The 137995-nt window shown below is 45.0% G+C and overlaps 5 protein-coding genes across 5 annotated transcripts; 4 read left to right on the top strand and 1 right to left on the bottom strand.

The window, feature by feature from the left end:
• The first annotated feature begins 21607 nt into the window (after window positions 1-21607).
• SPTY2D1 (SPT2 chromatin protein domain containing 1) lies at window positions 21608-38941 on the top strand. Its single transcript, XM_075838092.1, has 6 exons — window positions 21608-21807; window positions 29313-29427; window positions 30871-32574; window positions 34463-34619; window positions 34807-34884; window positions 36886-38941. The coding sequence occupies exons 1-6, from the start codon at window positions 21751-21753 to the stop codon at window positions 36992-36994; spliced, it is 2220 nt and encodes a 739-aa protein (XP_075694207.1). The 5' UTR covers window positions 21608-21750; the 3' UTR covers window positions 36995-38941.
• Window positions 38942-41317: 2376 nt separating this feature from the next.
• UEVLD (UEV and lactate/malate dehyrogenase domains) lies at window positions 41318-61219 on the top strand. Its single transcript, XM_075837059.1, has 12 exons — window positions 41318-41451; window positions 46233-46317; window positions 47071-47136; window positions 48456-48619; window positions 50363-50498; window positions 50583-50683; window positions 51269-51377; window positions 56491-56661; window positions 57046-57219; window positions 57929-58019; window positions 58295-58418; window positions 59642-61219. The coding sequence occupies exons 1-12, from the start codon at window positions 41410-41412 to the stop codon at window positions 59807-59809; spliced, it is 1431 nt and encodes a 476-aa protein (XP_075693174.1). The 5' UTR covers window positions 41318-41409; the 3' UTR covers window positions 59810-61219.
• Window positions 61220-62331: 1112 nt separating this feature from the next.
• On the top strand, window positions 62332-81291 carry TSG101 (tumor susceptibility 101). The gene is made up of 10 exons (XM_075838091.1): window positions 62332-62503; window positions 65643-65727; window positions 67893-67958; window positions 68462-68625; window positions 71689-71812; window positions 72904-72964; window positions 73191-73294; window positions 77573-77775; window positions 78864-79103; window positions 80418-81291. The coding sequence occupies exons 1-10, from the start codon at window positions 62462-62464 to the stop codon at window positions 80505-80507; spliced, it is 1179 nt and encodes a 392-aa protein (XP_075694206.1). The 5' UTR covers window positions 62332-62461; the 3' UTR covers window positions 80508-81291.
• Window positions 81292-85014: 3723 nt separating this feature from the next.
• Window positions 85015-94963, bottom strand: LOC142660969 (L-lactate dehydrogenase A chain). Its single transcript, XM_075838090.1, has 8 exons — window positions 94854-94963; window positions 92868-92999; window positions 92667-92784; window positions 90824-90997; window positions 89823-89996; window positions 89052-89169; window positions 87878-88001; window positions 85015-86284 (listed from the first exon to the last, which is right to left on the bottom strand). The coding sequence occupies exons 2-8, from the start codon at window positions 92991-92993 to the stop codon at window positions 86120-86122; spliced, it is 999 nt and encodes a 332-aa protein (XP_075694205.1). The 5' UTR covers window positions 92994-92999; window positions 94854-94963; the 3' UTR covers window positions 85015-86119.
• A 23137-nt stretch (window positions 94964-118100) lies between these two features.
• On the top strand, window positions 118101-133037 carry GTF2H1 (general transcription factor IIH subunit 1). The gene is made up of 15 exons (XM_075838089.1): window positions 118101-118287; window positions 121225-121397; window positions 122899-123091; window positions 123406-123568; window positions 123655-123748; window positions 124176-124325; window positions 125130-125209; window positions 125292-125419; window positions 126220-126307; window positions 126839-126927; window positions 127040-127157; window positions 127581-127671; window positions 128675-128790; window positions 129770-129862; window positions 131696-133037. Exons 2-15 carry the CDS (start codon window positions 121244-121246, stop codon window positions 131780-131782), a joined length of 1644 nt encoding a protein of 547 aa, XP_075694204.1. The 5' UTR covers window positions 118101-118287; window positions 121225-121243; the 3' UTR covers window positions 131783-133037.
• Window positions 133038-137995: the final 4958 nt, after the last annotated feature.

Genomic DNA, 137995 nt, shown 5'->3' with positions numbered 1-137995 from the left:
GTTTATGGCAAAAATCAAGAAAAAGTAACTATACAGAATACTAAAAGACGAAAAACAAACATAAGAACCATGTTCCTGCTGCCCTCAGCACCTGCCTAGCTGATATATACAGTAAATAGCGCCATTTATTGAACTGTACGAAGTGAACTCGATAAGAATTGATAATTAGAAAACCGGGGGATGGTCGGTCCTCGAGTCTAAAAATATCTGTCCTTCATTCTTTATCTGTGTTCTTGAGCAAAAATAGTTATTGCATGTTTGTCCTTGTACAGTGCGATGTGTTGGCTCTGCTGATGGGTCACTAGACTGTCAGTAAAGAAGGAGATAGTGTATAGAGGCTGAGGAACATTAATGAAAAACGACCCCATAGGGAGTCATCAGGATGGGGTGCGATCTATTAATATACACCCTGCCCCTTCCCAGGAGGAGAGCGCCCTGATGTGCCACTTACAAAGTGCTTGTACCCAATCTTATTATTAAAGGAGTTTTCCCATAAACAAATTTATCATCTATTCACAGGATAGGTGATTAATATCTGATCGGTGAGGATCAGACCGCTGAGACTCCCACCAATCACAAGAATGGGCTTACCTTGTCGTTCCTGGGAGTCCCAACCGCCGCTCTATTAATTTCTATGGGGCTGCCGAAGATCGGCAGTCCCAAAGAAATGAATGGACAAGTGGTCGAGCGTGCGCACTACTGTTCTATTCCTATGGGCATCCCAGAAACTGCAAGGTAAGCCTGTTCTCATGATTGGTGGGGGACCCAGAGGTCGGACCCCCAACGATGAAATATTAACCACCTATGTGGATAGGTGATAAATACTGATTATGGGGAAAACCCCTTTGATTGTATGGCACTGTTAGCAAATAAGACATGGGGCTGCTATTTTGTAGCCTATGGTGGTATTATTTGAGCACTGTATGTTTGTATTATGTGAGCACTGTATGATGGCATTATCTGAGCACTGTATGGTGGCATTATCTGAGCTCTGTATGGTGGCATTATCTGAGCTCTGTATGGTGGCATTATCTCAGCACTGTATGGTGGTATTATTTGAGCAGTGTATGGTGGCATTATCTGAGCACTGTATGGTGGCATTATCTGAGCAGTGTATGGTGGTATTATTTGAGCACTGTGTGGTGGTATTATTTGAGCTCTGTATGGTGGTATTATTTGAGCTCTGTATGGTGGTATTATCTGAGCACTGTATGGTGGTATTATCTGAGCACTGTATGTTTGTATTATCTGAGCACTGTATGTTTGTATTATCTGAGCACTGTATGTTTGTATTATCTGAGCAGTGTATGGTGGCATTATCTGAGCACTGTATAGTGGTATTATTTGAGCACTGTATGGTGGTATTATGTGAGCACTGTATGGTGGTATTATTTGAGCACTGTGTGGTGGCATTATCTGAGAACTGCATAGTGGTATTATTTGAGCACTGTATGGTGGTATTATTTGAGCACTGTGTGGTGGCATTATCTGAGAACTGCATAGTGGTATTATGTGAGCACTGTATGGTGGTATTATTTGAGCACTGTATGGCGGTATTATTTGAGCACTGTATGGTGGCATTATCTGAGCACTGTATGGTGGCATTATCTGAGAACTGCATAGTGGTATTATTTGGGCTCTGTGTGGTGGTATTATTTGAGCACTGTATGGCGGTATTATTTGAGCACTGTATGGTGGCATTATCTGAGCACTGTATGGTGGCATTATTTGAGCTCTGTATGGTGTTATTATTTGAGCAGTGTATGGTGGTATTATGTGGGCATTGTATAGTGGTATTATTTGAGCACTGTACGGTGGTATTATGTGAGCTCTGTGTGGTGGTATTATTTGAGCACTGTATGGTGGTATTATGTGAGCACTATGTGGTGGTATTATTTGAGCACTGTGTGGTGGCATTATCTGAGAACTGCATAGTGGTATTATGTGAGCACTGTATGGTGGTATTATTTGAGCACTGTGCGGTGGCATTATCTGAGAACTGCATAGTGGTATTATTTGGGCTCTGTGTGGTGGTATTATTTGAGCACTGTATGGCGGTATTATTTGAGCACTGTATGGTGGCATTATCTGAGCACTGTATGGTGGCATTATTTGAGCTCTGTATGGTGTTATTATTTGAGCAGTGTATGGTGGTATTATGTGGGCATTGTATAGTGGTATTATTTGAGAACTGTACGGTGGTATTATGTGAGCTCTGTGTGGTGGTATTATGTGAGCACTGTATGATGGTATTATATGAGCACTGTACGGTGGTATTATGTGAGCTCTGTGTGGTGGTATTATTTGAGCACTGTATGGTGGTATTATTTGAGCACTGTATGGCGGTATTATTTGAGCACTGTATGGCGGTATTATGTGAGCACTGTGTGGTGGTATTATGTGAGCACTGTGTGGTGGTGTATGTATGCAGCACTGTACAGTATATTATTTTGCAGTGTATACTATTTGGTACCCCTGTTTGTACACTGAATGACAATGCAACACAGGGGAACATCTAACATAAAATGGCCCTGACTGCTGCAAAAACATTTAATGCTCAGAGCAGCAGTTGTCACTTTCCTGCAGATCATGCACTTACAGGACTTGTACCCTTGACATTTCCTTCCACTGCGGAGATGAAGGAGTTTAACCCATTAAGAAAGCAGCCAATTTTAGTCTTTAGCTCGCAAGGAATTTCTCGTTCTGCCTCACTTTACTCTATTTTTCGATTTACATACATATATGACGGTTTGTTTTTTGTGGACAAATTGTATTACATTAGTAGCACCGTTTTGGGGTACATATAAATTGTTATTATTGTTTGTTTTTTTACCGTGGTCTAATGTGCAGTATAAATAATGTGTGAACTTTATTCCGCGGGTCATCACGGTTATGCAGATACCATATATGTCGACTTTTTTTATGTTTGATCACCTTTATTCAATAAATGTTATATTTATGGAAAACTGTGTTTATTGTTTACTTACTTTGTCTTTTTTTTAACAACTTTTTGAACTTTTTTTTGTTCCACTACGAAAATTTTTACTTTTGATTTTGACTTTTAATAAAAAATGCTTTGGAATCCCTTTGTAATCCAATGCATTAGCATCGATCAGTAAAAAGCCAAGTAACCTATTAGGCCGTGACCAAGTCACCTGCATCAGGCATCTTCGTATAGTACCCATGGGGGTGTTTCTTAGGCTTCTGGCTGACATATTTAGCCGTCAGCCACCGCGATCGTGCCACTGGCGTCGGCGAAGGGAAGTCAAAGGGAGACCCTTCCCTTTGTTTTTGTCACTTAGATGCCGCGGTCAGTAGTAACTGCAGCATCTAAGGAGTTAAACGGCCACGATCGTTGCTGCTTGAGGCCAGCTGTCAATCACAGCCGTCCTCCTATGGGTGGTGGCACAACTCCTGTGCCCGCGTCATCACTGTGCCGTACATTTACTGCGCTAATCCTCAACGGCAGGATTCCAGCACCGTAAAACATTCAGCATATGGCGCCAAGGAGTTAAACGTGCACGACTGTAAATGCGGACAAACCTCTTTAACATTGACTATCGCTGCAGTCGCCGCTGCTGCAGATTTTCCCCATTAATAAAGCAGCGACTGTGTGTAATATTCTGCTTACACTGTTATTTCCTTCATTGCTCAGTCAGTGGATGTTCTGCTCATGTTATGTTCTGTACCTATAGTTTGTAAGGTCGTCTTTGGGTATAGCTGCGCCCTGGCGTGAATTCTCGTCAATGTGTGATGACTGCAGAAAAAGAGCCCATTATGTGTGAGCGAGTCGTCCTCACAACATTCAGCTGGAACACAATCCTCCGCTGTCTCCTCCATCCGCTGCTACCTTCACCGTTACGCAGGACGAATAGTCACCGGCACAGCAAAGTCTAATTCTAGACTGCAGAGACTGGCACCATACAAGGACCGTGGCACTGGGAAATTCAACATGCAGGGGCATCGCTAGCGGGGTTGGCAGGGCATGTTCCCCAGGTGCTAGGGGTGCCAAAAAGCCACTCTGTCCTGGCCGGGTATTGAAGGGTATAGGGCAGTGAACTGAATCTTTGCCCTGGATAAATGAAAGTCTACCAACCAATACTGATAAATGACTGGGCACATGCTAAACTCCAGGGACTGAGGATGATGAGGTGCATTGGTCAACCAAAAAGTTTCTCCACTGCTGCCTAAAGTTATATGTTAGGGACCTGCTCAAGGCAATGGCTTCTGAACTAATGTGCTCCCCATCCATTCACTGTTTTAGCTCTCCATGGACCCAAAAATCTGAAATTTCCATAGGAAAAAATAACAATATTCTGTAGAATGCTCATTTCTGCCATCCAGGATTCAGTGATATTTCACAAAGCCGCCGCATCACACGTTGGGACTCATGTACTATAACTGGAAATGTATGAATACATTGACAATTGTGAGTGTGTAGGGATATGCCACATTGAATGGAAACACCCAGTTGTTCATACATTTCCAGGAGGAATAACAGGGGAATGACACAATGTAAAATTGTAAGAATAGATGCCTCTGAATTGTTATTTTATGGGAAATACGAGTATTTACAAAAACAGACATGTCAGGAGAGGTGACCAGTCCTCAATACTACACCACACAGGAGAGCTGACAGATCCTCTATACTACACCCCACAGGAGAGCTGACAGATCCTCTATACTACACCACACAGGAGAGCTGACAGATCCTTTATACTACACCACACAGGAGAGCTGACAGATCCTCTATACTACACCACACAGGAGAGCTGACAGCTCCTCTATACTACACCATACAGGAGAGCTGACAGCTCCTTTATACTACACCACACAGGAGAACTGACAGCTGCTCTATACTATACCACACTGGAGAGCTGACAGCTCCTCTATACTACACCACACAGGAGAGCTGACAGCTCCTCTATACTACACCACACAGGAGAGCTATCAGCTCCTCTATACTACACCACACAGGAGAACTGACAGCTCCTCTATACTACACCACACAGGAGAGCTGACAGCTCCTTTATACTACACCACACAGGAGAACTGACAGCTCCTCTATACTATACCACACTGGAGAGCTGACAGCTCCTCTATACTACACCACACAGGAGAGCTGACAGCTCCTCTATACTACACCACACAGGAGAGCTATCAGCTCCTCTATACTACACCACACAGGAGAACTGACAGATCCTCTATACTACACCACACAGGAGAGCTGACAGATCCTCTATACTACACCAAACAGGAGAGCTGACAGATCCTCTATACTACACCACACAGGAGAGCTGACAGCTCCTCTATACTACACCACACAGGAGAACTGACAGATCCTCTATACTACACCACACAGGAGAGCTGACAGCTCCTCTATACTACACCATACAGGAGAGCTGACAGCTCCTTTATACTACACCACACAGGAGAACTGACAGCTCCTCTATACTACACCACACAGGAGAGCTGACAGCTCCTCTATACTACACCACACAGGAGAGCTGACAGCTCCTCTATACTACACCACACAGGACAGATGACAGATCCCCTATACTACACCACACAGGGGAGCTGACAGATCCTCTATACTACACCACACAGGAGAACTGACAGAGCCTCTATACTACACCACACAGGACAGATGACAGATCCCCTATACTACACCACACAGGAGAACTGACAGATCCTCTATACTACACCACACAGGAGAACTGACAGATCCTCTATACTACACCACACAGGAGAACTGACAGCTCCTCTATACTACACCACACAGGAGAACTGACAGCTCCTCTATACTACACCACACAGGAGAGCTAATAGATCATCTATACTACACCACACAGGAGAGCCGACAGATCCTCCATACCACACCACACAGGAGAGCTGGCAGCTCCTCTATACTACACCACACAGGAGAACTGACAGCTCCTCTATACTACACCACACAGGAGAGCTAATAGATCATCTATACTACACCACACAGGAGAGCCGACAGATCCTCCATACCACACCACACAGGAGAGCGGACAGCTCCTCTATACTACACCACACAGGAGAGCTGAAGGCTCCTCTATACTGCACCACACAGGAGAGCGGACAGCTCTTCTATACTACACCACACAGGAGAGCTGAGCTGACAGCTCCTCTATACTACACCACACAGGAGAGCTGAAAGATCCTCTATACTACACTACACAGGAGAGCTGACAGATCCTTTATACTACACCACACAGGAGAGCTGACAACTCCTCTATACTACACCACACAGGAGAGCTAACAGATCATCTATACTACACCACACAGGAGAGCCGACAGATCCTCTATACTACACCACACAGGAGAGCTGGCAGCTCCTCTATACTGCACCACACAGGAGAGCGGACAGCTCCTCTATACTACACCACACAGGAGAGCTGAAGGCTCCTCTATACTGCACCACACAGGAGAGCGGACAGCTCTTCTATACTACACCACACAGGAGAGCTGAGCTGACAGATCCTCTATACTACACTACACAGGAGAACTGACAGCTCCTCTATACTACACCACACAGGAGAACTGACAGCTCCTCTATACTACACCACACAGGAGAGCTAACAGATCATCTATACTACACCACACAGGAGAGCCGACAGATCCTCTATACTACACCACACAGGAGAGCTGGCAGCTCCTCTATACTGCACCACACAGGAGAGCAGACAGCTCCTCTATACTTAGCCACACAGGAGAGCTGAAGGCTCCTCTATACTGCACCACACAGGAGAGCGGACAGCTCTTCTATACTACACCACACAGGAGAGCTGAGCTGACAGATCCTCTATACTACACTACACTGGAGAGCTGACAGATCCTCTATACTACACCACACAGGAGAGCTGACAACTCCTCTATACTACACCACACAGGAGAACTAACAGATCCTCTATACTACACCACACAGGAGAGCCGACAGATCCTCTATACTACACCACAGGAGAGCCGACAGCTCCTCTATACTGCACCACACAGGAGAGCGGACAGCTCCTCTATACTACACCACACAGGAGAGCTGACAGATCCTCTATACTACACCACACAAGACAGCTGAAGGCTCCTCTATACTGCACCACACAGGAGAGCTGACAGCTTCTCTATACTACACCACACAGGAGAGCTGACAGCTCCTCTATACTACACCACACAGGAGAACTGAGAGCTCCTCTATACTACACCACGCAGGAGAGCTGAGAGCTCCTCTATACTACACCACACAGGAGAGCTGACAGCTCCTCTATACTACACCACACAGGAGAACTGAGAGCTCCTCTATACTACACCACACAGGAGAGCTGAGAGCTCCTCTATACTACACCACACAGGAGAGCTGACAGATCCTCTATACTACACCACACAGGAGAGCTGACAGCTCCTCTATACTATACCACACTGGAGAGCGGACAGCTCCTCTATACTACACCACACAGGAGAACTGACAGATGATCTTTAAGCAATAAGTGATGTTCTCCTTTAAGTCTGTTATCAAGTCTTCTTTAATGGTTTCTACTGTTGATATTTTATTACATAGAGTGTGACAATGCTTTGCATTCCTAGACAAGCTGCAACATAGAGATTACGCAAAATAACACAGAGCTGCTATAAAAGTGTTTGTTATTGTCTACAGCTATTCTCCTCTGTATTTGACGCTCAGGCAGAATGGAATTTTAAGGCCTGAATTTGCATTCTGTTAACAATACGTTGTGAAGTCAATGTGTGTTCAGTTACGTTTATAGAAGCTAAAATTTTGTTTTATTTGAAGTCTCTGTAGCCGGTCTTTTCCAAGCAGTATATCTGGACAAAAAGTTGCCTTTAATGATTTATATGGAACTAGAATGAAATCTACAAATAGTTAAAGGGGTTATCCAGTTTTTGTTGTGGCTCCTCTTTCTGTAATGTAAATGCCCATTTTACGCAGAGCGCCTCTGCAGGGAGAAAGTAGCACTGCAGGGTAACCACTGAAAACACTGGGCATCCCTTGTGGTCCCCCACAGCCAAGAGCCATGCTGGATGTAATAATCAGAACCAGTGGCCACAACCTCGCAGCCCCTGGGGGGACAATTGGACATAGGCCGTCTGACCACTAGGTTCAAGCCATTCCAAATCATTAGGAGGCTACTAAACATCAGTGATAATGGGCATCAGTAGCAGGATACTGGATGAGGGGCAGGTCATTGGGCATTAGAGATGATGCACAGGCCAGGGATTATACGTCCAATAAACAACTGCCCACTATAGACCGGATGCTAAATATTCCTCTGACCACAAGGAACCTCATGATATATATACCCAAATAGATCAGTAAGTACTGTGTAGACTGTTGTAGCAGCAGTTAGGCCTTTATTATAATATTTATAATGAGGACACCCATGTGGCATTACTATATGGACAGTCATGTTTTATATTAATGGGATGGCACTACTATGTGGTGGCATTCAGATATTTTGCACCACTTACTGGGTACCACAAGATCTTTTTGCGGCTTGCTAACTTTCTAATATATGTAATTAAAGGTATGCTGCTGTAATTGGGGACCCCACTCCAAGCATTACTATTGGGCCCTGTAACTTCTAGATACACCCTATATGAAAGCCATTTTGCCATATTTTACACAATAATTTGTTTCTATTTTCTATTAAAAAGCATTGTCACCAAATACAAACGTAGGTGCAAATAAAAAAAATCTCCCTTGAGGGCATTTTTATGGTCCTTAAAACTTGAGTAGACCTGCATTGCAGTTTTGGTTTCTATTCACAATGATTGATGTGATTTTTTTTACTATAAGACCAATGTACTAAAAGTAGGACAGCTAGGTATTTAAAGTAGACATAAAAATATGTATTCTGTGATGGACATTAATAAGTTGACTTTACTGTTTACAGTGCTGAGCAGCTCAGTGTGGGTGGGACTTCAGTGTGATAGGCAGCTCAGCTTTAAAGCAACATGTTCTGTTATGCTATATCCCTGTATTAGGAGATTGCGGCACACAGATATCAGCACCGTATAGCACTTTCACTGACACACACATGTGTACAGCAGGACCGCCATCAGGGAGGTGCGTCTGGTACTTCCGTCAAGACCCAGCTAAAACTTTAAAGAAGAGGGACCCGAGGAAATACTGTAGTAACTGGGGTTTGTGTAGTTTTCATTAGGTGGGACTGTATGGGCGGCAGTTGCTATACTATGTCCTCTACTGTCTAGCCCTCCATTTACTTACCCTCCTGACACTGTATGTGGTGGATCCTAAAGAAAAGGGAGCCCAGGAACAAGGAGCGGTACGTAAATGGAGGTATCTGCTCTGAGGTCTGAATTAATTTTGTAGACTGGGGTGTAAATTAAAGGGGTTGTACTACAAAACACATGTATCCCCTATCCACAGCATAGGGGATACATGTGTGATCGCTGGGGGTCCGACTGCTGGCACCCCCAAGCGATAAGGAGAATGGGAAAGCGAAAGTCCCCCATGAGAAGCTTGGGACTTCCGGGCTCTGTGTCCGGCAGCTCTATAGAAATGAATGGAGCGCCGGTCGGGCTTATGCGCATGCGCAACCGGAGCTCCATCCATTTCTATGGAGCTGCCGGACACAGAGCCCGGAAGTCCCAAGCTTCTCATGGGGGACTTCGGGGGACTTTCGGTCCCCATTCTCCTTATCCCCCAGCGATCACGCATGTATCCCCTAGCCTGTGAATAGAGGATACATGCGTTTGTGGCACAACCCCTTTAATCTAGGGGTCTGGTCTGAGGTCTGAATTTATTTTGAGATCTAGGCTGGGATCTAAATTTAATTAGGGGCCTGTTCCGAGATCTGGATTCATTTTGGGGTCTGGTATGGGGTCTAAATTTATTTAGGGGTCTGAATTCATTTTGGTGTCTGGTGTGCGGTCAATTTATTTTGTGGTCTGAGGTCTGAATTTATTTTGGGGTTTGGATTAATTTTTAGGTCTGGTCTGAGGTTTGGGGGCTGGCTAAATCTTTTTCCGTAAAGGGTCCAGATATTCCTGATGTGTGTATAATGATGTGAAATTTTTCAGCATAGATACACACACGCATCTATTAAAGGGGTTTTCCCACCAGATACATTTATGGCATATTGAAATGTTTGACTGAACTTAACAATATCAAACGGAGGCGTTGGTTGGTATTTGTAGAGTTAACTCCCTTTTGGTGCCCAAAGTGCCATCATCTCTAAATACAGCGCAACTAATCAATACTCTGTCGCCACCGATTGTGTCTGATCTAGATGCTGAGCTGACGGTGAATCCTCTCCGTGGTGTGATAACCTCCAGATTACTAACCCACTAAGGTTGAGTTTAGTGGGTTCAGAGGCTCTAGGACTTATCGGACCATCACCACGTTCCTCCGTCACTGGGACATGGACTCATGGGTTAAATGGATAAAAGTATACATTATTTAGGATGTTCCAGGTCACCAATCTTTCTTAAAAAAAACTAACTTCTGTACTTTGTGGCACAGGAAAGACATCCCTATATATAGAGCTAATGAGGATGAACATATTAAAATCAATAGTGAGATAAAGTGCTGTGGGGCTTAAAAGCTCAGCCGCAGGCCGTCCTGGTTAGGGGTATTGGAAATCAAAATCATTAAAAAGTCTAATGATATTTATTTAGGGGGGGGGGCGTCCACTGGTTCTTGGCACCACTTCTTACCCTGGATTAAAGGGAACCTGTCATCAGTTTCTACCCCTCTAGAATGGTCCCACCACGTTCTAGGTCATGTTTAGACCTTTCTAGATAATTTAATTAAACCTATGGAAAATCTGATGTCCCTCTTGGTATGAAACGTTTTATACGACCTAGGAAGAACACCTATAAATGTATACCACACATCAATTATACAATATATCTTTATTAGTACAAATGATACAAAAACTATAACAAGACGGTCTCATAAAATCACATAAAAAACAAACTAGTCCTTGGGCTTTGGGGGCTTGTTTGATGGGTTAATTTGTTCAATGGTTCTTTGTCGCTTGTATTGAGACTTTATGTAACAATGTATCTATTGAAGACTGCACAATGGGCATCTTGATGTTTGTATACTGTATTTTCTCATGTATCATTCACGCTTTATTACCTCATGTTTAAATATGACGAGTTTTGGAAAAAGCAATAAAAATTTGCTTCAAAAAACACAAACTTTTACCTTAAATACAGTGGGGTTTTCTTCCCCTTATTTCCGTATTTTCTATACCGATTTATACATTCTCTGTTAGTCGCTGGTATGGAATAGCGTTTGTTCCATTTTCTATATATGCCTTAGGGTATGTTCACACGCACTAATTACGGACGTAATTCGAGCGTTTTTGCCCCGAATTACGTCCGAAAAATGTGCCTCGAAAGCAATGGGCTGACGTTTGTCTGTTCACACGAGGCGTCTATTTACGCGCCGCTGTCAAATGACGGCGCGTAAATAGACGCCCGCGTCAAAGAAGTGACCTGTCACTTCTTTGGGCGTAATTGGAGCCGTTATTCATTGACTCCAATGAAAAGCAGCGCCAATTACGTCCGTAATGGCCGCGCCGTTCAAGCGCCTGCACATGCCGTTACGGCTGAAATTACGGGGATGTTTCCTCCTGAAAACATCCCCGTAATTTCAGCCGTTTCGGACACTGTCGTGTGAACATACCCTGACTTGGGTTTGGCGATGTTATAGCCGGTATTATCCATTGCCCTCGTATAATATGGTTCACGCACACATCTATTTTTTACTGGATTGTATAGGCACCTATTCTCTGTCATATTTCTTGCTCTCCCAATTTTTATTGGTGATTTTATGTACTTTTGTAAATTTTTCTATTAAAGTCATATTTGTACTATTACTCAGGCGTGCTATCCTTCTGTTTTTTTGGGATACTATTGTAGGTTTTTATATATGTAGATGAAGGGCCCCTTCGTGTTTTTCTTTGAGGAGCTCGTTTAGGTTGTGAATATATTTTTAAATATAAAATTAGTTTTTCATCTGCGGATGAATTTCGTTTCCAGGTGTAAGTGGTTTGACCTGTCCATGGTGCTGAGACAGGGGATGAGTTTTTTGCTGATCACAACGTTGTAGATGTTCTTATTGGTCTGGTTAATAATAAAAGCCATAAATGACAATAAGGCCCAAAAAATGCATGTCCTCCACTATATTAGGACATCAGGACAATGTCTTATCCAAACATAAGCAGAGGGCTATTTATACCCAGTTTATGCTCCCCCTGGAGTGCCAAAGAGGGGACAAAAAAGTGACCGACCCTAGGCACCGGGTTCTTCCGGTTTCTCAAGTGTCAAAGTCACAAGTTGTCATGTGACCCTTCTCCGCTCTGCTGAATGGCTGAAAATACTTACAGAGGGGAGGGGCTATTTTCCATCCCTCTGATTAGCAGTTTAGTGGGTGAAATAGCGCCACCTAGCTCAGAATTGTTGCACGTTTTCTGTAACAAGTACCGAATAGCAACAACAGCAGGGGCATCCCGTCTGTGGTTCCATGATCGGGAGCTCAGTGCAAAATTTATGGTTATGTTAGGACGTACCTGCGAACTTTCCCAGAATGTCCGCAAACTTCCGTAAAAATGGAAGATCACCCACAAATGCCAGCTAAGCTCCTCGGCGCCGCCGTGCTTTCTACAAATTATACTGAGGGGTTGTCCGATGACAGAAAATTAGGATAAGTCATCAATATCTGATCGGTGGGGGTCTGACTCCTGGCACCCCCCCTAATCAGCTGTTTGAAGGAGCTGCTTCATCGCTTTGCAGTGCAAGAAATGACGGGGAAGCAGCGCTCGCCGGAGCTCCGCAACCCCTTTAAACAGCTGTGGTCTATATTAAGGGGTTCTGGTCTGTATTTCTTTAGGGGTCTGTATTTAATAAGAATATCTGTATTTTTTTTAGGGGTTCTAATCTGGGGTCTGTATTTATTTAGGGGGTCTGTATTCATTTTGGGGATCATATGCACTATTTTTTATTCAAATGCCCTAGCTTGGGGGTATGTTCTATGTAAATGGGCTGGCCATAAGGTCAAATATGTTGCAATAGCGTGCCGCTTTATACAGAGTTTTTTGGAAACTCCCTGATGTCCCTCATAAAAGTTGTCCAGTATGTGTTAGGATATAAGTTGCCATGGAGTCCCCCTCAGAGAAGCAAAGACTTGTGCACCACGTCACCAAAAGAGATTTGCAAAGTAGCCCCACATAGCGGGTGCTCTATAAGGGGATAATAGGAGAACTGCAGTGACCACAATGGGCTGCAAAATAAGGAGCAAGATGGTTTGGAGGAAGAAGGAGCAAGTAAAGGTCAGCAGAAACCTGCAAAGCCCAGCAATTCCCGAGGTGACGGGGTACAAGGCGTCCATATAACGCAGACGTTTACTTTATCAGCATTTTGTGCTTACATTTCCCGTTACTTGTTCAAAGTTTCCCTCGGGGACGTCGGCCTCAGTGGCCGTTATTAAAACACTTTGGGGCAGATTTTAGGTCTTCTATTTAGACAGCGTGAACCTAGACCAGGCAGTCAGACGATGTCCCAAATTTATCGAAGCGGCGCACACTGTGTAATAAATTTGGCGCATCTAGCTAGACATGTTCGTTTTCTTTTCCTTACACCGCCTCTCAGTTTACACCGTTTTTTTTTGCACCATTTCAAGCCACGCCCTCTTTTTGCACAGCCACACCCCCTTTGCTAGACACTTTCTAAAAGAGTCTGGTAAGATGCAAACATCTGTTCTTTTTAGCGTAAACCAATGTCTAAATTGAGTTGCATTAAATAAAAAGGTGCATTTTAGGCCAGAATTGTGTCGGGCGGATGCTGGAACCCCTCATGATCAGCACGCCGATCAGATCTGGGGGCAAATATCCCCCTCTTATGGCTGAGTATATATTTCATTAATTAACAGGCCGAGCGGGCCATCAGCCCACGTGAAATTTTGAGTGTGGAGGGTATTTATGGGTCAGTGACCCAATGTGAACCCCATTGTCTGTGCAGGGGCACGAGGTTTACAGTATTGGGTAATGATCCTGTTGTGGGTTTTCTCGCTCCGAGGATCATGTGCTGCTGAGTTTGATCACTGACTTTGCAACTCGGCATCAGCAGCTGTGTCATTATAAAGGACTCTTTATCTGCGGGTGACGAGCGAAGAAGGGAGCAAGCGAGCGAATATCAGCCCCCCCCCCTCCCTGCTGAATCAGCTCCTATCCTAATAATGCAATGACGTGCTAGGTGGCTACTTCTCCATTACACCCCGGGGGTTACCACATCAGCGGCTTTCTATTCTGTAGTTCTCTAGTTTTTACCATAGTCAGAAAACATGGTGTACTAGAATGTAACACCACCCAACCCACCGAAAGAGAAACATTATCCCTGACTTACTGTGAGATCCATATACTTATATTATTGGAATCGTTCCTTCAAAGGACATTTCGACTTCTGTAACCATTTTTTATTTCTCCAATGTATCTTAAAAAAAAAATGAAGCAACTTTGCAAATAGTCTCAATTAAGAAATTTCCTACCGTTTTGTGTATACAGCTCCTATGCAGACCTATGTGTCTCCATGGTAAGGCCTCATGCACACGACCGTAAAAACGCCCGTAATTACGGGCCCATAGACTTCTATTGGCCACGGGTACCTTCCCGTTTGCTTACGGGAAGGTGCCCGGGCCATAGAAAAATGTAGAACATGTCCTATTCTGGCCGTAATTATGGCACGGAAAGGCCCTTAGAAGTCTATGGGGCTCCCGTAATTACGGGTGGCTACGTGTGTGCACCTCTAATTACGGGAGCGTTGCTAGGCGACGTCTGGGATTTTAATTTTTTAATAAAGAGAAGCAGAGAAAATGGTGTCTGAGCGATCATGTGACCCTTTTAAGGGGTTTGGACATGATTGTGACATTTATGGGTCCGTAAATACGGGTTAAAAACGTGTGACAAAGGACCCGTATTTACGGGAGGGAAAAAATACGGTCAGTGTAGTCTGATCATACAATTATGTGTTACTTCTTCCAATTTCCCCCATTCTTCTATCTGTAGACGGAGTGAGTGAAGTAAAGTGAGTGTTTCAGCAGATAATTATAAGAATATTCAGGGACTGCTACACATGTAAAGAATTAGTGTACAAGTATTAAGATGTAGCAGAGCTGGGGTACGTTTGTCCTCTATCATTTTTCATAGGACTGCAAGTAAACCTACTTTCTGCATCTGTATAAGATCCCTCATTGTTTTCAAGATCTCAATAGCGCTGGAGTAAGAGGCGCCTAATTTGTTGAATAGCGCACAACTCTTATTAAATTAGACTCGTCTCCGGCTGTCCATGCGCCAGAAGGTAAACTCTACACCAGTAGATTTGTGCTATAATTTACGCCAATTTCTGGCGTAAATTATAGTAAATTTGTCGGGCTTTAGTAAACACGCCTCTTTCCTCTAAGCTCTACCCACTTTTTGGCAACTTGCCGTGCTGCGGGTGGAGTAAATGCCAAATTGCCACTTGTGCGTCTTTTCGATGCCAGAAAACTGGCGTAAAACAAATGATATATTTACCCCAATGAGTTCAATACTAGCAGCATAAATCCATATGCAGTGAGCTCCCCCTAGTGGTGACTAGAATTATATAATTTATAAAGTCCGAAAAACATACAAATATATTTTGGACCTAATAATGACATAGTGGTAACTTTAATAGAGGTGTAATACATTCACAGGGCGGGGAGCGAGGCTGATTCTGGGTTCTGCTATTGGGCCCTATGATTTCTTCTGACCCAGAGAGTGCCCTCGTTCAGACAGACCGTCGATTCCAGACAACCCTGGTTTAGCTGACGAACAGACACCTCTAATATTACTTGGAATGAGCAAGAAGAAACCAGAAACCCGGACCGGGTGGAAGTTCAATTCATTTCCTCTTCTGAGAATGTGACATTGTATCATTATTGCTGCAACAAGTGGTTATTATAGTAACAGATTACAAAAGTATCAAATTGTTGGCCACCTGCCAGCGGGGACATCACGGATCCCATATTAAAGGGCAGACATATGTGGCATATCCACAGGAAATTGTCTCACCTGTTGGGAAAACTGGGATCGAGTGGCCTCCGCATGCAATTTCCCAGCTGCCGGACTCTCCATATAATAGGGTGGCGCCTCCGCTCGCTCGCGGTCTTCTCCACTGAAGTCTATGGGAGATACGGAGTGCTGCTTGCTCGGCTCTTTTTGTAACTCCCATAGACTTCCATGGAGGGGGGCCGTACACAAGCATCGCCACCTCTCTATTGATTACAATGGAAAATGTAGCCATTCCACCAGACCCCAGTCCCCCCCCCCCATAGGTGAATACCCCTTTAAAAACTATGGGGTCCAGGTCTCTATTTTAAAGGAACACTCCAGCTGTAACTAATACACTGAGGCAGGTTTAATACTGTTCCTGCGTCTGGAATGTGTCAACATTTTTGACAAATTTGGGCGTATTTCATTTTAGACCAGATGTTCGGGACTCATTAGACACTGTTTAAAATTGTCTTCAAAGGGGGCGTGGCTTAAATGCGCCAAAAATCCACCACAAAATTCTGCCGCAATGTAAGCCAAATCAATGTTGGTGTAAGGAAGAAAAAAGCGTCTATCCGGTCATGCAAGATGCGCCAAATTTATTATACACCATGCACCACTGTGATAAATTTGGCGCATCTTCTGACGGCCTGGTCTAAGTTCACACGGTCTAAATCTTACACAGCATTAATAAATGTGCCCCGCTGTGTTGGGTGGTGCAGGAGACAGAGATACTGGGGCGGAAGACGGCAGTCAGAAGATGCGCCAAATTTATCTAAGCGGCTTATTCTGGATGATAAATTTGGCGCATCTTTAGACCCTTCTGTCTTGGTTGGCTTACTTTGGATTACTTTTTTCTGCTAAAACTTTGGTGCAATTTAGCACATTTTTGGCTCCCTTTCACGCTCAGCAACGCCCCCTTGTCGGATGAGCCACAAAACGTCCCAAAAACACTTTATAAGTTTGGCGCATGGCATGTGTACCTACAATTCTAGTGCATTTTCATTAGTAAATCCACCCCGGCGTATCACCTTTAGGCTACGGCTACACGTGACGCGCAAAATCAAAACGCATGAGCGTCGCACGACAACAAAAGTAAGCATTTTTTATGCGATTTGAAGTCAGACGCGATCTGCATTGCTGTCTAAGGAAAGCATGTCACAGGCAACCTGCGACCCAAAATCCTGCAGGTTCGGGTTTTCTGTGACAGTCACGTCGCAGTGGCGTTAGGTCGCATGTCAGAATGCGACCACATAGACAGTCATTAACTGCGATGTCGCAAGTGACATGGGGATTTTCTTGTGGCACAACACATGTCGCCGTGCAGCCCTAGCCTAAAGCGATGAGGAGAGGAGGCCATGTATATATATATACTGGGTCATTCTCCACTAAACAGAACAGCAGTTACAGAAATCTAGAAGTGCTCTTACCCCTTTGCTGGAAAGAATTAGAGATTATTTTTGCTGCCCGGCACCTATAACTTTATGTCATTAAACGAGTAAACCATCGATATATAACAATTGAGTGACTCAGTATAAGGTTCTGATCGGGGGTCTCCGGTATCTGGCGCCGGTCGCTGACTGCGGAGCATCTCACACTTGCGACCATAACGCTGCCGCCACCGGCTCGTGTTCTTCCAGCAATGGCTGCCGGGTGTTCGTTCTCTGATGTTTCTTGCCTGACGCGCCAATGTCTATGAAGCAGAAAACATGTCTCATCGGAGAAGACAACCCTCTGCCAATCATCGCTGGTCCAATTCCGATCCTGCCGTGCAAATTGAAGCCTTTTTTTCTGATGAACCTTTGTTACATAAGAGCAGTGACCGTCCGTCGGCTTCGGAGCCCCATACACAGTTGGGTTCACTGAACTGTTGTATTAGACACGTCTGGTCGCCCCCTGGTTGATTTTCACGGTGAGCTGCTCCGCTGTAGCGCGTCGTTCGGCCCTCGCGCACCTTCGTAGCTGACGTTTACCTCTGACATCAATGGCACGTGGCGCTCCGCAGTTTACACGTCCGTTATTATTCCTAATGGCGCCATTTGTCCACTCATGATACACTTTCACCACAGCAGCACGCGAACAGTTCACAAACTGCGCTATGTGAGAAATACCGACACCCTGGCCGGGAAAGCCAAATAATATTCCCTTTTTGCAACTCTGACAATTCGCCCCTTTAATCCATCGAAACAACGAGTGATATGTGATCAGACTATCGCCCACCTTACATACCCACTAAGCCCACGACACATCACTTCGGTCATGGCTACGCGCTGCCAACGTTGAAAGTAGGAGGTGGTCATAATAATGGGACTCAACTATGTATATATACTGTATGTATAGCAGTCAGCTGGTCAGGATGAATTGTCTGCTACCTGAGCGCCCTCTGCTGTCAGAATAAGTAATTACACTCCACAGCCACTATACAGGAATTGTAGTGTAATGATGACATTATTATATTGTTTATAATCAAAATGTGATGAGTTCAAAAATTGTATTCCAAAAAAAAATCTTTGTTTTTGTCCCTACTTTCCAGACAAGTCCACTTACTATACTTAATGGATATCATTTCTATATACTGCACTGTATAAAGAAGTTAGTGAGATATAATATTGAAGGGATTATCCCTATAAGAGCATATGGACTGCAGAGAGGGGAGTCCCTTGCTTGGTCCCCTCTCCATAAACCAGAGCAGACAGATGCTAAGAAACGGCGGATCTGACAGACTGATCTACGCGGCCGCCATATTGTATTTCCCCTGCACTGGCTGCCCAAAATGTCTGGTTGTCCATGGCTCCCCCCGGCAAAATCAGGTGTTTGCTAGGAATGTGAGGTGTCACTTAAATGGGGCTGAGTTGTAAAACCAGAAACAACCCATTGTTTCTAGAAGAAAAAAAAAGTAGAGTCTTTTATCTAATTCCGGACAAACCCATTACCATCAATACACGGCGGTAACAATGGATATCGTAGAATAATAATGGACCTCCAGAACGGGGCTGCTCGTTGAAACCACTCTCCTCTCTTGCTAATAAAGCGCTACCCCCGTCTATATGTCTAATAGACTATTTGGACAGGAGTTTAACCCTTTAACGTCCAAATCAAGATGAGCGTATATTAGAAAATGTCAACTTTTTTTCTTTGAAAACTCCTGGGTCAGTGATCTCCAACCTGTGGCTTTCTACCTTTTACGAAACTACAACTCCCAGCATGCCTGGACAGACGCAGACTCTGTGGATGGCCTCTGTGAATGATGAAATGATGGTGGTAGTAGTACTGACACCCCCTGCTGGAGAACACGTTTCTGAACAGTGTTTATTATATAAGATAATGACTATTACATATCTTGTTGGCGCACGTATTTTGTCACTGAAGCGCACGGCAGTCGGACAGGTAGACATAAAGTAACACACATTAAATATATGGGTGTGTGACGCAGGACAGACGCTGGGCTTGTCTCTATTAGTCATAGCTTACAGTCACTTTAATGTTTTGTAGTATGGATTTCGTTCCTTTACTGGAAGGGACCTATCAACAAAGACAAAGCTACCAGTCCATGAGCTACTACGGGGCCTGTGGAGAATGGGGGTGCTCCGTCTGCGGGGGCATGCCTCCTACGTGTCCTAGAATCAGGGGGACAGTCCCAGATCTCAGCCGCTGTCCCAGGTTCCCTCCTTCCCCATCCTGCAGGTCCTAATAGTTGGGAAGATGTTCAGGACTCGAGATCCTTCTGTATAGTAAAACTAGATGAGACATTACTAGTTTTCTTGGATGGGGCCAGCAGACGGCAGTGTCGCTCTCTGTGCACCCTGGAGGGGACGACATCAGTACAGGAGGAAGTTAGTGATGTCTGGCTCTGTGACGGCGGACCACTAGGCCAGTTATGGAGTCACCGGCGACCGTAGGAACTACTGGAAATGTTTGTCACGGTTTCGGTCTATGTGGACACAGTATGGTACTATGTAGGCAATGCATGGCATTCACTGGCCACTGTGGGGCACTCTGGGTGTACGATATGTCATTATGTGGGTCTGTGTGAACAACGTATGGCACTGTTGGACATGGACACAGAGTGGTCCTCACAGAGGATGCAGTGTGATCATCAGTCATATATTGGGGTTTCTTCAGCCGACCAGAGGAAATGATGGCTGCCCACCCTCCGTCTCCACTTTTAATGGGCTAGTCAGCTCCTAGTTTCCCTGTATTACATGATCAGTCATTGACTTCAATGGTCACCGTATAAAACCAAAATTCCCCTGCAAATGGGGAAGCGCCAGCGGAGGGATCTCAGACTATCAGCCCAAGACGTCTCATAAAGACAAATGGAAGCCGGCACGGCGATCAGATGTTATCACAAGGGAAACCGCAGCTCGACAGACATTTCCGCTGCAGGAGAGATGCAGTATTACATGGCAGCCATTCACATGAGCCCGGTCTACTAGGGCGGCCCTATATTCTGGCTCAGAGATGAAGGTCCCAAACGGAGGACACTTCTCTATTATGTTCATATCCCCTATTTATGGATCGGGCCTGAGACATTCATAAGACAAGCCCTTTAAGCATATGGAGTTATCTTTTTGCTGGCAGCTACTCAAACTGATATAACGGGGGTCTCCGGGACTTAAACATTGATGACCTATCTTTGGGATAGTTATCAATATTTGATCAGTGGGGGTCCAACCTCTGCGTTACCCGCTGACCCCTTCATTGTCTACACAGGTACAGGGGCTCGTCTGACCTGCGTTGAGGTTTCCGTTGAAAGTACCGGAAGCGCCGTTTCCGTTATCTGTCGGACACCTTCGGCGCGAGATGGAACCCATTGACTTTAACGGGTAACGTTGGAGTGCCGTGAGGGTGTGATTTTACCGGACACCCAGATATTTCCGGATCTGTGACTGAGGCCCCTAACAGAGCCTCCAATGCAGATATGAACAGGCCCTTAAGTACATATTTGCATTAGGGGCTTCAATTAACGCCTGTGCCGTAAACCCTCCAGGATGCGTGCCAACGGCCCATATGGAAGCTGTTGTGGTGGTCACATCAATTGCCACCCAGCTTTCCCAGAAGCAGATGTAAACAAAATATGATTCAGTAACTAATGCATAAAACATAATGAATACTTATGAAAAAGTAGTGGAGTTGCCCATAGCAACCAATTAGACTAGTAAACGAAAATGAAAGTCCCCCATAGCAACCCATCAGATACCAGCTTTCATTTTTCAAGGCCCTTTGAAAAATAAATGCAGCAATCTGATTGGTTGCTATGGATATTCTCTCCCCCCCCCCCCACCTTTTCATTTGAGCTAGTATTTATAAATCTCCCCAATATCTTTATATATTTTGGTGCGGTATTCACCTGTCCGTGTATCTAACCTGCAGCTACGCCGTCCTCACCTGTCTTTCTTTTTATTATTATTTCCCCTCAGCCTGAGCGAATTCCGCCAGAAAAGATCACGTGACAGAGCTGCTGGCAAGAATGGTGCCGAAAGGCTTCACGTTGGGCGGATGTGACGTGGGCGGCTGCTTATGACGTCACAGAAGGGGCGTGCTATAGTAGTTTCTGGCAGTGTTGTGCGTCACTCCACAGAGCGGAGTCTCGCGTCCCGCCCCGGGCCGCGGCTGCTGGTCACCGGCCGGGATATCCCCGTCTCTGACGGAGTCCGTCTACCCTGAGGGGGCCAATATGGATTTCATTAACGTCCTTAAGGTGGCGGCTTCCAAGCAGAGTGATGGCGTCGAGGTGAGTGGGGGAGGCAGAGGGCGCTGTGTCCATGATGGGGGTTTGCAACAGCTGAGTGTCAGAGTGGGGTGGGGGGGGGGGGAAGGGGGTCAGCTGAAAAAGTGTGGTTGGCAAAGGCTTAAGTCACATGATGCGATTTTTTAGTTGAGATTTTCTTTTTTGTCCATGCCATAGACGTCAATAGGAATGTTGCATAACTATCGCAGATGGCGTCTTCTATAGAGTGTGGCTGTTCGCAACGTTTTCCATTGACTTCTATGGAATGTGACTGTTCGGATTGCAAAAAAAATACATTTGGCGTAACATATGGCGGTGATACTCGTGCATATTTTTTTGGCTATACTGTTATTTTTAAAAACTGAGGCACGCTCCTATACTTGGCGGTATTACTGTCGTACAGATCCGCAATATGGTGCCTATCGGATGGCGGTGCGGTATTGTGGAGCTCCTCCCCCCCCCCTGGCAGACTGGTAACAAATGTTGCTGCTTTACAATATCCGCTGCTACATCTGCTTCCGGCAGCAACAATGTAACATTTTTTATATATTTTCAGCTGTAGTAACAGCAGAGCATGCTGGGAAATAGTAGCACTAGGAGATGGGGGGGGGGGGGCTGTGGTGTAATAACTGATAATGCATGATACGTAGTGACTGCACCGCTCTGTAATGTTTCCTTCATGCTACACAAGGCTTGGTGTACGGAGGGGGAGGGGACGGTGCCTCGTCAGCAGCTGACTCTCCAAATCATCTGTTGGCTGCTCCGTCTCCCTACAACCTGTCGTTGGCAGCCGGCGCGTCCTGAGCTATTTTCAGTTGCGCTAATACACGTGATCGGCTGTGAAGGGTGAGCAATGATCGCCAACCTGTGGATCCGTAATCTGTGGCCCCGCACTGAACCTCCGTGTACCTCAGATCTAATCTTGAGGAATATTGAGGGTGAGAGAGGAGAAATTGGGGCACATTCCACTGGATTCCGCGTTACGGGGATATTCTGCGATAGGAGCGCTGCCTTTTTGAACGTAGACGGAGCCTCAGAGGCAACGCAGAGCGTCCTGTAATATGGAACCAGAGGGACTCCCGTGTGCCACTGCTCAGGGTCCCTGCACTTTACCGTGGCCTTGGGCTAGGTTCACACGTGACAAATTTACTGCAAAGAAATCCGCACCAAATTGTGTGGATTCCTCATTTGCGAATTCTCTTTAAAAAAAAAAAAAGAGAATTCTCACTGTCAATCCCCTGGCGCTCCCGTTGCGACACGTCCGTGGTTCCCTGCAGCCTCGTCACCTGGCTGCAGTAATGACGTGACAACACGCGGCCTGTCGAGACGACGCATCAAAAACCTGTGAACAGAGCGGCGGGTTTCTTCATGACTATAATCGATTATCTGCACCTGCGGACACGCCGCCGCCGCACTAGGATTTGATTGAATTCAATAAGGAAAATGCACAACAAATCCGTGATAATTCCGCGTCAGAAATTAACATGCTGCATCCACGTGGCTGGTACAAAAGCTACGTTCAAATCGACACTGAAATTCTGCAGCATTTCCACTGAATTGACCCTTAGGCTGAGTTCACACAGGGTGGATACACTGCGTAAAAGCAGTATCCACTCTGTGCACAGCAGGGAATTCTGGGTGAAAAACCGCACCAAACTGTGATTCAGTTTTTCACCTGGAATGTCCGCTGTGGAAATTGCAGCAACTGCTAGCAGGCCGGCCTTCTGGGATGACCTTTCAACCCAGGAGACCACTGCAGCGGCAGTCACATGGGATGAAGCTTCATCCCAATAGGCCCTCTGATGTCTTCCATTCCGGCCCCTTGGGATGACGTTTCATCCCATGTGACTGCCTCTACAGTCAGTGATTAGCTGCGGCGGTCACATGGGATGAAACGTCATCCCAGGAGGCCGGCCTGGAGGAAGAAACCGACTCCTGGGTAAGTATAAGATTTTTTTTTTAATCTTTTTTTCAGAGTTACGTTTTTTGCGGCAGAATCGCGGCGAACCCGCTGCACAAAAAATGCAACAATTTCTATTTGTTGCGGGCTTTACCTCCCATTGAATTCAATGGAGAAATCCCGCAACTAATAAGAATCGTTTAAGCAAATCCAATCGCAGGCCAATTTCTGAATGTTTTTTCCGCTCCGTGTTTATGCAGCGTGCCGATGAGATTTGGATTATTTTCAGCCACTTTGCTGCTACTGTATTTGCTGTGGATTTTCCTCAGCGCACTCCGTTGCAGAAAAATCTGCAGTTTTTATGCAATGTGTGAACTGACCCTTAGGAATTCACACACTGCAGATTTGATGCGGATTTTGCATGCGGTTTTTTAAGCCAAAACTAGAATTGGATCCCGGAGAGCCGACCTAGAAGGACTTCCTTTATATATTCTATTTTGGTTCCGTTCCTGGTTTTGGCCTAAAAAAATACTTGCAAAATCTGCACTGTGTAAACAAGGCCTTAGGGTGCCTGTACACACCTTGCTGTTTTACAGGTGGAACACGTACGAAGTCACATGTGTCACCTGTAAATATCCTTGTAGCCAATAAACGGGGTAATTCTCATGCACGGAGCCTGTACAGTTACTAAGCAGCAATATGGCCGCTGTGTACCGCCATGCGTTGCTCTGTCAGGGGCCGTGCATATGAATTAATACAACTCGGAGAGAATAGCGCCATACATACGCCATGTGATGAGCGTGCCACTATTTTTTTCGGAATAGATATCTGAGGAATACAGAGGTACAATAAAGACCCCATGCGCCAAAATCGGAGCCCTATTACATCCGTATGGAACTGATTTTCAGCCGCAGAAATTTCTGCATGAACATCTGCCGTGTGTGACTGAACCCTTAAAGGTTATGTACGCCTTAGAAATCATGGGTTGTTTTTTTGTTCAATAAAAAAAATGTATCGGGTTTTATGCAACTTTCCGAGTACTTTTTATTAAAAATGATTGTAACTTTTTGATATACAGCTGCTTTGTAGCCCGTGTGTAGAGCAGCTGTATCTAGTGCTGAGACCTGAATTTGCGGGACTGACGGGTGCAGTGACAGTGGGTCGGATCCACCTGTAATCTATCACATCTAAGCTGTGAACTCAGATGTTATCGGTAGCAGCCCGATCCTGCATGTCCGACACGCAGGACCCGCTGTCACTGGACCAGTCCCGCTGACCTGACGGGTTCAAGTCTCCGCACTAGATCTGAACAGGAAAATAAAGCCGCTGTATCTCAAAGTAAAAATAATTTTAAATAAAAAGTATTTAGAAAGTTGCACCAAACACAGGTGTACATAGCCTTTAAGGCTCCATGCACACGACCGTATTTTCATCTATCCCATAATACTGTCTGTAAATACGGATCCGTAAACAAAAAAGGGTGGTGTGAATGCGGTTATCAGCATGTTTATAGCAACGGTTCCATAAATACGGACAGTATACGGATGCACATCCATATTTATGGAAGCTCCCATAGGCTTCTATGGGAGTGTCTGTGCCGTAATTACTGACAAGAATAGGACGGGTTCTATAATTTTTTTCAGCACGGACACTCATCTGTAAGGCCTCATGCACACGAACGTATTTTTGTCCTCCCGTGAATACGGGTCCTTGGTCACACGTGTTCCACCCGTATTTATGGACACGTTTTCGTTGCAAAATTGCACTGCACTAATCGGCAGCCCCTTCTCTCTATCAGTGCAGGATAGAGAGAAGGGACAGCCCTTTCCAAGGTAAAAGTAAAAGAATTTCATACTTACCGGCCGTTGTCTTGGTGACGCGTCCCTCTTTCGACATCCAGCCCGACCTCCCTGGATGACGCGGCAGTCCATGTGACCGCTGCAGCCTGTGATTGGCTGCAGCGGTCACATGGGCTGAAACGTCATCTCGGGAGACCGGTCTGGAGGAAGAAGCAGGGAGTTCTGGGTAAGTATGAACTTCTATTTTTTTTTTTTTTTTTTTTTTTTTTTTTTTACACGTTGATGTATATTGTGATCGGAAGTCACTGTCCTGGGTGCTGAAACAGTTACTGCCGATCGCTTAACTCTTTCAGCACCCTAGACAGTGACTATTTACTGACGTCTCCTAGCAACGCTCCCGTAATTACGGGAGCCCCATTGACTTCTATGGGCAGCCCGTGCCGTAATTACAGCCTGAAATAGGACATGTTCTAAATTTTTCAACGGCACGGGCACCTTCCCGTAAGCAAACGGGGAGGTACCCGTGGCCAATAGAAGTCCGTTTTTACGTTCGTGTGCATTGGGCCTTAAAATACCGAAAGGTGTCCGTGGCCAATAGAAATGAATGGGTCCGTAATTACTGATGAAAAATACGGTTGTGTGCATGGGGCCTAAGGCTGGATTCACACGAGCACATTATGTTCGTAATGGACGGAACGTATTTTGACCGCAAGTCCCGGACCGAACTCAGTGCAGGGAGCCGGGCTCCTAGCATCATAGTTATGTACGACGCTAGGAGTCCCTGCCTCGCTGCAGGACAACTGTCCCATACTGTAATCATGTTATCAGTTCGGGACTGTAGTTCCACGGAGAGTCAGGGACTCCTAGCGTCGTACATAACTATGATGCTAGGAGCCCGGCTCCCGGCAGTGTGTTCGGTCCGGGACTTGCGGCCAAAATACGTTCCGTCCTTTACGGACATAACATGGTCGTGTGAACCCAGCCTAAGGCTTCTTGATCATTGCAGCTGCTTAAAGTACGAACCCATGCGTCCCCTTTTAAGTTTTATACTTGAATGAAGTTTATTTCTGTTGTACGGCAGCGCCGAGGAGAGAACGTGCAGTAAACAAGTCATATGTTGTTGTTGTTTTTTTTAAATTACTTTTGGATGGGGGAGGGGGCGTAATGGTTGGAGTTTTCCACTGTTTGGTAAAGTTCAAACGTAGCGGATTTGCCGTCGGTCTTTGGTGCTGATCCGCAGCAAAGTACATGACATGTAGATGGGGGTTTCAAAACCCCATCAACATGTAGCAGATTTAACCCTTTAGTATATTGGGTGAAATGGACTATGTATGGACGCACCCTTATGGAGTGCGGCGGAAGTCCGATCAATGAGGATCCAGCCAGTAAGACCGATCACAATCCTCCTAACGTTGGGGTGCCCATTACGGGAGAGGTGACAATTTTATACCTACATCAGATCTACGCGTGGGTGCTGTTGGCACAGGGGGTGATGCCAGTGGGTGATTTCTTTCCTACATCTTCCTGGTTGGTTCATCGATTCCATCATTATTTTAGGTCTTGGATGTCCTGTTGTGGGGTTTCTGCTCCAGTTCTTGGTATTGGGGGTTTTACCGCCTGATCGATCACATCCCGTGTGGTGGGTCAGGATAACTTCCGAGGAATTTCCTGATCAGTGAACCGTGAATCCTCTACAGACCGGCAGCTCTCGAGGTTCAGCCAAATTCTGTGATTGTTCTCCGCCAGTGGAATATTTGCCGTGGGGATTATTCTGGTCACCTCGGGGGGGGGGGGGGTTCCTGTGGGTCTCTCTGTATAAACTGACCACACATAGACGTCTCATCAGCTGCTGGCACATCCCCGGGCCCCTCTCTTTGGGCCCCTCATTGGTTGTCAGGATGTTGTAATATTGAACATTTCGGATGAGAAGCTCTGGTTGTAGGTCCCTGTGGTCACTGTACGTCTGACCATACACATTAGATAAGCAGACATTCTAATGCGGCGATCTTCAACCTGTGGCTCTCCAGCTACAAAACTACAACTCCCATAATGCCCTCACACCTGCAGGAGAGCCACAGGCTGGGGAACCTTGTTCTAATATATATGGAGGGTCCAATCCTTTGTTCCTGCAGGAGATAAGCAGCTGCCCGAGGAGTCTAGCAGCCGCTTATTCCCCTCATAATTGGAAAAAAAAAAACAACAAACACGTATGCTCGGCCGAGGGTGCATATCTATGGTGGACACAGGAGGAATAAGGCCTAAAACTCTTCAACCCCCCTCCACCTGGAAGCTGTGAACATTACCTAAACCATCACAGTACAGCAGTGGACCCCAATCTTAGGCTCCCCAGCTGCTGCAGAACTGCATTTCCCAGCATGCCCTCACAGCCTGAGGGATTGGGTCCTTTCGTGCTGTGTGTGAATCACTATGGAATTTATCCCGTCACGTCCTGGTTATTGGCACTGAATGTGTTAAGACCTCTGCCCGTCGCTGCCATGATTGCAGTGTGACTGTGTGCGTTGTGCCAGTTTCATCATCACCGCAGCAGCAGATGTGTCCCCCAGTGAGCAGAATCCACCACTGTAGCAACCAAATCCTGGCTCATCCTCCGACTGCTGCCTCCAGGAATATATAAACCCTACCCGTCTGATGCACTATATGGACAAAAGTATTGGGACACATACAGGAGCTTTTAGGACAACCCATTCTACACCCATAGACATTAATATGGAGTTGGTCTCCCCTTTACAGTGAAACCGCTTCCAGTCTTCTGGGGAGGATTTCAACAAGATTTTGTGGGTGTCGGGTGGGAATTTTGGGATATTGATGTACGGAATAATACCAAACCGTTTATGCAAATACTAATAAAGGGCATCAGTGCAAAGCATAAGTAACAATTGGTATGAGTTCATATAACATGACCGAACTGTGGGCGATTATAAAGTGTTAGTGCCAAGCCAATATCCACAACCGTATGTCCTAAATATAATAGAAGTTCTATACCTATATTGTGTGTACACCTGTCGCCATCCTGGGGGTGTACACGGAATATAGATCTAACATCTGAAGGTCTGATATTCATGTTTGTGACATCATTCCCATGTTTGTTTTGGCTGCTCCGGTGATGTCACCTTTTATTCGTATGTTTCTCCTTTTTAATTCTTCTGATTTATTCATTCAATCAAGACTTATATTTTCTTGATATTTGTCTCTTTAGACTCAATTATTTTTATAGGAGATTATTTAACTGCATAACTAGGCGCATTTGCCATTCAGGAATCCGGGAGATCGTGTCAGTTGTGACCCAGCTTTCCCTGAATCCGGCAGAAGCAGCGGCGTGCTACGTAATATAACCCCCAATGTGAGCGTTCGCTTCTGGCTATACATTGACGTATCAAGTTAGAATTTCTCGCTTACCCTCCGGTGCCCTAACGTGCCGCTGCGACCAGCAATGTATAAGGCATGAAAAGACCCCGGCCTTGTATTTCCAGGTCCGCACCATTTTATATAGGCGGTTAGATGGGTTCTCTGGCAGTGGCGGAAACTGCCTGGTTTTTAGGGTTTCATCACTGACTCTGATAAACCGCACCCGTACAGTTCTTCATGGAGAAGGTTCGTTTTCCTAGAACTGCCCCATTGCGTAAAAAATCGCAATATTTAACCACGGCTCCCTGCAGCGTGGGCAAGTAGCCTGAATCATCATGGACTGTGGACTTTGTTGTGGGGGGGCGACTGTCTTTCGTGAGAGAATAAATCCGAGCTGGCTTTGGACTGTTTGGTTTAATATCTTTATTTTCCTCCTTTTACAGAAGAGGTACAGCTTGGCAGTGGGACCCCCCAAGAAAGATCCCAAAATCAAAGGGGTGCAGTCAGCTGCCGTTAGAGCTTTTCTCCGGCGCAAGGAAGAGGAAATCCGTCAGAAAGGTATCGGCTCTATGTAACGTCCATGCAGCTTCATTATTCACTTGGTTACAGTCAAATTGGAGCAAAAACGTCCATCTAAGCCCCGTCCGCCTGATGAAGGCGTCGCAGGATCGCTTTGCATTGGATATTTGTCTCATTGGCTTGAGGGTAACGGTGCCCATACACGTTAGATAAATGGTGGTTTGAACCCTGACTATTTTTTCGGGACTGGCGGACCACCTAATGTGCGTGGGGCTATCCCGAACTTCCCCCTGATGGCTGATGGGGGGAAAAAGAAGGCTCGTGCGTGTTGGATTTTAACATGTCCGATCCTTTTTTCTGCTTTGTATATACTTACATTTTCCTAGTATAGACATTTGTGTTTTTCCATCATGAACGGTGATGGTGGGAGATGTAAGAAAGATCCCTCAAAACCAATGGGGGCAACAGTATGGGACAGGGTTCAAGGGAGATCGCCTTAGAGATTTTATTGTCTAGCTTAAAGGGTAACTAAACTTTCAGAAATTTTCTGACCTGTCCTAGTGACACGTGAGAAGTTTTTGATCGGTGGGGGTCTGAGCACTGCGACCCCCACTGATCGCTAAATCGATGCGTCAGAAGCGCTAGGCTTTTACTGGAAAGACGATGTAATGGTGTACGGACTCGATAGAAAGTCTATGAGACCGCACACCAACTGCTCAGCTTTCCGAAAAATGCCGATCAGTAACGAAGTGGCTCTGCAATCACCCGAGCGCTTCTGCCGCTTCGTAGCAATTGGTGAGGGTCTCAGTGCTCGGACCCCACCAATCAAAACTCCTGATATGTCCCTATGAACGTTTAGTTACCCTTTACGGTGACTGTACATGTTAGGCCGGGTTCACACTGCATTTATAACCTCCATTTGATGTAAATGTTAAACGGAGGCCGTGACAGATGCCGAATAGTGGCACCGTCACCTATAGGCTAGAATAGCATCGGTTTAAAGTGTACGTCGTGAAAAGCTCATAATGTATACATTAAATGGATGCATGTGACGTATTCCATACAGTGCCATCGTTGTACATAGGTTGCCACGTTAAAAAGAAAAGAATAACCCGCCGTATACGTTTTATTCATTTACTTATTTTTGGCTGGATTCCTCTGGATAAGATAGTGTTGTCAAGATGACTTCTATCCATCAAAAAAAAAAAAAAAAAGGTATAGCGGCCTGACGGTGGCCAAAAGTGCACTCTCTTGGCCTCTGTCGGGTGAATGGGGACCTATGAATACGTTTAACGGGTATGTCGGGAGCTTTCCTGGCATTTACGTTAAGTGTACGCTGCAATAAAAGTGTGAACCCAGATATGTGTATGGCAAACCATTAATAATTGCAGCCCGGTAGTAATGTGACCTTTTCTTGCGGTATTTCACCATTATTCAACAAGTGAAAGGGAAGTTTACTAGATTAATTTTTTCGTTCTATAGAAATGAAGGAAAAGCTAAAAAAAGAGGATCTGCTGGCGAAACGCAAGGAACTGAAACATGACAAGAAAGCAAGGGCAATGGCTTCCAGGACAAAGGACAACTTCAGGGGATACAACGGGGTTCCAGTGGAGGATAAACCCAGAAAGCAACGATCAAGCATGGACCAAAACGGCAACAATGAGAACGATGAGTACTTGACAGAAGAAGAAATGATGTACGAATTCTCTCAGGGCGAGTCCGAGCAGTCTGAGGTTGAGGAACCCCCTCCACCGCCACCGGCAAAAAAACAGAAGCTTTCAAATGTGAAGAAGCTGCCGCCACCACCAGCCATGAACTTTGCTGAGCTGTTGCGGCTTGCGGAGAAAAAACAATACGAACCGGTGGAAATTGTAAAACCTGTGAAAAAGAACAACGAACGACCAAGAACCGCCGAAGAACTCAGAGAAATTGAGTTCTTGGAGCGCAAAAACCACAAACCTTCCAAAACCAATGGCCAAATTGTAAAAGTTAGCAAAAGCTCTTCTTCAGATAAACATTCCTCTTCTAAGGGAAGTCATTCCGAAGACAAGAAGCTAAAGAGCAGCAGCATCTCCGCCTCGAAAAGTAGTCATCAAGACAAGGCGCGAAGCGGAGAGAACGAGGCCGTAAAAAAACATTCTGATATGAAGCACAAATCCGAGAAACACGCGTCCGGCTCCCACAGTAAAAGTTCTAAGGTTCCTTCAAATGTTAATTCCAAACCTTCATCCAGCAGAGAACCTGGAGCCAAACAGTCTTCATCCTCCAGACCAGATGTGAATGGAAACGTAAATGGAAAACTTCAAGGAAGTTCCCGGCCCAGCAGCTCAAGTTCTATGAAGTCTTCAGGGACTTCCGGAAAGCCATCAATAAGCACCGGGGCTGGTTCCATGCGGCCGTCTGGTGTATCTAGCTCTTCACGGCCTCCTGGAGCATCCACTTCTAGCTCCGGGCGGCCGTCTGGTGGAGCGGTTACACCTTCTGCCCGACCAACAAGTAGCTCCGGTTCCTCCAAACATTCGAGCAGCTCCGGCCCTGTCCGCCCCTCTGGAAACTCTGCTTCTAGTTCAGCCCGGCCCTCTAGTGGGTCAGTCAAACATCACAGCAGCTCCGGCACGTCTCGTCCAAGCAGCTCTGGACACTCCACTAGCAGCTCTGGTTCTGCACGTCCATCCAGCATATCTGGACCTAGTCGACCAGCCGTTGGCACTCCCTTGTTGGCTAGTAAGTCTAAGAATATCCCATCCGGCAGAGAAGCATCTTCTGTGCGACCAAACGGAGGACCTACTTTGAATTCTTCTAAACCTGCAGCTAGTTCTGGCCCAGGAAGGCCAGGCAGTCAATTGACAATGGGACCTGGGTCAAAACCAAAATGTACTGTAATATCTGAAACTATTTCATCCAAAAACTTTGTTCCTCAATCTGGTAATGGACCAGTAAATGGCATGAGACCGGGACAAGTGAGTGGGGCCAGACCGGGACCAGTAAATAGCATGAGACCGGGACAAGTGAGTGGGGCCAGACCGGGACCAGTAAATGGCATGAGACCGGGACAAGTGAGCGGTCCCAGACCGGGACAAGTAAATGGCATGAGACCGGGACAAGTAAATGGCATGAGACCGGGACAAGTGAATGGAATGAGACCTGGACCTCCACCGGGGCACAGACCAATGGCTCGTCCTCCAGGTATTCATGGTTCATATTAAAGGGTAACTAAACATTCAACAAACTTCTGACATGTCAGACGTTTTGATTGGTGGGGGACTGAGCACTGAGACCCCACCAATCACTAAAACTAAGCGGGAGCGGCACTTGTGTGAATGCTGAGCTGCTTCTTTTCCTTTCGACTTTTTCCGGAAATCAATGTAGCGGAGTACGGGCACATGGACTTACTATTGAGTCCGCACACCGCTACATTGATTTCTGGAAAAAGCCGAACAGAAACGAAGTGGCTCAGCGTGCTCGGACCCCCACCAATCAAAACTTCTGACATGTCAGACGTTTGAACGTTTCGTTACCCTTTTTAAGTGTTTTTTTTTTTGGTTTTATTTTTTGTTTCAAATTTGATGCGCTTGAATTTGATATTCTCCCGTGGTAATTCACAGGATGTAATTGCATTGTGTCCCTTACAGAATGTGTGCTGTTCCTCTTGGTAGCCGGTGAGACATGCACTTCCTGAGCATAAGAATCTAAGACATACGTTGAGTTTAAATTAGACCGCAGAAGGTCTAGACCAGGGGTGTACAATCTTTTTTTGATCCAAGGGCCACATTGTCAGATTGTACTACTCCCAGGTGCCACAATACAACTTAGAGGTGTTCTCATTTGAGACCTAAGCCCCTGTTCACACACACTTTTTTTGCAGGCATAAAAAAATCTGCCTTCATATTCCTTCAGGAATTTTGAGGTAGATTTTGAGCTGCCTGCACGTATCTTTCCGCTGCGTTTTTTGCATGTGGCCGTTGAAGCTAAATCGAAGACCGCTGGTAAAAAATGCTCGCGGCGAGAAAAAACATGCCACTTTATTTTCCGCAAGTGGCCAAAAGCCACCCGGGGAAAAAAAAAATCCTCTGCCTCCCTGTTTAAAAAAATCAATGGGTGGAAAATTCTGAAATTTTTTTGGCACGATTTGGCGATGCCAACGTAGTTTCCGTGTGTAAAATAGCGCCAAAAGACACTGAACTGGCCCTTACAGTATGTGCCATAAAAATCTGATAGGTGGGGGTTCCGCTTCGGTCTTTCACTTAGAAAAAATTGGGGTCCCCTGTTCAGCACCCGAGAGGAACCGTCAAGGTGGTCACACATAAGCGCTTCGATCTCCATTGTAGTTTATGAGAGTTATTCTGATAAACTACAATGGAAAAAGAGTCACATTCATGCACAGCCGCCTCATCTCTTCCTCTATGAAGTGCCGAACAAAGGAGTCCCCAAATATAGGGTTGCCAGAGATGGCCGGGGGGGCTACATAGAACAGTGTTGTGAGCCACAGGTAGTGCACCCCTGGTCTAGACTGTCAAAAATCAGTATCCTGCCTCCTAAATATCTTCTCTAAAAAAAAAAGAGACCTGCTGCTGGAACAACGGAGGAGATTCATCAACGCTGGTGCACGGGAAGTAAGGAGCTGCCGAGCGCAACCAATCACAATCCAAATTGAATTTGTCAAGGCTCTTATAAAAGCAGTGACCTGATTGTTTGCTTTGCACAACTCCTCCACCTTCGCACAAGTTTTGATGAATCTCCCTCATAGTACCCAATGCCAACTTTTAATCCTCAGCGTGAAAGCGCGGTGAGGCCGGGGCTACACTGACAGCCATGCACAGGGGGTATCCACTGCCGGTGTGACTGCGTGACCCCCTCCCCCACAACCTCTAACAGTTCGGCTGCTGGACTATGGGACCTGATATATCATCATAAAGCAAATTAGGGTGTTGCATACAAGTCGGGTGTCCCAGAGGAAGAGTGAGGTCATGTGATCCACCCGAGCGGGGCGGAAAAAGAACTCAACAGTCAGTAAAACCTTGTATCTGTATTATCGAGAGCTGAGTCGTTTTGAGTAACACTCGTCTGTTTGCAGGTCCACCTCTGCCACCCATAACCAGCGCATACAAGCGAAGAATCGATGACGAGGAGGAGTACGATTCAGAAATGGAAGATTTCATTGATGATGGAGGAGAATCTCAAGACGAGATATCAAAGCACATCCGTGAAATATTTGGCTACGACAGGTCGAGGTAAGGGGGGGGCTGCCTGCTTCTGTGTGTACTGCTAGTTCGGAGTCATCATCAGGCCTGGTAACGTGAATAAACGGCGGTGATTATAAAGATGCCCACGTGGTACATGGCCGAGATCTGGAGCCATTGCATTAACTCCGTGTCCATGTGGTGTCCTGATGCTAAAGAATTGTCCTGCTCTTTCCAGGTATAAAGAAGAAAGTGACTTCGCCTTGCGTTACATGGAGAGCAGCTTCAGGGAACAGCAGAAGGAGGAAGCTAGAAGGTATGTCCGCCTGACACCAGAGAGAATAGCCTGGACTGTGGGGAGCAGACTGTTGTAAATAGAAATGATCTCGCTCACGGTGACCATAGACATGACGTTGAATCTGCTGATCCAACATTGAGGGATTATCTTTATGGGAGACGATGCAATTCTATCAGACCAATCAGGAAGTCTGGAAATTTGTTGAAAAATGCAATCGTAACATTTAAAGAGATACTCCACCTAAATTTATTTTAATATTAATATGGTTAATAGGACGGTAAGAAATGGTGTTTCACCCCTTCACGACTACCCTACGGCTATATAAGTTCTAACTGCCGATGCCCCGTACAGTTAGCACGTATATAGACGTTGACAGCCTGCAATGCGGTTTAATGAGTGCAGTGCTGCTTCGATGGGAGCAGCGCTGCACTCATGTATGCAGGGCTTTAAGAGCCCCGGAATACACCCCCCCACTGTAGATAGTGCCCCCCACAAAACCCTCTAGATAACGCCAGCTAAGCTCCCTCCAGCATTCTCCTAGAGGGAGCCACTGACGTCTCTCCATACATGCTTTAAATAGTGCAGCCCCCCCCCCCCACTGTAGATAACATCGAACCCCCCCCTTACCCAGATCGATAGCACCACCTAAACTCTAGGAGCGAATTCCCTGTTGTCAGATCGCTCCGTGCCGGGGGACTCTAGGAGAGGAGTCCCCGGCACAGCGCGATCTGACACAGGATTCAGTTCCTAGAGAGGGCCGCTGACGTCACTGTCCATATACCGAATAGTGACGCCGGGGGCTTCTCCAGCAGCAGAATCTCTGTGTCGGGGAACTGAATCCCCAGCTGACACTCTGACCGGGATTCTGCTACTGGAGAAGCCCCTGGCGTCACTATTCGTATATATGGACCGTGATGTCTGGGGCAACGCCTGGAGCGGAATCCCCGGGCACAGCTCTACCAGTCCGGGGATTCGGCTTTTAGATTTAACCCCTGACGTCCCTGTCCATTTATGGACAGACATCGGGGGCTCCCTCTAGGAGCGGAATCCATCTGGCCAGATGGATTCTGCTCCCACAGGGAGCTACAGTGGCGCTATCTATATGGGCATTGTGGCATTATATGGGCACTGGCATTATATGGACACTAACTACAGCGGACACTGTTGCGTGATCTACATAGGCATTGTGGGCACGATCTACAGTGGTATTGCATCACTATCTACATAGGCACTCTTGTGTGTGTGTATGTGTATGTGTATGTATGTATGTATGTATATATATATATTTTTTCAAAGCGGTTGTGAAGATATTATAGTTTAAAGTGCATATCAAAAATGGAAAATTTGACCTGGACACGGGGGCATCAATGACCCTTGGTCATGAAAGGGTTGAGCTATGACAAGCCTCCTTGCCCCTTCTCTGCCCTCAATTCAGTCTTGAGCTGGTAATCGGAGGCTGGTTGCTATGGATCTGCTATCTACCGGAAAGACTGGTTGTTAGGCAGCGTATACTTTTAGATGTAATACCGTGTGCAGCGGAAAGAAGGGATAAGCCGCTTTGGCAGCGGTCACTCCATGTCTTTTTAATAGGTTAATAAATAAATTGCACTCCGCACAACTCTGAAGCCTCGCCAACTTTTCTGACTTGTCAGAAAGTGGAGCAGGTGCTTTATAAATATGGCGCTAAGCCTGGACACTATTTTTCAATGTGCCTGCAGTCACCACTAGGGGGAGCTCAGTGTATATGAATTTATACAGCTACTATTGAGCGCTATTTAAGCTGTAAATCTCTATGCTCTGTAGGAAAATACTATGGCTCTATGCTGGGAAGCAGTTCACCTTCCCTCCCCCCACCTTGGACCCCAAAGCAGTGGTGTGGTCTGCCCCTATGGCGAGTACGCCACGGTCTTGATGTTCCGTGAAAAGACTGCAGCCCAGCCTGTTGTGCTGTGTGTCCGTGCTGTGCAGAGCTGGTTTCTAATATCTCGTGTTTTTTTGTTTTGTTTTTTTCTCTTTTAGCCTGCGGCTAGGCATACAGGAAGACCTGGAAGAGTTGAAGCGTGAAGAGGAAGAGCTAAAACTAAAAGCAAAGCTAGAAAAAGCCAATAAAAAGTTGAAAAAGCGATAGCACCTGCCTAATCCAACACAAACACGATCAGCCCGCTACAGTGCAGTTCTCTGTACTACCACCAGGTGGAGACTGGAACCTAAACGCAAAGGGAGTCTATCCATTTATTTGCAAAAAAAATATACATATATCTCTATATAATGATTTAAAGATCCGTTTAAAAATCTAGATATGAACTGCTGGAATACTTTATAGAGTTTTTCCAACTTTTTTGCTACAGTATCACAGGTCAAAACAGGATCTACCGAACACCCATGAATCGGTGAAGAGCTTGGTTTCTATTTTCTTTTATAATTATATTAAATATGGATCTTGTTCTGAGAACGGATTATTCAATAAATTATTTGTATCATAAAAGATTTATGAAATTGTACACTTTCCATGTTCTGAATTTTCGGAGTATTTTTTTTTTTTTTTTCTCGTGTTTTTTTTTTTTTTTCCAATGAATATCAGTATAATGTTAGATGTGTGGCTTCTATGTAAGGTTACTTTATAACTGGGGTTGTCTACAATCCTTAAGTGCACTTACCACATGTTACTAGATTGGCTGTGAACCTCGGCTGCTTGAAGGACCACTAAACTGGAAATACAACTTGATGAACTATAAAATGACAATAAAACAATGTGCGGAGATTCCTGTTTAGCAGCATGTCGAGTCACTTTGTTAATGCATTACAATACTTATCTTAGCCTGTATTATATTCCAGAGCTGCATTCACAATTCTGCTGGTTGCTGCTGGAAACAGTCATCAGACTTGTTGTCGGACACACCCCTAACAGCTAAGCCTGGTGTACAAATGTAATAATTGAGACTGAAGGTGGCACAAGTAAAGCCACGTGTTTCTGCCACGGTTCTTGGAGCTCCGAGCAACATCCTGATTGTGCTTAGAGACTTTCCTAATACCTGAGCCATTTTGTACATTGCAATGTAATCTTAAAGGAACATTCCAGAAAAACTGATACAATGTATTATGCCTAGTGTAGGGCCTAATGGGGCGGAGCATGACACAGATTCCGTTTGGTGTTCTATGGATCCCTGTCAAGCAATGTTGCCGCCGACCCTGTACTGGCCATTAAATCGTTTTTTGTTTTTTTTATTGGAATGTTCCTTAAAGAAACTTTGCAATACTTTCATTATATTGGTCTGTTACAGCTCTCATTCCATCCAGAGCTGCATTCAAAATTCATCTGACTCGCTGTTGGGCTGCAAAACGTCCTTTTTCACTGCTGGTTCAGGGTGTGTGCAGAGTATGCACTGCTGCATTGCATTGCTGGAAATGTAGGGTTTATATCAAGGTGAGAAGGCGGAGACATTTCTTAGAAACGGATTGGCCTTATCGTTCGTACATCAATGGCAGCCGCATAACCTACAGGCTAGAAGGTGGTACTGCACTCCATTAGAGTTTATGAAGATTCAAATATGCAGTTTCTAATTGGCAAATGTGTAATATAAAAAAAAAATTGTCTTATCGTTTCTGTGTTGCAGTTTTTTTCTTATGTAAATCAAGTTGGATTTTAGGTTCAGTGGTACACGCGGCAGTCTCTGAATTTTAGATACAGAAGGTCATATGTATTGTGCCCACTATGTGGTTGCCTCCTTGCCAAATCGTCATATACCAATGAGCCAAGCAACGGGACACGAGGGTTTACCTGTCGGACACAATCGCGGTTGTACTCGGGTCTCACTTCTCCTAGCGTTGCCCTCTACGTTGTCTTATGTGATGCAGCAAATGTACTGAAATTCTTACCATGTTGTGCAGTTTAATTATAATTTTATTTAATTTTTGAACCCCCCTCTACCCCACAAGTACATTAAATTTAGGGGAGGGGGCTAGAATAAGTGTTTTTATGTAGCAAAACCCTCCTGTTTACATCGGTGTACGATCTGCAAATTGCACTAACTGTTTCCTTCAATAAACTGACTACGTGTCGTGACTTTCCCAATGACTCCGTGCGAATAATGTGTCGTGTGTAATCGCAGCGTTCAGTCCGAGCGGTGGTGTCTGCGCCTCCGGTGGAAACCGTTAAGATGAGATAAGCAACGGCCCATTATAAAGTGCATCAGTACTTCTCCTTGGCAGCCGTTAAACAATATGGTGGCTGGTGAAGATCGTCCATAAGAAAACCACGTTGTCCACGGTCTCCGGCTCTCGTAGAAATGTGCAGATGCACATACAGAGCTGTAGGCCACGAACAATGCGGTTACGTCGTCTCTAATGGACGACTCCTGCGTCTATTGTTTACATACACGTCCCTTTTTTTTGCTAAGCCTTATTATTGTCTGGGGCTGCAGTCCACAGGTTGTACGGTGTCGCCTTCAATGAAACGAAGGATCAAGCAAAAATTGCAATTTTCGTGCAACTTCCCCCCCCAAATTATTTATGCCGTTGCTCATCAGAAGTCTGTGTAGTCCCCATCTTTAGGCAACATTTATACGAACGTAGCTGAACTTGGACTTGAAAAACTGCAGTTTTTCACATCCGAGGTGCACCTGTATGGGGTGCGTTGTCGCGGATCCCCCTTAGACTAGTGTATGGAAGGATGCGTGACACGCAGTAAAATAGAACGTGGCCGAACGGCCCTATTGAAATACATGAGTCCGTGTGACGGCTGCTGTTTTAATGGCGGTCACACGGACTACAGATATACGTGTCTGAATGAGCCCTGAGGGGAATTTATCACCAGACCCGAGAGACCATCTGAGATACTTCTCCAAACTGCGTCAGTAGGTGCTATAACCCCATGACTGATAGGCGGAGAGACCCCCCCCCCATATGTAAAATGGGGGCACAACCAGTTGGCCCCTTCGTTTGCTTAGTGTGCGCTTTAAAATGGTTCGCTGAGTGTTTATGGGGGGCCAATAGCACCCGCTGATGTGATTTACAAAGTGCAATCGATGCTCTTCATGGCTTTCTTTACAGGGTTTTCTGATTTGATTGATTGTGTATATCTATTTTATACCTTCAGTGAGTGACTGGTGGGGTCCAAACTCTGCAGCCCCTACAGTTCATGAGAATGAGGAGGACACAGCGCGCGTTCCACTCTGCTCAACACAACATCACTGTTTTTAAGTGAATTGTTCTGAGCTGCAGACCGCGCAGTGTGAGGACAGGAGTGGCGCTGCCTCAGGGACAAGCCAAAGGGGACGTGTCTCTTCACCGATCCCTGTGGCCACGTTTTGCTGCTTATTTGGGCGGCGGTGTCGTCTGACCACTGGGACCTTCCTTTACCGCTCACATATCTTCTCAGGCTGTGTTTACACAATGCGTATTTGTTGCGTTTTTTTATTTATTTTGGTTGATGAACTACCATTGATAGACATGGGAGATTGTGCAATGTATTAGTTGTGTGCAGTGTATGAGGTGTCGGTGCAGTGTATAGATGTGTGCCGTTTATGAGGTGTTGGTGCAATGTATTAGTTGTGTGCAGTGTATGAGGTGTCGGTGCAGTGTATAGATGTGTGCAGTGTATGAGGTGTCGGTGCAGTGTATAGATGTGTGCCGTTTATGAGGTGTTGGTGCAATGTATGGTTGTGTGCAGTGTATGAGGTGTAGGTGCAGTGTATAGATGTGTGTAGTGTATGAGGTGTAGGTGCAGTGTATAGATGTGTGCCGTTTATGAGGTGTTGGTGCAATGTATGGTTGTGTGCAGTGTATGAGGTGTCGGTGCAGTGTATAGATGTGTGCAGTGTATGAGGTGTAGGTGCAGTGTATAGATGTGTGCCGTTTATGAGGTGTTGGTGCAATGTATGGTTGTGTGCAGTGTATGAGGTGTCGGTGCAGTGTATAGATGTGTGTAGTGTATGAGGTGTAGGTGCAGTGTATAGATGTGTGCCGTTTATGAGGTGTTGGTGCAATGTATGGTTGTGTGCAGTGTATGAGGTGTCGGTGCAGTGTATAGATGTGTGCAGTGTATGAGGTGTCGGTGCAGTGTATGAGGTGTGTAGTGTATGAGGTGTCGGTGCAGTGTATAGATGTGTGCAGTGTATGAGGTGTAGGTGCAGTGTATATGTGTGCCGTTTATGAGGTGTTGGTGCAATGTATGGTTGTGTGCAGTGTATGAGGTGTCGGTGCAGTGTATAGATGTGTGCAGTGTATGAGGTGTCGGTGCAGTGTATGAGGTGTGTAGTGTATGAGGTACTGGTGCAGTGTATTAGTTGTGGGCAATGTATGAGGTGTTGGTGCAATGTATGGTTGTGTGCAGTGTATGAGGGGTCGGCGCAGTGTATTAGGACGGTTTGTATATAAACATGTGGCGGATAATGTCACACGTTATATTCCCCGCGTCTGGGGATTGGAGGGGGAGGAGAGCAGCGCCCCGGCCGGGCATCCAGTGATGTCGGCGGCTCCGCCCCCCTGGTTGTCCCGGGCTCAGTAGAGGAAGCAGGAAGAGAAGCCCGGAGCTCCCGGGGAGACATGGAGTTCAGCCCGGAGTTTATGAAGCAGCGGCTGGGAAAGGTGAGATATTATATATTATTACACTACAGAGGACGATGACCGATCATCACGTGACTACTACTACTGCATATAACTAACTAGTACTGGACTAATACAGCATCACGTGACTACTACTACTGCATATAACTAACTAGTACTGGACTAATACAGCATCACGTGACTACTACTGCATATAACTAACTAGTACTGGACTAATACAGCATCACGTGACTACTACTACTGCATATAACTAACTAGTACTGGACTAATACAGCATCACGTGACTACTACTACTGCATATAACTAACTAGTACTGGACTGATACACCATCACATGACTACTACTGCATATAACTAACTAGTACTGGACTAATACAGCATCACGTGACTACTACTGCATATAACTAACTAGTACTGGACTAATACAGCATCACGTGACTACTACTGCATATAACTAACTAGTACTGGACTGATCCAGCATCACGTGACTACTACTACTGCATATAACTAACTAGTACTGGACTAATACAGCATCACGTGACTACTACTGCATATAACTAACTAGTACTGGACTGATACACCATCACGTGACTACTACTACTGCATATAACTAACTAGTACTGGACTAATACAGCATCACGTGACTACTACTGCATATAACTAACTAGTACTGGACTGATACACCATCACGTGACTACTACTACTGCATATAACGAACTAGTACTGGACTAATACAGCATCACGTGACTACTACTGCATATAACTAACTAGTACTGGACTGATACACCATCACGTGACTACTACTACTGCATATAACTAACTAGTACTGGACTAATACAGCATCACGTGACTACTACTGCATATAACTAACTAGTACTGGACTGATCCAGCATCACGTGACTACTACTGCATATAACTAACTAGTACTGGACTGATACACCATCACATGACTACTACTACTGCATATAACCAGCTAGTACTGGACTGATACAGCATCACGTGACTACTACTGCATATAACTAACTAGTACTGGACTAATACAGCATCACGTGACTACTACTGCATATAACTAACTAGTACTGGACTGATCCAGCATCACGTGACTACTACTGCATATAACTAACTAGTACTGGACTGATACACCATCACGTGACTACTACTACTGCATATAACTAACTAGTACTGGACTAATACAGCATCACGTGACTACTACTGCATATAACTAACTAGTACTGGACTGATCCAGCATCACGTGACTACTACTGCATATAACTAACTAGTACTGGACTGATACACCATCACATGACTACTACTACTGCATATAACCAGCTAGTACTGGACTGATACAGCATCACGTGACTACTACTGCATATAACTAACTAGTACTGGACTAATACAGCATCACGTGACTACTACTGCATATAACTAACTAGTACTGGACTGATACACCATCACATGACTACTACTGCATATAACTAACTAGTACTGGACTGATACACCATCACGTGACTACTACTGCATATAACTAACTAGTACTGGACTGATACAGCATCACGTGACTACTACTGCATATAACTAACTAGTACTGGACTGATACAGCATCACATGACTACTACTACTGCATATAACTAACTAGTACTGGACTGATACAGCATCACATGACTACTACTGCATATAACTAACTAGTACTGGACTGATACACCATCACGTGACTACTACTGCATATAACTAACTAGTACTGGACTGATACAGCATCACGTGACTACTACTGCATATAACTAACTAGTACTGGACTGATACAGCATCACGTGACTACTACTGCATATAACTAACTAGTACTGGACTAATACAGCATCACGTGACTACTATTGCATATAACTAACTAGTACTGGACTGATACACCATCACGTGACTACTACTGCATATAACTAACTAGTACTGGACTGATACAGCATCACGTGACTACTACTGCATATAACTAACTAGTACTGGACTGATACAGCATCACATGACTACTACTACTGCATATAACTAACTAGTACTGGACTGATACAGCATCACATGACTACTACTGCATATAACTAACTAGTACTGGACTGATACACCATCACGTGACTACTACTGCATATAACTAACTAGTACTGGACTGATACAGCATCACGTGACTACTACTGCATATAACTAACTAGTACTGGACTGATACAGCATCACGTGACTACTACTGCATATAACTAACTAGTACTGGACTAATACAGCATCACGTGACTACTATTGCATATAACTAACTAGTACTGGACTGATACAGCATCACGTGATTACTACTGCATATAACTAACTAGTACTGGACTGATACAGCATCACGTGACTACTACTGCATATAACTAACTAGTACTGGACTGATCCAGCATCACGTGACTACTACTGCATATAACTAACTAGTACTGGACTGATACAGCATCACATGACTACTACTGCATATAACTAACTAGTACTGGACTGATACACCATCACGTGACTACTACTGCATATAACTAACTAGTACTGGACTGATACAGCATCACGTGACTACTACTGCATATAACTAACTAGTACTGGACTAATACGGCATCACGTGACTACTATTGCATATAACTAACTAGTACTGGACTGATACAGCATCACATGATTACTACTGCATATAACTAGTACTGGACTAATACAGCATCACGTGACTACTACTGCATATAACTAACTAGTACTGGACTAATACAGCATCACGTGACTACTACTGCATATAACTAACTAACTAGTACTGGACTGATCCAGCATCACGTGACTACTACTGCATATAACTAACTAGTACTGGACTGATACACCATCACGTGACTACTACTGCATATAACTAACTAGTACTGGACTGATACACCATCACGTGACTACTACTGCATATAACTAACTAGTACTGGACTGATCCAGCATCACGTGACTACTACTGCATATAACTAACTAGTACTGGACTGATACACCATCACGTGACTACTACTGCATATAACTAACTAGTACTGGACTGATCCAGCATCACGTGACTACTACTGCATATAACTAACTAGTACTGGACTGATACACCATCACGTGACTACTACTGCATATAACTAACTAGTACTGGACTGATACAGCATCACGTGACTACTACTGCATATAACCAGCTAGTACTGGACTGATACAGCATCACGTGACTACTACTGCATATAACTAACTAGTACTGGACTAATACAGCATCACGTGACTACTACTGCATATAACTAACTAGTACTGGACTGATCCAGCATCACGTGACTACTACTGCATATAACTAACTAGTACTGGACTGATACAGCATCACGTGACTACTACTGCATATAACTAACTAGTACTGGACTGATACACCATCACGTGACTACTACTGCATATAACTAGCTAGTACTGGACTGATACAGCGTCCCATGACTACTACTACTGCATATAACTAACAAGTACTGGACTGATACACCATCACGTGACTACTACTGCATATAACTAGCTAGTACTGGACTGATACAGTGTCCCATGACTACTACTACTGCATATAACTAACTAGTACTGGACTGATACACCATCACATGACTACTACTGCAAATAACTAACTAGTACTGGACTGATACAGCATCACGTGACTACTACTACTGCATATAACTAACTAGTACTGGACTAATACAGCATCACGTGACTACTACTACTGCATATAACTAACTAGTACTGGACTGATACAGCATCACGTGACGACTACTACTACTGCATATAACTAACTAGTCCTGTACTGATTACAGCATCACATGATTACTACTGCATATAACTAATTAGTACTGGACCGATACAGCATCATGTGACTACTACTGCATATAACCAGCTAGTACTGGTCCGATCCTTCCATGATATAACTAGTACTGGTCCGATCCTTCCATTATATAACTAGTACTGGTCCGATACTTCCATGATATAACTAGTACTGGTCCGATACTTCCGTTATATAACTAGTACTGGTCTGATACTTCCATTATATAACTAGTACTGGTCCGATCCTTCCATTATATAACTAGTACTGGTCCGATCCTTCTATTATATAACTAGTACTGGTCTGATACTTCCGTTATATAACTAGTACTGGTCCGATCCTTCCATTATATAACTAGTACTGGTCCGATCCTTCCATTATATAATTAGTACTGGTCTGATACTTCCATTATATAACTAGTACTGGTCTGATACTTCCATTATATAACTAGTACTGGTCTGATACTTCCATTATATAACTAGTACTGGTCCCATCCTTCCATTATATAACTAGTACTGGTCTGATACTTCCATTATATAACTAGTACTGGTCTGATACTTCCATTATATAACTAGTACTGGTCTGATACTTCCATTATATAACTAGTACTGGTCTGATACTTCCATTATATAACTAGTACTGGTCTGATACTTCCATTATATAACTAGTACTGGTCCGATACTTCCATTATATAACTAGTACTGGTCTGATACTTCCATTATATAACTAGTACTGGTCTGATACTTCCATTATATAACTAGTACTGGTCTGATACTTCCATTATATAACTAGTACTGGTCTGATACTTCCATTATATAACTAGTACTGGTCTGATACTAGTCTCTGTTCGGTTACATAGAAGGAAATAGAACACAAATTGAGAACATGTCAATGTTTGTCCAATGTAAATATTTGCCATCTTTGTAATCTGTGATTGGGGCGTTATCAGGAGATCTCTGCTTTTTTTCTCATAGTATAAATTTCGAGACCTGACTATCGAAGAGTTAAAGGATGTCCACCGAGCCTTCCCCAACTTTCTGTATTCCATGGATACCTACAGTAAGTCACTTCCATAGCATTAGATATATATATATATATATATATATATATATATATCATTACCTGGACTTTTATCATATAGTATAGCTGTCTGTCTATAGGTGTCTCATGTAAACTGCTATATAGCCAGGGCCAATTCAAGGTGGGTGGGGGCCCTGGGCAATCATGTTTGGTGGAGAACTGCCGTAATATGGTCACAATTACAGTGCGATTTAGTGCTATAATCCAGCCATATAGTGCTAAATATCAGTACAAGATAGTGCGCACATAATAGTGGCATACAGTACAATAATAACAGGCGTATCTACTGCCAATTAACTCAGTGTAATATCATGGCCCATCTGGGGGAGGTCCACACGTGGTGCAATAGCCCCCTCTGCCTATGCTGTGATGGGGATCATGTAGCTCTGCCACTGGGGAGCCCCAGGATGGCTCCTGAAGGTAAGTGCAGTCAGATAATGGAGACTAGGGGCGCTATGTATATATGGGTCCCTATATAACATATAAGGTCAGCTATAGGTGGAGTTGCCCTTTAGCACATGAATTGCAGTAAACATTGGACCATGATCTCTTCTCCGGCAGAAGTTCCTCAGTGGTTCAGTCTTCACTACAACCCTCATCTGATAATGACCCCTCCGCTGGATCGGTCATTAATTGACCACTGCTTAAAATTGCTAAATCTTCAGTGTGCGTCTTTGCTAAAATCTGATGGCGTAAAACAAAGATTTTAAAGACTCTGTTTTTTATTTTCAGCATTTAAAGATGGTTCTCAGAAGGATTTGTTGAATCTCTCAGGAACAGTTCCCATGAAGTTTCAGGGTAATATGAACTTTACGTAAAGGACCTGATAATATATAGATGTGTATGGCGGCTAAACATAAACCGAACAATGTCCTATTGACTCTTGATGGACAGGATAATGGCACACTGTCACTTGGGGGACAGGATGATGACACACTGTCACTTGGGGTACAGGATAATGACACACTGACACTTGGGGGACAGGATGATGACACACTGTCACTTGGGGTACAGGATAATGACACACTGACACTTGGGGGACAGGATGATGACACACTGTCACTTGGGGTACAGGATAATGACACACTGTCACTTGGGGTACAGGATAATGACACACTGACACTTGGGGGACAGGATGATGACACACTGACACTTGGGGGACAGGATAATGACACACTGACACTTGGGGGACACGATAATGACACACTGACACTTGGGGTACAGGATAATGACACACTGACACTTGGGGGACAGGATAATGACACACTGACACTTGGGGTACAGGATAATGACACTGACACTTGGGGGACAGGATAATGACACACTGACACTTGGGGGACAGGATAATGACACACTGACACTTGGGGTACAGGATAATGACACACTGACACTTGGGGTACAGGATAATGACACACTGACACTTGGGGTACAGGATAATGACACACTGACACTTGGGGTACAGGATAATGACACACTGACACTTGGGGTACAGGATAATGACACACTGACACTTGGGGTACAGGATAATGACACACTGACACTTGGGGTACAGGATAATGACACACTGACACTTGGGGGACAGGATAATGACACACTGACACTTGGGGGACAGGATAATGACACACTGACACTTTGGGTACAGGATAATGACACACTGACACTTGGTGGACAGGATAATGACGCACTGACACTTAGGGGACAGGATAATGACGCACTGACACTTGGGGGACAGGATAATGACACACTGACACTTGGGGGACAGGATAATGATACACTGACACTTGGGGGACAGGATAATGACACACTGACACTTGGGGGACAGGATAATGACGTGCTGACACTTGGGGGACAGGATAATGACGTGCTGACACTTGGGGGACAGGATAATGATGCACTGACACTTGGGGTGCAGGATAATGACACACTGACACTTGGGGTGCAGGATAATGACGCACTGACACTTGGGGTGCAGGATAATGACACTTGTGAACCCAGTTTCCTAACTACAGAATGAGGAATAGACTTGTATATTAGATGTTTTCAGGGTATATATATATATATATATATATATATAGTACAGTATATACGTGTATACATTATAACATTACGTCTTCCAGGAAACTTCTATAACATCCCCGTCTGCTTGTGGCTCCTGGATTCTCATCCATTTGCTCCACCGCTTTGTTTCCTGAAACCAACACAAAACATGGGGATCCGAGCTGGAAAACACATAGACAGTCATGGAAGGATTTATCTGCCGTTCCTTCAGGACTGGAGCCATGTAAGTACCAGCGCATTAATATATCCCGGACACTTACATGGAGATCTATCGGCATCGCTACGGCAATCGCCTCACGACCAGCAGAACCCTAAACCTGCAGACCTACGTGCCGGAGACCGAATGAACCAGGGAGATTTATCAAAACTGCTGCAAGGGAAAAGTGGAGCAGTTTCCCATAGCAACCAATCAGGTCACTGCTTTCATTTTCCAAAGGACCTCTAATAAACAGAGCTGGATCCTGACTGGTTGCTATGGGCAACTGCTCCACTTTTCTCTGACAGAAGTTTTAATTAATCTCATTGTTATGAGCGCGCCGATCGGAACAACGTCATGTGATCGTCACGTACCTGCTGGCAAGGTCCTGATTTCTCGCCTAGTGCACCGCGCTGAATAATACAGTGTCACATGACGGCTACAAGACGCGTTTCACTCTGTAATTAACTCACCAGACAAGAGTTTCTAGTTGTGACGGGAATAATGTGAACAAATATTGCCAAGAATAGAAGTGGAGGTGATTACCTGCTGCAGCATGGAAAGGCCTTTTATATATTGTGTATTATGTAGTTTTGAGTTCGGGCTCGGACTCCATGGCGCCACGGAGTCATCCACAATTTGCGGTAAAATTGCGGATACACCGCAACTGGGGAAAAAAATTCCCAACATACCTTTCAAGAATATTTACACTTGCTGAAAGCTAATAATTATCTTCTGACGCAGGCTGGGTGACAAACAAAATGGCCGCCATTAGGCTTTCTTCGCGCGCACTTTCTGGCGTTTTTTGTTTTGTGTTTTTGGTGGCGGTTTTTATTCACAAACGTTTTTCCTAGAGTTTTTTAAAGTCCTATAGAGAAAAACGCCAGAAATAATGCCGTACCTAAAGCGTGCTGCGTTTTGATATAAATGGCTCTGTATTTAGGTATTCTCATTATTCACTTAAACTAACACCCGGCCACCTGGTTTTTGGGCAACAAAGTGCAAAATCCGCCACCGAAAACACGTGAAAACGGACTGAATGGCACATCCTTCTTGGTATGCATCAGGACGGAGCAGGATGTATTAAACTGTCTAACTCATCACCAGTTTCAAGATCTCTGCTTGCTGTCAGTGAGGGGGAACATCTTGTTTATAATCACAGCCTGAAAGCCATTTCAGACTGAATTTTTCTCACAGCTGAGGATTTGTTACTATTTTATTTGGTCTAGACAATCCTCTATGAGCTAGGTCCCATTCAGATGGCCATATTGTGGCCACATTTTTAGCATCCGTATTACGGTCGCAAGACTCCCTAGGGATCTAGTGAACCGAACTTAGATCACCATAGGTTTCCATGATGTTTACTTGAACTGCAGTGTGTTCGGGTCTTGACACTAATATAGACGCTAAAATGCAGCCCCATTACGGCCGTCTGAACGGGGCCCTAGGCAGCCTGAACTTCAGGCTGACACATTCATTTCAGATATGAAAAGTATAAGGTCAGTCTCTTTTAAGCCATAAAGTTCCCATTCACTGACAGCAAGCAGAGATTGTGTGATTCAATTTCTCATTATTTTCAAAGTATATTAAAAAGTTTCAGAACCTTTCATTTTACAATGGTTAAAGGGGTAGTCTCATCTGATACACGTATGGTCTATCCCAAGGAGGTAAGCAGCCGTTATTGTAGTCCGCTATATGCTGTTATAGCCATCGCTGCCATCTTGTGAGGAGACTACTTAAGAACAGATCGTAACCTTCAGCTTCTTTCAGCCCAAGTCTACAATCCTCGGCCTGACCAAAGAAATGGCGGCGACATTTGAGTCGGAGCTCCCGCTGTATTCTCTCTCCGCTGCTGAAGCCGCCAAGCAGAAGGAGCTCCTCTCTCTCATCTCTCGGGTCACCGATGGTAAGGATATGTGGAGGAGCCACCAGGCTATAGAGACTGGCAGACTGTGCCCCCTGATATAACACCATTTTATTACATCGCCAGGTGTGTCCAGCGTTGATGTGAGTAATAAAAGTCGCGGTAAAGTCTCGGTGATTGGAGGAGGAGATTTGGCTCTGGCTTGTCTGTTGGCAATATCTGCAAAGGTAAATCATATATACAATAATAAACGCGCCCGGAGGTCCTTGGTAATTGAATAGTTTTCACTGTTGCCCCTGGGCCCGATGCGTCACCCTGAAGAATATCAGGTCTCGAGGGCCACGGGAAGCAGAGAAGAATATTCAGTGTGTCTATGTTCATGCTGGCGACATGGCATCCATATATAATGGACATCGCCGAATAGCGCCCCGATGGAATCCATTGACTTCTAATGAGGTCCATTTGGGTTACGTAGAGGTTAAGAATAGATCTGCATCCTGCTCTATTCCTGACGTCAAAATTACGGAAAGCCCAAACGCAGAACAGAGCCCTACAAAGGACCCACCGCCAAGCATCCCATACGGTGCTGGACTATGAGGTCATTTCATGATGATCGACCATGGGACTATTATTTTCTGCATGCCAGATTATCGGGATGATCATCCAGTGTCAGATTAATGGATTTTTTCCCTCTGGCTTTAATAGCTGTATACCAAAGCACGCTATCGTTCTAATATGAAGCCCATGAGATATAAATTGGGATTAACCCACTGTGAACCAACATTTTCTGACCTGATAAATGTTCTGTCCAGAGGGCTGCGGACAAGCTGGTTCTTCTTGACATCAGTGATGGAGGATCGAAAGGGAGTGGAGCCACCGACCTGGAACTTTTCTCCGTTCCCGATGTGGAAGTCAGTAAAGGTAGGTAAGGAAATTAGAAAGCTATAAATAAATATATATACTCACCAATGTATATATCATAAAAATTTGGGCAAACTTAGAGGGGTATTCTTGTTCCTCTGAGTAGTTTGGGAGAAAACATTGAGTTAACCGGTTAAGGACTAGGCTGTTTTACAGCTAAATGACCAGAGCAAATTTCACAATTTTGCTATGCGCTTCTTTAGATGACTATAACTCAGCAGGTGAATAAAGTTCATCTTTGAATTTTACACTCTTTTTAAAGGACAGATAGGGCTTTGTTTTAGTGGCATTTGTCAGTATATATAATTATTTTTTTTTTCTCTAAAGTGGGCAAAATTGGAAAAAAATGCAAGAATTTAACAATTGCGTCGGTTTATGCTAGCATTTTTCACACACGGTATGGACCACGGACAAAATTAATCTCCTTTCACATTCTTCCACTTCTCCCGTGCATGGGGATACCAAATATGTGAGCCTTATTCACTGTGCGGGCATGTGCCAGGGCTTGGCATAAAAGGAGGCTTTTTGGCCTTTTCGGTCCAGGAATTTTGCATTTGATTTTATAGCCGTATACTGTTTTCTGGGGGGCCTAATGCTGCTGAAACATTAGAAACACCCCATAAATGACTTCATTCACACAAGTAGACCCCACAAGGTTTCCTTCAAGGGGTTTATCATATTTTTAGACAGTCCAGTTTTCTTCTGAAAGTTTCTTGAATAAGATGGAACAAAATAAAATCAGCACTTTTTTAGCAAATGCGTCAGTTTAGGCTAGCATTTTTCACACACGGTATAGACCACGGTCAAAATTCATCTCCTTTCACATTCTTCCACTTCTCCCGTGCATGGGGATACCAAATATGTGAGCCTTATTCACTGTGCGGGCATGTGCCAGGGCTTGGCATAAAAGGAGGCTTTTTGGCCTTTTCGGTCCAGGAATTTTGCATTTGATTTTAGAGCCGTATACTGTTTTCTGGGGGGCCTAATGCTGCTGAAACATTAGAATCACCCCATAAATGACTTCATTCACACAAGTAGACCCCACAAGGTTTCCTTCAAGGGGTTTATCATATTTTTAGCAAGTCCAGTTTTCTTCTGAAAGTTTCTTGAATAAGATGGAACAAAATAAAATCAGCACTTTTTTAGCAAATGCGTCAGTTTAGGCTAGTATTTTTCACACACGGTATAGTCCACGGACAAAATTAATCTCCTTTCACATTCTTCCACTTCTCCCGTGCATGGGGATACCAAATATGTGTGCCTTATTCGCTGTGCGGGCATGTGCCAGGGCTTGGCATAAAAGGAGGCTTTTTGGTCCAGGAATTTTGCATTTGATTTTAGAGCCGCATACTGTTTTCTGGGGGGTGTAATGCTGCTGAAACATTAGAATCACCCCATAAATGACTTCATTCGCACAAGTAGACCCCACAAGGTTTCCTTCAAGGGGTTTATCATATTTTTAGACAGTCCAGTTTTCTTCTGAAAGTTTCTTGAATAAGATGGAACAAAATAAAATTAGCTTTTTTTTTTAACAAATGCGTCAGTTTATGCTAGCTTTTTCACACACAAAATGGACCACGGACAAAATTCATCGCATTTCACATTCTTCCTCTTCTCCCGTGCATGGGGATACCAAATATGTGTGCTTTATTCATGGGCATGTGCCAGGGCTTGGCATAAAAAGAGGCTTTTTGGCCTTTTCGGTCCAGGAATTCTGCACTTGATTTTATAGCCGCATACTGTTTTCTGGGGGGTGTAATGCTGCTGAAACATTGGAAACACCCCATAAATGACTTCGTTCACACAAGTAGACCCCACAAGGTTTCCTTCAAGGGGTTTATCATATTTTTAGCAAGTCCAGTTTTCTTCTGAAAGTTTCTTGAATAAGATGGAACAAAATAAAATCAGCACTTTTTTAGCAAATGCGTCAGTTTATGCCAGTATTTTTCACACACGGTATGGACCACGGCCAAAATTCATCTCCTTTCACGTTCTTCCACTTCTCCCGTGCATGGGATACCAAATATGTGTGCCTTATTCACTGTGCGGGCATGTGCCAGGGCTTGGCATAAAAGGAGGCTTTTTGGCCTTTTCGGTCCAGGAATTCTGCACTTGACTTTATAGCCGCATACTGTTTTCTGGGGGGTGTAATGCTGCTGAAAGATTAGAATCACCCCATAAATGACTTCATTCACGCAAGCAGACCCCACAAGGTTTTCTTCAAGGGGTTTATCATATTTTTAGACAGTCCAGTTTTCTTCTGAAAGTTTCTTGAATAAGATGGAACAAAATAAAATTAGCAATTTTTTAGCAAATGCGTCAGTTTATACCAGCATTTTTCACACACGGTATAGACCACGGTCAAAATTAATCTCCGTTCACATTCTGCCACTTCTCCCGTGCACGGGGATACCAAATATGTGGCCTTATTTATCACATAGAGATGTAGGAGGGCGGACGATAGAAGAAGATTATTTCACATATCGCTTTTTTTCAAAGCTGGTTTTACAAAACTCAACAGAGTTTCTATAACACTTCCAAAATATCTGCTCGTCCACACTTACATTCTGCTCAGGGGTGTAGAGTTGCAGAAATAAATTATTCAGGGAATTTATTAGCGGTCTTATTTTGAACAACCGATCCCGGTTTGCATCGGTACTTGGGGGGGCCTGTGCGTTGTCATTGAAGTGGAGGAACCTCATTATTGTCTCATAACGAGACCTGGGCATTACTGCAGAATATACTGGGGTGGCTTGGGCGGGTCTTGTTGACCAGTAAGACCTAATGGAGGGCTTTTTGACAATACCCATATTTAGGGTGAGCCCCAAATTTTTTTTTAATTCCTGCAAATTGGTGGGCGTCCAATCTCTGGCATGGGTGGATGAAGGTTTCTGCCTTATATATTGCGTGGCATATAAATTTGTTTCGTGGACAATCTGATTTAGGATGTCGTCCGTTATAAATAAATGGAAGTAATCCATTTGGACAAAATTTGTATTGTCCACGGTTATGCCAGGAGTGGCAGTAAATCCGTGGATTCTAGGCCCAAAAGATGGGGCAGGTGCCCATACAAGAGCCTGGACTGGAGGGACCAGGCTGTCCCGTGCTACAGCGCTACTTGGCCCTGCGCTTTCATGTTCTGCAGTTTCGACTGCATCAGGGACAACGTCCCCTGAAGATGAACCTGAAGTGACGCTGTCATCGTCACTACCTAAAACAGGTTCCATCTCGAACGCCATCTCTGATGCGGTCTCCGACTCAGACCACAGCATGGCGTATGCCTCCTCGGCGCTAAACAACTTCCTCGCCATAACGTAACTAACACTAACACTAACTAAACAAATTTTATTTTTTTATTTTGTTTATAAAACACACAAACTAAGGCCCCATGCACACGACCGTGCCCGCAATTGCTGTCCGCGATCGCGGGCACGGCCGGCCGCTGACTGACAGCCGCATTTTCGGGCCGTGCTCCCATACAAAGTATGGGAGCACGGCCCGCAAAATGCGAAAGAACGGACATGTTCCATAATTCCCGGAACATTTCCACGGCACTGACACCCTTCCGTAGTGCTACTGAAAGGTGTCAGCGTTCAATGAAAGTGAATGGCTCAGTTTTTGCGGACCGCAGTTGCGGTCCGCAAAAACGGAGGTTTTTTGCTGTCGTGTGCATGGGGCCTAACTGCTATATATATCTACACTACCGCTAACAAAAAAATAAACCGCTATTGCTATATATATTATATATATGTGGATATATATATAATTATATACTCCCTACCTGCCTATTCTAATAGAATAAAAGAAAGAAAGGTAGATAGATAGAAAAAAAGATAGATGGATAGATAGATTGTATAGATAGATAGAAATCTATCTATACAGAGAATGTTTTATAGTGTAACTGTTTGTTTTTTTTTCACTGTAATCTTCTGGCAGCAATTCTCCCGAGTCTCTTTTTCTCCTCAAACTGAAACAATATTTGAGGAGAAGAAAAGAGGCCGGAGATTTACTGCCAGAAAACTCAAAATAAAACAAATGTGGTCGCTGTGATTTTCACAGCGACCACATGTTCAGGGACCATCAGATTGGTCCCTGATACTCTGCCCAGTGCCCAGAGCTGTTGGTAACAGCGAGGGCACAGGGCTGTGTGCACGCGATCGCGGGCACAGGGCTGTGTGCACGCGATCGCGTGCACACTGTTTTATAAGCAGAAATGCATGTGATCGCTGTGATTGGTTGTCACAGCGACCACATGTTCAGGGACCATCAGATTGGTCCCTGATACTCTGCCCAGTGCCCAGAGCTGTTGGTAACAGCGAGGGCACAGGGCTGTGTGCACGCGATCGCGTGCACACTGTTTTCTAAGCAGAAATGCATGTGATCGCTGTGATTGGTTGTCACAGCGATCACATGTTCAGGGGCCAAAAGATTGACCCCTGACATTCTGCCCAGTGCCCATGGCTGTTAGCAACAGCCAGGGCATAGAGCTGTGTGCACGCGATCGCGCGTGCACAGTCTCTGAAGTGCGGCCGTATATATACTATACGCCGGACTTTAGAGACCCTGACCGCTGGCCGTATATTTACGGCCAGCGGTCGGGAACCTGTTAAAGTATAATAGAAGTGTTAACCACTAAACAACCTTAGATCTCCAGGGATATTCGATATTAACTCAAAACCATCCTAGACCACCATATGAATCCCTTAGGTCACCCTAGACCACCAGGTATACTAGGTATTACCCATTAAGACATTCCAGACCCCCAGGGATAGTATATATACACTATCACTAACCACCCTATGTAAAAATGTGGGATGAAGTACATGTAGAAAGTTGGGACAGTAAGTATAATTGAGGGTGATGAGAAATTTTGGCATCGCTGTCACACACATTTGGAAACCCTCTATTAAAAATTTGAGAATAAACCCCGTTTCCAGAACAGAATTTGACTCGCATGCACAATCACCCTCCATGGTAGTTAGGGAAAAGCCAAGAGTGACTAATTCCACTGCCACTTCGCCCTTGGAACAGGGTTTAGGAAACGTGTCCTTGGAGTTAGTGGGTTTCCAGTGGTTGATGACGCTTTAATGGCACTATTTTTTTTTTCCCCCAGATTTGTCCTCCGTTGCCGGCTCGAAAGTCATAGTCGTTACCGTGAATGCGTGGAGTAACGCTCAGTCATATCTGGAGGTCCTACAAAGCAACGTAGATCTGCTGCGTGGATTTTTACCAGCCATATCCTATCACTGCCCGGAAAGCGTGCTGGTCATTGCCTCCCAGCCTGGTAAGAGCCAAATGAAGGTGCAAGTTAAAATGAACCTGCTGAGGAGCTGACTGTCTGTCTACATTTTCCCTGTTTTATATGGAACTGGACAACACTAAACCATATTAGGAAGTAATTTCATGTCCGCACACAGGCCGATCTCCGTAAATACATCTGTGGAAAATATTGCCATTGTGTGACTTCTCGTGGTCCCTAGTTCTGCTGTGCAAATTGTAGTAGGTTATTTTATTTAGGTTTTTTATTTGGGGTTTCACACATCTTGGCATAAGATCTTCGCGGGATGTGTATCAGTATGATTTCATTGAAGTTGTGGCCACGTCCTTACATTACGCCGATTTTGATCCCTCCATTTGATATCTTGTACCATTTGCCCTTGGCTTGCAGTGGAGATCATGACCTACGTGGCTTGGAAAATGAGTGGACTCCCCTACAGACAAGTCATAGGGATCGGATGTAACCTGGACTCTGCAAGGTTTCAGCACATCGTTCAAACATTGACCAATACTTCTGAGGAGGCACAGACAGCCTGGGTCATTGGAGAGCAAGGGGCAGAGAAGGGTGAGGATAAAAGAATATCATTGTGACAGTGTTAACCTCAGCTTAATTCACAGCCTTGCACTATGAGTTTTTGTAATATATTGTATTTCTGTTTCTGCCTTAGCTCGTGTAGTCAGAACCCCCATTATCTGTGTGCAGTGGCCTGTTCTAAAACACACGGGGCATTTTTCCAACTGTCTTTGTTTGTGGAACAAACCACTGCAGAATGGAGGGGTTCTGACTACACTAAGACTAGACTCCTTTGACATGGAAAAACTGATTTTTTACATATGCGACTGGTTACCTGGACTTAAAAAAAAAAAAAGTTTGACTTTGTTTCAGGCTGCAATCTCCATTCCTTCATTCATTTTCAGAACCCCTGATAATTAGTTTACAACCTGCTCCCAGTTTCAGACTTCTCCCATGTGGATGTGTCCCTTCTAGTAATATATTCTGAGTGTGAGGTCTGTGACTCCAGGATACCACTGCCTTTACTAGCTTTCATGTATCAGCACAGCTTCGTTCCTGTACTGCTTTCCCTTTCTATAGCTCATGTGTGATCATCTCTCCCCTCTACATTGATGCTGCCTGTGTGTGAACTCTCCGCCCCGGAATTTATGTTCTCTTCTATGGACTACATAGCAAGGCAGCACCTAGGTTTGCTGGCAACGAAGCCACCATATAATAATATAGACACATGTACTGAATATTGTGGATTCATTTATTTTAGTGGCGGCCTGGTGTGATCCTGAGTCTGCAAATAATCACAAATCATCTGCAAAGATATATCCCAAGCTCTTCCAGGAACAAGTGACGAACAGGTGAGTCTTAGATAATGTGTCGGGTCTCCTTATTTGAGTCTACAGTATTATCTTGGGGAATTGGCCTCTCACAAGTAACTGCAGGGGACAGTGGCAAGAGAATGGGAAAGAGGCGATATTGGCACCATATATGGGGGCCCTATAGCAGGCACTGTTATGGGGGAGATATTACTTGATGTTGTAATTAAAGTAAACTGAACTTTAGTATTATAGATGCATTTTGATTAATAACCTCGTTGTTGTTGTTGTTGTTTAATATTTTAATAACCTCACAGGGCTTTGGAGGTCATGAAAGGTAAAGGTCAGAGGTCGTGGTCTATCGGTCTGTCTGTGGCTGACCTCACAGACACCATTGTACAAAATAAGAAGAAGATTCACTCCGTTTCTTCACTTGCCCAGGTAATGACAAATCTCAGGTAAAAGGTGAACAGTCAGGAAAAATAGCATGAGTGCAAACTATATAGGGCAGAGTTTAAAGGGCTTGTCCACGCACGAACAACTGATGACCTATCCACAAGATAAGTCATCACTGTATGATCGGTGCGGGTCCGACACCTGGACCCACACCCATCAGCTGCTCCGGATGTTATGAAGGGTATGCAGTAGTTGGAGCCGTAGGCAGATGGCTCTGACTACTGTATAGCGGCCATGCTGGAGCTCTGCGCCTATTCACTTAAACAGTGCCGCAGCTTCCGGCATGGACATCCGGTGGCATCTGATCGGTGTGGGGTCTGGGTGTTAGACCCCCACCGATCATATACTGATTATCTATCCAGTGGATAGGTCACCAGTTGTCCGTGGGTGGACAACCTTTTTAAGCATATTGTTTAAATGCTCTTTTGAAGCTTGGTTAAAATATAGTAGCAGCCTAATAATCCAGGATTTAGCTGCCGGATTATAGAATTTCCAGTTTGAGAATATATTTAGGGTTAAAATGTATGGCCCATACATATTGGATAAATACCAACTGAAAATTAGTCAGACATCCATCAGTTATCTCTGGCAACACCACCCCCTACCCCATCTAAGATCTCTGGCTAATAGAGAGGGGTCCGAGCTGGATATCTCCCCTTTATAACATTCATATGTCCTATAGGTTGTCTAAAATTCCTATTTATTCAACGCATAATAAAAAGTTCTGTAACTTTCTAAAATGCTTAGTCTTTCAGCTTCTCTCCATTCCCATGGTCTCTGCTTGCTGGCAGAGAATGAAACTGAATATCCGTCCTGAGCCAGTTTTACACAGATGCAAGACTCGTTATACTAGAAATCTGATACACTTAGGCCTTGTTCACACAGTGCAGTTATCCTGAAAAAATATTCCATTCCCATTTGTGGCAGATTTCAGTCCTGCAGCTGCGTGAGCAGGACTTGATTTAGGGCAGATTTGTAGCCTCTGGATGTAAACAAGAATGGTCCCATTCACTGACCGCAAGCAGAGTGTATGAAAATGGTGAGGAATTTAGACACAAACTGCATCAGAAAGTTGCAGAACTTCATATTATACAACACCCTCTTTAATACAATAAATCCATATACGTATCTTACTATATAGAGCAGAGTATTTCACAGTTACACCTATCGGACACATCCTCCTTGTATTCTCTGTTTTCCTTCCTCAGGGATTCTTCAACATTCAGAATGATGTGTTTCTGAGCATGCCGTGTGTGCTGGGAGACAGCGGGGTGCTTGGGAACCCCCAGATCCTACAACATGAAGATCATGTATCTGACGCTCTCTATAAAAGTGCTTCTTCTATATATGACCTGCAGCAGCAGCTGTGCCTGTGAGCGTCCTCCGGAGCTGGACTCCATGATGTGTGTAATCTCTGCAGTGCAGACACTTGAACAAGGGACGGGGGTTTATATGTATTGTATTTTCTATTTCCACTATTGTCTACAATCACACCACTGAGTCGTTGGACGCCATTGTATTGGTTGGCTGGCTTCTAGCGACCTCCCACAATGGCTTTTGCGCTGTGGGTGACTGGTGCATTGGGTTGTTTCCTTTACAAATCCACTTATATTATCATTTTTAACAACGAGGGCCTCTTCACTACATCCTAACATTGACTTATAGGGTTTATTCACATAGTGCGGTCAAAGTTCTGTGGTTTCATAAAATTCACTGCAATTTAACCGCGATTTGATTACTCTGCCAATAGACCCATACAATGTGTCCGACTCAATGCGTCTGCAATATGGCATCTGCCAAAAGCTGCACTCAATAGATGTAAATTGTGCTCCACTCAATTATACAGAATTGACCTATTGCGAGGAAAGTTCTTCGACTTTCTTACATACTTTGTGTTTCAATTCATCCTTTTCAAGACCTCTGCTTGCTATCAGTGAATGGGAACATTCTTGATAACATCGAGAGACTTAAAACCCATCCTGATCATGTCCAGTTGACATGGGTGCAGGGCTACAAGGCTGAGTTCACACTCCACAAATTTGCAGTTAAACCTTTGCCACAGGTCTTACTCATTGCGTTGCCGCTAAAATCTGTGAAAATCCGTAACAAAATTGTCATGCTACGGAATTTGAAAGTCAGGCACGCCCTGAATTGCTTGCAATTTCTGCACTTCAGGTGGATGGGATTTAAAAGAAATATATTAAATATTAAAAATCCACATGCATTGTTCTGTAATTGTCGTGGATTTTCATTGCGGAACCCGTACCGAAAATCTGCAACGTGCGAATTGACCCCAAGGGTTGAAAGAGAGGGCTCTGATACACTGTAACGAGCCTTGCTGTGAACTGCAAATAATCAGGACAAGATTTTAAGGTCTAAATGTAATCAAGAATGAATATATAATGTTTGTGTATGGATATATCTGTATATACACACCAAGTACGTTCCTGCAATGATGTTCATTTTTTTTCGGACACGTTTTTACCTCACAAATGTTAAACTATTTTCTCATATCGTATACTGATCACATCGATTTCTAACATTTATTTTTGTTAACTATGGACCTGAGCGGTAAATCACGTACAAGATGTAAAATTATTTCATTCAGTGAATGGAATAATTTGAAAAAAAATTAAAATATCTCTCTGTACAGGTTGTGTGTTGCGTATATGTGTAATCAAGAAATATATGCCCCCTCCAAACTGCTGTGCACTGAAGGTAATGACTGATGTCAAAGGGGTTTTCTACCTTTTATGTAAATAAAACTTTAAGGGAGTCTGTCACAACTTTTGGTCCCTCACATCACTAGAGAGACGTAGAAGAGACAAATACCTCTTAATAAATGTGTCGCGTCTTTTAGCTGGACATGCGCCACAATTGTGCGCCACCGCCCCCCTTCCCAACGGACATAAAATAAGACGTATTCTCATCTTCCCCCCTCCGCGTCCCCTCAGGCGCCATTAGCATGGGGTGGCTAATACGAGGTGCTGATGCCGAGCAGCGTCAGGGCCTTCTAAGCGACGCAGAAGTAAACGTTGCGTCACGTATAACGTCCAGACGCTGCCCGGCGTTATTACGTAGTATGAGCCGCGTCCTACTGAGGGAAGCTTTTGCTCATTGACATAAACTTTGCCTCGGCCGAGCGTGCACGTTAATGTCAATGAGAAGCGAATTATCCGCGCTGACTCGGGCAGCGGCTCAGCTTAGCGGGTAGGGATCGGGCATATTGAAATCCGACATTGCCCAGTCCTTCTTTCCCCTGACATCTGCTATTGGGTGGGGTGTTGTCTGGTCCCCAATAAATCGGCGAGTTTGGCTGAATTTTGTCTAATATAATGGGCACCGTAAATGAATATTGCTCTTCAGGGATTTAGGAAAGCTGGTTGACAACCCCCCCTGGGAGCTGCAATGATGCCATATTGGTCACCCAGCTTTTATAATAATGGATATAACAAAAAAGATAACGACTAAAGTTTTTATCAGCGGATACGTTTCGGTGACGAGGATGTGCGCATTGTAGTCAGCTGATTATTTATGGTTGTATGGTGCCATAGATGATGCGATCTGATATGGTCTCCCCAGATGACTGACCGCTCTACAGAAAATTTGCTGACTTTAGTGCCCAGTTTTTACCTCATCTATAAAAATGAATAAATTTTAAAATGTGGAAATATTATCATGTATTGTATTAAAATGTGGAAAACTAAAATCTGCGCCCTGGAACTAGTCTATAGGGTACAGCATCTTTATACTCTGATCATTTATGGGATAAGAGATAAACATCTCAATATAAAATGTTGGCGTAAGGGAAACTTGCCCTTATTAAAAATGGCGACTGCAGCGTGGACTCTGGTCGCTATGGTAACACATGGCTGTATCCAGGGAAGTGACGTATGTGCCAGGAGCGGAAGTCGCAGTGCGGACAGCTGGATTTCCGGCTTCGCTGGGTTTGGTTCTGAGAGTCTGCGGAGAGGAGACGGAGGGTGTACGGGGACTGTAAGTGAGCGGCCGGCGGGACACTCCTTACCATGGCGGTGTCAGAGGCCCAGCTCAAGAAGATGCTGACGAAGGTAAGAATAGCTCCGCCCACAAACGGGTCACTACGTCTAAACCGCGGGGTGACGAGTCGCTGTCATTCTGATGCCCCTCCCCCAAGCACAGCTTATCACCTCCCAGCCCCCCTTGTCACCCAGTTACCAAAATTGTGCCCCTACACTGTCCCTCTATCTCGGCCTCTGTCCCGTCCTCCCTCTCTCTATCTCGGCCTCTGTCCCGTCCTCCCTCTCTCTATCTCGGCCTCTGTCCCGTCCTCCCCTCTCTCTATCTCGGCCTCCCCTCTCTCTATCTCGGCCTCTGTCCCGTCCTCCCTCTCTCTATCTCGGCCTCCCCTCTCTCTATCTCGGCTTCTGTCCCATCCTCCCGCTCTCTATCTCGGCCTCTGTCCCGTCCTCCCTCTCTCTATCCCGGCCTCCTCTCTCTATCTCGGCCTCTGTCACGTCCTCCCTCTCTCTATCTCGGCCTCTGTCCCGGCCTCCCCTCTCTATCTCGGCCTCTGTCCCGTCCTCCCTCTCTCTATCCCGGCCTCCTCTCTCTATCTCGGCCTCTGTCACGTCCTCCCTCTCTCTATCTCGGCCTCTGTCCCGGCCTCCCCTCTCTATCTCGGCCTCTGTCCCGGCCTCCCCTCTCTCTATCCCGTCCTCCGTCCCGTCCTCCCCTCTCTATCTCGGCCTCTGTCCCGTCCTCCCCTCTCTCTATCTATCTCGGCCTCCCCTCTCTCTATCCCGGCCTCGCCTCTCTCTCTCGGCCTCTGTCCCGTCCTCTCTATCTCGGCCTCGCCTCTCTCTATCTATCTCGGCCTCGCCTCTCTATCTCGGCCTCTGTCCCGTCCTCCCTCTCTCTATCCCGGCCTCCCCTCTCTATCTCGGCCTCTGTCCCGTCCTCCGTCCCGTCCTCCCCTCTCTATCTCGGCCTCCGTCCCGTCCTCCGTCCCGTCCTCCCCTCTCTATCTCGGCCTCTGTCCCGTCCTCCCCTCTATCTATCTCGGCCTCCCCTCTATCTATTTTCCTATTAATTACACTTGTTATCCTGTTGCTTCTCTTTTTTGGAGGACAAATAAGATGTGAATCTCCATATAATGGGTGTTACATTTTCTTATAGCTGTCGGTGTATTTTGCTCTTTATGTTGCTGTCACTTTAAGGCTTGTGTTGTGTCACTTAGTCATGTGCTGTGAGTCATTGTGATGTCATCGGAGAGCAGCATTATCTGCAATCACACATGTGACCAGGTGATCACATCTTCCTTCTCAAGGAAGTCACAAAGGCTCCGAGCCAGGCCAATAAGAGACCAATCATAATATAGGCCCCTTTTACATCTGCATTTGCAGCGAGCGCCGATCGAGACATTGTTGATCGGCGCTCATTTGCTCCTGTCACACGGAGCTATGGATGGGGATGAGCGGTTGTTACTCGGATCGCTCGTCCCCATCCATTATCATCATGTCGGCAGCGCGTCTCCCTGTTTACACACCAACATGCGCTGCCGACAACAATAATCTTTCACTTTTTTAAATCTTTACGACCGGCAGATGATCGAGTACGGGGCAATTATCGGCAACGAGTGTTCTATGAATGCTTCTCTGCCCGATAATCGCCCAGTGTAAAACCCACTTTAGGCCCCATGCACATGACCAGAGATCTCGTCCGTAATTACGGACCTATTCATTTCTATTGGCCACGGACACCTTTCAGTATTGTTACAGATGAGTGTCCGTGCTGAAAAAAATTATAGAACCCGTCCTATTCTTGTCAGTAATTTCGGCAGGGACTCTCCCATAGAAGTCATGGGGAGCTTCCGTAAATACGGACGTTACGGATGTGCATCTGTAAACCGTCCGTATTTATGGAATCGTTGCTATGCAATGTGTCGGTGACCTCATTTATTTTTTTTACGGATCTGTATATGCAGATTCAATACAGACCGGATGTGTGTCCGTAAATACGGTTCGTATTGCATCCGTATTTGATCCGTATATACAGATCCGTAAAAAGAGAGGGAGGCTGCAAATGATGTCACCAACATGTTGCATAGCAACGCTTCTGTACCTACGGAAGGGCCCATAGGCTTCTATGGGAGAGTCCCTGCCGTAATTACGGGCAAGAATAGGACGGGTTCTATCATTTTTTCAGCACGGACACTCATCTGTTAAAATACTGAAAGGTGTCCGTGGCCAATAGAAATGAATGGGTCCATAATTACAGATGACATATACGGTCGTGTGTGTGGGGCCTAAGGCCTCATTCACATCAGTGTGGTTTCCATTAGACCTTTCCGTCGGAGGAACCGATCAACAGAAGAGCAAACTGAACCCATAGCTTTCCGTTTGCAATACCATTGACTTTGATGGTAACGCTTCCGTTTGTCTCCATTCCGTAAATATTTTCAGGATTTTTTTTATCTGGCAGAATCCATAGCGCAGTCAACTACACTATTGATTCAGCTAAAAAAAAAACGGAAACCTTACGGAATGGAGACAAACGGGAACTATTTGCAACGGAAGCGTTACCATCAAAGTCAATGGTATTGCAAACGGAAAGCTATGGGTTCCTCTGATGGAAAGGTCTGACGGAACCCTAAGGCCGGATTCACACGAGCGCGTGCGTTTTGTGCTCTCAAAAAACGCGGCGTTTTGCGTGCGCAAAACGCACTTAACAGCTCCATGTGTCCTGATCATATGATGCGTGGCTGCGTGATTTTCGCGCAGCCGCCATCATTATGACACTCCGTTTGGATGTTTGTAGCACGCGGTGCTTCTCTGTTTACATTCATAGTTTGACAGCTGTTGCGCGAATCACGCGCGTCCCACGGAAGTGCTTCCGTGTGCTGCGTGTGATTTTCACGCACCCATTGACTTCAATGGGTGCGTGATGCGCGAAATACGCACAAAGAACGGACATGTCGTGACTTTTACGCAGCGGACTCACGCTGCGCAAAAATCACGGACTGTCTGCACGGCCCCATAGACGAATATAGGTCCGTGCGAGGCACGTGAAAATCCCGCGCGTTGCACGGACGTATATCATGTTCGTCTGAATAAGCCCTTATGCTGATGTGAATGAGGCCCTAAGTCTCTCTTCACTTTATAGGATGTATCTAATTTCTCATTAATACGTTTGATTGTAATTTATGTGTTTTTTCCTGATTTCTTCCAGTACAAGTACAGAGACCTGTCCGTGCGGGAGATCCTGAATGTCATCGGGCTCTACAGAGACCTCAAACCCTTACCTGACAATTACGGTATGTGAAGGATATGTGGATTTTCTTTTTTTTAGGAGAATTTTTGCAGTGAACTGATAAATACTCAATTAAAGGAACAGTGTCACCAACATTTTTTTTTTTTATATCAGTTTTATGTTAGTGTTTTATTAAAAACGTTTTTATTTATTTGTGTGTTTGTGTGTTACTTTTTTCTATTTTTACACTTTTTCTTCCCTATGGGGGCTGCCATTTTTTTTTCCATTTCTGTATGTGTCGATTAACGACACATACAGACATGGAATACGGCAGCTACAGTCCCATAGGGACTGCGAACGGGCCCGTTCCATCCACTTTGGTGTACGCCGTGTGTGTGGGAACGGCGCATGCGCCGCTCCCACACAGTCCGATTTGAAATGCGCGCCGTCCGGCGCCATTTTCCTGTGGACCGGAAGTCGCGGCCGGGCAGTAAGATTACTACTTCCGGTCGCGGCTTCCGGACTTGTGCACATGGAGCAGCGGCAGCAGACGGAGCGGACGGACCGGAGGGAGCGGCGGCGACTGGAGCAGGTAAGTGATTTCTATGTATGTTCGTGTTTCAGTGTGTTTTACTAGTGTATGTAAACCTTCTACACTGTGTGTTAGCTCAAAAAATGGCGACACACAGTGTAGGAGGTTTGACCGTTCAAAACCCTCGTTTCTCCCGGCACTAGCCAGGATAAAGGAGGGGGGGATTCTGAGAGCTCACTAGAGCGAGGGATTTTTTCCCAATTTTGCAGCATAAAGCAATGTGGTTGCTTTACCACATGCAATGCTGCAATTTTGGGAATTGCTCCATCTAGTGACCAGTGCTGGGAAATATTATAAATTGAATCCAATTTATAATATTTCCTGACTCGTGAAAAAAATAAAAAAAATTAGAACAATGTTTAATCACCTACACACTAATTGTTTAACTAAAAAAAAACAAACATGTTTTGCTGGCAACACATTACCTTTAAGACTGTACGTCAGTATCAGCCATGGGCACCGAAGTGCAGTGATACGTCCCATCCCATGTGCCCCTGCACCAGTAGAAATAGGAGCATATAATGGGGGTCGCATGATTTGCGCATTTTATATGTATTTTTGCAAGGTAACGTCTCACCCTGGCAGTGACCCAGTGCCGCAGGACACCCTGAAGTCACACTTCTGACCCTATGGAGGGGGAGGTGCAAGCACCAGAAACCTGCTCTGTGGTTTCATGTATAGGACAAAGTGGTGTCTGTTCAGAGCAGCTCAGCAGTGACGGACAAATGTCTCCTGCAACAAAGGAACGGAATAAAGAGAGAAAAAGATACACCAGGATATCATCATCGTCGTCATCCTCATCATCTTCCTGTGTCCTGTTCTGTTTCATATAGGAATGCAAATAATAAAAAGCCTGTAGACTCCTTCTGTATTTTGGGACCTTCATTCCGTCTCCCCCCTTCTTCTATGGGAACAATAGGGGAGATTTCTCAAAACTGGTAGAAGGAGAAAATGGAGCTAGTGCCAATAGCAACCAATCAGATGTCACCTTTCATTTTTCAAAGAAACCTGGTGAAACAAAAGATGTGACCTGATTGGTTGTTTAAAGGGGTTGTCTTTATCAGAGACAACCCCTTTCGGAATGCGGTCACTGGGAAAATCAGATTTTTCCGGGGGAATCCACGGCCAGCCAGACGTTGTAGAATTACAGGTCTGAGCAAGCGGCTTCTGTGAGAAGTATTAGGCTAGGATAGGTTTTCTGCTTAGGAATAGTCCCATTCACTGACAGCAAGTAGGGATCTTTGAAATAGTAAGGAATTGAAAGCCTTTTTTTGCTAAACTGGCTGTCGCAACTGAATCGGAGGAAAAAAGCCAATATTTTTGTGATATCCTCTGAGACGGCCCCTTTAAGAAGAATGGGGGATCCCATGACCCCTGTTTTGCATGAGAAGCTGCCCGCCAGCTGCCACAATAAGGAGAGAAAGCGGGGGAAAGCCAACTAAAATGTATGCAGCTCTCTCCATCATAGTCTATGGGAGATCCAGACACGGCAAGATGAGCGGTCCCCGTAACTTCCATAGACTATTATCCAGCGGCTGTAACAGTAGTTATTAGATATTTGTTGATCTACTCGGTCACCGTCTGTGGGTTGTCTTGTTGCATCAGAGACTAATTGACGTTTTATATTTTCCCCCTAGTTTTCAATGATGGCACCTCCAGAGAGCTCCTGAGTCTTGCGGGCACCATTCCTGTACCTTATAAGGGTGAGTTACTCCCTGATATCACTTCTTGCCGGGACCCCACACAACCCAGTCATTTTCAGATGGGAATGGAGGAAGCTTCACCCAACACTTGCACAAAACCAACCCAAACGTGCATGTGGGGCAAATCTATATAGGGGGGGGGGAATCATTCATATCATCGGAAATTTGTGTGTGTTTGAACCAGGGAGAATCTTTTCATCTATGGCAAACTTAAAGGGGGTTTCCTGGATATGACACTGACGGCCCACCTTATAGGCCAGTGGTCTCCAAATTGTGACTCTACAGCTGCTGTGAAACTACAACTCCGGCATGCTGGGAGTTGTAGTTTCACAACAGCTGGAGAGCCACAGGTTGCAGATCACTGCTGTAGGCCATCAGTGTTAAATCCTGGTAAACGTCACTTGATCTTGGGTCCAATCGCGGCACCTCCATGTCTCTGTGGGTGATGATAAACGGATGCTCTTGCACCTTGATAAGCTCTAATTGATTTTTATTTTGTTTAGGTAACACATACAATATTCCCATATGTCTGTGGCTGCTGGACACCTACCCATACAACCCCCCCATCTGCTTCGTTAAACCTACCAATACCATGACCATAAAAACCGGAAAACACGTAGACGCTAACGGCAAAATCTACCTCCCGTATCTGCACGAATGGAAACATGTGAGTACAATAGGCCGGCCGCAGAGATGAGTCGTGGCCAGTCCTAGGTGTCCGTCTATGGCGTCATCTGTGTACGGATATATCCGGGAATGGTAGAGCGATTTATCTAATGTCTTATTATACCCAGACCTGTATCCATGACATGCGGACGACCACCACGTCTTCATGAAAGAAGATTCCTACGTTTTCCTAGATAGGGTTTTATACTGTAAGAGAAGTCACACTATGGAACTGTCATTCTTAGGCGGTTGGGATTAAATGTAAATGGAGTCTGGATGTCTTTCTTGTCTCACATAATATTTCAGGGTATTGGTAGCAGATGCTTTGTATAGATCCAGGGATTTTTTTGAGTCTGCGCTACAGATTAGGCTACCGGCACAAACGCCAAACTTATCCATAGGACCCGTTGCACGCATTGTATGCCAAAATAGCAAAATAGTATTTCTTATCTTTTTTTCTTTGCATAGGAAAGCAAAGTCTCTGCTGCACTTTCCTATACAGAGGCAAAAAAAGCGTTTACCCTGCGGTTGACGTTTTCTTTACAATGGGAACCTATTGGCGACGTTACATCACAGACTTCCATCGGAGGTAGATAGGTCAGGGAATACTTAAAGGGAACCCGTCACCAGCATTTCACCTGTTAAACCAGCAGTACCTGGTGGTAGTGGGTGAAAAATCATTTTTATGTAACCTATAATGTTCTTCTAAGTCGGCTCTGTAACTTTAGTATTTAATTTTTTAGTCTTCCTGCGCCGTATGCTAATGAGCATTAATCTTCATCTTCATTCCTCAATCCTTTCCGAGTTAACCCCGCCTCCTTACTTTTGATTGACAATTCCTCGCCTCCCCCACCCCCCCCCCCCCCCCAGCACACACAAAATCCCACACTTGCGCATTGATGTTCTGGTGCATGCGCACAATAGCGGGACGCCATAGCGGCGCATGCGCACTAACTAGATTTGAGGCCCGGACGAAGCAGAGAAGGGTGTCGCTCCATTCATGACAGACGCATGTGCGCTGCCTCAGACGAGATTTCAGCATTCAGGGAGGACCAGTTTTCGGCGGTGGGCGGGCATAAGAACGACGAATGAGACTGCCGGATTATTACCATAAAAAGGCGAAAATTTTTTGCAGATCGTTATTTACGGTCGGAGGAGGAGTTTAGGAGAGAGGATAACGGCAATGAACTTTTGACCGCAGTGGCCAGCGAGGGGAGAGTAGAGTTCAATAAGTGACATGCTGGTGACCGGTTCCCTTTAATATCCGGAGAGGCAAATCTAGACACCTACTGAAATCAATCAATAAGTCAACCGTCACCGCACGAGGTAGCAGAGCGTTCTAAAGTGTGACCGTGAAGAATGTTCAGTCCTTTTATATAGAAAGTAAAGGCCCGTTTACTTGTAGCAATAATGGCTGGGATTTTTTCATTTTCAAGCGATAATCTAACTGCAGAAAAATATCAACCATTGAGCTATAAACATAAAAATCGTCCAAAAGTTATAATACATGCGACTCTACCATCAAACTTGCGTTTAAAAATGATCTTCATGTGAACAATGACTTGGTACAGATGTGGCCTCGTACCTCAAACCAGTAATGAATTTATAAACCAGTAATTGTTGGTCGATAAACACGAGAGATTGTTGGTCCGTTCACCACCGATGCAAAGTAGAAACACCGCGAATATCGATCGGTGCTCGGATGAGAGATCCACGTCGGAGGCAGGCAAGGATCCGAGGTGCAGAGATGGGTCCGTTCTCCGCCCGGGATTTTATTTATTGGTTTTATCTTCATCATGTGCTGAACCCATCTCTACACCTGTTCGTTGTTAGTCGCCTACGAGTCAACCTGCTCCACCCCTGCAATATATTTCTTATACACAGGCGCCAAAGACTGTCCACAATATACCGTGTGACTATTGATTTCTATAAGAATAAAACTATTCTTGTTATGTGCATCTTGTACCTTTTTGATGCATCCTGATTTATTTGCCTTGGCAGCAGCTACCTGGCATTGGTTGTTCGGGTTATGTTCACACGCACTGTTTTCAGGCGTAATTCAGTACATAACAGCAGTCCCGCGGACAGGCAGGGACTCCCAGCATCATAAAATGTCTATGTTGCCAGTAGTCCCGTTCACCTGCACCGTCGTCGGGCCGGAAAATCCACCCGACACCATTTTTCACGACCCGATCTTGGTCGTGTGCACAAGGACTACTACTGTGAACCACAGCCAAAAGTGTGTCTGAATTTGACGGTATGGAGCTTTGTGAATGATGACCGGGATGCAGCACAAGTGCCACGGCCCCTACAAAACCGCTGCTCAGAGGTGGTGCTGACAGTCGTACCGCCACCGATCAATTTTAAATCTCAGAATAAGCCCTTAAAACTTTGTTCACCGTTTCTCCGTGAAAGCCTCAACGTCCCCAAATCCCTCTGTAATACGTCCCGATATATATGTAATCAGATTTGTAGTCGTGAGACGCCTCAGGCTGACACTAGAGATCTCCGACAGCCACAAAGAACGACTTAGATCATTTTCTGCCGCTGTCTGTGCCTTTTCTTGACATGATCGAGCGTGACAGACGCTGACGGAAGGCAGGTATCGGGAGAAGTTGATCTGCCGTGTTGGATTTTTGTGAGTCGTTGACGGGTGCAGTTCTAGGAAAGTTGTTCTTGCCAAATGTCAGATCTGCGTCCCACAGATCAAAGCAGTGATTCGTTGTAACGATCGGTGTCGTCGTCCAGAAAAAAAAACCTTCACAGACCGACCGTGAATAAATTGTTCAGAAAACGGACCCTGAAATCACTAATGTATGACTTTACTCAACTCGTTTCACGAGTGTTCGCTTTAGTATTGCCTCTTGTTTTACTTATTATTGCTGTATAACTCCCGGCTGACAGTGCAGCTCATCCCAAATGCTGCATCGTGGTGGCTGAAGAGCGTCACACGTGTGACATGAGCCGTCAGCGGCAGAATCTGACTGAATGAGAATGTGCTGGAGGCAGCAGCCGCGTATAGAAGGCAGCACAGCATAGTCACTGATATATTCCCTCTCCACAGCCTCCATCAGACCTGCTGGGGTTAATTCAGATCCTGATTGTCGTATTTGGAGAGGAGCCACCAGTTTTTTCACGTTCTTCTGCACCAGCTCCATACATGTACCCGGCCACCGGACCTCCCAACAGTGAGTTCTATCTATCTATCTATCTATCTATCTATCTATCTATCTATCTATCTATCTATCTATCTATCTATCTATCTATCTATCTATCTCATATCTCTATCTATCTATCTATCTATCTATCTATCTATCTATCTATCTATCTATCTATCTATCTATCTATCTATCTATCTATCTATCTATCTATCTATCTATCTATCTATCTATCTATCTATCTATCTATCTATCTCATATCTATCTATCTCATATCTATCTATCTATCTATCTATCTATCTATCTATCTATCTATCTATCTATCTATCTCATATCTATCTATCTCATATCTATCTATCTCATATCTATCTATCTCATATCTATCTATCTATCTATCTATCTATCTATCTATCTATCTATCTATCTATCTATCTATCTATCTATCTATCTCATATCTATCTATCTATCTCATATCTAAGTCATTATTTATCTATCTCTCTCTCATATCTATATCTATCTCGTATATATCGATCGATCCGTGGTAATAGAACTTCTTAGCGTGATCGGAGACATGTATGCCATATGAATCGGTTTTTGCTTTCTTTTCTGTATACATTTCAATATATATGCATCTATTAAGATAAGAAGCACTTTATGACTAGTGTTACCTTTCTCCATCCAAGAAGTCTTCTACCCTGCAGCACAGAGTATTTCAGGAAAGGATCACACTAATGGGAGGCATTGACCTGTCCATCCCTGTGGTTATATGAGGAGGCTGCATGCGATGGGAGCAGTGTCCTGATGTGAGGAGGGGAATGGAGAGTCGTAGGTTACAGACTGTACGTTACATAGTGGAAGAGGCAGGCTTTTCCTTTAGCACAGAGTATTTCAGGAGAGAGCGTGCTATGAGAGTTACATATTGGAACAAGCCGTTCCTAGCACCACAGAGTATTTCAGGAGAGTGTGCTGATCTTCTGGAAGGTCAGAGACTTCGTTATATATTGGAATGAGCAGTTTCCGGATAGGAGTGTGCTGATCTTATGAGCAACAGTGAAGTGTCCAAGATGTTAGTGAGGACAGGTCTGCATGTGTATAACATATACGTTTTATATATCTTTCAGCCTCCTACATGCCAGGAGCCATCCCCCCTTATCCATCCGCAGGTCACCCATCTAACCCCAGGTACAGTGAATGTCGCGTGGCGATGATTGGTTTGGAGTTTTACCTTTTTGATTTGCAATCCGCCGACCGTTCCCTATTTCCTGAATCCTGTACGACCAACATAATTCCAGACTATTGGTTTTCTTATGAATGAAACAGTTGCCGTTTTGCTTCTCTCGAACGTCTAAGGTAAAATGATCCTATTGCTAGCTGTCTCTAAACCTTGTTTTTTTCCTTCCATTCATAGCGGCTATCCCGGCTACTATCCAGCTGGTGGGCAATATCCCCCGACATCCGGCCCTCAGATGTTTCCTCAGCCCCCTGTACCTCACCCTCAAGTTACCAGCTCTGGTTAGTATTTTAGTCACTGTTCTCTATAATGGACTGAAAATTCTCTTTGCTTGTTCTTCATTAACCCTTTCACTGCCAAGGACGTCAGCGATACGCCGTGACTTTAAACGACTGCAATATTCGGGGTTCAGCACTTGCTTGAGGTTGGTAAAGCAGGATTGACTGTTTTTACTTTCCCAAGGAGGGGGATACGGGACTTTTGTTACCACCCCCTTACACACTGGATCCCCCACCGATCCCGAAAACGGGCTTTTACCCAGCCGTCCCTGTGCGCTGCATATGAAACGAGCTGTACTTCGCATACTCGGCCACTGCCCCATTCATTTTCTATGGGGCTGCTGGAGAGCCAAGTGGCATCCGCATAGAAAGGGAATGCAGAGGTGACCAGGCATGCCAGTACGTCTCCATTCATATGCTCTGCGTGGGTCAGAGTTTTAGCCACAAGCATGTATTTTTTTGCTTTTTTTTTAAAAAAAAAAAAAAACATTCCGCTTTTCATGCAAAATTGCATGAAGGTGCCTCTGAGTATTAAGAGCTGGTTGGATTTTTTTATTTTTATTATTGTGTTATTTAGGTTTTATTTGCGTATGTCAAAAGTAGGAATATTTAATAAAAGGGGATTTGAATTGATAAGGTAATGATTTGTACTGTTTTGGTTGGAAAAATAAAAGTGCCGCTAGATGGCATCGCTCTACTATTTACACCTTTGCCAGAAATTTTTATACTTGATGCCACTAGAGGGCGTCACATTCCTGTGTTTTGTCGTATGATTGTTATTAGACATGTTTTCCGGGTCTTCGTTGCCTCAAGGAGAACTTTAGTCATCAACAACTACGAGAATTTTTGCTGTAGCAGGAAATACGTCAAGGCCCCAGGTCCGCCATATTGGTACTCCTAATAGACCGTTAAAAGCACAATACACGGCGATTCTATAAGTATTGCAGTGTATTGTACAAGCGACCTAATGATTGAATGCGTAACCCGAGCAGGACTAAAAAAATAACACGATATTGAAAGTATAAAAATAAAATGTTTCCGTTTTTTTACAAAAAATAATGTAAGAGTATTACGCCGCAAAATTCCCAACTCCCATTCATTTCAATGGGAGTCGGACACTTCTTTTTTCCGCCAGCTGATTATTTCGGGGGGATCCGCCCGAACCTCCCATTAATTTCATTGGGAGGGAGGGATCTTCCTGCCGTCGGTGGGACCTGCTACGCAAAATCCGCCGTGTAAATAAGCCCTAAACCACGCTGTACAAATGGCACCCCAAAATTTTACCAATGAAAACTACAGCTCACCCCATAAAAAAAACCCTCACACCGCTCCATCGGCGGAAAAATAAAGTTATGGGGCTCAGAATATGACGACGCAAAACCATTTATTTTTTACACAAAGTTGTTTTTTATTTTGTAAAAGTAATATCATATAAAACAATTCTATACATTTGGTATCGCCGTTGTACTGACCTGTAAAATAATGTTTACATGTCATTGTTACCGCACGGTGAACGCCGTAAAATCGAACCCTGAAAAATAATGGAGAAATTGCGGGGGTTTTTTTTTTATTCCACCCTTCAAACTTATTTTGAAGGTTTTCTTTTTTTTTTTTACGTTTTTCAGAACCATATGTGGTACATTAAAGGAAATCATTAGAAGATACAACTCGTTCCGCAAAAACAAGTCTAAGGCCCCATGCATACGAATGTTTTTTGCAGCCGCAATTCACCCGCAAAGCTGCGTGTGAATTGCGGCCCTGTTCATTTCAATGGGGCCATGCACACGGCCGTGGTTTCCATGGTCCGTGCATGGCCCAGGAGCCTGGACCGCTAAAAGAACGGACATGTCTTATTACGGCCGTGTTTTGCGGTCCAGGCTCATAGAAATGAATGCACACGGCCATGTGCACGGCCCGCGATTTGCGGGCGGCCCGCAGGTGACACTCCGCAGGCCGTCCGATCCGAAAATAACAACCATGCACATGGCTACGGTCGTGTGCAGGAGGCCTTAATACTCCTATGTTGACGGACAAATTCAAAATTTATAGCTCAAAAATTTAAAAAAATTAAAACGGCCGGGTTAAATGTTGGTAAATATTTGCAGCGCTCACCTCCTTTTCCTCATTCAGCGACTTCCCTGGTACTGCACTACGGGGCCTGTAACTTGACTCTGTTTGCTATGAAGGTTAAGGCCCAGATGACATAAATCCAGCACAGCCGAGATAGAAATAGAATAGTGAAATGTTATGGGGTCGTGTCCTGGGCGCACTAATGAATTACTGCTTCTATAAAACGATAGGGAGAAAAAAAACGTTCCTGATCTCCTGCTGAAAACATAAATATCTGCGTGTAGCGTAAATTTTGCAAAAACTTATCTTGCACTGATTTTGAGTTGGCGTCTCCTACTCCAGTCACATCCAGAGCTGTATTAAACATTTTTGGCTCTGAGGAATCACTGGTTCAGAACATGCTCTGATGGGCGGCTGAGGAGCGACACCGCATATAAGAAATACATGGAGCTGCGTGTACTGAGGCTGTACGGAGGCATGCGGAGCTACAATAGGGCGATAAAAGTCTTGTATGGAGCTGTAATACACTCGTGTGCATGAGGCCTTAAAGGGGTTGTCTCATCAGACACAATCCGCCACCACAGTGATCAGCTGATCGCCACGGGTCCGGTTGATTTTGTTGGGGGAAGCCGCCTCTGATCAGACGTTTGTAGCTTTACCTAACAGAGCAGCTCCTAGAGAGGGTCCCTAATGAGGCCTGTGGACATGGATCTTCACGAGACAAAACCCCTTTAAGCAGGTTTTGCATTGTCGTAATATGGACGCAACACCCGTACCTCTCGTGATTCTTATTAACCCAGATGGACGCTAAAATGTAGCTGTATTAGGGTCCTGTGAATCTGGCCTAGATGAGCTGAGCTGCCGTGTTTATTAAAATGCACGTTTATAATCTGAATAAAAATGAAGCCAGACCACTGGGACCCCCACACTACCAAAAATGAGGGTGCCCCGACATCACTAATGCTGGGCGCTGAGGCAGAGAAACTCGTTGCGGATCTCCCATTCTCCTTACTATTGGGATCCGTCCCTTTACACTTTGCTGTGAGTGCAGGATGTGAGATCTGCCACGGGCTGAGGGATCTCCTCCTGCCGGGTGTTGCTGGCGCGGACACGCCGTGCGATGCAGTCCTCACAGTGACTGGTTATAGGGAAGGAATTTGTACTCGGCACACCTTGCTTGTGTTACAAAAATATATTTTTATTTTTATTATGGATGCCAGAGGCTGTATGTGCACATACAGCCTCTGGCATCCATAATAAAAATAAAAATATATTTTTGTAACACAAGCAAGGTGTGCCGAGTACAAATTCTTAACCTATACCCGGGTTGGGACCCTACCTCGAGCACCCAAAGAAACCAGTGCCATCTGAACACAACCATATATGGTTATAGGGAAGGTTGGCTCGTGTGTTGTACAGCCGGGTTACTGCTCGTATAAAAATCCAATCACTCGTTGCGTAATAGCCGGCCGCCATGTGAGATTAGATTACAGACCGCGGTGTCCGCTGACTACAGGTACAGACGTGCGGGGACCATGCTATGTCTATGTAGGTCAATGTCTCATGAAGTTTGATTCTTGAAGTCTGTCTTATCTCCAGGTTGTTAATATTCCCTGTTATCAGTCATTGATGGCAGGGGACGAAACCTAAGAACAGTTTTATAAGATTGGAATAACCTTTGAAAGTAATTAACGCATTCAAATACGCAAAACCGACGACAAAAAACATGCATCGTCGTTCAGGAAAGTTTATCCGCGTGCTGAGGTGTAAGCGGAGGTTCAAACTGTTTTCGTGGACGGCAGCAGCCAGGTGTTGAGTTTGAGATTTCCGATAATCCTTTGAAATCTTCCAGCAGCTCCTGCTTGTTCAGTGTCTGCACAGAGCTTGCTCTGGTGATTTGCATTCTGGGAAGTTTCCTCTTTACATCAGGCACTGTAGAGTAATTGGATGTAGGGAAAACGACATTGTAGGAGTTCAGCTAAGCTGTTAGGGGCGTGTCTGACAACAAGCGTGTTGACTGTTTCCTGTGGCAACCGGCAGAAATGTAACTACAGCTCTGAAGGTTTCACCCATTATTAACGCGATCTGTATTGGTGACATTTATTTGCAGCGAGTACTCAAAACCATTATATCTTTATAAATGATTGTTACCCTTTGGCCATGTGTGTGAGAATTATCCAGATGCTACATTTTCTATGATCGGCTCCTCAGGTCCAGCTCGGGACGGCACCATTGGTGAGGACACAATCCGGGCCTCCCTTATTTCAGCTGTAAGCGACAAGTTAAGATGGAGGATGAAGGAAGAAATTGACCGCGCTCAGGCGGAGCTGAATGCTCTGAAGCGCACGGAAGAGGATCTGAAGAAAGGACACCAGAAGCTGGAGGAGATGGTCACCCGGCTGGACCAGGAAGTGGTAATGGAGGATATGCCAGGCTTAGCGGCCTCTTCATGCCCCTCTGACCGGTCTACGTTTGTGGCGCTGCTGTAGCCGTAAAACCGCATATTGCCAACTGTGAATGAGCTGTTCAAATATACAACCCCTCCCCCTCTCTAGACACATCTGCCATTCAGGAGTCTAGGAAAACTGGGTGACGGCTATATTCGTAGACACTCAGCTTTCCCAGAAGCAGAAAGGGACGACTCAAAGACTTTATTTACTGGGCAATTTGGGGGGAAAAATGCACTAAGGCCCCTACACATGGCCGTATCCGTAATCAGTCTGTCACCCGCATTTGCGGGCCGTGCTCCCGTTATAAAGTATAGGAGCGTGTTCTATTTTTTGCGCATTCATTCTATGGCCCGGACACCGTCCCGTAAATATACAGGAAGGTTCCGTGGGTCATAGAAATGAATGGATTCGTATTTTTATCCGCAATCACGGATCAAAATTACGTGGGTGTGCATGGGGCCTAACTGTGAAATAAGGCGGAGATGCCGTTTCCTGTGCGGATCCGCGGCACTTCAAACTGCACTGTGTGAACCTAGCCATACAGTAAAAGTCCTTTTAATCTGTCACTTAATGATCTGGATATCCTGATAACCCAGCATGCAACAGCAGTAGTGACTTGGTGGATCCTCAGTGGTTCCTTAAGATCGTGATAATGTCCATAACATGTTCACCGCACGTGCGTTCTCTTTAGCGCCCTCTTCAGGTGCCGCAGAGGATACGATACATCCATATAATGCGCATGTATAATATGTGTAAGGCTCTGTTCACATTTATGTCCTTTATCACAGGTATTTGTTGGGAGTTTTTGCTGACGTATACTTCTGATTGGACGTTACCCGCAGGACCCTAATATAAAAAAAATATATATATATATTTTTTTTAAATTTACGGTTTCCCTATGTTCTAGAATATGCTATTTTATAGAGCAAAGAAAAAGTATACATTGGTTTAGAAAGTCCAATACTCCGGCAGTCACAAGGATGCCGATAAATAGAATTGTGCTTTGGTTTCTGCCTTCATATCATGACTGTCATTTTCTCTGTTTCCACAAGACGGAAGTGGATAAAAATATTGAAACCCTGAGAAAGAAAGACGAAGAGCTGGGAGCAGTGGTGGAGAAGATGGAGAGCCAATCAGAATACAGAGACATTGATGAGGTGATCGTGCCGACAGCCCCGCTCTATAAGCAGATTCTGAACCTGTACGCCGAGGAGAACGCTATAGAGGACACCATCTTTTATCTGGGAGAAGCACTCCGGCGCGGCGTGATAGACTTGGACGTCTTTCTAAAGGTGTGTCTCTTAATAATGGGCCGCGGCTGGAAGGAGATAACCCCAGGGGAGAGTCTAGTGCTGCTCAGATATCCACTAACAATCATTAATAGAACACTATAGTCTGTCTCCGCTTGTACAATTCAGGCTGAGCTACTGTTCTCTGCTATCAGACATTTCTGTTTGGGGGGAGTCGGACTGTAGAGTTCATTAACAGATGTTCGCTACTGGAATACATGTAAATATGTAAAGTAAACACTTAGGCCGTGTTCACACTGAGTTTTTTGCAGGCGGAATTTCTGTTTTGAGGCAGATTTTCCTCTCCCTGCACGCCAATTTTCGCAGCGTTTTTTGCCCGCGGGCATAAAACGCTGCAAAATATGCTTTCTCTGCCTCCCATTGATGTCAATGGGAGGTCAGAGGCGTAAACGCCCGAAGATAGGGCATGTCCTTTCTTTCTCCTGCGAGCCGGTTTTAGTGCTTGCGGAAGAAAACCGTCCCTGCCTCCCATTGAAATCAATGGGAGGCGTTTTCGGGCCGTTTTTGACAAGTTTTACGGCACGGTTTCCGCGTCAAAAACTTGTAAAAAAAACTCTGTGTGAACATAGCCTAAAATATCCAGAATCCTAATAATCCAGACAATAGGGCAGATCACTCCGCTGACGGCTCGTGATGCTCCCGGATTCCCGTGACGGGGTCCCCCCAATTTTTCGCTCGTCCTCATTAAAAGTGAATATCTTAACATCCCCATCTCTAAAACTACCCACTACTGGTCCGGCTGCTGAAATCCACCTACAATCGGCACGGGACATGTAGTGTTACATGGTGTCCACTCGAAAGAATGAGTGACCAAGTAATATATGGGTTGGTCAGGTCCATCAAAGCAGGAGACACTCTTTGCAGCAGCACTGTACTCCGACTAATCGAGTTGGGGTACCAAGCAGGGGACACTCGTACCCTCTGGCCCGCGCGCTCTCCCTCTGGCCCGCGCGCTCTCCCTCTGGCCCGCGCGCGCGCTCTCTTGCGCACTGACATCCATATTATAAAACACAGCATATGGAAAGGGATTGACATGTGTTTAGTGGTTATCCGGAACCATCTGTCGGCCATCTATAAAGTATAACAATGATTACATATAGTGGAGGCCATTGATCAAATTGGAATAGTGGAGATGACACCAATAACAACCAATAAGATTACAGCTTTTATTTTATATTAAAGCCGCAATGTTATTGGTTGCTCAGGACAAAGCCTCCATTTTTCTTTTATGTTTATGTTTATTGTGACATTCCCTGTATGATCGCACCGTTTACTGAGGTCTGTTCTGTTTTCCAGCATGTCCGTCTCTTGTCGCGCAAGCAGTTCCAGCTCCGGGCGCTGATGCAGACAGCCAGGAAGACGGCGGGACTGAGCGATCTGTATTAACATCCACCCCCCCACCCCCCTATTCTTATTTTCATTTTTTTTCAATTTTTGAGATCATTAGAGATTTGGGTTAAGTTATTGTAAAAATAATGGAGAGAAAAAAAATGGTTTACGTTTCCTGCTGGTGGGGGGAGGGGGAGGCTGTCACAGAGCGATGCACTTTGTCTTTGGTTTAGATTGTACTCACGGAGGGAGGTAACCAGGAGAGCGGTGGGCATTATAGCACCTACTATAGCCAGTGACTGGCGCCGCCCTTCTGGCCGGTACAGATCCTTGAGAAAAAGAGAGGAGGGGCAGCCATGAATCTTGTACAGGTGGGTGCCTCTAGTATAGCTTACTAGATTTTCTGGTTACCCGTTAGATCATTGTGTAGAGGGCCGAGCCTATAGGTCCGACTTGTACAAATATATATTTTCTTTCTTTAACGGGAAAAAATTCTGTTTGCTGAGATTTGCCGCCTTTATTATTGAAATGATGTCAGTAACTCCTTAGCAACAATAAATGACACTATGTAGTGAACTAATGCTGATCGAGACGGCCTGCAATATTGCTAAGGAGCAACTGACGGCAGAGGAATGGCCGTGCTGCAAATCTCCGTGAAGGGAACGTTCTCCATGAAGCGCTGGCTTTGCGTCGGGATTCATTTGCCTGTCATTGGAGCATTTTTGCCATGTCTATATTTGTATGTGACGCACCTGGGACTTCTTGCTGTGCAGATGCAGCATTAAATCCACCTGTATGTGAATAATTTTATTAATATGTATTAAATAAATACTAATTCTTTCTCCTTTGTCGCTTTTGTGAAGAGCGGAGAGAATGAAATGTGTTACCGACGTGATAGAAATGTATGGGGACGAGCGATCAAAGTAACGAGCGCACGTCCCCATACATAGCTCCTTGTGAAAGGATCAAACAAGCGGCGATCAAAGAGGTGTCCGGTTGATCGGCGCTCGTTTACACGGCACACGGCGGGCTGTGTAAGCGTTCTGGAGGGATCGGACATACTGTTGCAGATCTTTGCATTGGAAATTGTAGCAAACTACACTTTCCAATATGGTTAAAGGGGTTTATCAGGGACACATTTTTTTTTAAACTAATATTCTATGTAAATATGTAACAAAGTTCCTAATATACAGTCTGTATTCAATCTTTCCTTCCTATTCTCCCCACCTCTGCCCTTCATATGTATCTTTTTTTTTTTTTCTCGCTCGTGCAGGAGTTAAAATACACACAGCCCTGGGGCGATTCCTCACTGACCTACATAACGACACAGGAATGTTCTTTACTAATTATTCTGCCCCCTCTGTCTATTGGCCCTCCCCACTAGTTCTCCTATCCCCTTTAGTTTGTCCCATCCACCTGCTGTGTCACAGAATCCTGGGACTGCACCTCAGATATCTAATGTCATCCCCGTCATCCCTAAATACATGGACCCCATCGTAACTTTAGATATAAAATGATGCCGCTATTGAAGCACAAAGAATGAATGGCGCAGACATTGAGGAGGCTGTGGACCAATAGGATGCCTCAAACCCAGGACTTGTGCTGTATACCCGGGTTTGAGGCATCATATTGGTCCAGTCTCAATAATAAAACGCCAGGGCTCGTGCGCTGCAGGTCTGGAAGGAGTGTCCCTAGAAAACCCCTTTAACAATTGTCACACGGCATTGCCGGACCATCGTATAACAGATACCAATGGTGTCCAACAAACCTCATTGATTTACAGCAGTTTCCTAAAGGGGGATCCAGAGCTTTATCAGAAACACAACACTGAAAGAACGGAGTGCTGCCGGCCACAGTGCTCCTTTATTACTGTCTCATTTAAAGGGATGGTCCAGGTTAGAAAACCTATTGTCAGGCACCCTATTGGAGAATTCTCAGTTAATAGAGAGGGGTTGTCTGCTCCGGATCCTCATCTCTTGGCCGGAGTGGAGCGCGGTTACATAGAGCGCGTCTCTCTAGGACTGTCCTGCATTAATGCTTAATGTCCCCGGTCACGGCGCTAAAGGGAAATGTAACACCTTCCTGCCAGTTTCAGCTGATCGCTGGGGGTTCCAGCACCGGGACTTTAACAAGTAAAATTTGCCCATACAGAGAACCCCTTTAACTACCATTATTCAGGATGCTGCAGAGCATCATGGGAGTTGTCACAGAAAACCACAGCAATAAATTGGATTGTTACCAAGGGAAAAAAACTCTTGGTGTTTACAGAAGGTACAAAGATTGTGATAAGTCCCAGGACTGTAGAGACTGAACTATTGACCATTTACCTAAGAAAAGGAAATGACCGTGTGCGTGTACCTGTGCGTGTGCGCACGCATATGCCTGCATGTGCGCAACGCCTACAGACCAAACAATCACTGAGCTGGCTGACCGCAATCATTATTAACCCTTATTTCTGCAAGGTTTGTACAATGGAAAGTTTGCATATCCTTCTGTACAGAGCTTGATGTATTTCTGACATACAATGGAGCAGATTTTTCAAAGGGTCTTAGATTCAGGCGGCTTACAGGCAGACGCTGCGCCAAATTTCACATTGGCTTCATGGCCCCTTTAATCTTTGGAAAAGATATGTTGGCAGCAATGGACATTTTCCTATGTGGAACATCATTTCTCCCATTGCAGAGTGATTTTTATGTATAGCCCTTTAACTACCAGCATCCAGATAATTAAAAATATTGGAATCAAAAAACAATATTTGGTACACCAACTGGAGGTGAAATATTCTTTGATTTATCAGCACCAGACAGGAACCACATCAGTCCCCAGGACGGCCCAGTGCCGGATGGTCATCAGACCAAAACTTCAATATTAAAAAAAACCAGAATATTTCACCTCCTATTGACAAATATCTTTTGATTCTGCATTGGTTGGGCCCCTATTACTGCACCCACTTGAGCTGGCGTTATCTGAACCTCCACAGAATAAAAAAAAAATATTGGAGCGGTGGGGAAATTTTTTGCTCATCCGTGGCAGACTTTCTAGCGATCGGTAGTTCCGTTCCCTGGTCTACATCTTGTCCTGGCCCTTTTTATAGGATCTCACCCATACTAATAGTTACATTGTATTTAATGCCTGGGATTTCTCTGCCCAGCACTAAAGTGAGACTGTAAATCAAATCAATATATACTCATTTATCAGACATTTCAGGCTGGGTATAAGGTTAAGCGTTCCGAAAAAAAAATTCCCACAACTACTAGTCACCTAGGGGGTTTTACACTGGGCAATTATCAGGCAGCGATCAGCAAATTAAACAAGCAATCAATCTGCTGGTCGTATAGTTAAAAAAGTAAATATCGTTGTTGGCAGCACACATCAGACAACGTGCAGCCGATATAACATACGGGGACGCGCAATCGGAGTAACGAGCGCTCATCTCCATACATAGCTTCATGTGACAAATGAGCACCAATGTCTCGTTGATCGGCGCTTGCTGCACCGGCCAGGGTAAGGCCACACGGAACGGCCCTGAAACTGTCACAACATGGCCAACAACCACGCCAGCACCATGTTCGGTGCGGCTGTCAAACAGCCTGTTAGCGGCTGCACGTTGGACGGTTCACCTGCATTCTTTTATCTGCAAAATCGTGCGGCCATGAATGAATACACCCTTTATGGCCGCACGATTTTGCAAATTGCAACAACTTACCCCCTATTCATTCTCTATGGCAGCGCCTGAAAAAGCTCAACACTGCGCTATCTCCAGCACTCCCATAGAGAATGAATGGAGCGGCAGTGCACATGTAACTGGAATACTTAAGGTATTTGACAGCCACTCCCACAGTGCCTGTGCAGTTGTTGGCCACATTGTGACGGTCAGGGCCGCTCCGTGTGGCCTTACCCTAAAAAGGCCTTTCGCTTCAGTACCGAGAACCTCCAGACCTTTACATCCATGTCTGACAACAGCCCCTGCTCCTTTTATGTTGGTGGCCCTTTAAAGAAACACTGGCAATTTTCCCCTCTTCACGTAAGTTAGTTTACCAGCAATATTATATATTCTAGCAAGTTGTTTGTTTTTTCATTAATCAAATGGTTAAATAAAAAACTGCTTCAAGAGCGAGGCAGATTTTTTTTTCTGCCTGACAACACTGAACTAGGCCTAAGAGATGCTGCGCCTCACTGCCTCCTGTGTAAAAACTGACAAATATATCACTAGCAGGAAACAGGCTGAAGCTGCATCACATAGATTACATAGCACAAGTGCAAAGCGCAAGTGCAGAGGCATGATGGGAGGTTTAGACTGCATTACACTAACCAAATCAGAGGGGATAGTAGGAACTCAGATAGACAGCCCATGAACTACACATCAAATAAAACTGGTACAGACCAGGCATATACAGAAGCTTCTACATCATTCTTTAACAGTAGCCTATGCTGCACTATGGGGGGGGGGGGGGGGGAACTGGAGTGCTTTCTTAAGTTTATAATGGAGCTAAAACTCCCTCTTGCACTTAAAGGGATACTAACCTGGTTTACATTTAAAAAAAAAAAAAAAAAAGTTGACTCATTTGTTTCATGTATTTTTTATTAGTGCCACATTCATGTTGCCTTTCAATTTCTCAATTGGCAGATTCAGTTGTAAACACAGGAAACTTTCCTTACACGTAAGTGGAGACAACAAACGAGACACGGATAGATCTATATATATTATACATATACTTAGATTCTCTTTGGTGGTGGGAACTTAATTTGTACTGATATATATATTTTATTTTTTTTAGTCTCAGGATTGTCCTGCTTGGTCAACGGACAGAGGTCACTACAGTAATCCCAACCAATAATGGTGACGGAAACCATGTTAAATTCCAGAACTAGAAAAAAAAAACATGGCTGCTTTCTTCCAAAAAGAGCACCACACCTGTCCATGGGTCGTGTATTGTGTTGCAGCTCAGCTCCATTAAAGTGAATAGAGCGGAGCTGCAATCACACCCAATGCGTGGACAAGCGCAACATTGAAACAGCTGCTCTCTTCCAAAAATTAAACATTGGACGGCCCATTTAAAGACGTTCTCCATAAACCGTCCAGACACAAATCTGACCGAATAGGCCGTGTACGGCAGGGTTAAACTATTACCAACCCCCTGTACCCTTTGCTTCCTTCAGCTTAGTGGAAATCTGGCCTTGAAGACCTTAGTAACCAGAAGCAGACTGGTTGCTAGGAAAATGCTACCTGACCAAACCGTTAGGACTGGTTGTTAGGCAGTTTATCTATAGCAACTAGACTCCAAATTGCAAACAAAACTGGATTGGCATGGAGCTGGCCTTATTAATCAGATATTCAAAAAAAGGGTGAAGGACCTTTTAAAACACGCCGCGGCCGCCTTTATTCCATGTAATTGATTGTTCTCTCGGGCTGGGAAGACACTTAATGAACATGTAGATTTTAGATGCTCAAAATGTTTGTTAATCCCAGAGATGGTTAATTTAAGCCTTTTTGCAACCAAGTGCCATGCAATACCACATGACAGCATTACACTGCCAACAGCAATATTCCAGTCTGACAATGTCACAAATACAAGAGGATTACAACACGAGGGTATTGACCTACTTGAAAAATGTGCAACGTAAAAACACACTAAACAGACAAAAACACGTGAACAGAAGAGAACGGCCTAAAACTGCAGCTCCTTCTGGATAGACCATAGAGTGTCCGCGCTCTTCCTAAGACGTTCCTCCTCATCTGGCTTAAGGGTCATGTTCACCACATCTGTGATACCCTGGTTACCCAGAACAGACGGGATGCTGAGGAAGACGTCGTCCTTTACACCGTACATTCCCTGAAAGACGAATAGTGAATGATGAAGCCAAGGAGGCGGCAGTATTATAGTCGTTATATTCTTGTATATAGGGGGCAGTATTATAGTCGTTATATTCTTGTATATAGGGGGCAGTATTATAGTAGTTATATTCTTGTATATAGGGGGCAGTATTATAGTAATTATATTCTTGTATATAGGGGCAGTATTATAGTAGTTATATTCTTGTATATAGGGGGCAGTATTATAGTAGTTATATTCTTGTATATAGGAGCAGTATTATAGTAGTTATATTCTTGTATATATAGGGAGCAGTATTATAGTAGTTATATTCTTGTATATAGGGGGGGTATTATAGTAGTTATATTCTTGTATATAGGAGCAGTATTATAGTAGTTATATTCTTGTATATAGGAGGCAGTATTATAGTAGTTATATTCTTGTATATAGGAGGCAGTATTATAGTAGTTATATTCTTGTATATAGGAGCAGTATTATAGTAGTTATATTCTTGTATATAGGGGCAGTATTATAGTGGTTATATTCTTGTATATAGGGGAAGTATTATAGTAGTTATATTCTTGTATATAGGGGGCAGTAATATAGTAGTTATATTCTTGTATATAGGAGCAGTATTATAGTAGTTATATTCTTGTATATAGGGGACAGTATTATAGTAGTTATATTCTTGTATATAGAAGCAGTATTATAGTACTTATATTCTTGTATATAGGGGCCAGTATTATAGTAGTTATATTCTTGTATATAGGAGCGGTATTATAGTAGTTATATTCTTGTATATAGAAGCAGTATTATAGTACTTATATTCTTGTATATAGGGGGCAGTATTATAGTAGATATATTCTTGTATATAGGGGGCTGTATTATAGTAGATATATTCTTGTATATAGGGGCAGTATTATAGTACTTATATTCTTGTATATAGGAGCAGTATTATAGTAGTTATATTCTTGTATATAGGAGCAGTATTATAGTAGTTATATTCTTGTATATAGGAGCAGTATTATAGTAGTTATATTCTTGTATATAGGGGCAGTATTATAGTAGATATATTCTTGTATATAGGAGGCAGTATTATAGTTATATTCTTGTATATAGGAGCAGTATTATAGTAGTTATATTCTTGTATATAGGGGCAGTATTATAGTAGATATATTCTTGTATATAGGAGGCAGTATTATAGTTATATTCTTGTATATAGGGGGAAGCATTGTGGAGTTTTCGCAGCGAAAAACGCTGCAGCCAGATGTCTGGTTGGCAATTTAAGCTCAGTTCACACTGCTATTGGGGAGGCCCCGTTGGCAGTTCCATCAAATTTAGCAGCAAAAGTTACACAGCAGGTAACGCCATTTCTGCCAACAGAACCCCAGAGGACCTTATTCTAAGTAGTCGCCATAATCGGTCAGCTTTGTGGATTTTATTCTATACAGAGGCCATGATGCAGATGTGAACATAGCCTAAGCCTGAACCAGAAATGTGCTAGGAGCAGTTGATATTTACACAGCAGGGGGCGCCCTCGCCCCTTTTTTTTTTTTTTTACAAGGCACACAACCAGTCTAGCGACTACTACACAATTGCTGTGGGAGAACGTACCTTCACCATTGTGGAAATGGGATGAACACGTCGAAGGTTCTTTAGGGTAGTTTCAGCGAGGTCTGCGACGGAGAGGCCGATGGCCCAGGACGTGTATCCCTTCAGCTTAATCACTTCATAAGCACTACAAGGAAAGACAATGAGATTCTGTAAATTCTTCACTATTTATCAAAGTAAATGACTTTATGCCAACCAGCGCTGTGGCCCCATCACTGGATTGGTGGGGGTCCTGGCCACCGGACCCCCCCAGATCACAAAACGATGGCATATTCCATCCTTGTGATAGGAATAACCCTTTAACAATGGCTCTTTAGTCATGAAGTGTGAAACTCCTCTATGCAGTGTATCTTAATTACACATTTTGTTGGTTTCCAGTTCATTTGCAGTGTAGAAGCCTGGAAACGGACAAGCTGCTGTTGACAGATCATATCAGGTCTGTGCGAGAACCTGGAATAGCTCAACTCACTAATGCATGTATACATGACTCTAATACTGAATCCACATAGTCCGACATGACTATATTATACCTGTAATGGGTGCTCATGTGTTAATGAGCCAGTCAGACTCACAGCAGTACTAACTAGATCAGTCATCAGTAGCTTGTTAATCATTTCCAGGTAGCACTGGACAGTTCACTACACTGCAAAGAGTTAAAGATATTGCATCAATATCAGTGCCCTATCCTGAGTTGACTACCCAACGCAAGTGTTAGATCTTCATCTTCTTAGATATGTTAGGGGTATAGCCACCTTAGGAATTTGCACAGAGCAGTCAGCAGTAGCTTGCTGACAGTTTCCCAGTAGCTGCAGATGTTTTTCCTATAATGCAAAGTTGCTACAAAAATACGTGAAAACAGAAAAAAGGACAATAAACACGTTTCAAACACTCGAGTTCACACTTGACTATAGAGCCAACGTCAATCAAAAGGTGGAGCTGGAGTTTAAAAGGAAACTCCATTTATAGCAGGAAAGTAAACAGCCCAATACTTGGAAAGAGTTTCGCTATAGATTTAAGTTCTATACACTATTTTATATGGCAGTGGTCTGCAACCTGTAGTAAACTACAACACTCAACATACCCTGATAGTAAAGATATGCTGGGAGTGGATTCGCCACAGGTTGCAAACCACTGGTATACAGTGTAACTACACCCCATGTATACACTGAACCTTTACCTGTCAACTACTTCTTTGTGAATCGCCTTCCAGTTCTCCTTATCGTTGTCTGCTCCCATGTCAGGATTCAGGGTCTTCAGAGAGACGCCGGCTACGTTAACCCCACTCCAGACGGGAACTGAAAGAAAGAATATTGTTTAAACTACAAACTAGGACCCAGGAAGCTGGGTAAGATCCAATATGGCCAAGCCGGCTGACATCACCCAGATTTCCCAGACTCCTGAATGCCACTTCTGCCTATGTATATAGTGATACAAACCCTGCATTAGGGCACACCAAATGTTTTTTTTTATTGCGTTTTGTTCAGATGTGCAATACCCATCGACATGTTTTACCCCAATGTGGTAGTGGCGCCACAGAACAACCAGTACGAATTAACGTAACCTTTACTTGCCACTCAGGACTCTAGGAAAGCTGGGTATCAACCCACGTCAGAGCCGCTATGGCTTGGTAGGCATGCTGGGGAAGGAAGGGTTGTTTATCCAATTTCCAATACAGAACTGAAATGCAATGTGGAATTATTGATGTTGGATTAAAGGAAATTAAATGTTCCTGTATGTAGCAGAGCTGTACAGGCTAAGGCTGCACTACTCCGCCTGTCACAGCTGAGGGCTGACATTCAGCACAGCCGTGATATTCCTGATGACCTTTCTGGGCCTTTCCGGGTGAAGGCCGCGGCGTCTGACCTACTTGTGTTACCGTCGTGACCTTTACAAGGAGATAATTATAGACCATGTCTAAGGTTACAGGAGGTTTCATCTGAAGTCTCACCACTTGAGTCTCCGTGTTCACCGATAACCCAGCCGTGACAGCTCAGGGAATGAATTCCCAACTTCTCTCCCATGAGATAGCGGAAACGAGCGGAGTCCAGGTTGCAGCCGCTGCCGATGACGCGGTGCTTGGGGAAGCCGCTGATTTTCCAGGCTACGTAGGTCAAGACATCAACTAGAGAAGAAAATACAAAATACACATTGTAGACGTCTGAACTGCATTATAATATTCAGGGACAATCTGTAGCCTTTACAAGCCGGCACAATTAAAGGGACCCCACACCTAAAGTCTACAGCATCTTAGTCCACTCAAATATTAAATGCAATCTATTGTTCCCAGTTATCATCCATTCAGACTCAGGAGAGGCCGACTATAGAGTTCCTCAAAGGGATGAGAAAAAAAATATATATATACTGCACTATTATAAGCTGTGGACCTTATGCTGAATGGCCCTTTAAGACTACAATGACTGAGCATGTGTTCTGCTCTTACTTTTTAATGCACATAGATGATTGACTGCGTCCACTATCAGAATTCAGCGACCAACTTTTATCACTAAGGGACTTAGCAGCTGTCTGGGGTAAAAGGGAATCGAAAAGGCTGTTTAGGGAGATAAGCAGCGCCAAGGGTATCTGGCAGCTGCTTATCACCCACTGAAATGATATGCATGTTAATAAGGAGTCGGACAATTGTCATCTAGGTCGTACGCAACTTTTTCCTCCATATGGAACAAGTAAAAGTCACAGCGTTAAACTTCGGCAAGCAGCATCTTTGCCACACAGACCTTGGAATCTGCACTTAGGGACTGGACTGGCATAGTCGGGACTAGACCTTCAGCCATTGTGCTCTTGCTATAGACCCAGGGTCAGCGCTGCCAGACGCAGGTTCCTTAATGCTCCTTGCCGGTCACGATGCTGCAGGACCACAATAGAAACCCTGACTGAATAGGACGGCTGATCCCCCTGGGTGCACAATGTGGAGCGCTGCAGAGCAGGACTCACCGGGGTTGGAGACAACCAGCAGGATGCAGTTAGGACTGTGCTTTACAATATTGGGAATGATAAATTTGAAGATGTTGACGTTGCGCTGCACCAGGTTCAGGCGGCTCTCTCCTTCTTGCTGACGGGCTCCGGCTGTGACCACCACCAGCTTAGAATTGGCCGTCACGCTGTAATCTACAATAAAAACAATAATTGTCAAGTCACAACCCCTCATTCAGTCACACATGGCGGTTTATCCATTGGTAGAGCCTGGCAAAGAATCCAGGGGTGCCAGTCACCCGCCATAGGCCCAATTTAAATTCTGAAGCTTTCCAATATACTTTGTGTATCAATTCCTCATCATTGTTAAGATTTCTGCTTGCTGTTAGTGAATGGAAACATTTGTGTTAACTCCACATCCTGCAGGACTCGTTACAAACGAGACCTCTGATAAACGGCAGTGATCAGGACGGGTTTTACCGTGATTTGACATCCGCATAAAAAAAAAAAAAATAAATAAAAAAAAAAAAAAAAAATAAAAATAAATAAAATCGTGGTAAAATCTAACGTGTGAATACACGCCAAGTCTTAATATTACATTCACTCCCAGCAAGCAGAAGTTTTAACACAATAAGGCCTCATGCACACGACCGTAAAAACAGCCGTTCATACGGGTCGTAATTACGACCCGAAATAACGGGCCCATAGACTTCTGTTGGCCACGGGGACCTTCCCATTTTCTCACGGGAAGGTGCCCGTGCCGTTAAAAAGATAGAACATGCTCTATTTTTTTTATTTTACGGGCCGTGCTACTATACTTTATAATGGGAGCACAGCTCGGAAAAACGGCCGGCTGCCCGTGGCCGGCCGTGCTCGTAATTACGAGCACGGTCGTGTGCATGAGGCCTAAGGGCCACAATAAACAAAGACTGACCTGGTTAATAGCAACCAATCAATGCTCTTCATAGCAGTTTAAAAAATAAAAGCTGAGCTCTGATTGGTTGCTATGGGCAACAGGGGCATTTTTTATTTTAGACAGTTTTGATAAGCGAGGCCCAAAGTTTTAGAAAGTTGCAAAAATTGAAATGAACCTTTAGCGCTATAAGGTCAGGAACCCCTTTACGGGCAGTTGGAGGCCCGCAATGATCCTGGAAGGGTCGGGTGACCATGATGGCATGGCTGGTGGAATATTAAGCTCCAGGGGGGGGGGGGGTGGTGGTTTAGAGGGGAGCTTTGCCTTGATTGTCCATACCCATAGGCTGAACAGCTGAGTTGACCACCACCAATTCATAGATCAAAGGACCGTGGAGGTGGTCGCCTTATCGCGATCTGCTGAGAACAGGGGCCGGTGTCATGGGAGTATCTGATCTACTGGTCCGGTCCTTTTCCCATATTTCCATAAACGGTCAGGCTATGTTCACACACAAACTCAAAAACGTCTGAAAATACAGAGCTGTTTTCAAGGGAAAACAGCTCCTGATTTTCAGACGTTTAAGCCATTAGCGATTCTCACAGCGTTTTTTATGGCCGTTTTTGGAGTGCTTTAATAGTCTATGAAAAACGGCTCCAAAAACGTACCAAGAAGTGACCTGCACTTTTTCGCTGCCTTTTTTTACGCGGCCGTTTTTAAAAACGGCCGCGTAAAAAAACGGCCCGTCGGAAGAGAATGCCATTTTTCCCATTGAAATCAATGGGCAGATGTTTGGAGGCGTTCTGCTTCCGATTTTTCGGCCGTTTTTTAGGCGTTTATGGCCCGAAAATAGGCTGTGTGATCATACCCTCACTGGTACAGGAATCTCCTCCTGGTTTAGGCGGGACAGGGCTTTCCTATGAGGGACGCACGGAGACTCGGACCATCAGTTACCTTTCCCGGAGACAATCTTAGGAGTCCGCAGGAAGAGGCTGCCATGTTGTAAATCCATCATTTCACCCTTCAGTTTGTCTTCAATCACATCGACCAGGGCAAGCTCATCGGCCAGATCCTACAAAGCAGAAATAAGATGGAAGGATATGAGGATCCCGATCCTACAGAAACTCGCTGGGTAAAGGGTAGGAGCCGCCTCACCTTCTGCAGGATACTGATGGCACAGGCCATGCCAACTGCACCAACGCCAACAATGGTGACCTTATTTTGGGGGGCGGCCGGCTCGGAGACCACATTGTGGATCAGCTTTGCCTTGGTACTTGCCATCTTGCTCTGTTGGAATAAGCACAAGGCAGACTTAGGGCCGGGGTAGAGGGCACCGCGCGTTATACATTAACCCACAGCCTCGTATTTCTAACCCAGAACTGTACAAGAGTCCAAAAACATCCACACAATGACGCAACCACGTGACCGCCAGGTCTAGGGCACCGCTCGGAAAATCTTAGTGACATCCCAGTCCTGTGTACATCCATATATACACACGCACAATACAGACCATCCCATATAGGCCTGATCCAAAACAACAATATTATGGAGGGACAGGGAGGATGGGGAAGGTAGCAGATATTTAAGTGTGTGTATGTAGCAGAGCTGAATTTGTTACTGGACACTGCGTTATATTGAGATTCCAAGTTGTGTGTCAAAGTACAAACTCAGCTCTGCTACACACGTCTGGTGTTTCCATCTGACCTCCCATTTACATCAATGGGAGGCAGAGAGAAAGCGGTTTTTTGCTCATCGCTCAATTGCCGGGGCCAAAAAAGGCAGCAAACAGCATGCAGGCAGGTCAAAATTCCAAACAGGATTTTGTGGCAGATTTTTTTTTTCTGCCTGCAAAAAACTCAGTGTGAACACGGTTGAACGGATTGAATTTTCAGATGCAGAAATTTCAGCAACAAAATCTGCCGCGTGTGACTGCACCCTTATGCCGCTTTATGTTAGAGATTAGGATGGATAGAGAGTTTAAGGCACCATTGTTTACTACGGCAAGCTACGGGTTACAAAAGATGAAAAAAAATTAAAGCAATATTAAAGTAAAATACATAATAAAAATAACCATGTCATAAAGTAATGAAATAATTTGTAGTATGAGGCCAAATAAAAAAGGGCTCTTATTGCTGGAGATGTAACGTGTGCAGCAGCATTGGGGGGGGGGGGGGGGAGATTGCCTTCAAGGACTCCGCTATACAGGGATGTAGCTCACCCCACCCCCTCCGGCATCACATGGTCCCGACGCTGCAAATAGACCTTTCAACCTACAGGATTTGTGAATATTGAATGTGAGAGGAAAAAACAGATCAGCCCAGTCACCAGACCAAAGGCAACAAAGGAGATTCTGGCAAAAAATAAGTTAGACATTGTGTGGATATTTTTGGTAATTCCAGATCATCCACCAATGGTTTATGCCAACCTGAGGTCAAATGATGTGACCTCCACACTGGATGACATGACTGAAGGGATTCACATGGCGCCGGCCACTTCACGGATCCCCATTCATTATTGCGCAGAGTGACAAGACAATCAGGGGGGGGCTTCGCTTTGGGTCATCAACAGGTGCCACATTATGCACCCATCACTTGTAATGCAAGGAAGATAATGGGGGTGGTGGTGGGTAGGGCTCCTAGCGGGCACACAGAGCCTGCCACCAAATAGAGGAAACAGCTAATATTCCCACATCACCCCCAAGGTCTCACTCACTGCAGAATATGATGGGGGGGGGGGGGGGCTTATGCCAACTCTGCAGCCCTCACTTGTTACTTTGTATCAGACACTTCAGCAAATTAAGCCCTGGCTATAAACACATCCACATCAGAGGATGGAGAGCGAAGATGCAAAGCAACATATAGGAACATTTCACATCATTTACTCTGCGTCCTGCCAATACCCAGGAAGTAGCAAAACCGCAATGTGTAGATTTACGTCTATTACCGCAATGTATATTCTTATTGTAGAACATGTGGACTGGAAAAGGTAAAGATAGATACAAATTAACGCACATCATAGATCTCATTAATCAGAAATAAATAGTGCCATCCCTTCCAGTATATGTGACACTACAAGTGCTGCAGATAATAGACGTGCCCTCCCGCTGACTGCAGTGTAACAGGGGGTGACTGTCGCTCTCACCTGGTGGGTGTGATCTCCTCGGTGGTTGCTGCACTCTGGTCTGCACAGGAGACCCGGCGGAGGGATACATATATATAGTCGGGCAGTCTCGTACGTCAGCGGTGATGCGGTTCCTCATTTGCATAGCTCGGCGGACGTGCCCGGGCTCAGGTTCTGCGGCTGGCGGAAGGATATGAGGGGGTGATGCAGTGATGAGGCTCGCTGAGTGGGTGGTTGAGGGGATGAGGGATGCTGAGAAATGACAGACTGGTATTGAGGAGGCCGGGGGTGACCTGTGGAGGAACATGGGGGGCTTGTAAATGCATAATAATTATATATAAAGAACAAGTCACAAGTACCTTCTTGAAAATGTGACAGCCATAGGAGCATAACAATGTGCCAGTCACAGGTACCCCATAACAATGTGCCAGTCACAGGTACCTCATAACAATGTGCCAGTCAGGTACCCCATAACAATGTGCCAGTCACAGGTACCTCATAACAATGTGCCAGTCACAGGGGTACCCCATAACAATGTGCCAGTCACAGGTACCTCATAACAATGTGCCAGTCACAGGGGTACCCCATAACAATCTGCCAGTCACAGGTACCTCATAACAATGTGCCAGTCACAGGTACCTCATAACAATGTGCCAGTCACAGGTACCTCATAATGTGCCAGTCACAGGTACCCCATAACAATGTGCCAGTCACAGGTACCCCATAACAATGTGCCAGTCACAGGTACCCCATAACAATGTGCCAGTCACAGGTACCCCATAACAATGTGCCAGTCACAGGTACCCCATAACAAGGTGCCAGTCACAGGTACCTCATAACAATGTGCCAGTCACAGGTACCCCATAGCAATGTGCCAGTCACAGGTACCCCATAACAATGTGCCAGTCACAGGTACCCCATAACAATGTGCCAGTCACAGGTACCTCATAACAATGTGCCAGTCACAGGTACCTCATAACAATGTGCCAGTCACAGGTACCCCATAACAAGGTGCCAGTCACAGGTACCTCATAACAATGTGCCAGTCACAGGTACCCCATAGCAATGTGCCAGTCACAGGTACCCCATAACAATGTGCCAGTCACAGGTACCCCATAACAATGTGCCAGTCACAGGTACCCCATAACAATGTGCCAGTCACAGGTACCCCATAACAATGTGCCAGTCACAGGTACCTCATAACAATGTGCCAGTCACAGGTACCTCATAACAATGTGCCAGTCACAGGTACACCATAACAATGTGCCAGTCACAGGTACCTTATAACAATGTACCAGTTACAGGTATCTTATAACAATGTGCCAGTCACAGGTACCTCATAAGGTGCCAGTCACAGGTACCCCATAGCAATGTGCCAGTCACAGGTACAGGAGGCTCCATGCTTGGCCCATTATAGTCAATGGCTGAACATGCAGCCGCCCAAAAAGAGCCAACAGGAGACGAGGTGGCGCAGCACTTAACTAGCTCCGCTGTAGCTCTCCCTTCTGGACGACCCCTCTTTCCTAGAAGGAACTCCGACAACTCGCTGATTGCAGGGGACCCCATCTTCACTGCATCCACGGATCATAAAGTCCTGAGTGGAGGAGAATATACAGCGCTGCAGGACATGTTGCCGCCATATGAATGAAAATTACAATTATTATATTATTATTATTTGGTTTGACCTGTCATATTTTACATTAAATCGAGTGTGCAAACAGCGTAAAGCTTAGGAGGCATCTATCAGGGTATCAGGCTGTGGTGTAGCTGGCACCTGGCACTGGGGGCACGTACCCTGGGTCTTTTGCCAGGCACTCAGTTACCTCTGCTGGGAAGTAGAATTGGATAATGGGATCCAGAGACGCCAAGGAAGGGGTCAAAAGACAGAACTATAAGACTTTCATCTACCTTACTAATGGTGGAGCGGGGCCCTATTCCTGGTTTTACTTTGGGGCCCCATGGTTATTTGTTAAGCTCCTGGTGGATCCTGCCAACATCAGTAGAATCAGATGATAATGTCGGAGAAAACATAGATCGTACAGGATCAAGGGGGTCCGTACCATAGAGGCTGCCCATGTGGATGCCATGGGGCCCTTGGGGACAGGGGGCACTTGGAGACATGTTGGCTGCATCTTTTATTTTAATGTTTAGCGAGCGGCTGTGCAGGGATCTCCTCTCCCCAGATCCTAAAAACAAGGGTGAGGGGCCGGGCAATTAACCCAAGAATCATGGGAAGGAAATGGAGGGACGTGCAAGAACCAAGACCTGTTGGGCCAGGTTGTGGGTATGACAGCGATATTGACTTCTATGTTCGCCCCTATACAGGATGAATTGTGCCTGTTCACTCCTATCCTTTCCACCGACATGAGCTGCGCCAGTGGTGCCTGACAACTGCTGTCTCCATAGAAATAACATGTAGATTTGGCAGACGCGGCGGGTACATCTGCTATCTTAATTGCTGGTTGAAATATCCCTCATCCTGCCATGAATGCCGCTGTGCCCGTGGCCGGCTTTAGTGAGAACCGGTCCACACAATGAGACTGAGCGGTGATGATGGCACGGGGCAGAATAATAAACTATTTATAGATCAGCACTGCCATGCACACAAAGCCTGGAGGAATAGGTTTGTGATGGCAGGAAGGAGGTGAAGGGAAAGTGAGCCCTAATCTACCCACCGCCCTGTCCCTGCCTACTTGCAACGACCCGCCCTAGGCGACGAGGTACAACTGGGCGGCGGTCCCTACGCTGTCTAAGTGCACAGGAAAACAAACAGGGAACACGCAAGGGAAGGGGCAGTAGCCACGGAACGCCACGAGGAAACGGAGCGGCGAACGAACAGTCAGGACCAGGACGAAGTGAGTAACCCGAGCGGGCACGGAGACAGAAGCAAGCCAGGGGCAAAGCAAAGCAAAGCAAGTCAAGTCAAGGAGAACTGCAGCAAGGCAGAAGCACGGCAGAAGCAGGCTGGAGCAAGCAGCAGTGGGGCCAGGAATCCAAAAGAATAACAAGCAATGAGGAAGAGAAAACTGCAGGTATAAATGGACAGGGGGCGGAGCTAACTCTGACTGACCAGGCCGCGATAGGCTCTCCCACTCCTGAGCCTGCCACCCTGATTGGTGGGAGCCGGTGTCAGTCTAAGAGGTCTGGCCTCAGGTGTCGACTGATTAACCCTGGGAGTCTCCACAGACGTAGTGCCTGGCAGATCCTTTACAGTACTCCCCCTTTTATGGGGGGCCACCGGACCCTTACTAAGAGGACCCGGTTTAGTGGGGAAGAGAAGGTGGAACCTCCTGACCAATACCCCAGCGTGAACATCTCGAGCAGGTACCCAAGTCCTCTCCTCCGGCCCGTATCCTCTCCAATGGACCAGGTACTGGAGGGAGCCCTGGATCATCCTACTGTCCACAATCTTGGCCACCTCGAATTCCACCCCCTCAGGGGTGAGAACGGGAACAGGAGGTTTCCTAGAGGGGGACCAGGACGGGGAGCAGCGTTTAAGGAGGGAAGCATGAAAGACGTCGTGTATGCGGAAGGATGGGGGCAGCTCCAGACGGAAGGATACAGGGTTGAGGACTTCAATGACCTTATAAGGCCCAATAAATCGGGGAGCAAACTTCCTGGACGGGACCTTAAGGCGCAAGTTCCTGGACGACAACCAGACCAAATCCCCGACGACAAACCGGGGGTTAGCAGAACGTCTACTATCCGCCTGAATCTTTTGTGCGCTCTGGGACGCCTCTAGGTTCTTCTGAACCTGGGCCCAGACAGTGCACAGTTCCCGATGAACATCCTCTACCTCAGGATTATTGGAACAACCAGGGGAGACGGAGGAGAACCTTGGGTTAAACCCGAAATTACAGAAAAACGGGGAGACCCCTGACGAGTTACTGACCCGGTTATTCAGGGAAAATTCAGCAAGGGGAAGGAATGAGACCCAATCGAATTGACAGTCAGAGATGAAACACCTTAAATATTGTTCCAGGGATTGGTTGGTCCTTTCCGTTTGGCCGTTAGTTTCGGGATGGAAGGCGGAGGAGAAGGACAGATCAATCTCCAACTTTTTACAAAAGGCTCTCCAAAATAAGGAAACAAATTGTACCCCTCTGTCCGAAACGATATTGACTGGGGCCCCATGGAGACGCAGGATGTGTTTCACAAACAAAGAAGCTAACGTCTTGGCGTTAGGTAGCTTCTTAAGGGGCACAAAGTGGCACATCTTGCTGAAGCGGTCGACTACCACCCACACCACCGACTTGCCCTGAGATGGAGGCAAATCGGTGATAAAATCCATGGAGATATGGGTCCAAGGTCTCTGGGGAATGGGCAAGGGACGTAGTAGGCCCGCAGGTCGGGACCTAGGGGTTTTGGACCTAGCGCAAACCTCACAAGCGGCGACGTAAGCCCTAACATCTTTAGGCAACCCAGGCCACCAATAGTTTCTGGTAATGAGGTGTTTGGTGCCCAAGATGCCAGGATGACCAGATAGAGCGGAGTCATGGTTTTCCCTGAGTACCCTCAGCCGGTATTGCAGGGGAACAAACAGTTTGTCCCCAGGGACGTTCCCGGGAGCTGCAGCCTGATCAGCCGCGATATCAGAAGCTAAATCAGAATCCGTGGCAGAGACGATTATACCAGGGGGTAAAATACAAGCGGGATCCTTCTCGGAAGGAGGATTGGCCATGAAACTACGTGACAGAGCATCAGCCTTAATATTCTTGGACCCAGCCCTATAGGTAACCAAGAAATTAAATCTGGTAAAGAATAGTGCCCACCGAGCTTGTCTAGGATTAAGCCTCCGGGCCGATTCTAGGAAAACCAGATTCTTGTGATCCGTAAGGACCGTTACCTGGTGTCTGGCCCCCTCCAGGAAGTGCCGCCACTCCTCAAAAGCCCATTTAATGGCTAGAAGTTCGCGGTTGCCAATATCATAGTTACTCTCCGTGGGCGAAAACTTCCTAGAGAAGTAAGCACAGGGGCGGAGATGGGTGAGGGAGCTGGTACCCTGGGACAAGACGGCCCCCACTCCCACCTCGGAAGCGTCAACCTCCACAATAAATGGCTCCTCTTGGTTGGGCTGAATCAGCACGGGGGCCGAGATAAAGCACTTCTTGAGAGTCTCAAAGGCCTGGACGGCCTCAGGGGGCCAATGGAGGACATCAGCACCCTTGCGGGTAAGGTCCGTAAGAGGCTTAGCGACGACCGAGAAGTTGGCAATAAATCTCCTGTAATAGTTGGCGAACCCTAAAAAACACTGTAACGCCTTAAGGGAGGCAGGTTGGACCCATTCCGCCACAGCTTGAACCTTGGCAGGGTCCATGCGGAATTCATGAGGAGTGAGGATTTGCCCTAAAAATGGTATCTCCTGTACCCCAAAGACACATTTTTCAGTCTTAGCAAACAGATTATTCTCCCGAAGGACCTGGAGCACCTTCCTGACATGCTCCACGTGAGAGGACCAGTCCTTGGAAAACACCAGTATGTCATCAAGGTACACAACAAGAAAATTACCCAGGTAATCTCTCAGGATTTCATTAATAAAATTCTGGAAGACAGCAGGGGCGTTACACAACCCAAAGGGCATGACCAGGTATTCGAAATGACCCTCGGGTGTGTTGAACGCAGTTTTCCACTCATCCCCCTCTTTGATGGGCTTGTTATTCTGTGATGGCAGGAAGGAGGTGAAGGGAAAGTGAGCCCTAATCTACCCACCGCCCTGTCCCTGCCTACTTGCAACGACCCGCCCTAGGCGACGAGGTACAACTGGGCGGCGGTCCCTACGCTGTCTAAGTGCACAGGAAAACAAACAGGGAACACGCAAGGGAAGGGGCAGTAGCCACGGAACGCCACGAGGAAACGGAGCGGCGAACGAACAGTCAGGACCAGGACGAAGTGAGTAACCCGAGCGGGCACGGAGACAGAAGCAAGCCAGGGGCAAAGCAAAGCAAAGCAAGTCAAGTCAAGGAGAACTGCAGCAAGGCAGAAGCACGGCAGAAGCAGGCTGGAGCAAGCAGCAGTGGGGCCAGGAATCCAAAAGAATAACAAGCAATGAGGAAGAGAAAACTGCAGGTATAAATGGACAGGGGGCGGAGCTAACTCTGACTGACCAGGCCGCGACAGGCTCTCCCACTCCTGAGCCTGCCACCCTGATTGGTGGGAGCCGGTGTCAGTCTAAGAGGTCTGGCCTCAGGTGTCGACTGATTAACCCTGGGAGTCTCCACAGACGTAGTGCCTGGCAGATCCTTTACAAGGTTGCTGTTCCTTTAAGGTCATTATAGTCGCATCTGTGTAGACAGGGCATAGCGAGGAACTTCCATATTGTTATCACTGTCAGCGAGGAAGTGACTATGTACAAATTTCTCATTAGGACTCTGCTTTCTCATTTCCTGCCTTCAGCAACTTATTTCATCACCGCGTCCTCGCTATCACAACCGCTTAACCTGTTCACTGACCAATCACTGGTGTGTACATAGAGGAGTGGTTTCATCACCGTCCCCCTGCTTTCCATTCACGACACTCTTTCTGGACTGGTGCTGGATCTCCTACTGCCCCCCACACACATACATATATACACACATACATACATGCATACATACACGTCTGTATGCCAATGGTGTGATAGAGAGAGGGACTAATTTCTGCCCATATTTCAGTCTATATATAGAATTAATCTGCATACATGTTGCATCACATTGTAAATACAAACTAATGAGTAGTATACCTACACCTACGTAGTGGAAAATGAGCAGGAGATCAGGACCGGGAGGGGAGACCGCTGCCAGACCCGCCGCGCAATTCGCTGGTGCTTCGCTGACGAAGCACCAGCGAAACGCGCGGCGGGTCTGGCAGCGGTCTCCTTTCCCGGTCCTGATCTCCTGCTCATTTTCCACTACGTAGGTGTAGGTATACTACTCATTAGTTTGCCTATGACTGCACTTTGCATGTATATTTTTTTATGTATCTATCTGTGCAAATGTACTATGCTTAGCACCTGCCTAATAATATTGATTTATGCTCTTTGTGGGATCTTGGGACCATTTTAACATCTGGGGGACCAGGCTGCTTTTATGTTCGGATTCCATCTCTTTATGAGGGTTCATTCTTTTTACTGTGTATAGTTGTAATGTGTTTTCTGTGTATTTTTGACTGAAATAAAGATTGTTTGTAATTTTGCAAATACTTGGTCGTGACTTTTCTTCTCTTTCTGGTTTATTATATCAGTCACTGTGACCATTGCCACAATTTGGGGCATTGCTCGGTTTGCTACATTGTAAATACATTACATAACTTATCCTGTACTGATCCTGAGTTACATCCTGTATTATACTCCAGAGCTGCACTCACTATTCTGCTGGTGGAGTCACTGTGTACATACATTACATTACTTATCCTGTACTGATCCTAAATTACATCCTGTATTATACTCCAGAGCTGCACTCACTATTCTGCTGGTGGAGTCACTGTGTACATACATTACATTACTTATCCTGTACTGATCCTGAGTTATATCCTGTATTATACTCCAGAGCTACACTCACTATTCTGCTGGTGGAGTCACTGTGTACATACATTACATTACTTATCCTGTACTGATCCTGAGTTACATTCTGTATTATACTCCAGAGCTGCACTCACTATTCTGCTGGTGGAGTCACTGTGTACATACATTACATTACTTATCCTGTACTGATCCTAAATTACATCCTGTATTATACTCCAGAGCTGCACTCATTATTCTGCTGGTGGAGTCACTGTGTACATACATTACATTACTTATCCTGTACTGACCCTGAGTTACATCCTGTATTATACTCCAGAGCTGCACTCACTATTCTGCTGGTGGAGTCACTGTGTACATACATTACATTACTTATCCTGTACTGATCCTGAGTTACATCCTGTATTATACTCCAGAGCTGCACTCACTATTCTGCTGGTGGAGTCACTGTGTACATACATTATATTACTTCTCCTGTACTGATCCTGAGTTATATCCTGTATTATACTCCAGAGCTGCACTCACTATTCTGCTGGTGGAATCACTGTGTACATACATTACATTACTTATCCTGTACTGATCCTGGGTCACATCCTGTATTATACTCCAGAGCTGCACTCACTATATGGGAAGTAATTATTCATTAGAGCTTCTAAATTCGTAAATACAATGAGATACCCCACTTGACGAGCGATGTTATGTTCTGCTAATGGATAATGATGGGGTGACAGTATCTTCTTTGTCATATAAATACAGAAAGGTCACTCTGAACTCAGGCTGAAGGTTGACACATTCACTTGTGGGATCTCATGGTCTGCAGCGTCCATTGCTGGTGTCATAAATAATGGAGCAGTATATAACAATGAGTCTGTCGTTGCGCTGAACAGCTGCCATCAGTAAAAAGTACTTCTACACCACAGTCACTAGGATACAGGACCGATATTATCATTGTGTTAGGCCCCATTCACACCTTCATTAAATACTGCAAAGTATGTCAAGAGAAAAGAGGGTTTAGTAGACAATCGCGTCATGCGGCTGCGGTCGTCACAGTAACGTCACATCGACATGTCATTTTTCTGGCAGGTAAACACTAGAGACCAACAAAGTCCAACAGTGGGGGAAAGGGGAATTTTAAAGGTAAGTATATTACAACGTTTATTTCAAGATCTTTGCTTGCTATCACTGAATGGAAACGCGTATTGTTTATATCCAGAAGCTAAAAACCTGACCGGATCAAATCCAACTGACACAGGCTCACTGCACATTAGAGGAGAGAGCTCTGATACACTGTAATGAGCCGTACACCCGTGTGAGCTGCAAATAATCACCACTAGAGATGAGCAAAACGACACCTCTGTAATACGAAATCCACCCTTCTGAAGCATATTTTTAGGTTTTCACTCCTTTCTAATCCAGACAGGTTTTAAGCCTCTGAATGGAAAGAAGAATGTTTCCGCTTACTCACAGCAAGCAGAGATATTGAAAATAGTGCAGAAAAGAAACCAATGTAAATTAGAAAATGACTTTAATGACTCTGAAGCTTTTATGTCATCTCCTCGAAGTGTCCAGAGCTGAGTTTTCTTACTGCACCAACACTGATGGGACTGCGCTCTCTCTGGGCACTAAAAGTCACATGAAGGTCAATCTCAAAAGGTCAAACAGGAGCCTCAAATGCCAAATGTGAACTCTTAAAAAATGGCACTCACCGACCCCTGAATCTCCTCGTACAGACCGACCCCGGAATCTCCTCGTACAGACCGACCCCGGAATCTCCTCGTACAGACCGACCCCTGAATCTCCTCGTACTTCTCCATATAGGACGGAATTCTCAACCATTGTTATACCTAAAACTAGTCAAGAGCTCCAGGTTTCGATGGTGCAGATATAAGAGGTGTAGAGGCTGTTTTGGGGCCCAGCAGCTAAAGGGGGGGGGGCTATTTCCACTATAAAAGGAGTCCCAGAGATTGGGGGAAATACTAGTGCTCACAGCATTGACGTGTAACATGAAGCTCCTGGTCCCCAATGCAGAATCTGTAACAGCGCCCCCACCGACCATGTGCGTTTATAATATTGATGTCTTCTTATGTGGCAGAGAGGAGCCTTTGATAGGGCCCCATACATATTTGTTATGGGGGCACTGACTAAAGGCCATATTACACGGGCCAATGATCAGGCAAACGCTCGTTCATCGGCTCATCGCTCTTTTATGCAGAATTGAAAACCATCGTTGTTGGCAGCACATCTCTCTGTGTAATCAGGAATGATTCGTTGCCGACATGATGAAAATGTAACGGGACGAGTGATTGGAGTAACGATCGCTCATCCCTATACATAATCAATCATTGCTCCGTGGGAAAGGAACAAACGAGCGCCGATCAACGATCGTTGATCGGCGCTCGTTTACACGGCCTACGTCGGCCCGTTTAATAGGACCATAAGACTAACAATATATGTGTTCATAACTGTGAACATCTCCCTTCCCCAAAATGTGTGACAATCTCTGTGAGGGGCTATAAAAGGGGGCCATGTGGCCCCCGGTACATAAGTTTATGGCATTAAACAATGGTGGTGAGGTTGAGTGGAAAGATGCGTCAGGATGTCTGGAGGGGGTTGTATAAGGAAGAATAGAGGAGGGGGCGTTTTGGTGATAAAAGGTAAAGGAGGGATCGGTTGTTGTAGGAAAGGTGAACCGGCAGGTGAGGGGGTTTAAGAAGTCGAGTTCAGGTGGAGGTGTTCAGTTCATGATGTTTGAAGCAGACAGTAAAGTTTCGTTTTTACCCCGCGGTTGCAGTCGCTGTTCAGCAATCACAATGTGTCTGCGCATATGGTTAGATGTGCAGTGTCTGTATAAAGCGACCGTTCACTCTGGGATCTGGAAACAACTGTAAAGACAGACTATACGGCCGGTCTGATATAAAAATACAAGCATCATGCCCAGAATTTCTTAACGTCCCTGCCAAGAAGTGTCTTATGTAACCTTTAGGCCTCATTTACACGAACGTAATATACGCGCGTGCGACGCGCGTGCTTTGCACGCATGTCGTACGCACCTATATTAGTCAATGGGGCAGTTTAGACGATGCGTGAATTGCGCTCAGCGCGTGTGCGCAGAAAAAAACTCACGACATGTTCTATAATCGTGCGTTTTTCGCGCACTCACGCACCCATTGAAGTCAATGGGTGCGTGAAAACCACGCATGCCGCACGGAAGCACTTCCGTGCGAACTGCGTGATTCGCGCAAGAGCTGTCAAACTCCTGAATGTAAACAGAAAAGCACCACGTGCTTTTCTGTTTACAAACATCCAAACGGAGTGTCAAATTCGAGATGAGCGCACCGAACTTCACCGGGTTCGGCCAAACTCGTTTTGACCGAAAGCGGTAAAAAATGTTCGGGTACGCGACGTCAGGAGACAGTCACTGTCCACGGTGCTGAAAGCGTTAAACTGGTTCAGCACCATGGACAGTGACTTCCGCTCCGAAAATCCATGAACCTGTAAAAAAAAAAAAAGGTCTGACTTACCGATAACTCCGGTCCGACCTCCCGGGATGACCGTTAAGTCCAAGTGACAGCTGCAGCCAATCACAGGCCAAGCACAGGCTGCAGCCAATCACAGGCTGCAGCGGTCTCATGGACTGCGGCGTCATCCTGGGAGGTGGGGCCGGATGACAAGAGTGGGACGCGTCACCAAGGCAACGGCCGGGAGCCCGGACTGGGGGAAGCAGGAAGTTCTTGGTAAGTATGAAAGTCTTTTTTTATTCACAGGTTGGTGTATATTGTGATCGGCATTCACTGTCGAGGGTGCTGAAAGAGTTACTGCCGATCAGTTAGCTCTTTCAGCACCTTGGACAGTGACGGGCGTCGACTAGCCTCATCTCTATGATGGCGGCTGCGCGAAAATCACGCAGCCGCGCATCATACACGGATGACACACGGAGCTGCCAAATGCCTTTTGCGCGCGCAAAACGCAGCGTTTTTTGCGCGCGCAAAACGCACACGCTCGTGTAAATGAGGCCTTAAAGTGGCAGTGAAGGAGAACATTACACATGGCCCTACTAACTGCTGGACGATGGGAACTTTTTTTGCTTTATAGGGCCTTTACACCCCTATGATATTTAGATACGAAGGTAATAAATATAACATTTAGGGCAAATTAAGAAAATTCCGGCTCAATTCATATTGTCCACCTTTCAGCATTATATTTAATAATGTATTATACCCTAGAGCTGCATTCATAATTGTGCTGGTTGTTATTGGAAACGGTCAACATACTTAACACCCCTAACTGCCAAGCTGATATAAGTCAGTTATAGCTGGTTTGTTTTACATCAGATAACTATAGAGTGACTGGTAAGAATATTGTACTTTCCTGACAGCAAGCCACTAAAGTAAGTTCTGTGCAGACATCGAAAAAGGGAATTCTAGAGGATTTCAGCTGAAATTCCTGCAGAATAGAGCACAGCTCTGAAGTATAATACAGGCTGTAATTTGGCATCAGTACAAGATAAGTAACGTAATGTATGTACACAGTGACTCCACCAGCAGAATAGTGAATGCAGCTCTGGAGTATAATACAGGATGTAACTCAGGATCAGTACAGGATAAGTAATGTATGTACACAGTGACACCACCAGCAGAATAGTGAATGCAGCTCTGGAGTATAATACAGGATCAGTACTGTAATGGCAGGAAGGAGGTGAAGGGAAAGTGAGCCCTAATCTACCCACCGCCCTGTCCCTGCCTACTTGCAACGACCCGCCCTAGGCGACGAGGTACAACTGGGCGGCGGTCCCTACGCTGGCTAAGTGCACAGGAAGACAAACAGGGAACACGCAAGGGAAGGGGCAGTAGCCACGGAACGCCACGAGGACGAACAGTCAGGACCAGGACGAAGTGAGTACACCCGAGCGGACACGGAGACAGAAGCAAGCCAGGGCAAGCAAAGCAGGTCAAGCAGAACTGCAGCAAGGCAGAAGCACGGCAGAAGCAGGCTGGAGCAAGCAGCAGTGGGGCCAGGAATCCAAAAGAATTACAAGCACTGAGGGAGAGCACAGGGCAGGTAATAAAGGGCAAGGGGCGGAGCTAACTCCGAGAGACCAGGCCGCGATAGGCTCTCCCACTCCTGAGCCTGCCACCCTGGTTGGTGGGAGAAGGTGTCAGTCGAACAGGTCTGGCCTCAGGTGTGGATTGATTAATCCCAGGAGTGTAGCTAGATGAAGTACCTGGCAGATCCCTAACAGTACTCCCCCTTTTATGAGGGGCCACCGGACCCTTACTAAGGGGACCCGGTTTAGTGGGGAAGAGGAGGTGGAACCTCCTGATCAATACCCCAGCGTGAACATCACGGGCAGGTACCCAAGTCCTCTCCTCCGGCCCGTATCCTCTCCAATGGACCAGGTACTGGAGGGAGCCCTGGACCATCCTACTGTCCATAATCTTGGCCACCTCGAATTCCACCCCCTCAGGGGTGAGAACGGGAACAGGAGGTATCCTCGAGGGGGACCAGGACGGGGAGCAGCGTTTAAGGAGGGAGGCATGGAAGACGTCATGTATGCGAAAGGATGGGGGGAGCTCCAGACGGAAGGATACAGGGTTGAGGACTTCAATGATCTTATAAGGTCCAATAAATCGGGGAGCAAACTTCCTGGACGGGACCTTAAGGCGCAAGTTCCTGGACGACAACCAGACCAAATCCCCGACGACAAACCGGGGGTTAGCAGAACGTCTACTATCCGCCTGAATCTTTTGTGCGCTCTGGGACGCCTCTAGGTTCTTCTGAACCTGGGCCCAGACAGTGCACAGTTCCCGATGAACCTCCTCTACCTCAGGATTATTGGAACAACCAGGGGAGACGGAGGAGAACCTAGGGTTAAACCCGAAATTACAGAAAAACGGGGAGACCCCTGACGAGTTACTGACCCGGTTATTCAGGGAAAATTCAGCAAGGGGAAGGAATGAGACCCAATCGAATTGACAGTCAGAGATGAAACACCTTAAATATTGTTCCAGGGATTGGTTGGTCCTTTCCGTTTGGCCATTGGTTTCGGGATGGAAGGCGGAGGAGAAGGACAGATCAATCTCCAACTTTTTACAAAAAGCTCTCCAAAATAAGGAAACAAATTGTACCCCTCTGTCAGAAACGATATTGACTGGGGCCCCATGGAGACGCAGGATGTGTTTCACAAACAAAGAAGCTAACGTCTTGGCGTTAGGTAGCTTCTTAAGGGGCACAAAGTGGCACATCTTGCTGAAGCGGTCGACTACCACCCACACCACCGACTTGCCCTGAGATGGAGGCAAATCGGTGATAAAATCCATGGAGATATGGGTCCAAGGTCTCTGGGGAATGGGCAAGGAACGTAGTAGGCCCGCAGGTCGGGACCTAGGGGTTTTGGACCTAGCGCAAACCTCACAAGCGGCGACGTAAGCCCTAACATCTTTAGGCAACCCAGGCCACCAATAGTTTCTGGTAATGAGGTGTTTGGTGCCCAAGATGCCAGGATGACCAGATAGAGCGGAGTCATGGTTTTCCCTGAGTACCCTCAGCCGGTATTGCAGGGGAACAAACAGTTTGTCCCCAGGGACGTTCCCGGGAGCTGCACCCTGATCAGCCGCGATATCAGAAGCTAAATCAGAATCCGTGGCAGAGACGATTATACCAGGGGGTAAAATACAAGCGGGATCCTTCTCGGAAGGAGGATTGGCCATGAAACTACGTGACAGAGCGTCAGCCTTAATATTCTTGGACCCAGCCCTATAGGTAACCAAGAAATTAAATCTGGTAAAGAATAGTGCCCACCGAGCTTGTCTAGGATTAAGCCTCCGGGCCGATTCTAGGAAAACCAGATTCTTGTGATCCGTAAGGACCGTTACCTGGTGTCTGGCCCCCTCCAGGAAGTGCCGCCACTCCTCAAAAGCCCATTTAATGGCTAGAAGTTCGCGGTTGCCAATATCATAGTTACTCTCCGTGGGCGAAAACTTCCTAGAGAAGTAAGCACAGGGGCGGAGATGGGTGAGGGAGCTGGTACCCTGGGACAGGACGGCCCCCACTCCCACCTCGGAAGCGTCAACCTCCACAATAAATGGCTCCTCTTGGTTGGGCTGAATCAGCACAGGGGCCGAGATAAAGCACTTCTTGAGAGTCTCAAAGGCCTGGACGGCCTCAGGGGGCCAATGGAGGACATCGGCACCCTTGCGGGTAAGGTCCGTAAGAGGCTTAGCGACGACCGAGAAGTTGGCAATAAATCTCCTGTAATAGTTGGCGAACCCTAAAAAACACTGTAACGCCTTAAGGGAGGCAGGTTGGACCCATTCCGCCACAGCTTGAACCTTGGCAGGGTCCATGCGGAATTCATGAGGAGTGAGGATTTGCCCTAAAAATGGTATCTCCTGTACCCCAAAGACACATTTTTCAGTCTTAGCAAACAGATTATTCTCCCGAAGGACCTGGAGCACCTTCCTGACATGCTCCACGTGGGAGGACCAGTCCTTGGAAAACACCAGTATGTCATCAAGGTACACAACAAGAAAATTACCCAGGTACTCTCTCAGGATTTCATTAATAAAATTCTGGAAGACAGCAGGGGCATTACACAACCCAAAGGGCATGACCAGGTATTCGAAATGACCCTCGGGTGTGTTGAACGCAGTTTTCCACTCATCCCCCTCTTTGATGCGGATAAGGTTATATGCCCCCCGTAGATCGAACTTAGAAAACCATTGGGCTCCCTGAACCTGATTAAAAAGATCCGGAATCAAAGGAAGTGGGTACTGGTTCCTTACGGTGACCTTATTCAGGTTACGATAATCAATGCACGGCCTAAGACCACCATCCTTCTTCCCCACGAAGAAGAAGCCAGCACCTACAGGAGAAGTCGAGGGGCGAATGAAACCCTTGGCCAGGCATTCTTGGATATACACCCTCATCGCTTCACGTTCAGGACATGAAAGATTAAATATCCTACCCTTAGGAAGCTTGGCACCAGGCACCAAATCGATAGCGCAATCGTAATCTCTATGGGGGGGCAACACCTCGGAGGCCTCCTTAGAAAACACATCGGCGAAGTCCTGAACAAACTCAGGAAGTGTGTTTACCTCCTCCCGGGGAGAAATAGAGTTAACAGAAAGACATGACATCAGACATTCATTACCCCATTTGGTGAGATCCCCAGTATTCCAATCAAATGTGGGATTATGCAACTGCAACCAGGGAAGGCCTAAAACCAGATCAGACGATAATCCCTGCATCACCAGTACAGAGCACTGCTCCAAATGCATGGAGCCAACCAGGAGTTCAAAAACAGGAGTATGCTGAGTAAAATAACCATTAGCAAGGGGTGTTGAGTCGATTCCTACTACAGGGATAGGATAAGGTAAATCAATACAAGGCATCTTTAGAGACATAGCAAATTCCACAGACATGATATTAGCAGATGAGCCAGAATCCACGAAAGCACTGCCCGTGGCAGACCGGCCAGCAAACGAGACCTGAAAGGGAAGCAAAATTTTATTGCGTTTCACATTAACGGGAAATACCTGTGCGCCCAAGTGACCTCCCCGATGATCACTTAGGCGCGGAAGTTTTCCGGCTTCTTATTCTTGCGCCTGGGACAGGTGTTCAGTAGATGCTTGTCGTCCCCACAGTAGAAGCAGAGACCATTCATTCTGCGAAACTCCCTACGTTGTCGAGGGGACATGGAGGCCCCGAGTTGCATAGGTACCTCCGAGTCCTCCGTGGAGGGGCGAGGAGACGGGACCTCGGGGGGAATCGCAGAAAAGTCAGAGGGGAGCACACTGAAGCGTTCTAGCTGACGTTCCCTGAGACGTCGGTCAAGTCGTACTGCTAGGGCCATAACCTGGTCAAGGGAGTCAGGCGAGGGGTAGCTAACCAGCAGATCCTTCAGGGCGTCAGATAATCCTAACCTAAACTGGCACCTTAGGGCCGGATCGTTCCACTGAGAAGCTACGCACCACTTCCTAAAATCAGAACAGTATTCCTCAACCGGTCTTCTACCCTGACGTAAGGTCACCAGCTGACTCTCGGCTAAAGCAGTCCTGTCAGTCTCGTCGTAAATGAGTCCGAGGGCAGAGAAAAAACGATCAACAGAGGAAAGTTCAGGGGCGTCAGGAGCCAAGGAGAAGGCCCACTCTTGGGGCCCTTCCTGGAGTCGGGATATGATGATACCCACCCGCTGGTTCTCGGAACCTGAGGAGTGGGGCTTTAGGCGGAAATACAGTCTGCAACTCTCCCGGAAGGAGAGAAACGTCTTACGGTCCCCTGAAAACCGGTCAGGTAACTTGAGGTCGGGTTCTAGAGGTGAGGTGAGGGGTACTACTAAAGCAGCGTCACCCTGATTGACCCTTTGGGCCAGGGCCTGGACCTGTAGGGAGAGGCCCTGCATCTGCTGGGTCAGGGTCTCAAGGGGGTCCATGAAAGCGTCAGCGTAGGAGAAATGGTAGACTAGGTAAGGGCTTGTAATTATGTAATGGCAGGAAGGAGGTGAAGGGAAAGTGAGCCCTAATCTACCCACCGCCCTGTCCCTGCCTACTTGCAACGACCCGCCCTAGGCGACGAGGTACAACTGGGCGGCGGTCCCTACGCTGGCTAAGTGCACAGGAAGACAAACAGGGAACACGCAAGGGAAGGGGCAGTAGCCACGGAACGCCACGAGGAAACGGGGCGGCGAACGAACAGTCAGGACCAGGACGAAGTGAGTACACCCGAGCGGACACGGAGACAGAAGCAAGCCAGGGCAAGCAGAACTGCAGCAAGGCAGAAGCACGGCAGAAGCAGGCTGGAGCAAGCAGCAGTGGGGCCAGGAATCCAAAAGAATTACAAGCACTGAGGGAGAGCACAGGGCAGGTAATAAAGGGCAAGGGGCGGAGCTAACTCCGAGAGACCAGGCCGCGATAGGCTCTCCCACTCCTGAGCCTGCCACCCTGGTTGGTGGGAGAAGGTGTCAGTCGAACAGGTCTGGCCTCAGGTGTGGATTGATTAATCCCAGGAGTGTAGCTAGATGAAGTACCTGGCAGATCCCTAACAAGTACAGGATAAGTAATGTAATGTATGTACACAGTGACTGCACCAGCAGAATAGTGAGTGCAGCTCTGCAATATAATACAGGATGTAACTCAGGATCAGTACAGGATAAGTAATGTAATGTATGTACATAGTGACTCCACCAGCAGAATAATGAGTTCAGCTCTGAAGTATAATACTGGATATAACTCAGGATCAGTACAAGATAAGTAATGTATGTACACAGTGACTCCACCAGCATAATAGTGAGTGCAGCTCTGGATTATAATACAGGATCAGTACAGGATAAGTAATCTAATGTATGTACACAGTGACTGCACCAGCAGAATAGTGAGTGCAGCTCTGGAGTATAATACAGGATGTAACTCCGGATCAGTACAGGATAAGTAATGTAATGTATGTACGCAGTGACTCCACCAGCAGAATAGTGAGTGCAGCTCTGGAGTATAATACAGGATGTAACTCAGGATCAGTACAGGATAAGTAATATAATGTATGTACACAGTGACTCCACCAGCTAAATAGTGAGTGCAGCTCTGGAGTATAATACAGGATGTAACTCCGGATCAGTACAGGATAAGTAATGTAATGTATGTACGCAGTGACTCCACCAGCAGAATAGTGAGTGCAGCCCTGGAGTATAATACAGGATGTAACTCAGGATCAGTACAGGATAAGTAATGTAATGTATGTACACAGTGACTCCACCAGCAGAATAGAGAGTGCAGCTCTGGAGTATAATACAGGATGTAACTCAGGATCAGTACAGGATAAGTAATGTAATGTATGAACAAAATGTAGAACTATGATGCTTTGTTTCCTATGCTAGTCATCCTCCAGTTCTCAGGGCCTGAGTTGTAAACAAGCTAATTCTCATACATTATTCAACAAGATGGGAATGCGTTCAATAAAACGTTAAGATAGAGACAGTGATGGACTTAAAGGTGCAGTAGTAAATCACAGCCCCCAAAATCCACCCCCTCATATTAGCCATTCTCTAAGTCTGTATTATTATTTGTACATTTGTTGTTTCTGTTTTTATATGTGAGAAGTTGTACTTTTTTCAGTCTGTCTTCATACTATTGTATTTTAGTAATTTTTTGCCTTTTTTGATCATTTCTATTTGTCCATGTTAGATACACTATATACTATTTGCTCATTAGTGGGCTCTTTGGGGATTTACCATAATGTACTATTTTTTGAGAATGTCGTTCTTCGCTTTTTTAAGTTGATTGGACTCTTAATCAATAAATAATTCTATATTTTTTATATTGCCATTGGCTGCATGTATCTTTCTTTATAGGTTTAATATCTTATTTGATGCGGCCATCAGCGCCAAAAAACTTCTAATATCGCCCATTCCTGAAGGAATTTTTTAGGCAGATTTTTTCTGCCTACAAAAAAACTCAGGGTGAACATACCCCTAATAAATCATCCCAACTTCTATATAAATTACAGCTGGAGGCCGACACAGGAACAAACCTCTCCTCTGCGCTTGCAGTACGCAGCGGGATTCCTCTGGACCTCATTCATGATTTTACCATGAACTTTGCACTATCCCAGCGTCAAGTACAAACAACAAACTCAAGGGTCATTGCCAAGCCGGACATGTGTGTATAGCCCCAATGTTCTCACACACAATCATCTCATAATCCCTCCCTCCTGAGAAAGCTGGGTGACAACCAATATGGCCGCAATTACAGGGGATGTCACTCAGCTTTCCCAGACTCCTAAAGGCTCTATCTTCAGGAGTCCGAAAAATCTGTGTGAAAACCCAACAAGCATGAAGCTGAAATTGTCAATCTAAAGTTATTTAACTTTTCCCAGCAAGGATGTAATAGTTAGGAAGGGGCTAAAAATGAATAAAACGGCTGAATTTTTAAGGAGGTTTCGATCATGTTTGTCGACTGGTTGACTCTGAAATAGTGATCCGCCATTAGCAGTGCACGCCGCCATAGGGAAGGGAAAACCCAATTATGTATCGCTGAGATTTCTGATACAATGGAGAGCCCCTTGATCTAGTAACAGCAATCTCCCCCTAGTGGTAGACCACAAATATACTGTATGGAGTAGAATAGACCTGCATAACCTTTCAGGTTTTTATAGTTTTGGTCTTTTTGTTGTTTAAACCTGCAGCAAAAGAATGGCAAAACTGCACAGGATGCGCAACTTGAGGCTCCAGGGCCCCAATTTAAAATCTGTACCAGGGCCCCCCACCCACCATGTGCCATTTATAATACTTGAGTCTTCCTATGTGGGGCCTTTGTGCCCTCTCAGGGACCAAGGGCCAGGTGCGCCTGCTACCTCTGCCTCCATCAGGTGACCTAGATGGCCAAACTCTGGCCACAAGGGTGAGGTTCTGTCCATAGTGACGTCACCACTGCAGCCAGCGGTCACCTGGCGCATCATCATTTTGGATTACCTGTCAGCACACACGGAGGGGCAACAAGAGATAATAAAATATAGAAATAATAGAAACAATTACAGTGGAGGTCAATACATATTACAGGATGTAGCCATAACAGCAGAAGGAAAACCTCCATACTTTACACTGCTGGCTGCATTCAGAGAACTGGAAAACAATGAAAAATAGATAAAAGTTTTATATTATAAAGTCACTTTGTAACAGATTTTTTTGGCTAAACTTTATTTATAAAACTATTTACAACAATCATCATCATCATCATCATCACTGTTTTCTTGGCTTCGTCCTCAGTTGCTCCTCAGCAGCTATGGAGCAGATCCCATATGAAGAAGTTGAGCATCCAACCCATGAAATAACTACAGCTCAGCGGGGCGCGCATTGTGCACGCGTATAGATAATATGATTTGACGCATGGCTGAGTATTTTCTCAGCTTCACTTCCCTGCTGTTGCTCCTTGTTTTTAGTATTCACACAGGAATGTTCATTTTATTCCTTCAATGAGGGAGAAGAATAACAAGCGGAAGGGGCTTCACCCTGCGGCACCCCGCTTAGCTTACAGTCAGTCCCCCATTCCATTCTATACATTGTACAGGGGCGGGGAGCGGCAGAAATGTCACATTATCTGTGTTATATAACAGCAATGTGAACCGGCCATAGATCTAATACCTAATGATCATTAACCTGTTAGAGGTATTCCCATCATGGACACTTATGGCATATCCACAGGATAGATGTCTGATAGGTGCGGCCGGGTCCCAGCTCTAGCCTCTGGGACACGCACCTATCACCAAACTTGGGTCCCCTAACCCCTGTCCCACCTAGAAAGATGGCCACCGCATCCAGGTGGAGAATGAATAAAGAGGTGGCTCGGCTCTCTCCATTCATTTCTATGGGAATTATATATTTTTTTTTCTTTGTTTTTTTTACAGCTACATATTTCCCCTGTACCTGAAGCTGTCGTACCAGATACTAAAACAGGGGAAAACAGCCCTGACAAGTAAATAATGTCAAAGTCAGAGCTGGGCTGGACCAAAGGTGGCCATAAACAAAGAAAGATTGTCCATTTCACTATTAAAGGGATTGCCCATTAGGACAACCCATGACCATGTGTCCAATTAGCGCATATGGTTGCCATAAAGGGGTGTCTGTCACTCTATTAGCCAAAGGACTCAGTTTAAAGACTCAGCATGACCATGTATTACATGGTAGCTCAAATGGGCGGGTTTTAATACCACATTTCTCCTGCAGAGGCCACTGTCTGCAGTTCCCACTGGTGAAAACTTGATTTGCAGGCTTTCAGCTGGTAAACCTGTAGCGATCAGCTGATCGCCGGCTTCCTCCATTAGGAAAATGGGATGGGACGACCCCTTTAATTATTTCAATAGAGCGTCGGGGCTTTGTGTCAAAATATATACGTGATTCAGCAGTGTATAATCTTCACATTATTGCATATTAAATTTAATATGAAGTGTGCTCGCCATCTAGTGGTCACAGAAAAAAGTGCACCTTGAACTTTAAGCCAAACACTACAAGAAATCTCACAGAGGCTTCAAGCCCCCATCCATGCACCCCTGGCCCATGCAGACGTGTAAAAGAATAAATAAATTAAGAGATGCATCTTGTCCCTGGCGACAGCCATCTTTCTTTCTCTCCGGCTCTAGCCTGGAAATGATGGCGGTTTGTATCAATATGCGCTACCAGCACTTGAAGGCAATATAAGTGACGCATGCAGACTGCTTATTGGCCGTTGACAGAGCTGTGAGCTAATATGGCCGACAGGAAGTAGCTTCTTGTTCCAGAGACTGTCTGGAATAGTTTGGAGCACACACAGCTGAACATACAAGAGAAAGACACTGCACATATGGATTCGTGCAACTTTTCGTTTTCAGCTTGCTGCCACAATGTACAGAATTTTTTTTATTGAGGACCAGAACCATGTTTTCATTTTTTTCTCTTTGCATTCGGGCGGCCATCATGGCTGTTTAATTCTCTGTTCGACGTCGCTGTATGAGGCTTTGTGTTTTTTGCAGGATGAGTTGTACTTTATGTAGGTGTCATTTTTTGGTACATATACATTAGCATTTATATTCATATAAATATATATACATTTTTATTTAGCCAAAAATACAGAAAAAAAACATTTTCGCTGCAATTTTAATATTTTTTTTGACTACAGCGTACACTGATCATCATAAATGATGCTACAAATTTGTTGCATTATATGACGATACCAAGTATGTGTATATTATATATGTTTTATGTGTATATTATTTTATGTGTATATTATTTTATGTTTTATGTGTATATTATATATGTTTTATGTGTATATTATTTTACGTGTTATGTGTATATTATTTTACGTGTTATGTGTATATTATTTTACGTGTATATTATTTTATGTGTATATTATTTTACGTGTTATGTGTATATTATTTTATGCTTTAATCGACTTCATTTGAAAAAAAATGCACATTTGTGTGTTTTTTTAACATTACTTTTTTTAATTTGTTTTCCTATTTTTTTATTCCATAGGGGGATTTTTAGTTTTGTTAGTACTTAGGCCGTTGTTAGCAATTACCATTAGAAAAACAAAGTCAACCCCCCCATACCTGACAGTAAACCATTTTAAAAAAAACTGACCGATAATTGAGTTGCGTCCGCTATTTTGCTCGTAACTACTCAATGAGAGTGACCATACTGGATCTGCGTGTCTCTTCCTTCTCTGATCCGATCCTGGTGTTCACAAAAAAAAAAAAAACGCAAGAGCTCCACGTTACATAACTGGGATGCGTAACCTCAGGCTAAGGTGGAGTTTTGTTTATACAAAATAAAGGTATGCAATGCAGCTAATTCACGAATGCCACTACCTCATGATCTGACAAAGATTGAAAATGGTCACCATATTATTGAAAACTGCCATATATCTCATTAGTAAGGCCTGCGCGGGTTAGATACTGAGAACCTTTGCACAGTTGGACCAATTGCGTATTGGTGACATTTTCATTGACTTCCTCGGGAGAAAAATAAAAAGTTATGTTGGGTGTCATAAGTTTCCATGTAAAGAAGAAGTTTGGGCTCCTATAAATACTGAATATATACAACAAGAACTTATTTTTGTAGGTTTTGGAGAATATGGTCGCCATTTTGTTGGTGGTTGGGTTCCTTAAAAGCGTCATAGTTACTAGTCCAGCCCAGCTATCGTCACGTGGTTAGAACCCGCTAGTTGGATTCACGAATGTTGCAGATCCCATGTGACCCGGAACAAACAATGAGAAGCTCCGTTCCGTACTGACCAATAAGCTCCCATAAACCTGTGGCGGCTGTCACGGGGGCCATGTGATACTTACGAGCCAATGAGCGGTCATAGGACAGCTGTGTTACACAGGGGGTAGTTTGGACTGCGCGAATCTCCGTAGCTAGAGCTAAAGGAAGAGGAAGCGGTGAGCGGGGCCGCCTGGGAGCATGGAGCTGCTGCCTGTGTGCGCCTAACCGGAGCGGTATGTGTCTTCATACCTCACCTACCTACCGTGTACACGCCGACAGCCGCACCGTGTATATATGTATCCATAGTGACCCCTACCTTATATATGCTAATACACCACCCTCTATACACAGTCACAGAATCATGCCCCAGTACAGCTCCTCAGAAGCCACCCTTACCTTATGTATTGTAATACACCAGCCTTTATATACAGGGGCAGCCCTATGTAATAGAGAACCCCCTACCTTATATATGTGAATAAACTGGCCCCTATACCTAGTGACAGCTCCATGTTTATACCGCTGTCTTCAGAGCTTACCTTATATATCCTAATACACGAGCCTTTATACACTGGGACAACACATGTTCTAGGACAGTGGTCAGCAACCTGTGGCTCACCAGTGGTTGCAAAACTACAATTCCCAGCATGCCCTTGACAGCCTTTGGCTGTTGTGCTGGGAGTTGTAGTTTTGCAACCGCCGGTTGAGCCACAGGTTGTCGACCACTGTCCTACGGTAATGCAAAACCCCTGTGATCTCTCTACTAATACTCTGTTCTCTATACCGCAGGCTTTAGGGCATGCTGGGAGTTGTAGTTTTGCAATAGCTGGAGAGTCGCAGGTAGCAGACCACTATTGTAGGGTAACGTAAAACCTAGGGCTGGGCAATTATGACCTAAATCCAACGATTAATTGAACATGTAACCTCGACTACGATTATTGAACTATCATTTAGGCCACACCCTCTTTTGGCATATCACGCCCCCTATTTGCATGCTACGACCATGAATTCATATTTATCTCCTGAGCCTGCTGTATACTACTCTATATAATATACCCCCTGACACTGCCCCCACACAGTTTAATGCCCTCCACACAGTATAATTCCCCCATAGCTGCACCCCACACAGTATAACGTCCCCCATAACTGCCCCCACGCTGTATAATGCCCCCAATAGTGCCTGATAAAAATAATAATATACATACTCACTGAACCCCGTTACAATGATGAGTGGGGGAGACCCCTCTGCTCCTCTGGTCTGTGCAGATCGGCACAGACAGGCGCGATGACGTCACTGCCTCGCGTCCAGCGATACGTAGTATCGTATTGGATTCATCTGTATCTACGTCATGAAGATGCAGATACAGTTGAAACTGGGAGAAAAGCATTTGAGTTACAGCTGCAGTCCACATGAATACATTGAGTTGCTTTCAATCTTGTGGACTGCAGCTGTCACTCAAGCGTTAAAGGGGTATTCCAGCCTTTAGCATTTTTCACCTATCCACGATCACCAGAATGGGCGACCCCGCTCCCCTCGGCCGCAAGACGGTGGCTAGGAGGAGTTTGAATGGACGTAGGACAGGAATGCGCGGCGCCGCTTCATTCAATGTCTATGGATGCGATGGAAACAGCCGAATACAAATAATCTAGAATTAGCGTTTTGCAAGTAAGGTCTTGTTTACGTGGCCACATTTGCTGTCTATGCTCATTCTGCATATTTGGATCCCAGCAGAGGAGAGTCGGGGTAAGAAATATGTGAATGGAACCCAAGCCCTAAATTCGGCTCCGTGAATATCTCCCATCCATCTATCCATCCAGAACTTGTGTGGCTGCCGGTTATCACCCCAACTGACTTGCATGTTATTTTCCTGGGGCTGTCAGACTGTTTCAATTTCTGCTTGCTGTGAGTGGATGAAAACATTCTTGTTTACATCCATAGGCTGCAAACCCTTTTTGGCCTAATACTTCTCACAGCTGAGGGTTTGTTCCAATTGTATCCAGTCTAGACAATCCCCCTGTGAGCAAAACACATCAGCAGCACAAATCCTTCTTCTGTCCCGATCGTTTGTTACAATGTATCACTCTGTATTCCAGGCGGCCTGATACAATTATAACAAATCCTCAGTTAGAAGTGTAAAGGTCAGGAGTTTTTTTTTTTTTTTAGTCTCTGGATGTAAACAAGAATGTTCCCATTCACTCACAGCAAGCAGAGATCCTGAAAATGTTGAGAAATTTATCAAGATTTTTGCAAAAATATAGCCGTCGTCCATAGCAACTAATCATGTCTCTGTTTTTGCTTTTCCAAAGGGCTTCTTAAAAGTGAGAGCTCGCATCTGATTGGTTGTAATGGGCAACGGCTCCGCTTTTCCTTTGCGTCATTTATTATATATCTTCCCTATTGGTTTTTCCCTGTCATCTGATTTGTTCACTGTGTCGTTACTCAGCATTTGCTGTCTATGAACGAGGCCATTGTCTTCATCATCAGCGCGTGATTCATTTATTGCATGTGTTTAATTACCGGCAGTGAAAGCCGCCAAGAAATGAGAAGCCACGATCAGGATTTTGTTTGTATGTAAGAAATGCATCTGGGTCCAGGCGGCTGCTGATCTGCGATTATTGCACTTATATGTTAGATTGTTGGGGGTCCAACCATTAAGACCTCCACTCATTGCTAGAAATCGGACCCCGGTCTCACGTCCCTCCCCACCAGCACATCCGTGAATTCAATGGGGCAGCGACCAACTCTATTGGGGGGCACTGGAACAATCAAATGAGAGCGAACAGCTGTTTCTATACCTCCTATAGAGAGTTGTATGGAGCGCCAGGAGACTGGGGTCAGTCGGACCCCCACAGATCTAACATTTATCATCTCGTGGATAGGTGATGAAGGTTGGAATACCCCTTTAAATTTGCCTTTCAGGATATAGGGAAAGCTGGGTATACCGAGTGGGAGCTGCAGTGGCCTCAGTATTGGTTTCCAATAAACAGATATATTGTATTTGCTTTTTTCTAGTTTCACTCCCCGGCCTGGACCTGCGCCCATAGCGCTATAGATAACCATCACTCTCATCATTTTACCTTCTTCCATTAATCTTACCCTGCACTTCATCAGTCCACCCGATATGTATTCTGCATTGCTCCAGTTTAGTCATTGTTACGTTTTTTTCACGCAGCGCCCGTCCCGTCTCCACCATGGCGACGTCATCCGAAGAAGTGTTACTGATTGTCAAGAAAGTTCGTCAGAAGAAACAAGATGGGGCCATTTACCTGATGGCCGAAAGGATCGCCTGGGCCCCCGAGGGGAAGGACCGGTTTACCGTGAGCCACATGTATGCAGATATCAAGTGTGAGTGACCCCTGAAGTGTAATATTGTGTCAATGCGGGACTATTATTAGACAATCACTTTTAGGGCCGGGTTCACATGTAGCATAAACGCTACGGATTTCATTGCGGAAAATCTGCCGCGTATTACAGTAGCAGCAAAATGAATGAAATTTGAACAAAAGCTATAACCCCTTTCTTCGTTTTTCATGGCACCGTTTATTGTACCGCGTAATGTACTGGGAAGCTGAAAAAAAATATTTGTGGGGTGAAATGGAAAAAAACAAACTGCGATTACTCTGTTTTTTGAGGGTTTTGTTTTTACGGCATCCATCAGGCGGTAAAAACGACATCTGCACCTTATTCTACAGGTTGATAGGATTGCGGCGATACCAAATTTATATGTTTTGTTTTATGTTTTACCACTTTTAGGAAAAAAAAATTATTTGCTAAAAGAAAAAATGTTTTGGTGTCGCCGTATTCTGAGAGGCAGAACTTTTTTTTATTTTTACGTCAATTTAGCGTTGTGAGGGCTTCATTATTGCGGGGCGAGCTGCTGTTTTTTTCACCGATACCATTTTGGAGAGCTGACCAAAAAAACAGCATTTTGCGCGTTTTATATATATATATATATTTATTTTTTGCGGCATTCACCGAGAGGGTTAAACAACGCTATATTGTGATAGTTCGGACTTTTAGGGACGCAGCGATACCAGTTAAGTTAACTTAATATTTTTTTTTTTATATTGATTTAGGGAAAAAAAATGGGTAAAGTTTTTTTTTGGGGGGTTTTTTATTTGTAACTTTTAATACTTTTTTTTATTTTTTTTTGGAACATAGCGATCGTTGGATCTCTTGCATGATATACTGCAATACTAATATATTACAGTATATCATGATACTGAAAGATGGCAGACTTAGGGGCCTTCATTAGGCCTGCCATGACAACCATCACGGCCGGCCAGTCGCGGGGGGGCGAGGTGGCGTGTTTGAGGGGGCGCCCCTTTGATTCTAACAATTTAAATGCAATCGACCGTTACAACGGGCGGAATCAAAGTGTTCATTGATTCCGCCCGTTGGAGTGAGGTGTCGGCTGTATAACGCAGCCGTCACCCGCTGAGCATAGAGCGCGCTCCATACATCTCCTTAGCGACCTCTCAGTAATAGTACGTGGGATGTCGCCAAGGGGTTTTAATATCTACTATGCTGAGATCTGATGTTTTGAAGTTACAGGCCCAAAGCCTGAGGCTGCACTACTGAGAGGTTCTGATGACAACATGATCACGTCTGACTACGGTCAGCTGCAGTGCTCCAAATCACCATCTGCATCAATATCTACATCCTACCTGTCTTCGATCGCGGCAGATAAGTGGGACACATAGAAATCAGAAGGAGACAGAATCAGTAGTCCAGCCTCAGATCCTTCCCTTCTCTGTTACCTCCGTATCGGGCACATGGGAAACTCTTCAAAGTAAACAATCCCTTTAAAAGACGTCTCCCATGTGTGATTATTTGCTCGTTCCAGGTCAGAAAATCAGCCCCGATGGTAAAGCAAAAGTCCAACTTCAGCTCGTCCTGCACACGGGAGAGAACACAAACTTCCATTTCTCCAATGATAGCACAGCAATAAAGGAAAGGGATGCCGTGAAAGAGCTGCTGCAGCAGCTGCTCCCCAAGTTCAAGAGGAAGGCTAACAAAGAACTGGAGGAAAAGAACAGGTGAAGCATTGCTGTTACCATTCAAAGGCTGCAAACACCTCCTGACCATGTCCCGCTCACAGAGCAGCAGTTTGTTACAATGTATCAGTGTCATGACCAGCAGCCTTGAATCCGGGAAAGGAGAGAGATTTGTGCCGCTGCTAGTAAATTGTAACAAACCTCAGCTGTGTTAAAACGTGTTTTCAGCCTCCAATTAAAAAAATATATATATACATTTTTCTTTATTTGAGAAGGGCGTGCAAAAAAAAAAAATCGCTGTACGGTTTGTGTGACGGCGGATAAAATAGTCGCTTCATTTTGCTCCCTTGTTGTAGGATGTTGAAGGACGACCCGGTCTTGTTCCAGCTCTACAAGGACCTCGTCGTCAGTCAGGTGATCAGCGCCGAGGAGTTCTGGGCCAATCGTCTAAGCCTCAACTCCCTGGAGAACAGTCTGTCCAATAACAAGCAAGACGTGGGGATCTCCGCTGCCTTCCTGGTGGGTTTTCTGGGGGGGCTCAATGATATAAAATGTGCAGGAGAGCATCAAACAAATGTCATTCTGTGTTTCATTTTTTTTTTAAGGCTGATGTCCGTCCCCAAACCGATGGCTGCAATGGTCTGAGATATAACCTGACTCCGGACATCATTGAGTCCATATTTCGCACATATCCAGCAGGTGAGAATTTTATTATATTTAATCCTAATAGGCCTAGATTTTTTATTAGGGGTCAGAGCTCTGTTTTTATGAATCAAAGCTCCAAATTCCTTCTTCCCATCACAGTTACATGATAAGATTCTGTTTGCCTGCAGTTACCACAAGGGGGAGCTCACTGCTTAGGTATTTGAACTCTATAATAAATCCATATCCATTGAGCTCCCCCTAGTGGCAGCAGAAAGAATGTTATCGTTTAATTCAGCTTCTCATGAATGGCTTGTTTCCAGGTACTATGAAACCCCTAAGTGCCCCCCGTGCATTGAGAAAATATAATGTCCACGTAGATGTGTTTCCCAGTCGGATTCGTATGACATGAAATTGTACATTTTTCTGGATTTGCAGGCAGGTTCTCTCTAAATGCTTAACCCCGTGTTCTATTCTCTCGCAGTCAAGCTGAAATATGATGAAAACGTTCCCCACAACATGACCGAAAAAGAGTTCTGGACCCGCTTTTTTCAATCCCATTATTTCCACAGAGACCGACTCAACACTGGATCCAAAGACTTGTTTGCAGAGTGCGCCAAGCTCGACGAGAAAGGTCATTGTGATTTTATTATATTCAGTTTTCGCTCTATAATATATAATACCAACCTATTCCGCAGCGCTGTACAGACAGATTGCGATCACTCACAGGGGGCTCACAATTTGATTTCTACACCTCTGACACACACAGGTTAAAGGGGCTTTCTGACCCCTAAAATGACCGTCACAGGTGTCTCACAATGTTAAAAACCAAAAATTCTAATATACTTTTTAAATGCAGCGCCGCTCCCTGCCGCTTCCTCTTGTCATAGCACAGCAGCCAATCACTGTGCGGTAACCGGAAGCTGCAGAGGACCTGGAAAAAATTAAAGGGATACAATTTAAAGGGTGCTTGTTTTTTTTTTTGTTTTTTTTTTCACATTATCTTTGACTGCAATTTTTAGGGATCCAATCACAGATTACACTGGATGGTAAACACCCGGCATTCCCAGACTCCTTAAATCTGCTGAATTATTGTTTTGCTACACAGGAGCTGGACTGTCTCTGCTTAAAAGGGTTGTCTCGTGAAGGGCATATGGAGGTCAAAGATGAGGGGGTCCCCTGCTCAGGGCCCCCCTTCATGACCCATTACAGAGGGCGGCTCCTGCTCTAATGGACGCTTATTACCTGGACGGCTTTCCATCTTAATGGCTGCCATGCAACCCCTTAAGATAACAAGTTACTCTATGATGACATTAGATTGTCATTGGATCCATCAACAGCATTCTAATGTGCATAAACACAGAGTAGTTAAGAGGACCCTCACCGTTCTGCAAACCCTCCTTCCCTATAATGAACTTGTCTATTGATCTGTTCCTAGGTCTGAAATCATTAGTGTCGCAAGGGGTCAAAAATCCAATGTTAGATTTGATGTCTCTGGAGGACAAGTGTCTTGATGAGGTAAGACCATGGATTGTATGACATCATCTTACTGACTGTGATGTCATTCGCAGGTGACCGTGATCTGTGTTCTTGTTTTTAGGGATATGGGATTTCACCTGTGCCATCGACTTCAAATTCAAAATCCGTGAAAGAGAATAGCAATGCTGCCATCATCAAACGATTCAACCACCACAGTGCCATGGTGCTGGCAGCGGGTCTCCGAAAAGAGTGAGGTTTATCTCCTACCTGCCAATTATTGTATGGACCGTAAGCTGCCCATAGATATTAAATAGAGGTCAGCTGCTGAGAATAACAATAGAAATGTCAGCCCTTGAACACCATTATGTTGTTTTTATTTTTCTACATAGAGCCAGAAAATAATCGAAATCTCCTGTAGAGGCATAATTAACCCCTTCCTGCAAAAAGACGTACTATAACTTCCTAATTGCGCTCACCTAACTGCAGTAAGATGTAATAGTACGTCCTGGTGGTCAAGCGGGGGACAGAAGCTGCGCCCGGTCATCACTACGGAGGCCTGACTGATTGACAGAGAGTTTGACCTCTTAGATGCCATGGTCCATAGCTACCGCAGCATCTAAGAGGCTTGGCCAAGGGTGAGGCCATCTGAACAGAGGAAGACTGCTATTGACACCTGACTGTGGCGGGTCTCAATAGCAATGCACTGATTTTGCGATGGACTAATGATCGCAGGTGCAAGCCCCCTAGTGGGGCTAAATAAAAGTAAAAAAAAAAACGTAAAAAAAGTTTTTATCAAAATTCTAATCACCCCCCTTTCCCTAGATCACATATAAAAATAGATAAACAATAATAAACAAAAACACATTATTTATCGCTGAACTATTGTTTTCATAAAGAGATTTATTTAATTTGTAATCTTTTAAAGACTTGGCTATTGATAAACGATCGTATCTTCTATATTCTCGGCGCATAGCGCCACAGGCTGGTAGTCGACCCTTACTGCAGGTTTATTACTTTACAGAATGACTGAGTTTTCTTTGTTTTTCCAGCGAACCACAAAATGACCAACAGAGTGAGACGAGCAGCACCGACGGCAACTCCCGCGACTCTGATTTCTTCCAGCCGGCTGTAAAGAAGGTAATAAATAAGGGCTGCACGTCCGCTGGCTGGGGAGGGGGAGGGGGATGGGTAGCTTTTGATTTTTGTTGGTCTCCTGCCTGCTTTATTTCTTAGGGTATGTTCACACGTAGTGACCAAAAATGGCTGAAAATACGGAGCTGATTTCAGGCAAAAACAGCTCCTGATTTTCAGACGTTTTTGTAGCAACTCGCGTTTTCCGCGGCGTATTTTACGGATGTTTTTGGAGCTGTTTTTCAATGGAGTCAATGAAAAACGGCTCCAAAAACGTCCCAAGAAGTGTCCTGCACTTCTTTTCACGGGCCGTCTTTTTACGCGCCGTATTTTGACAGCGACGCGTAAAATAAAGGCTCGTGGGAACAGAACATCGTAATTCCCATTGAACGCAACGGGCAGATGTTTGTAGGCGTATTAGGGGCGTTTTTTCAGGCGTAATTCGAGGCGTCAAACGCCCGAAAACACTGCGTGTGAACACACCCTGACTATTGCATTGCTGTGGATCTGCCGGGTTTATCTGGACTCTCGTTGTAGGTGAAGTTGCAGGAGGCCATGGACTATGAAGACTTAGGAGAACGTAACGGCATCAAACCAATCGCTCTAAACCTCAAGAAATCGGATCGGTAAGTTGTAAATTCGCAGACGGCGTTCAGTCCGATTACATCAAAACCAGTATTCCCCGCTGCTTGTGGCTGCGCTCGTTGTTTACCGGTTTATTTTTTTGTGTGTCTCCAGGTATTACCACGGACCAACCCCGGTCCAGTCCCAGCAATATACAACCAGTCAGGATATTATTAATTCCTTTAATAGTATTAAACAACAAATGGAAAACTACGTACCAAGACTAACTCAGGTGGGTGACCATTAAACAAGCGCTCCGGGCAAAACGGATAAACTGTAGAGGACGTGGCGGGACACAGGATTCAGGAGAAAATTTGTGTCATGCTCCGCCCCCTCAGGCCCGGCAATGGCCGTAAGTGTATCAGTTTTAACTGGAGTGTTCTTTTACTTTGATATTGGTTACTTTGTTTATATTATAGTAATATTGAGATAAATTATATCTTGTCCTCCAGTCACATCCAAAGCTGCCTTCAAAAAATATGCTTTTTTTAAAAACATTTATTATTTTTTTAAATTGCACGCTCTGCTGTTGTGCATTATGGGAGTGGTAGTGCTTTGACCATGCACTGTACTGTAGTTTGATGGGGGGCGCCCTAATGGAGCATTTTCAAAAGGGTTCGTTTGTTACAAATCGCAGCTTTTTATTCTTATTTAGGTTCTTTCAAATAGTGCTGCTAGTAGTACAATTTCTGCTTTGTCCCCTGGAGGAGCGTTGATGCAAGGAGCGACCCAGCAAGCCATAAACCGTGAGTTCTGCCCCCCCCCCTTCCCCCAATGCATTGGTCACAGTGACATCCCGGCATAGTGATCATATACTTCAGAATTTTGCATTACACTTTATGCATTATCTAATTTTGCACAGATGGCACATCAACAAGGACTATTGTGAGCCTATAAATGTGTAAGGTACCGCACGCTGTATCTGGTAGGCATTCACACTCGGGTGATGATCCTGCACAGAGATGGGAAGCTACTAGCCTACAGTCTAAGGCCTTATACATCCGTGTGAAGGGTGCTTTGAAAAATAGAACCTGTCCCATTATCTTTCGTTTTCACGGATCACTCCATAGGCTTAAGTCTATGGGGATCCGTGAAAACGGGACCCGCACTGAGGCACCTCGGACGTTAAAAATGTCACGTTTTTTCACGTCCAAGTTTCCCCACGCTCGTGTGAATCTGGCCTAATCCCTATAATCTATCGGAGCACATCTATTCTAAGCATTGGTTATACATGTGTGATCGCTGCAGGTCTCAAGGGTTCACTGCAGTACATGAGACACCACCGTTCTCTCCACCATGTGGCTGTGTCTGGTACTGCAGCTCTGCCCAATACACTTGTTTGCTTTATGGCTACTGCAGTAAAACGAGTGTGGCACTTCAGCTCTGCTGAATATGGGGGTTGGACTCCCAGCGATCGCTCATCAATGGGCATTCTAAGGAGAAGGCATCAATGTTAAATCCTGGAAACCCTTTAACCCTGGGCTGCAAGGAAGAGCGGGTAAGAGGTTTAGGCTGCACAAGCAGCAAATAATGAGCGCACCTCTGAAATTCTGCACAGCGCTGCATAAAAATAAGTTATTATAGGAATCTGATTATAACCGGGATTTGCGTCCACCTATCACTCAATTACTAAGCTAAGGACTCCGTAAGGCTACAGAGAATCCATAGCACCAGGAGAACTCCCAGCCGCTGCATTCATTGCTCTGAAGCCTATTCCTGTGCTGAATAAAATGTCTCTGTCCCTTTTAGAGATGGTGCCAAACGACATCCAGTCTGAGCTGAAGCACTTGTACGTGGCACTGGGTGAGCTGCTTCGTCATTTCTGGTCCTGTTTCCCCGTCAATACTCCCTTCTTAGAGGAAAAGGTAAGATCACCTCCCGTAGTCTGTAACACATGCATACTACAGTATAGGTTTAGCATTTTACTAATGCATTCAATTAGGGGTCAGAGTTAAGAAGTAACTACTATCTGCTAATCGGCTGAGAGCAGCTGCCTGACACTGATGAGAACGTTCCTGGTGATGCTGAGAGCAGCTGCCTGACACTGAGAAGGACACAGTCCTCCCGAAGGTCCTTTTCAGGCACATTATGCAGTTCTGGGCGCTGTACAGTAGGAGCTATTGGCATCCACTAGCTTAACCCTTAATTGGCATCTTGGATTCGCCCCGCTACATCTTAAATGTCCGCGACCATGTCAATAAGATAAAGACTGGAGAATCCCAGGTAGTGGGATCAGCTGTTACTGACTGTTCTCTTCTCTGTTAGGCTGCGTTCACATCTGCGTCTGGCTCCGTTCATGGGTTACGCCAGACCTTTCCATCGGGAACCCATGAATGGAATCCAAACTGAAACAAACGGAAACCATAGTTTCGGTTTGCATCACCATTGATTTCAATGGTGACGGATCCGGTGCAAATAGTTTCCGCTTGTCACTGTTGTTTAAGGGTTCCGTCGTTTTGATGGAATGAATAGCGCAGTCGACTACGGTATTGATTCCGTCAAAATGACGGAACCCTTAAACAACGGTGACAAATGGAAACCATTTGCACCGGATCCATCACCATTGAAATCAATGGTGATGCAAACCGAAACTATGGTTTCCGTTTGTTTCAGTTTGGATTCCATTCATGGGTTCCCGATGGAAAGGTCTGACGTAACCCATGAACGGAGCAAGATGCAGATGTGAATGCAGCCTAAGAGAAGTAAAACATTGCATGGCTTTGATTGAAATCACCGTCATCAGGGCCTATCAAAGCGAGAGCCGTTCTTTGTCTATGTGATTGTAGAGATTTTGGTAGCCACATTTAATCCTCCAGACTCTTATTATTTGTGTTTATTTTTCAGCTTGTTAAAATGAGAAGTAACTTAGAAAGGTTTCAGGTTACTAAACTGTGTCCATTCCAGGAGAAGGTGAAAAAGCTCTACCTTAGCACAAACGTAAGTCCTGTCTGAGGGTTGGTAATCTGTCAGTCTGTCTCTTAAGAGGAGCGAGCAAAAGCTTGATTGTCTGCTAATCGGATCTTTTATGTGGCCAGATAAAGGGTTGCTTGTCGGAAGCCCATCTCCCCCTGTCAAGAGGGTATGTGCTGCCGACAAGATGCACAATGTATGGGGACGAATGATCACATTAACGATTGTTCGTCCCCATCCTTGGGATCATTGCTCCATTTAAATGGAGCAAACGAGCGAGGATCGACTAGCTGTATTGTTGATGGAGTCACTGTGTATATACATTACATTAATTATCCTGTACTGATCCTGCGTTATATCCTGTATTATACTCCAGAGCTGCACTCACTATTCTGCTGGTGGAGTCACTGTGTATATACATTACATTACTTATCCTGTACTGATCCTGAGTTATATCCTGTATTATACTCCAGAGCTGCACTCACTATTCTGCTGGTGGAGTCACTGTGTATATACATTACATTACTTATCCTGTACTGATCCTGCGTTATATCCTGTATTATACTCCAGAGCTGCACTCACTATTCTGCTGGTGGAGTCACTGTGTATATACATTACATTACTTATCCTGTACTGATCCTGAGTTACATCCTGTATTACACTCCAGAGCTGCACTCACTATTCTGCTGGTGGAGTCACTGTGTACATACATTACATTACTTATCCTGTACTGATCCTGCGTTATATCCTGTATTATACTCCAGAGCTGCACTCACTATTCTGCTGGTGGAGTCACTGTGTACATACATTACATTACTTATCCTGTACTGATCCTGAGTTACATCCTGTATTATACTCCAGAGCTGCACTCACTATTCTGCTGGTGGAGTCACTGTGTACATACATTACATTACTTTATCCTCTGTGATCCTGAGTTACATCCTGTATTATACTCCAGAGCTGCACTCACTATTCTGCTGGTGCAGTCACTGTGTACATACATTACATTACTTTATCCTCTACTGATCCTGAGTTACATCCTGTATTATACTCCAGAGCTGCACTCACTATTCTGCTGGTGGAGTCACTGTGTATATACATTACATTACTTATCCTGTACTGATCCTGCGTTATATCCTGTATTATACTCCAGAGCTGCACTCACTATTCTGCTGGTGGAGTCACTGTGTACATACATTACATTACTTTATCCTCTACTGATCCTAAGTTACATCCTGTATTATACTCCAGAGCTGCACTCGCTATTCTGCTGGTGCAGTCACTGTGTACATACATGACATTATTATCCTGTACTGATCCTGAGTTATATCCTGTATTATACTCCAGAGCTGCACTCACTATTCTGCTGGTGGAGTCACTGTGTACATACATTACATTACTTTATCCTCTACTGATCCTGGGTTACATCCTGTATTATACTCCAGAGCTGCACTCACTATTCTGCTGGTGGAGTCACTGTGTACATACATTACATTATTATCCTGTACTGATCCTGAGTCACAGCCTGTATTATACTCCAGAGCTGCAGTCACACTTATATTGGTTCCTATTGGAAACGGTCAGCAAGCTTGTGGACAGACACACCCTGAGCTGAACTCCACAATGTAGAGGGATAGTAAGTTGTTCCTACATCGGGCACTGTACAGTAATCTGATGTACTATACATCACCAGAGAAAATTCTGTACAGACACTGAACAAGCAGGCAATGCTAAGGGATTTCAGCTCTGAAGACTGCACAGATAATTGAAGACGATTCTTTCACCCCTTTGTTGCGGTGTTTTTTTTTTTAGTTTGTCCTTTGTTCTCAGGTCAAGAATTAAATCTGTCTTTTCTTGCAGCTCACGAGTCACTTAGAAGAAATGCTTCGAACAGCCTACAACAAGTTTCAGATGTGGCAGTCCCGCCGTATGTTAAAGAAAACGTGAAGTTTTCTCTCCAGGACTTTAAAAAAAGAAAAACAAAAAAAAAACCACACCACTCGCAACTTGAGACGTGCAAAACCATATAAATATAAAAAAAACACCTGGTGGACGTGCGTGGGGTGCAGCGTGTGTGCGGCGGTGGTCAGAAGCTTCACACGGTCCTTGACGCTGGTCTGAAGCAGCAGGAGAAACGGTAACAAAGCGGAATCTTAAAGGAACGAAAACGTTAACAAACAGACAGCCAAAAACAAAACGGGGAGAGGACGTCACATGATCCTGTTCTGTGCGGTCACTCAGGAAGGAGCGCTCCGGATCCCCTCCTTAAGAAGCTGCTACGGAAACCTGAAGATTAAACCCACAAGTCAATACAATCCCGGCTGCTTCGTGTTTTCCATTTAAAGCCAACGCGGCACAGGGCATAGAATAAGGTTTTGGTCTTACGTAGGTTTTAGTTCACGTTTGTACCTATTAATAGTTTTAGTAAAAAAAAAAAAAACTTTTTTTTTTGTTTTTTAAATTTATTTCAAAAACATTTGGAAACCATTTTCATCCCCCTTTTATTGGTAACTCCCAAAGACAAGTGGATTATATACACTGCCCGGTTGGAGACTCCTATTATAAAGTCCACAAGCTACGCAATTTATATATGCAAATTATTAGATACTCTATGATTGGTCAGAATGGCCGGGGGGGTTAAAAAGTAAAAGTGTCAACATTTTTCTCACCATTCCCGGAAGATTTGGGAGGCTCCGCCCTCTCCTCATGACTGTTACGGTACAGTCGGCGACTTGATAATCATTGACCACTGAGGAACGTGACCGCAAGAAGCGCCAAGCCTGTGCCATAAAACTCCTTTTTGGAATTCGCTCATCCTCACGGACTACATGTTGTATTATGGGAGGAGCAAAGCGGTTTCGAAGTCGTTTTCTCCTCTCTGGCGACTTTATTATCTATGCAGATGGGACGATGAAGCGGGAGGTCTAACTTTCTTCTTTTTTTTTTTTCTCGCACTTTGCTTCGAGCGAGGTGTCTACGGATTTCAGCATGTATTTGCCGCCCCCTCCCCAGCTTTTGGACCTACCATGATTATTCTAATTATTTTTTTTTTTTAAATGTGGGTGCGTATAATATGAGCATTGTGTCACTGGACAGTTTTGAGCCAGGATCTGTCACTTGAAGTGTTGCAAATGGATTTCTTGTTATGCAGCCAACGTTAAACAGATCTCCTCCATTTTGTTTTTTTTTTTTGTTTTTGTTTTTGTTTTTTTGATTTTTATATATAGAAAATAAAAAATAAATTCTTAATTTCCCCTGGTGTGATCGTCTATATCTTAAAAAGTCATATCCTAAAAGCCTCTGTTCACACAGAGTTTTTTTCCTGCGGGAACTGCGGCAAAAAACTGCCGAAATTAACTCCCATTGATTTCAATGAGAGGTGGAGACTTTTTTTTCCCGTGAGCAAAAAAAAGGGCTCGCGGGAAAAAGAAGCGACATGCCCTTTTTTGAGGCGCTTTCCGCCTCAAAAACCCCATTGAAATCAATGAGACAGAAATAAACGCTATTTTTGCCGCCTTATTTGACACGTTTTTCAGCAAAAAACGCTTGCGGTTTCTCCCTTTGTCGAAGACATAGGTAAAGAAAACCGCCTTAAAAAACTGCAAAAAACGTGTGTGGCGCAAAACCACTTAAAAAAAACAAAAACGGAGCTGATTTTTTTCAGACAGAATTTTCTACCTGCAAAAATTCTGTGTGAACATACCCAAATACTGTAAATGCTGTCCTTGGAGAAATGATGAAGCAGAGCTGAGTTTCCCATCACTGTATGTTAGCGGAGGTCTTCCGCGCTCCGCAGATAACGCAGTAGATGCGCCGTAAAGGAAATGTGCACCCCTGAAGACCATTTTTAAATTTTTTTAATTAGGTTTAAAATTCTTTGCTGAATTAATTTCTCAATATATCTTTATACGGTCGGTGATTTGTTTTACTAATACAAACCTCCAAATAACCTCCATAGCTATAGAGTTAAAAGATAACATACTAGGTGCCTACAGTCACCACTAGGGGAGTTACTTCAGACTGTTGTATATTGAACTCCATTATAAACCTGTATGCAGTAAGCTCCTGAGGTCCCCCTAGTGGTGGCTGCCGGTAGACTGAAATTTATCATGTTACTCTGTGCAACGGGTTTGGAGCTCAGTATTAAAAAATGGAGCTCTGACAGCTATGCTGATACAATTAATAAATTAATCAACACAGAATTCTGGACCTTAAAGTGACAGGATGATAAAAGGCCTGAAATTCACTTTGGTCAGCGGCTGAGACATGAAATCGTGACTGCAGAAAAATACAAAATGGTCCATCCAGTCTGACATTAGGTGAATTTTTTTATTTTGTGGGTTTCTGTCACTGTGTACATACATTACATTACTTATCCTGTACTGATCCTGAGTTACATCCTGTATTATACTCCAGAGCTGCACTCACTATTCTGCTGGTGGAGTCACTGTGTACATACATTACATTACTTATCCTGTACTGATCCTGAGTTACATCCTGTATTATACTACAGAGCTGCACTCACTATTCTGCTGGTTGAGTCACTGTGTACATATATTACTTATCTTGTACTGATCCTGCGTTATATCCTGTATTATACTCCAGAGTTGCACTCACTATTCTGCTGGTGGAGTCACTGTGTACATACATTACATTACTTATCCTGTACTGATCCTGAGTTACATCCTGTATTATACTACAGAGCTGCACTCACTATTCTGCTGGTGGAGTCACTGTGTACATATATTACTTATCTTGTACTGATCCTGCGTTATATCCTGTATTATACTCCAGAGCTGCACTCACTATTCTGCTGGTGGAGTCACTGTGTACATACATTACATTACTTATCCTGTACTGATCCTAAGTTACATCCTGTATTATACTACAGAGCTGCACTCACTATTCTGCTGGTGGAGTCACTGTGTACATACATTACATTACTTATCCTGTACTGATCCTGAGTTACATCCTGTATTATACCCCAGAGCTGCACTCACTATTCTGCTGGAGGAGTCACTGTGTACATACATTACACTACTTATCCTGTACTGATCCTGAGTTATATCCTGTATTATACTCCAGAGCTGCACTCACTATTCTGCTGGTGGAGTCACTGTGTACATATATTACTTATCTTGTACTGATCCTGAGTTACATCCTGTATTATACTCCAGAGCTGCACTCACTATTCTGCTGGTGGAGTCAATGTGTACATACATTACATTACTTATCCCGTACTACTCCTGAGTTACATCCTGTATTATACTCCAGAGCTTCACTCACTATTCTGCTGGCGGAGTCACTGTGTACATATGTTATATTACTTCTCTTGTACTAATCCTGAATTACATTCTGTATTATACTCCAGAGCTGCACTCACTATTCTGCTGGTGGAGTCACTGTGTACATACATTACATTACTTATCCTGTACTGATCCAGAGTTACAGCCTGTATTATACTCCAGAGCTGCAGTCACTATTCTGCTGGTGGAGTCACTGTGTACATACATTACTTATCCCGTACTGCTCCTGAGTTACATCCTGTATTATACTCCAGAGCTGCACTCACTATTCTGCTGGCGGAGTCACTGTGTACATACATTACATTACTTCTCTTGTACTAATCCTGAATTACATTCTGTATTATACTCCAGAGCTCACAATTTTGCTGGTTGTCATTGGAAACTGTCAGCAGGTTTGGGGATAGACACTGAGCTGAGCTCATGACGTAGGGGGCAGTTCCTACATCAGATGACTGTAGTGGTGTAAAGACAACACTTTCTAGTTTTTATATCACCAGAGCATGCTTTATGCAGACGCTAACAAGCAGGGAATGCTGGGAGGTTTAAGCTCTGAAGCCAACAGAAAAGTTAATACAGCTCTAGAGTATAATACAGGCTGTAATAAGATAAATAATACAATGCATCTACGAAGTGACTCTACTTTTGAATGGGGAGCTACTTACTGCAAGTTCACGGGTAGTCGTGCTGCAATGGAACATCTTTTCCCTGCTGTATATTAGTGCAGGACTGCGCATGTGAACTGAAACAACGGCCCCTAAAACACAAACACGTTCACACTGTATGCAATTAATTCTCTGAAAATCTTTTGCTTTAAATACATTATAAAACGTCTCTTTCCACATAATGACCACCCTCTGATTTGTTTAGGGGTTTTACATGCTGAAACTCTCACTGACCTAGTCCTGCTCACACAGCTGAGGGTCTGTTACACTATATTAGTTTAGGTATGAGCCTTGTGTCTGCCTCTATTGATAGCGGTGTGAGCAGGACTAGGTGTGGACACGGTTGAGGCTCTAAGGCCCCATGCACGCGACCGTATATTCATCTATCCGTATATACGATCCGTAGTGCATCCGTATGTGAGCCGTATATAAGGATACATTTAAAAAAAAAAAAAAGAGGGAGGCTGCAAATGATGTCGCCAACATGTTACATAGCAATGCTTCCGTAATTACGAGCGGTTTACGGGTGCACATCCGTAGTAGTTCGTATTTACGGAAACGCCCATGGGCTTCTATGGGAGAGTCCGTGCTGTATTTCCGTAAAGAATAGGACGGGTTCTATAATTTTTTCAGCATGGACACCCATCAGTAAAAATACGGAAAGATGTCCGCGGCCAATAGAAATGAATGGGTCTGTAATTACGGATGACATGTACGGTCGTGTGCATGGGGCCTAAATGGAACTAACGACTTCATTCGCTGACAGCAAGAAGAGATCTTGAAAATGATGAGAAAATGAAACACAAAGCATATTCGAAAGTTGCATTTCTTATTCATTTGTACAATAATAAAGCTTTATTTACGTAAAACCCTAAAATAATGTAGACGCGAAACCGTGACCAAGTGGCGAAATAAGCAAATTTAAATACAGTTAGGCTATGTTCACACGGAGTATTTTGGGGGAGGAATATCTGCCTCAAAGCTCCAAACGGAATTTTGAGGCAGATATTCCTCCCCCAAAATACTCCGTGTGAATAGCAATGATCGCGCCGTTTTTCGCCCGCGGCCATTGAGCGCCGCGGGCAGAAAACACGCTTTCTCCTGCCTCCCATTGAAGTCAATGGGAGGTCGGAGGCGGAAGCGCCCGAAGATAGGGCATGTCGCTTCTTTTTCCCGCGAGGCAGTTTTACTGCTCGCGGGAAAAAGACGCCGACGCCTCCCATTGAAATCAATGGGAGGCGTTCTCGGGGAGTTTCTGCCGAGTTTTGCGACGCGGTTTCCGCGTCAATAAACTCGGCAAAAGACCCCGTGTGAACATAGCCTTAATATGGATTTTGACTTTTTAAAAAAAAAAAAATAATTATTATATAAATATAGAGAAGGCCATGGGAATAACTGCATTGACTTACGAAGCTCCACATACGGGACCCTCTTAATACAGGATATGTTATCCACATGTCTGGGGTACATTCGCAGGCATAGACAAAAAAAGAACGCAGTGTCACCTGTTTGGCCACTAGAGGTCAGCACATGACGTCCTCAATCAAGCTGATAAAAACTTTAAGGCTGGGTTCACACTGTGAGTTTTTGTGGCATTTTTATTGTTTTGGTTGATGAACTCCCTTTGAGAGACGTGGAAGTTTTTCTACCAAAACAAATTGATGTTAAAAACGCACCAAAAACGCAGTGTGAACCCAGCCTTAGGCCAGTTTTAAAAAAATAACCGTAATATAGCTGCATATTGGCATCTGTCTTATGGCTGCAACTCACAGACTCCCTTCTGAACTGGAATTAAGCTGGCCATACATTAGTGATTCAGTCATTTCGCTCACGGTCGTTGTGGACGACAATACCAAAAATTAAAACGACAAATGGACGATCGATCTCTGCCGTGATCTGTGGCCTGGACTGGGTTAATATTGATGGGATGCAGATCTGTCATTTGGCATGAACAACTATTCAACTACTGCACCCGACAGCGACTGAAAAAAAATCAAGGCAGATCAACTTTTTCCGCAGTTTTCTGCCTTTGGTCGGCATCTGCAACGCTCGTGTGTGTCACCTAAGGCCACCGACAGATGTAGAGACGCCTCAAGCTCAACCCAAATTATTTTTATTTGCAATTTTTGCAGCAGAATCGCAGCTTTTCCGCCGCAAACATCACAAAATTTGTTGCGGGTTTTGCCTCCCCA

Source organism: Rhinoderma darwinii, chromosome 9 (genome assembly GCF_050947455.1).
Source record: "Rhinoderma darwinii isolate aRhiDar2 chromosome 9, aRhiDar2.hap1, whole genome shotgun sequence".
Taxonomy (NCBI): Eukaryota; Metazoa; Chordata; class Amphibia; order Anura; family Rhinodermatidae; genus Rhinoderma; species Rhinoderma darwinii.
This window is presented reverse-complemented; position numbering and strand designations above follow the sequence as displayed.

Excerpts from the sequence above, each read along its gene's own strand:
- SPTY2D1 (XM_075838092.1), top strand. The coding sequence starts at position 21,751 with ATGGATTTCATTAACGTCCTTAAGGTGGCGGCTTCCAAGCAGAGTGAT. Across the intron at positions 32,575-34,462 it reads ACCAATGGCTCGTCCTCCAG|GTCCACCTCTGCCACCCATA; the intron begins GTATTCATGGTT and ends GTCTGTTTGCAG. Across the intron at positions 34,620-34,806 it reads TTTGGCTACGACAGGTCGAG|GTATAAAGAAGAAAGTGACT; the intron begins GTAAGGGGGGGG and ends TGCTCTTTCCAG.
- UEVLD (XM_075837059.1), top strand. The coding sequence starts at position 41,410 with ATGGAGTTCAGCCCGGAGTTTATGAAGCAGCGGCTGGGAAAG. Across the intron at positions 51,378-56,490 it reads CGATGTGGAAGTCAGTAAAG|ATTTGTCCTCCGTTGCCGGC; the intron begins GTAGGTAAGGAA and ends TTTTTCCCCCAG. Across the intron at positions 58,419-59,641 it reads CCGTTTCTTCACTTGCCCAG|GGATTCTTCAACATTCAGAA; the intron begins GTAATGACAAAT and ends TTCCTTCCTCAG.
- TSG101 (XM_075838091.1), top strand. The coding sequence starts at position 62,462 with ATGGCGGTGTCAGAGGCCCAGCTCAAGAAGATGCTGACGAAG. Across the intron at positions 72,965-73,190 it reads GGTCACCCATCTAACCCCAG|CGGCTATCCCGGCTACTATC; the intron begins GTACAGTGAATG and ends TTCCATTCATAG. Across the intron at positions 77,776-78,863 it reads CCCGGCTGGACCAGGAAGTG|ACGGAAGTGGATAAAAATAT; the intron begins GTAATGGAGGAT and ends TGTTTCCACAAG.
- LOC142660969 (XM_075838090.1), bottom strand. The coding sequence starts at position 92,993 with ATGGCAAGTACCAAGGCAAAGCTGATCCACAATGTGGTCTCCGAGCCG. Across the intron at positions 90,998-92,666 it reads TAAGATTGTCTCCGGGAAAG|ATTACAGCGTGACGGCCAAT; the intron begins GTAACTGATGGT and ends TTTTTATTGTAG. Across the intron at positions 89,997-90,823 it reads GCTGGTTGTCTCCAACCCCG|TTGATGTCTTGACCTACGTA; the intron begins GTGAGTCCTGCT and ends TTTCTTCTCTAG.
- GTF2H1 (XM_075838089.1), top strand. The coding sequence starts at position 121,244 with ATGGCGACGTCATCCGAAGAAGTGTTACTGATTGTCAAGAAAGTTCGT. Across the intron at positions 124,326-125,129 it reads CGCCAAGCTCGACGAGAAAG|GTCTGAAATCATTAGTGTCG; the intron begins GTCATTGTGATT and ends ATCTGTTCCTAG. Across the intron at positions 128,791-129,769 it reads CTCCCTTCTTAGAGGAAAAG|CTTGTTAAAATGAGAAGTAA; the intron begins GTAAGATCACCT and ends TTTATTTTTCAG.